Below are 144,179 nucleotides of genomic sequence, written 5' to 3' on the forward strand. Positions count from 1 at the left end.
TTTCCAGACTCGGGCTCCTCTTACTGGAGGAGGATGGACTTATCGTTTAGTGCTAGAAATACTCCTGGGGGCCTGTGGGAGAAGAGCCTTCTGAATTTTCTTGATTCCTGATTCAAATTTCCCATGAGATGGGAACCGGACGTTCCAATTGTTGATGAACAATTTGGGCCAGTTTGGGCGCAGTGTATGGACTCTTGCAGGAAGGCAGACAGGGCCCCTCAGCAGAGAATACGGAGCTGGGCCACAGGCCAGGCAGAGAACAGGGGCTAAGAGTACCTGCAGCTTTCCATGGCTCTGTCACCTGGGAATCCCACACAGAAGACCAGTGCCCTGGAGAAATAATGCTCCAGGAAGGGAACGAAGAAAACTATTAGTGAGCACCATTTATTATTCTTTAGTTTATGGCTGTTTAGAAAAGGACTATTACACTGGAGAAGAATAATTTTATATTCTGATCATAGTTCTATTTTGTAAAAATATATTACTCCAAAGTGAGATATAGTGCCTCAAACGAGTACACGTAAGATTTTCACGTTTCACTGTGTGTTAATTATATGTCAGTGAGAGAAATAAGAAACAACAAAAATCATCTACAGAGAAAAAGCAAAAATTTTTAAAGTATCACCAGTAATGGAAATTATTCCAGTGAGAAAGGATAATAGAAAGGCTCAACTATTTCATATTTCTAAAGGACAGTTCAAAGTGTTCCCCCTATTATGCTTATCTCTTAGAAAATGATAAAAAATGTGATTAATGATGATTTTTATTAACAATTATAGTTCAAAGCAACAGAATTATTTGGAAATAATAGCTGGTAGGGTTATATCTTGCTTTAATATATTTATGCAGATATTTCTATTTTTCTCCTATGTACAATTTTGACTTATGTTTTCAAATTTATAGTCCCCTTTTTATTAGTTTGCATCAGAGAGGTTCTTTGAATTATATATCATTACCAAGAAAGACAATGGTTTTTCCCCTGTCGTCATAATTTCAGATTGTCTCATCCATCTTTATTGACACTCTTCTTCAACAATGACATCCTCATTCAAGATAAGATCACTACAGTCATGGGAATAGAAGGTACAGCATAGAGAATAGGAGTCAGTGGTACCAGTGATGTATGGGGACACGTGGGAGCTCTACTTGTGGTGAGCATGCCATAATGTATAGAATTGTTGAATAGCTATGCTGTATACCTGAGACTAATGTAACCTTGGGTATCAACCATACTAAAAAAAAAAAAAAAAAAAAAAAAGTCAACCAGCAGGTGAACTTCCCCATCTCCAGTAACTTTCCATGGGCTGTTTTAATTCAGTTTTAAGTTAGAATATGCTGATGCCTGGACTAAACAATTGTGTTGGTTTTTCTCTCTGTTTTTCCTAAATTTGGTCACTTTCATACCTTTTAGGTGTGCTGCTTGCTACTTTGAAGTCACATTCTTTTCTCTGCCATGCCCCATACCAGTCTGACCAAAACACCTGCCACAGGATTTTCCATTCAGAACAGTGAAAACGGCTTTATCTTCTCCATAAGATAAGACCATAGAAACTCGGAATCATTGAAACAGATAATCTTGGAACTGAGTATACAAGAGAGCTCACGTGGTGTAATTTCTTACCTTGAGGTTAAAAAGACATCCTTTTCCAATAACAGAGAATATTTTGCCTTATACAGACCCTTGGTTTAGAAAACGGAGAGTAATGTACATCTCACCATTTCACGTAGATGACAAACATGCTAATATATCTTGGTTGCTCATATTTAAATTGAAATAATTGTTATATATTCTGATCAATTTCCCCTCTTTTTTTAAAAAAATATTTTATTTATTTATTTGACAGAGAAAGATCACAAGTAGGCAGAGAGGCAGGCAGAGAGGGAGAGAAGCAGACCCCTGCTGAGCAAAGAGCCCGATGCGGGGCTCGATCTCAGGATCTGAGATCATGACCTGAGCCGAAGGCAGCAGCTTAACCCACTGAGTCACCCAGGCGCTCCTCAATTTTCTCTCTTTATTGCTAGTAACCTCCCCTCCCTTTTAAGGAAGTCTATTTTGTCCAGTGTAAATAGAGTGATATAACAGCTTTCTCTTTATTAGTGTTTGAATGATACACATTTCTTCATTCCTATACCTTCAATATCTCTGTATCTTAAAATATGTCTAATAGGAGCATATAGTTTCTTTTCTTTTTTTTTTTAAGATTTTATTTATTTATTTGACAGAGATCACAAGTAGGCAGAGAGGCAGGCAGAGAGAGAGAGAGAGGAAGGGAATCAGGCTACCTGCTGAGCAGAGAGCCCAATGGGGGGTTCAATCCCAGAACCCTAGGATCATGACCTGAGCCAAAGGCAGAGGCTTTAACCCACTGAGCCACCCAGGCGCCCCAGAGCATATAGTTTCTTAAAAAAAAAAAAAAAACTCAAAAAAAAACCAAAACAAAAAACCTCGCTCTATTCATCTTTGCCTTTTTGCATAATGTGTAGTCTAGTTACACTTAATTAGATTTTGATATATTTGGGTGTACATGTAACATCTTACAATATGTTATCCATTTCTCCTGTTTTTGTTTTGTATACATTTTTATACACTTTAATTTTTTATATACATTTGAATAGGCTGAATTTTTTTTTAATATTTTATTTATTTGACAGAAATCACAACTAGGCAGAGAGGCAGGCAGAGAGAGAGGAGGAAGCAGGCTCCCCTCAGAGCAGAGAGCCCGATGCGGGGCTCGATCCCAGGACACTGGGATCATGACCTGAACCGAAGGCAGAGCCTTTAACCCACTGAGTCACCCAGGCGCTCCTGAATATTTTTTAATATTCTATTTTTCCTTCCTCTTAGCTTGTTAGTTATGCATTCCTCTACTAATCCTTTTCTGGTTACCCTACACAAAAGAACATGTAATTTATTCAGATCTAATATATGTCAATACTGCTACCACTTTCTAGTCAAATGCAGATATTTAGAACAATTTGACTCTATTTACTCCCCTCCAATTTATGTTCTCATGTTTCTGTATTTGTATATGTATATTATTTTATATACTTATATGCATTGTAGACACACAGAAAAGGTGTGCAGCTGTATTCCTCCTACTCTTTATAGCTCTGGTTCCTGGGATTTTTGTGAAGCAAAGGACACTCCATACCCCAAATCGATCATTGGACTCTCATCTACATTTATCTCATCTGCCGGCCCTCTGTTTCCTCTGTTCCATGCTTATCATTGGCTGTTCCACCACACTAACCTGCTTCCTTCAGCAAACAACCATCGAAATTGTATTTACAAAAATAGTTTCCACTCTTTTTTTTTTTTTTTTAGAGTTAGAGCAGAGGGAGAGAGAATCTTAAGCAAGCTCCAAACCCAACACAGAGCTGGATGTGAGGCTCAATTTCACAGCCTGAGATCATGACCTGAGCTGAAATCAAGAGTCAGACACTCAACCAACTGAGCCACCCAGACATCCCAGTGGTTTCTATTCTTAAATGGATGTGCCAGGATTGGGTACTGCCAATATATAGAATTGGAGTTTGGATGGATAAGGACAGATTTGTAAGTATGCCCAACAGAAGAAAAGCAGACTGGCAGATATTGTGACTTGTTGTCTGCCATTTGCCCAGTCTGAGGACCAGAGAGCTCAGCTTAGCCCCCCGGGGTATACCTTCAACATGATGATGCAAGAAGACAAGACCTTCAGATGAGGAGACTAAAGTGTGAAGATATTTGAAGTAATGAGGAAAAGATTCAGAAATTAGGAAGGAGTCTGGAATGTATGAAAGAGAGAAGAATAAGAAATACAGGGTTTTGGGGAAAAGAGTTACAAGAGCTGAAAAGAAGGAAATTCACATGGAAGGCCAACTTGGGAGGCAAATGGGATGCAGGCAGATGACTATCTGGAACATTGCTAGTCATGGGGGGCAAGGGCAGTGAGGGTGGCAGACCACACGATAATTCTAAAAGCTCATATCACTTTTGCTTACATTCCATTGTCTTAAATTAGGTTGTATGTTCAGGTCTGAAATATGGATACAAAAATTCCCTCAATGAGGGGCGTGGTATGGCAGAGAGACTCTAAGATTGACTCTAATTATATCCACATCTTTTTTTTTTAATTTCCACATTTTGATACTTGCCCCTTGTGTAACTCCTTATTATGTGGCAAGACCTGTGACTTACCTCTAACCTACAGACTATGACAAAGGTGCCAGGGTGTCACCTCTGTTATTATGTAACCAAAGATGAAAAGGCAATACTAGTGGATGTTCTTCCTTGCTGATGTGGATGAAGTGTTCTGTTCATTTGAGGGGAGTAATATGGAGAGAGTGCCACATGACAAGGTGGCTTACGCTGACAACCAGACAGGAAAAAAAAAAAATCCATGGGAAAATTAATTCTGCCATTTACCTGCATGAGCCTGGAAGCATATCCTTTTCCAGGTGAGCATTCAAATGACACCCCAGCTCTGGCCGACAACTTCTTTATAGCCTGTGAGAGACACTGAAGCAAAAGACCCAGTTAAATTGTGCCTGGGCTCCTGATTTCAAAATCTATGAATTAATATACAAGTATTTTTTAAACTACTAGTTTGTGGTAATTTGTTATGCAGCATTAATTAACTGATATGCCCATATTTGAAGGGTTTGACAGGAAAGGATAGAAAATATTTTTGAAAAAATAATTCAATCTGCTACAGTCTACTTTTCAGATCACAAATATTTACCCCCTTTAACTTAGCATGCAAAACATCCTCACCCCCTCCCAAAAGGGGGCAAAAATTTCTATCATTTCATCCTCAGGTTCAAAGTCCAGGATCTCATGTTTGTTTCTATGTAGGTTTCAGATATACCCTCTCTTAATTCAGAGACTTGTGAACTAAAAATCACAAGTTATCTGCCTCCACACCCAAAAGTCAATGAAATAACAGAGAAAGGATAATCAAAATGAACATTCCCATTTGGAAAGAGAAAGATGGGAGACTGCGGTAATGTCTTACATCGATGGCTACCAGTGAACAATTCCTTCTGGTGTTCCTCTCATTTGGTCCCCTCCGCTTGAATTTAGGCTGGCCTTGTAACTTGTTTAAATAGTAAAATGTTGCAGAAGTGAGTTTATGCTAATTCCTATCCTAAGCCTTAAAAAAGGCCCGAGAGCTTCCAATTTTGTACTCCAAGGATCCAACCACCCTAGAGAAGAGTGTGATTATCAATGAAACCACGATAGGCTTTTAAGGAAGCCTACGTGAGCCAGCTGGAGAGGCCACATGGAGGAGAACCAAAGTGCTCTAGATGAGAGCCCCACTTGAGATCTCAGCCTTCAGCAAAGGCCCAGCTGCCACCATTGTGGACATTCTGAATCAGCTGAACCTCCAGTGAACCATCTTGGACATCCCGAACCCACTGACCCTTCAGATGACTGCTGTCACAGTACACGCCACTTAGAGAAGAACTACCCAGGTGAGCCCAGCTACCCCACAGACTATGAGCAGCGGTCATTGCTGTTGAGTGAAACCAGTAAACAAGGCAGTGGCCCAGGCCCTGAGCAACTGGCCTCATGGCTGTGTCTGAATGTGCACAGGGGTCACTAAGGTGGGAGCCGCAGAAGCGATAGTGGTGACAATAGTGGGTACAGCCCCAGGAGAGAAGAGGGGCTCCACGTGGAACAGCAAGCACAGGGACCTGGCTGGCTTCCTGACCATCCCCAAACCCCACCCCTATCGTGACTATAATTGTTAACTCTCTGGCCTGAGCCCTAGGACAGTTATTGTAGATGCCCAGGCAGTAAACTTCGTCAGCAAATTATTATAAAATAACAGCATACCCATGGACATTGCAATAAAACATATCAAAAAGTTGTTAGAATTCTTCAGAGTTCAGAGTCTCTGAAAATTTGAAAATTGCTGGATCAATGCAAATACCCATAGGCTTAGAAATACCAATTACATTTAAAGACCACCCAATTCAACAGAAAAAAAACTCCACTGGTTTTTATATGAAGCTTTGCATAAACCAGTTATCAACAAGACAATTGGAAAATTAATGTTTCCTTTTAATTGAACATACAAAGAGATAATGCATAAATAGATGTTTTCACTATTTCATGAAGGCACTTTTGGTTTCTTGCATGACCACAAATTACAGAAAATGTTATAGCAAACATTAAATTGCCATTGCATAACCTTTAAAGTTAAATTCAGACAGGAAACTCAGATATATGAAGAGCTAAATCTTCTTAGAAAAGGTGTTGTGAAACTCATCAACTGTAAATGTACTATAATTTATACTTCAAGATAACTTATCAAAAATACTTCCCAGTGTTGTCACAGTCTATAAAATGCTCTTAACAGCTCCAGTAACAGTTCACCAATGGAAATAGTCTTCTCAAAATTAAAAATTATTAAAAATTAGTTGCAGTCTTGGGTTTGCCAAGAGCAACTCACTTTGTTTCCAATTATATCAATTTGATAATGGAGTTACTAAAAGTATGAATTTTGAAGACATAATAAATGAATTTGCATAAAGGCAAGCCAAAAATATCTGACCATCAAGATATCACAATAATAGTGTTTTATCCCTTATTTTATATAAATCACAATGCCAAAATATTTTTCACAATTTTAAAATTTATATTCTGATATACCACTACTATCTCTATTATATTTATAAGTAATGAAATATTTTTAAAGATGATATCTATATATTTTAGTATCCTTAGTAGTCCTTTCTTTCAAATTTTTGAACAAGGGCCCCCATACATTCATTTTGCCGTGGGTCCTCACATAATACAATATATGTTATACACACTCCTATTTACTCAATTTTTATGTTTGTTTTATGATTAGAATTTTTCATGTGTAGGGCAAATATGATTTGCTTTGATAGTCCTTCAGTTAGGGTTTATGTTGATGCATTTTATGAAATTGTACACCTTTAAGAAAATTTTGATATTTAACATGATGCTCAGAGGGCCCTGCAGTTGTGTCTCATCTGTACTTCAAAGAACACAAATAGTGATTTCTATTATATGAAGGAAAAGTAGTAGGAGTACCAGTCACTACCCTAGTTTTGATCCCACAGCTCCAGCTACTCTGGCCTCATTGCTCTTCCTGGAAATATCCCAAAAGCTTAGAACAAGGTCTGTCACAGAGTAAGTATCCCGTAAATATTCGCTCAATGAGTTGAATAAAAAATTCCTTGATTCTGTGCATGGGAAAGTAGAGGTTTAAGTAACTGCTTCTCTTTAGCTTAGTGAGTGTTATTTAATACATATTTTGTAGGGATAGAGAACATATGACCTAGGATTGCCTTTAGCTGAAAATGTGGTTTTTGGAGGAAGGGTACCCCTGGGAGCTTAGGGATGATAATGTAGGAGTCAGTGAGCATCAGCTGAGATTGGGAGAAATCAGGTAGATTCTATGATAAGCTAGCAGCAACTGGATAAGGACTAAATCACTCAGTAATTAGGACAGGTTACTTCATATGGATGATGACTTCTTTGTGTTCATGGTACCTACACCCCTTATGGACCAGGAAGGTCCATGAATTACATCTGCTATTTCTGGCCTGAGCATGGTGGCTCTTATGACATTGGTCGCAATATTTTTTTGGCATCTGACTCAAGTGACAGAGTCTGTAGAGAAAAGTCCAGACAAGTTCTTAAGTTGCCATTGCCATGATTAAGACACTGGGAAATGCTTTGAAAAACGAAGAAACATCAAAGCTCTCAAAATCATCAGTTTAACCTTGTGCTTTAAAGTTAAAGACTGACAGGAAACATTTAAGTAACAGTATAAGTGACCTACTTGAAAACTCTTTCTTCTACATTTGAGTTAATTTTCTGGATATGTGTTGCTTCATATTATTTTTAAAGTATTCACATAGGATAGAAATATAAAATTCATTTATCTAAAATGCTTACAAACTCACTGTAATTATGTGTGGTATACGTAGAGATGATTCATTCTAATTGAATTATTCTCTTTATCCCAAATTGTTTTCTTTCTAATGCTGAATCCCCTCAGATTTTAAATGCAAAACCTAAACAATACCACAGCATATTTGATGCATAAGTTACATCCCCATGGAAAATTAAGTCAAGTATGATGGGCTCCATGATAAAATATCTGGTTCATAAACAAGAACCAGATTAATCATAATATGGAGTAATTTTTGTTTTCTAGTTATTGCGAAGTTGAGATTATCATTTAGACATAGAATCCTCAAAGTTTAGTGTGCATTATAATTACCAGGTTTACTCCAGTCCAGCTGAATGTTTGGAGCTGTGTAAACATGGATTCAAAAATGAAAAATGGGGCACGTGGGTGGCCCAGTGGGTTGAGTCTCTGACTTTTGGTTTTGGCTCAGGTGGTGATCTCAGGGTCCTGAGAAGCAGCTTGCTCAGGCTCTGAGCCCTGCCTCGGGTTCTGAGCTCAGGGTGGAGGCTGCTTACAACTGTCTCTCCCTCCCTCTCTACCCCTCCCAGGCCATGCTCCCGCTCAAACAAGCTCGCTCTCACTCTCTCTCTCTCTCTCTCAAAATAAATAAATAAATAAATCTTTAAAAAACAATGTTTTCTAAGCTCTAGCTACTGGAAAAGAAGCTTGACGTATTGTAATGTGAAGATGTTTTCTGGAAATATCAGTTGATACTCTTTCCAGTTATACTGGATTCAACAAATACCAGGAGTTTTGACTCCCATCTTTCCCAGGCTCTGTTAGAACACCACACAGACCCCGAGAATACTAGATATGTATGCTGTTCAGACTTTGAGTGTTGAGTAAATAATAGGATTTCCTGAAATGAGCAGAAGAGGAAAAGAAGGCTCATAATTACTTGATGGTTTGGGCCAATGTTTTTTAGGCTGATACTAATCACCAACTTTATAAATGTTTAAAATTTATGTATATAGTGGAGCTTATTGCTTTGTTCTTTTAGAAGGTAATATACAAAACCCAAGTTTGGAAATTTGGATCTCAAGAACCTTTGGAACATCTGCATATCTCTGAATCCTTCCTCTAATCATCTCCATTGTTCCTGCTCTTCTGGCCTCACTGAAGTCTGACGTACTGTACGTGTTGAAACATGCTTGAACTTCATCAGACGCAAACTGATCACTGTACCATTTCTACTTCTAATTTACTCTAAGTATATTCATTCCATCTGTCATCCTGCTGCCTTTAGCCTTGCTCCCTGCTTTGCACTGCATGTCCCACGGATCCTCACTGTTGACAGAGATGGAAAGCTGGAAAATACATCAAAAGAATTTTTAGACTATGAAGAATTATGAACCCAGAGGATGGCTAAGAGAGGTGAGGGTCAGAAACATTCTCCTTGGAGCCCAATGTCCGTTTCATACATCTCAGAAATATGTCACTGTCTTCTACCAGGTGCCTTAAGAGAAGCCACATTTCACAATGCACAGTATGGTGTGTGGGGAGCGCAGGATGAAACTAGCATATGCTAATTCACTCTCGTACTCCCACTCTCTGTACTGTGATTCCTGCAGGTCCCTGCAAAAAGAAAAGAATTAACAAAGGCTCTGTAACTCCCTCCTCCAGGTAAACATTCTGCTGGAATTTACAAGTAGGAAGATCACCAAAGAAGTTCTCATCGGAGAATGTTCTTAGCAGAATTTTTGCTTTGCTTATTATAAACGAATCTGGAATTTATGGAGCAGGGGGCACAACTGAGAGAACAGAAGTCAGTCAGGTAGGTTCCCTGTGTAACTGATGGATGTAAAAACGAAGCTCTGAAATTACAGTTTCCTAGGGCAAGCTGTACAACACACACCGTGAACACTCATCTCTTCGCCTGAAAATAAAATATATCCCAGTGCAAAAATCTATTTTTTTGGAGGTACAGATGATAGTTTGGACCCTTCCAGAGATAGATATTGCTATCTTTGTGCTTGGTTTTTGCTTGTATCTTTCACTAATTATTAGTAAAATTTGCTCTTAAGTTGCTCGCTTGGGCAACACATATACTAAAATTGGAACAATACAGAGAAGATTAGCGTGGCCCCTGCATGAGGATGACAAGCTATTAAGTAAAGTGCATACTTTCCAAGGCTCTGCTTTGACAATTTGACCTCTGTGGGTAGAGTGTGAGGACTTTTAATTGGAGCTGCGTCATTCAACCAGCTTTTAGTGTGCTTCTGCAATTGCTATAAATTCTTATGCTCGGTTTCTCATTATCTTACTTTCTTCACAATTTTCGATTATTTCAGGTCTTTAAATGTTCTTGTTCTTGTCTTTTTCTGCTACGTTTGATTCCTTGGGGGTAATCATTAATTTTGATAAAATTATTCATAAAATCATTGTTTCCTCCCAAAGTTGTACAAGAGATCACAGTCCTTCTGTTTGGTTCATCATATTCAAAACACTCAAACTAGAATCAAAACACTTGATTTCTGGGGCGCCTGGGTGGCTCAGTGGGTTAAAGCCTCTGCCTTCCGCTCGGGCCCTGATTCCCAGGGTCCTGGGATCGAGCCCCGCATCGGGCTCTCTTCTCAGCAGGGAGCCTGCTTCCTCCTCTCTCTCTCTGCCTTCCTCTCTGCTTACATGTGATCTCTGTCAAATAAATAGATAAAATCTTAAAAAAAAAAAAAAACACTTGATTTCTTAGTTGAGCTACCTGTTCCCTTCTCATTTTGCAGGAATAGAAAATTCCTCACATGTTCTCATCAAGAACAGTGATGTCAAAGTGGTCCCTCTGGTGTGTAAGGCTGCAGCGTGGTACCCAGAGCCTGAGGCAAGCTGGAAAGCTCTAAGGACATAACTTAAAGCCATACTCTGAAAATGACACCCCAAATGAGAAAAGCCTATTCTCCAATGAATCTTCAGTCCTGGTAACTGAACCCAAAAAGACTGTGCTCTGTTCCATCCTCAACTTCAGGCCCAACCAGCAAAAGGGGACAACCATTTCTGTTTCAGGTTAGTGTCTATAATTATATCTCATTGGCTGTAGGAGTGTTTTAAAACTGAATGCATACTGTTGAATTTCTAACAGAAAGGAAAATGATACCAAGTTCCTATACTGTACTTGTTAGGCAACCTTACCAAATATACATCATTCTCTGATCTTTATTATTTTCTTCTTTTTGCCAGCTTTCAGTTTATGTTGCTCTTCTTTTTCTAGTTCTTTAAGGTGTACAGTTAGGTTGTTGAATTGAAATCTTTCTTTTTTAATATAAAGGTTTACAGCTATAAATTGTCTCTTTAGTACTGCTTTTATTGTAATCTATAAATTTTAGCATGTTGTGCTTTGTTTTCATTTGTATCAAAATATTTTCTAATATCCCTTACAATTTCTTTGACCTATTAGTTGCTTTGAAGCGTGGTGTTTAATTTCCACATACTTGTGAATTTTTTGGTTTCCCCTCTGGTATTTTTATTTTCATTCCATTGTGATTGGAAAGATACTTTGTGTGATTTTAGCCTTTTAAAGTTTATTAACTGTTGTTTTGTGGTCTAACACATTGTCTATCCTGAAGAATGTTCCATGTGCACTTAAGAAAAATATTTTCTGTTGTTGTTGGGAGGAATGTTCTGTATGTGTCTGTTAGGTGCATTTGGTCCTTTCATGGTATTCAAGTCCTCTTTCTTTATTGATACCCTGTCTGGTTGTTTCAGACATTATTGAAAATGGGGTATTGAAGTGTCCTACTGTTGTTGTAGATCTGTTTCTGTCTCCAGTTCTAACAATGTTAGCTTCATACAGTTTGGAGGTATGTTTGGTTCATATATGTGTATATGACATATACACATATATATCATATATATATGATATACATATATATCTTCTTGGTGAACTGATCCTTTTATCAATATATAATGCTCTTCTTTGTCTCTTATAACAGTTTCTGACTTAAAGTCTATTTTATCTGATATTAGTATAGCCACCCTGCTCTCTTTTAGCTATTTGCATGAATATTTTTTCCCATCCTTTCACTTAAACATTATGGTATCCTTAGATCTAAAGTGAGTCCTCTTATAGACAGCATATAGTTGGATCATTTTTTAATCTACTTTGTCAGTCTCTACCTTTTGATTGTGGATTTTAATCTATTTACATGTAAAGTAATTGTTGATAAGATAGAACTTATTTCTGCCATCTTGTCATTTGTTTTTTCTATGTCTTATAGCTTTTGTACTTCACCTCCTTCATTACTATTTTTCTTTGTATTTAGGTAATTTTTTGTATTTTTGTGTTTTTATTCCCTTCTCACTTCCTTTGGTGTATATTTTATCAATACTTTTTTTTGTGGTTACCATGGCGATTACATAAAACATCCTAAAGTTATAACAATATGATTTGAATTTATACCAATTTACTTTCAGTCATATCCAAAAACTCTACATCTTTATAGGTCTATCTCTCCTGTGTTATTGATGTTATAAATTAAACTTTATATATTGTGAACCTATTATATATAATTTTTATGCATTCATCTTTTAAATACTATAGAAAATAAAAAGTGGAGTTCAACAAGCCAAAAGTTCAATACAAACATACCTCAGAGATATTGCATGTTCAGTTCCAGACTACTGCAATAAAGCAAGTCAAATGAATTTTTTGGTATCCCAGTGCATATAAAAGTTAGCTTTTAATTAAACAACCATCCCTCCCTCTCACCCTCTTTGTCTTTCCTCTTCTAACCTGCCTCTCATCTATAGCCATCTGTGGTATCACAGCCTGCGGTGAATATGAAAAAGCCAACTTCATACTCAGTTGGATAAATATCACATACAATTTATGGCCTAAGCATCTGTTCCTCATGAACAGTGTCACCATTTTGACCTGTATTCACAATCTCATAATTTTTAAGACATGGTCAAAATAAATTTCTCTGTGGAACTTACTGGGACCACTTCCTGGAATTCACAGCATATGTTCCATTTTCTTTGTTAATTATACTGGCAGACACATAGTAATTATTCATTCTTGTGTGCCAAATTTTTTCCATCCCTTCCTTCTCTATGTCTTCTGAAATTCCATGGTGTTTACTAAAACTGTTTTCATCACAGTTGACCTTAGTTTGAGGACCAGAAACTTTGTATTGTTATTCTTCATCAGTCTGTGTAATGTGCTTTTTTTTAACTACAGGAAAATTACATTTTAGTACAATAAGTTTCTACCATGTTGACCCTAGGGTAATAAATCATCCAGATTTGTTTGGGACTAGACCAGCTTAGTAATGAAAGTTACGTGTCCCAGGGAACCCCTTTTCATGATACAAAAACTCCCAGTTTTCTGTAATGGGTGCAGAAGGTTGGAGGAAAACTCTAAAGCCAACATCACAGTCCTCAAAATTGGTCTGAAGAACACTCATTTTAATATCAAATGAGTACAGCATAGATTAGCTGCCATCTTTAGTCACTGCCACTTGAGTCACTGCCACTGTCCTGCACCCTGACATTAGTAGTCTCAATATACAGTTCATAGGAACAAATTGTCCATTGTTGCATCAGTCTGAGTGATCCAACTTAAGGGTGCAAATTAATTGCATCGTAGTCGTGAGCATTACCCATTCATCTCTGACTTTCTTGTAGATTAACTACTATGCATTGTATTGAGATAGTGCTAAAATTATTTGTGAAAAAGTTCTGGTTGAAAATTTCCCAAATGTGATGAATAGTACAAACTCAACAGGTCTGAGAAGCTCAGGGAACCCAAGGTATAAGAATCATGAAGAAAACTATACAAAGTTACACCATAATCAAATTGTTTAAGTCCAGTGATAAAGGGAAAATATAAAAAGCAGAAAGAAAAAAAGATACGTTATTCTTGTTGTATAATAAGAATTACAGCAGACTTGTCAGAGGGGAAAAATGCAATAGAAGAGAGTAAATTTTTAAAGAATTAAAATTTTTTTAACTGTCAATCTATAATTTACCCATCAAAAATAAATTTTAGAAGCAAAATTATTATTTTGAATTATTCACTTATTACTTTCACCTACAAAAGGTGAAGGAATTCATTACCAATGAATTACCAATGAGCTGCATTGCAAATTTTCAGGGAAGTCCTGTAATCACAAGGAAGCTGTAGCAGGTGGAAATCTGAAAAATGATAAATATAGAGACAAATGTAAGAATTTCATCCCTTAATATTTAAGTATCTTAAGAAGATGATTGACTGCTAAAAGCAAAAATCAGATTATATTTGTAGGTTTTATAACATATGTAGAAGTAAAATGGGTGACAAGATAGGCACCAAGGCAAGGATGGCGTAATTGAAACTGTATTTTTCTAGGATTTTGATAGATTCCTGCCTCATGTTGAGGTCTTTTATCCATTTCAAGTTTATCTTTGTGTATGGTGTAAGAGAATGGTCGAGTTTCTTTCTTCTATACATAGCTGTCCAATTTTCCCAGAACCATTTATTGAAGAGAGTATCTTTTTTCCACTGTATATTTTTTCCTGCTTTGTTGAAGATTATTTGACAATAGAGTTGCGGGTCCGTATCTGGGCTCTCTACTCTGTTCCACTGGTCTATGTGTCTATTTCTGTGCCAGTACCATGCTGTCTTGGTGATCATAGCTTTGTAGTAAAGCTTGAATTCAGGCAACGTGATGCCCCCAGTTTTGTTTTTCTTTTTCAACATTTCCTTAGCAATTTGGGGTCTCCTCTGGTTCCATACAAATTTTAGGATTGTTTGTTCCAGTTCTTTGAAAATGCCAGTGGAATTTTGATTGGGATGGCATTGAAAGTATAGATTGCTCTAGACAGTATAGACATTTTAATGTTTATTCTTCTGATCCATGAGCATGGAGTAGTCCCTCGAGTACAGATCCTTTACCTCTTTGGTAGGTTTATTCCCAGGTATCTTATGGTTCTTGGTACCATAGTAAATGGAATTGATTCTCTAATTTCCCTTTCTGTATTTTCATTGGATTTTCCATATAAAGTATTTTCCATATAAAGTATCATGTCATCTGCGAAGAGAGAGAGTTTGACTTCTTCTTTGCCAATTGAATACATTTTATTTCTTTTTGTTATATGATTGCTGTTGCTAGGACTTCTAGTACTATGTTGAACAACAGTGGTGAGAGTGGACATCCTTGTCGTGTTCCTGATCTCAAAGGGAAGGCTCTCAGCTTTTCCCCATTGAGGATGATATTTGCTGTGGGTTTTTCATAGATAGATTTTGTGAAGTTGAGGAATGTCCCTCTATCCCTATACTTTGAAGGGTTTTAATCAGGGATAGATGCTGTATCTTGTCAAAAGCTTTCTCTGCATCAGTTGAGAGGACCATGTGGTTCTTCTCTCTTCTCTTACTGATTTGTTCTATCACATTGATTGATTTGCAAATGTTGAACCACCCTTGCATCCCATGGATAAATCCTACCTGGTCATGGTGGATAATCTTTTTAATGTACTGTTGGATCATATTAGCTAGGATCTTGTTGAGAATCATGGCATCCATATTCATCAGGGATATTGGTCTGAAATTCTCCTTTTTGATGGAATCTTTGCCTGGTTTGGGGATCAGGATAATGCTGGCTTCATAAAAAGAATCTGCAAGTTTTCCTTCTGTTTCTATTTTTTGAAACAGCTTCAGAAGAATAGATATTATTTCTTTTTTGAATGTTTGGTAGAATTCTCCAGGGAATCTGTCAGGTTCTGTGTTCTTGTTGTTTGGGAGGTTTTTGATCACTGGTTCAATCTCGTTACTAGATATTGATCTATTTGGGTTGTCAGTTTCTTCCTGATTCAGTTTTGGAAGTTTATAGGTTTCCAGGAATGCATCCATTTCATCTACGTTGCTTAATAATTTCTGATGATTGTTTCTATTTCCTTGGTGTTAATCGTGATCTCTCCCTTTTCATTCATAATTTTATTAATTTGGGTCTTCTCTCTCTCTCTCTTTTTTTTTTTGGATTAGTTTGACCAGTGGTTTATCAATCTTACTGATTCTTTCAAAAAACCAGCTTCTAGTTTCGTTGAAAGTGTATTTTTTGTATGGTTTTTAAACTGCCGTGAGTATAGTATAATAACTATGGTATGTTAAAAATGTGTGTTATACATGTTTAGCAAAAAATCCATCAGGATCTAAAGCAAAGTCATAAACATAATTAAAGTATAATCAGAGGGAAAACTAAAGTTGTATGCTTTTCCTAGAAATGACCATTGTTCATAGGCTGGAGGATGTGCTGAGGATGGAGTTAGCAAGTGTCAAGCCACAGAGGTTTTTAAAGGCCAGAGGGCACCCTGGAAAAGTTTTAAAGCAAGGCTGTGACGACAAGTGACATTTAGGTTTTAAGGAAAGTATTCCAAAAGCTTCTTGGTAGATGACTTTAAGATGAATAGCTGAGGAATCTGACCAGTTAGGAGGCTTTTCCAACAGTCTGGGCAAGAGATGGTGACCTGATTTGAGATGCTAGATTCAGGAATCATGAAGGGATTAAATCAACAAGACATGGTGGTGAATGAGATGGGGTAATGAGAACATGGATCTTAGAGCGTGGGCTCTTGGTAGATGGTATTACTATGAACCAAGGCAGACAATGTGGAAAAGTAGGTTTGTGGGGCAATGGCCAAGTTCAGGAGAGGACATGTTGAGTCAGTGGTGCTAAGGTGCTAAGGTGCATTGCATAGAGGTGGTCAGCTGTGCAGATGATTCTGAAGCTCTAAGGAGAAGCTGGGCTGGTGGCAGAAATTGGGAAGTCCTCAGCACAGAGACAGGTGAAACCACAGATGGATGAGTTCACCAGAGGTGGGAGAAGAAATGGAACCCAGGAAGGAGGCAGAGAAGGAACAGTCAATGAAGTGTGAGGGAAACCAGGAGTGCACATTGTCATGGAGCCTAGGAGGAGTTTCTAGATGGAAGAAGTGATCAGCCTATAAGTACAGCAAGAAAGTTATGATTATACAAAGGCTGGAAAAATGGCTTCCCTTTGGGCAACTCCAAAGTCACAATGACCCCAGGCTGACATCACACAGCATCATCCAGATGCCAAATGCTTTTATTCAAATGGTTTACATTTAGGTAATTACCCACAGTCATTCTCATATTTCCCCTCTCTCTTCAAAGTTTAAACTGTTCTATTTGCTGGTGTCCTAATTGACTCTGAAATTATGGATGCTCAAGGAATGTTTTCCATATTCACTCTTCCTATTCACCACTGTCACCTCAGAGTCAGCATGAGCCAGGGCAAAGGTGGGTGCAGGCATCCACCAGTGAAAAAAATAGGTTATCTTGTTGCACGGTTTACCTCCCAGGGTTTGAAACCACCTTGTTTTACTTTCTTTCCTGGATGAGGCCACCACAGTATCGTTCAGTAATGTTGGTTGTTTCTGGCGTGATGCCCCCGCCATCGCCCCTCGGCTCACCTTTAGTGCTTGTATCTCCGTGATGCCCACGCACAAACTATTGGGTGTCTCTTGTTTGCAAAGGTTTTGATGGCTCAATATGTTGGAACACAGCTGTATGACAGAATGAGGGACTGCTCAAAGGCACAAAGTCCCCAGAGAAGTGGGATGCCTGGGAACCAGAACAGAGAGAAAGTGAGGTCCAAAGAGGACTTTTCTCCTCTGATGGAGGAGGGAAAGGATGGGGTAGGCAGAAATAATTTGGGGAGAACAAGAGAGGAAGCCTCCATCTAATATCCTCCATTTGTTCTAGACATAGGAATTTTTACCCTGGGGCCCACAGAGCCCTTGGCAGTCCGTGGGTAGAACTCAGGGAGTCCATGGAATTGGATGGAGGAAAAAAAAATCACATTTTTATTTTCTCTTTTTGGTGTCAGTATAAATTATTTATTTAACAAGCACATAATGCTTGCTATATTCTGGTCACTGTTCTATATCTGTTAAAGTCCTCTAAGATATCCTTTAGTCTTTACAATAAGTTTATGAGGCAGGTGACTACTGCTGCCTCCTTTTTACATAAGAGGGAATTGTGTTAGTCATCTATTGCTGTGTGGCAAATTACCAAAACTTGCCCACTTTAGACACATTTATTACTTCCCAGTTGAGGGGGTCAGGAATCTGGGCCTGGGTCATGGTCTCTCACAGGGCTACCATCAAGGCCAGTTCCAAGGACTCATCTGAAGATTGGACTGGGGAAGGATCTGCATGTATGTGGTTGTTGGATTTAGTTCCCTAAGGGCTGCTGGACCGTGGGCCTCTGTCCCTTGCTGGCTGTTGGCTGGCTGCCACCCTCTGTTCCTGGCCACATGAGCCTCTCCAACACGTCAACTCTCTTCATCAAAGCCAGAGAGAGAGAGAGTTTGCCAGCAAGATAAAAGTCATGAAAGTGATATCCCCCATCATTGTTTCTATTGGTTAGAAGCAAATTACACAAAAGGATGGGATTATATAATCTGTGAAGACCAGGAGGTAGTAATCATTGGGGGGCCATTTTAGAGCCTGTCCAACACAGGAACAGAGAGGCCCAGAGGGGCTAGTACTTACCAAAGTTCACACAATTAGTAGCAGTGTCAGGATTCCAAGTAAGGCAATGTCACTGCAGAGCCTATGTTCCCCCTGCCTATGCGCTTCCTGTGATGTGAATTAGATGAACCAGTGCATACACCGAATTTTCTGGAAGTTTGCACTAGAAACCATGGATAAAAATTTCCTGAGAGAAGAAGGACAAAGAATGAGTAGCTTATTAACTCCTTATCAGATACATGACATGCAAATATTTTCTCCCAGTCAATAGATTGCCTTTTTGTTTTGTTGCTGGTCTCTGCTCTGTAGAAGCATTTTAGTTGATGTAGTCCCACTTGTTTATTTTTGCTTGAGTTGCCTTTGCTTCTGGTGTCAAATCTAAACTACATGCATGTAGTTCAGTATTCTATCCAGTCGAACATTCTTGATTTCTTTCTTTTTTTTTTTTTTTTTTTGAGAAGGAGAGAAGGGGAGGGAGGGGCAGAGGGAGAGGGAGAGAGTGAAAATCTTAAGCAGGCTCCACACCCAGCGTGGAGCCCGACATGGAGACTTGATCTCACGACCCTGAGATCAGACCCATAAGATCAAGACCTGAGCCAAAATCAAAAGTCAGACGTTTAACCAACGGAGCCACCCACGTGCCCCTACACTCTTGATTGCTGATTAGAAGATCTGTTTACATTCAGTGGAATCAATGGTGTATTTTGGTTTAGCACTATTGTCTTAATATTTGTTTTCTATTTCACTTAGCTGTTTGTGGTTTTAATTTGGGACATTAAACTGTAGTATAGCATTGTGGATAAAAGCACCAGTTCTGGAGTCAGGCTGTGTGGGAGCATTTCCTAGTTCCGCTACTTACTAGGTGTGACCTAGTCGTGTTTCTGAACATTTTTAAGTTTCATTAACTGTAAAATGGGAAGATAATAGCAACCATAACAATTCGTTCAGGCTGTTGTGAGAATTAGTTTTTAAAAATCACAGGTAAGGGGCGCCTGGGTGGCTCAGTGGGTTAAAGCCTCTGCCTTCAGCTCAGGTCATGGTCTTGGGGTCCTGGGATCAAGCCCTGCATCGGGCTCTGCTCAGCAGGGAGCCTGCTTCCCCTCGCTCTCTCTGCTTGCCTCTCTGCCTGCTTGTGATCTCTCTCTCTCTCTCTCTCTCTCTCTCTCTGTGTCAAATAAATAAATAAAATCTTTAAAAAAAATCACAGGTAAAAAACAGTAGTAGTGTTTATACAATATGCTTTGTATACATCTTAACAAAATCATGATTTCTAAAGCTAATATATTTCCATATCTGACCAAAAAAGTAGGACCTGCATCTGCTACCCCTTGCCACCTTTCAAATCCATGTTTTCTAATAATTGAGATTGACATTTGTATGTGTTTTTGACAAGGAAACTTAGTTAACTCTTAAATTTTTAAAAAGATTTTATTTATTTATTTATTTGACAGAAAGAGAGAGATAGCTAGAGCAGGAACACAAGCAGGAGGAGTGAGAGAGGAAGAAGCAGGCTTCCCACCAAGCAGGGAGCCTGATATGGGGCTCCATCCCAGGACCCTGGCATCATGACCTGAGCAGAAGGCAGACTCTTTTTTTTTTTTTTTTTTTTTTTTTTTTAGTTATTTATTGGACAGACAGAGATCACAAGTAGGCAGAGAGACAGGCAGAGAGAGAGAGAGGAGGAAACAGGCTCCCTGCTGAGCAGAGAGCCCTATGTGGGGCTCGATCCCAGGACCCTGGGATCATGACCCGAGCCGAAGGCAGAGGCTTTAACCCACTGAGCCACCCAGGTGCCCCCAGAAGGCAGACTCTTAAGGACTGAGCCACCCAGGCACCGCAAGTCTTAAAATTTTTAACCAAATTTTTGTGCATGCTCTTTTCTTGTTTCTTACATTATCTTCTTGGATTCTGTAGCGTGGGTTTTTGATGCCCTGCCCCATACCCCCTTGTCTCTCCTGAGTTCAGTAGTAACTACGATAGATATTTTCCCCGGAAGCTTTCTACCTCACGAGCCTGGATCTCTCTCTCCTGCCTGCGAGCTTTCTCAAGCACCTGGGAGCTTGCTGCGCTGCTGGGAGAAGCATCCCAGAAGTGCAGGGAGGGACAGTCAGGGGATCAATGGCCTAGCACCCCTGTCCTCTGCTAGTGTGATTCTGAGGCATTTTTCTCCCCATCGTTCCGAGTCCTTAGCGAGCTTGTCCAATTTCTCACGGCAGCCTGCTCACTAGTGCAGTCCTCTTAGCTTTCCTTCCACCCTCGTCTTACTGGCCTGCTGTTCTCACTTGTGTTTCCTGGGCTCGTCTTCCAAATAAATACATGCACTCAGACTCCTTCTCAAATGTGCTGTCTATACATACTGAGATTATCATGTGCTTTTTCTCCTTGGTGTCTTACAGTGTGGTGGTTTTCAATAATTTGTTTTCAAAAGCTAATTAACATTGCATTCTGAAAATAAAGTTAATACAGTTGTGATGTACCATTAGATAGATAAGGTGAGATGAGATAAGTTCGGTAGATAGAGGAATGGATGGATAGATAGATAGATAAGAAAGAAAGGAAGGAAGGAAGGGAAGGAGGAAGGAAAAAAAAGAAAAGAAAAGAAAGAGACTCTATTTGTTTTTGGTTTTTTAAAAATTATTTATTTTTTAAATTTCTTTTCAGTGTTCCAGAATTCATTGTTCATGTACCACACCCAGTGCTTCATGCAATACATGCCCTCCATAATACCCACCACCAGGCTCACCCAACCTCCCACCCCCAACCCCTCCAATACCCTCAGATTGTTTTTCAGAGTCCATAGTCTCTCATAGTTCGAGACTCTATTTGTTAACATAGTATAATATAATTTTCATTTCTTATAATGTCCTTACCAGGTTTGGGCATCAAAGTTATGCAGGCCTTATAAAATGAGGTGGGGAGTATACCATCTTTTTATATTCTTTGGAAGAATTGTGGGAATTTTATTTCTTCCTTAAATGTTTAGAATTCCTCATGAAAGTCATCTGGACCTGTAGTTTTCTTTATGGGATGGTTTTTAATTCTTTATTCGATTACTTTATTTTTCTAAAGATTTTATTTTATTTATTTGAGAGAGAGAGAGAGAAAGAGGGAGAGCATGAGCAGGAAGGAGGGGAGCAGGAGAGGGAGAAGCAGGCTCCCCACTGAGCAGGGAGCCTGATGTGGGGCTAGATCTCAGGACCCTGGGATCATAATCTGAGCCAAAGACAGATGCTTAACTGACTGAGCCACCCAGGCGCCCCTCAATTACTTTAGTAAATACATCTGCTCAGATTTTCTGTTTCTTCATGGATCAGTTTCGGCAAATTGTGTTTTCTAGATATTAGTACATTTCATCTAAGTTGTCAAATATATTGTTGTAAAGTAGTTCATAATATCTTCATATGAACTTTGTAATCTTTATGGGACACTTTCTATGTTTTCTTATTCTTCTAAAGATTTATTCCTTTTTTAAATTTATTTCATATCAGTGGTATTTTGAACATGAAAAGAGGTGAACATTGGCTTATTGTGCCCTATTTAATCATAAATTCTATTTAAAACTAGTCTGAATTTGAGCAGAAAAAAATTGAAAAATTCCTCAAAGAGATTGTCTTTCATAAAGGCTATAAATCACCTTTGATGGCTTTTGAAGTGAAATTTTCTGAAGCTCTCATTCTGGACTTTTCTCCCCCATCTTGCATTGGAGAGAGAATCACACTCAGACTCTTTTTTGGAGCCAGAATTCATATCAGGCTTAATTTTCTTTTTCTTACGCTCACCAAACCTCCCTACAGTGTCCAAATTGAACCCCTCCACTACCAGCAAAAACCGCCCTAGTTCACGGGAGCTACTCCAGCCTTACATTTCTTAAATGGCAACAAAAACCACAACTCAGAGTTGCAGTGGAGAAGGAACAAGCACAGTACTTGATTCACAGTTGTACCATATGTGGGAGCTACCATTATTGCTTTCTGTGTTCGACCTGCCAACATGCACAGGGACGGCAGCCCTTAATGAGATGGGTGATTCTTCATTCACCTAGGTGAATTTCTCACTGTGGTCAATAACAGGCGTCCAAAATAGATAGTTTTTGTCTGAGAGTCTGAACTGAAGTCCTGATCTTCCAGTACAAATCTTGTTCCTCCGATTCCTGGAACCACTATGAAATGTCACAGTTTGATAAAGGCACCAGAGCTCTTTCCTGTAGTATGTAAGAGGGCACGGTCAAGTGATAAGGCATGGACGCGTCACCAGCACAGGGTACAGTGCTTAACACATAGGGAGTTAATATTTTTTAGTGACCGCATGTCGAGGAGAGGTAAGAAGAACCCTTCCTACAGAATCTGAACTATTTTTACATATATGCTTCACTAGCACTATGCCTGGCCTGTAAGGATGTTCATTGTTTTTAAAATAGAGTATTACTTTTGTATTTTGTAAACAGCACATACAAATCCACAAGTAAAGATGGGCAGGCTAAAAGACAATCAGAAAAGAAAAACCAAGTTTGCAAAAAGCATATTTGAATATTCGACATAACTTGTATTCAAAAACTACAAACTTACAGAAGAAGATATATACCCACATACAGACAAACTAAAATAGGCAAAGAAATGGCTTCAAGATTTTCTGCAAAGTTGGTGAGGTTGCAGAATAAGATGCCCTTAGAAAATGCTGGTGGGCTGGCATGCTGACACAATGTTTCTGGGAAGGACAACTGGGAAATGCATATCGAAAACTTCAAAACCAAACAATACTCTTGGACACAACATCTCCCTTCTTAGGAAATTACTGCAAAGAAATTACCAGATAATTTTATGAGGATGCAGATACAAAAACACTGTTAGTTGGATAAATAAAAGTAAATGCACTGGAGAAAAAATGTTGTCAACAAATTAAGGAAACTTTTAATTACTGCTGGATATTAGGGGGATTTATTTCAAACACTCAAAAACCAGCACGTAAAAGAGAATAATTGTTATGATCACCAGGTGGCAATGTGGCTCTTTTTCTCAAATGGAACATTTTCCCATTTGCTCCAGGTTTGCCCTATAGGACTTTCCTAGCAAATGCATTCAGGTTTCCATGATCAGAATCCTGGAATCAAAACTGAGAGTTGCAAGGGAATTCGATAACTTACCTAGTTCTGACTCCTCACATCCTTTCCACACCTAACTAGAATGTTATCGGCTAGGGTTAACCCCTGCACATTAAAACACCTCTTACCCAAGCTGCCTTAGAGATGTTAGGGATCTCTATACTTAAAAGTACTTAAGGGGTGCCCGGTTGTCTCAGTTGGTGAAGCATACAACTCTTGATCTCGGACTTATAAGTTCGACCCCCCCCCCCCCATGCTGAATGTAGAGATCACTTAAAAACAAAATCTTAAATAAATAAATAAATAAATAAAAGTTATTTAAACAAAAATTTACTTCCCTTCACCCCCGCTAACTGTGCTCTCTGGTGCCACATAGAACATGTCTCCTCTTCCACCCAGACCTCAAAAAAAGGTAAATATAACTAGCACTGTTTTCCCATATTTAATCTTACTATCTTTTCCAGTTTTCTGTTCTTGTACCATTTTCTGCCTTGTTTTGGTTTTCTCTTGGTATTTTGCTGCCATTCCCACATTTCTAAGCAAGCTTGTAGCCAGTGCTTAGAGCCTGGGGCTTTGTGACCCTGATACCCCTCCTTTCTAGTTGTATGAACTTGGGCGCATTCCTTATATACTCTGAGTTTCATATTTTTCAACAACGAGTGAGGGAAATAGTAGACGCCATGACCTCGTAAGTGGTAGCGAGGACTGAATAACACAGCGTGAAAAGCAAATGGCACCATGCCTGGCACATAAGCGCTATTCAGTTTGTGTGAGCAAGAACTAAACTTCTGTTTTCTGTAAAATAACACTCAGCTCCTAAGTCATTGTGGGAATCTCATCAGAATGTCAGTGAACTTCCTCCCACAGTGCCTCATGCTCACGAACATTGCATGAGGGAGCCACTGTGCAGGTCCTGAGTGCCTGAGGCCTCAGTGACTCAAGACTTCTGAACACGTAAATGAGGGAAAGAGTGGTAGTTTGGTTTTTCATTTGTCGTTTGTGAGACTTTATTTTTTTAGAGTAGTTCTATGTTCAAAGCAAAATTTAGAGGAAGATAGAGAAATTTCTCCCCGCTCCCACACATGCATAACCTCTGCCATTTTCAACCTTCCCCGCCAATGAGGTACATTTGTTGTCAACTGACAAAATGACACTGAATGTCACAATCACCCAAGTTTACCTCTTCTCCTCCACTCCCAGCCCTGACTAGATACACTTTAGGTAGAACCCAAAGCCACCAGGAGAGTTCATCTCACCAAAAATGTTGAGGGAAAAGACGATCGTCTTTGGTGTCCCCAGGCTACAGTTTTTGGTGTTATGAACTTTTTCTACTTCATAGTTATCTGAGAATGCCTTCTATTTTCAGGGAGTTGTTATCTTATTTTCTCTGCCAGTTCCCTATCTAAACCCACCCTTAGATCTTCCATTCCATTTAAAGTCCTTTAATCTGTAGTGATTTTTAGGGTAATTGTCACAAGAGAGAGTCCTAATTTTTTCTAAAGTTATTCCTTCAACACAAGATTTATCTAACTGATTTGGTAGAATATTATTAGTCTATTCATTGGGAGTGTGTTTGTTTGTTTGAAAGAGAGAGAGTGTGTGTGCACGTGTGCCTGCACAAGTGGGAGGAGGGGCAGAAGGAGAGGGAGAGAGAGAATCTTAAGCAGGCTAGAAGTCCAGTGCAGAGCCCTGGGAGACTTGATCTCAGGATCCTGAGATCATGACCTAAGCCAAAATACAGTCGGATGCTCAACCGACCCAGCCACTCACACACCCCAACAACTTCCTCACATTCAAGATTGTCCTGGTGTAAATGATGCCAAAGAGTAAGACTTAATTCTATCTACTCATATCACATATCTTACATTTCTCAAGTTCAATATCCCTGGTTGTCACTCTCTCCCCTGAGCTGTTCAATTGCCAGGGAGAGTTGAACCAATAAACGAAAGATGACTCTTCACCCACTCTAGCTCTGTTATACTGGTGACCAAAGGATCAGATTTCTCCAGAACCTGACTTGTCTCATTGGAAAACTCCTCAGTGGACATGGGACACAGTCAAAGCAGAAGAAGGTCTCCCCTTCTGGGGCAGTTTTTCTGAACCCAGGACCATAGCACTGAGAACATTGAGAGACAGGAGTCTGGACAGAAATTGGAGAGTACTGGGGACGCCTGGGTGGCTCAGTTGGTTAAGCAGCTGCCTTCGGCTCAGGTCATGATCCCAGCGTCCTGGGATCGAGTCCCACATCGGGCTCCTTGCTCCGCGGGGAGCCTGCTTCTCCCTCTGCCTCTGCCTACCACTCTGTCTGCCTGTGCTCGCTCGCTCTCTCTCTAACAAATAAGTAAATTAAAAAAAAAAAAAAAAAAGAAATTGGAGAGTACTGTTCAGAAAAGATCTGAATATTAATTTCAGATGAGAGGGTAAAGAATGGACTAGAAAAAATGTAAAACTGCACACAATACATAAGGAAAAAAGTTACCCCAATCAACAAAGAGAAAAGGCAAAACCTATGGAAAGGGGCAATATTTGCAAACAGTATATCTGATAAGGAGTTTATTTCCAAAATATATATGGAACTCCTAGAACTCAAAGGCAAAAAAGCACAGATAATTTGATTGAAAAATGGGCTGAGGAACTGAATAGACATTTTCCCCAAGAAAATATACAAATGGCCAATAGATACAGGAACAGTTGCTCAACATCCCTCATCATCAGGGAAATGCAAATCAAAACCACAGCGAGCTATCACCCCACACGGGGTAGAATGGTTGTCATCAGAAGGGCAAGAACTAACAGGTGCTGGCGGGGAGACAAAGGGAAGGACCCTCGCGCACTGTTGGTGGGAATGCGAAGGAGTGCTGCCACTGTGGAAAACAATATGAAGGTTCCTTGACAAATTTTTAGAAAAATATATTTTTTGAAATTCAAAAAAACAAAAAATAGAACTACCAGCCATCCCACTTCTGGGTATTTATCCAAAGGAAATGAAATCACCATCTCATAGAAATATTTGCAACCTCATATTCATGCAGTGTTATTCACAACAACCAAGACATGGAAATGACCTACGTGTTCATCGATATATGAATGGATAAAGAAAACATGATTCTTCAGAAGATCATATTAAATATGTTGAAGGAAAGGAATAGACTCAACAGTGTCATCAATACAGTCTACACTTAAAGAAACAGGGGAGCATTATTTTGTATAGCATTTCATGAATTTTCAGTATTTGTGGTCTGTTGTTTTAGAATATTGTGATTTATCCTTTCTTTATTAACAAAATTGCTTTTCTATGGAAAAAAGAAAATGTGATTATGTACACACACATGCACATACACAGAGATGCAATGGAATATTAGTCAGTCATTAAAAAAAAAAAAGAAAAGAAAGTCCTGCCATATTCAACCACAAGGATGGACCTTGAGGGCATTATACTGAGTGAAATAAGTCAGACAGAGAAAGAAATACATGCTCTCACTTATATGTGGAGTTGAAAAAAGCTGAACTCCTAGAAACAAAGAGTAGATTGCTGATTGCCAAGGGCTTGAGAGTACAGGAAATGAGGAGGCATTGACCAATGGGTACAAACATCCCATCCGTGCAGGAATAAGTTCCAGAGATCTAACATACAGCATGGTGACTATAGTTAACAATGGTGTGTTGTGTACTTGAAAGCCGCAAAGAGAGTAGATCTTAAATGTTCTCACCATAACAGCAACAAAAATGGCAATTATGTAAGGTAATGGAAGGGTTACCTAACCTTATTGCAGGAATCATTTCTCATTATACACATGCATCAAATCATCACACTGTACCTCTAAACTTACCTGTTGTTGTATGTCAATTATATCTCGAAAAAGCTGATGGAAAAAAAAGTTATGTGTTCACTAAAAAAAAATAAAATAAAACCTTAAAAAAAGTTAATATGTATATTGTGATTTTTATAACAAACAGTAAGGAGTTAACTTCTTGGCATGCATACAGACATAATCTCTGATATCTGTTTATATTGGTCTTATGTTTTATAATAGTGTAAGGTGCCACACATTACAAAATTTTGAACAACTTTCTTCAATACCTTTTTTCTTTTCATGCAAATGGCTTCCTTTGAAATAAAGTAATTTTATTCATGTGGACAGTGTGCAGGTTTAGCTAAAGATGCTGAGAATTATTGGTGTTATCTCTCACTCTTCTTGCTATGGCAATTTATATCAATTCTGACCTTTTTCTTGTAAATCAGTATCCGCTCTATCACCTCATCACAAATGATAAATTCTTGACCTAATAATTCTTTCAGGATGAACTGCCCCACCCTTCTCCATGCTTCAATATTGGAAACATAGTTCATAATCTCGTATTTTGCTTCAGGGATTTTTCTTCATCTGTATGGTGACCCATACTCTTGTTAAATCTGGTGGTCTTCAGAAAAGGGCAGAGCGGAGAGGGGGATCCTGGGATGCTGACATTGATCTGTATTTTGACTTGGTATGTATCTATGAAATGCAAATTATGGTTTATATACATATAATATACAGTATATTAGTTAATTACTGTGCATTTATTACATGCCTTTTCTGCATGGTTAACAAAAGAAGATTTTTTAAAAGTAGCTAGATAAGGGGCGCCAGGGTGGCTCAGTTGGTGGAGTGTCTGACTCTTGGTTTCAGCTCAGGTCATGATCTCAGGGTGCCGAGATGGAGCTGGCATAGGGCTCCCTGCTCAGCATAGGGTCTGCTCGTCCCACTCCCTCCCTCCCTGCCCCTCCCCCACTTGTGTTTGCACTCTCTCTCTAAAATACATAAAATCTTTTTTAATAGCTAATTCGTATTTCTAACAATTTTTTTTAAAGATTTATTTATTTATTTATTTGACAGACAGAGATCACAAGTAGGCAGAGAGGCAGGCAGAGAGAGAGGAGGAAGCAGGCTCCCTGCTGAGCAGAGAGCCCGATGTGGGGCTCGATCCCAGGACTCTGGGATCATGACCTGAGCTGAAGGCAGAGGCTTTAACCCACTGAGCCACCCAGGCGCCCCCGTATTTCTAACAATTTTTATGAAGATTATCTTGTGTTTCATATGAACACCATTATCCCTATATAATGACAATTGCATTTCCGATTGTCCTGATCTTTGCCTTTACGTCTCCAGTAGAACAGGCTTTGACCTCTAGTATAAATGTCAAATAGAAAAAAAATAGTACAAATCTTTCCCTTATATTTCTCTCATAATAAAAGCTTTCATCATCCCCTTATTTTGAATACTGTTGATTTATAAGTTTTTCTGTAGATATTATTAGCAGATTAAGGAGGTTCTCTTCCATTTCCAACGATTAAAAGTTATTTTTTGGTTTCTTGTTTAGAGTGGATACTGAATTTACCAAACACTTTTTCTGTATTTATTGAGATGTTCGTGCATTTTGTTCCTCTTTAATTAGTTAATGTAGTGGGAAACTTTTATACATTTTCTATGGAAAAAATCATCTAATGACTGCTGGATTCATTGTGCCAATATTTTGTTTTAAATTCTTAATACCTCCATTCACGGGTAAAAAGATGCTCCAATGTGACTTTCTTATCCTGTCTTCATCTGACTTTGTTATCAAGTTAAATTAGCTTCACAGAATAAATTGGGATGTAGTTCTCTCTCTTTCAATATTCAGAGATTTTTCAGGAGGGCTGGAATTGTTGGAGAATTGCCTATAAAACTCTCTTTACGGGACGCCTGGGTGGCTCAGTTGGTTAAGCAGCTGCCTTCAGCTCAGGTCATGATCCCAGCATCCTGGGATCGAGTCCCACATCGGGCTCCTTGCTTGGCAGGGAGCCTGCTTCTCCCTCTGCCTCTGCCTGTGCTCGCTCACTCTCTCTCCCTCTCTCTCTCTGACAAATAAATAAATAAAATCTTAAAAAAAAAAAAAAAAAAAAACAACTCTCTTTACTTGGTGTTTCCTGTAAGGGAAAATAATAACTATTTTTGTAATTGCATTAATTATTATGGGATTATGTAGATTTCCCATAATGTATTTTATGTAGGTTATATTTTAGTATTTTGAAATATTTTAGTAGGTTATATTTTCCTAGAAACACTGATTTCATCTAAGCTGTCAAGTGTTTGATATAAATGATTTCATGGTATTCTCTTAATTATGTTTCAATCTATTGGTAGTTATGAGCTTATTTTATTTTATTTTACTTAAAGATTTTATTTATTTATTCGACAGAGAGAGAAATCACAAGTAGGCAGAGCAGTAGGCAGAGAGAGAGGGGGAAGCAGGCTCCCTGCTGAGCAGAGAGCCCAATGTAGGGCTCGATCCCAGAACCCTGAGATCAGGGCCTGAGCTGAAGGCAGAGGCTTAACCCACTGAGCCACCCAGGCACCCCTTCTGAGCTTATTTTAATTCTCTTTTCTGAGAACCATCTTTTGACTTTCTTGGTTCTTTCCATTTTACTTTTGTTTTCTAATTTAACAATTCTTCTTGTAGTTAGTGCCTTCCCACTAATTTTTCTGGCATAATTTTGTTGTATGTTTCTTACCTTCTTTATTTGGACTCGTTATTATCCTGCAGTTTCCATTCCTAATATAAGAACCTCTAAGTATAAATCAAAATATACAAAACCAAAAATTTCTGGTACATGGTTTATTCACTATCATTCACTTATTAATATTTTAATTGATATGACTTTTTCTTTGATCCATGGGTTATTTATAAATGTGACTTTAATTTGCAAATATACTAGGGATTTTACCTGTCTTTCTTCTAACACAACTTCTAATTGTGTTGCGGCCAACAAGCATGATCTATAATGATACCTTTTCTTTGAAATATGTGAAGATAAGTTTATGACCTAGTTAGTACAGAAGCAATTTTTGTGGATGTGCCATATAGCTTTTCTTGTGCTGGGTACAAGGTCTGTCTATATGTCTAACTAGACTCAAATACGATTGTGTAGTTCTAATCTTCTTGGCTTTTGTCAATAATTGGAAGACATGCTTAAATATCCCATTTTGATGGTGGGTTTTTCCGTTTCTCTCTGTGGTTCTATTATTTTGCTCATCATCAACTTTAGAGCAATTTTATCAGGGACATATATGTTTAGAAGTGCTGTATCTTCTAAAGGAATTGAATTTTTGTCATTATATATTTACCCTCCTCTGCTTAATGATGTGTTTCATCTTAAAATCTTTTTTACAATATAATATAATCATGCCAGTGTTTTGTTTTAGGCTAGTTTTTTGCTGACACATATATTTCCTCCTTCTATTTCCCAGCTGTCTATGTCTATATGTTTTGGGTGTCATTATGGTAAATGGCATAAAGTTCAAGGTTTTAAAAGTCCAATCTGACCATTCATGTCTTATTAATTTTAATACACTGGCCTTTTTGGTATCTTTTAAATATTTGATGTTTTTACCATTTAACCATTTCTCACTTATTGCTGTGAGTACACTTCTTTTTTATTGTATTAGTGTATTCTCTTACTTCACATCTTTCTCTTTCTTTTTTTTTTTTAAGTTTTTATTTATTTATTTATTTATTTGACAGAGAGAGAGAGAGAGAGAGAGATCACAAGTAGGCAGAGACAGTGGGTTGGGAGGAAAGCAGGCTTCCTACCCAGCAGACAGCCCGATGAGGGGCTTGACCCCAGGACCCTGAGATCATGACCTGAGCTGAAGGCAGAGGCTTAACCCACTGAGCCACCCAGGCGCCCCACATCTTTCTCTTTCTGATTTGTAATATATATACCCTAATTTTGACTGGTTATGCTTGAAATCTTGACATGCATTCTTAAGATAATTAATTTAAAACCAGTACTTGGCCATGTTTCCCTTCCCTTTCCATTCTGTAGATTTAGTCTCTTGTATTTAGATGATATTACCACTGTTACACACAGAGCTTTCAGTTAGATATTTCTACATATTTACCAATGTACTGTTCTTGTAGACCATATATCCTTCTAGGATAATTTCCCTTCTCCTCAAAGTGCAATTTTCACATTGTTCTATGGATTTAGAGCATTCCACATCTCCTAAAACTCTTTTACATTACTAACTGAAATACTTAAAAATATTCTACATTCACCAATTATCTTAGTAGTGTCAAAACCAATGGTCAAGGGACACCTGGCTGGCTCAGTGGGTTAAGCCTCTGCCTTTGGCTCAGGTCATGATCTCAGGGTCCTGGGATTGAGCCCTGCATCAGGCTCTCTGCTCAGCAGGGAGCCTACTTCCCCCTCTCTCTGCCTGGTTCTGTGCCTACTTGTGACCTCTCTGTCTGTCAAATAAATAAATAATTTTTTTAAAAAAACAATGGTCATTTTCTTTAATCTTTTGCTTAATCATTTGCTTAGTCTTTATTAGATATTTGACATTTATACCTCCTTAAAGATCAATCCTTCATTGGATTTTGTATATCAGCTCTCACCTGATTTTCATGCATGATTTTTAGTCACTTTTTTGTTTCTCATAGTGCTTCTGGAACTCTACATGCTCCAAAAAAGTCAGGTTTTACATAGCTTTGGCCTAGGCTCTCTTTTCTTTTCATCCAATAAACACTTAAGTATATGTAGTTCCTATTGAAATTTTTAAAATATAATACAACATAAAATATAACATAATATATTATTCTTAGTCTAGGTCTTTTTGATAAGATTCACACATATATCTTAAGTTGCCCTGGACATCTCCAATCAAATTAGTGAAAGCCACCAAAGATTCAAAATTTCCACAACTGAACTTATTTTCCACCAAACTCTACTTTTATTCCTCGTCTCAGGGTATCATACCTTTATACGCAGCTAACTAATAATCCAGGATCTATTCTCCATGCCCTCTTTTCTCTCCAGTCCAGGGCAATAAAGCAACAAGTTATCTCCAGTCATACACTGTCTCCACCTCCCCTTTCCACTGCTCCGACCTCCTCCCAGCATGACAGCATAGTTTCCTCACAGACTGACCTCCAGCCACAATGGCCACCCCAGAACTGTACCTTCCATAATTAGAGAATTATTTATATAAAAACTTGAGCTTTTCAGTGGCCCCTGCTGCCTAACAGAAATGAAGTTTGGTTTAGATCTCTTGATAATTGACATGTTTTCTTAATTAGTTAACAATATTTTAAAATTATAGTTTACTTACATCCAAGATTGAAGCACCTCTTGGCAACCTGGGTGGCTGGCCACGCTGGCCCTCTCATTCCTCCATGACAACGTTGGGTTGGACTGATGAGTGGCGGCCCAGATTTCACTGAGCTTGTATGTTACTTAATAAATGGTCTCTGATGTAAAGACAAAACCAGAGCTCTGAGACTTAGAAAACGGAGTACTCAATACTATGGATGCTACCTAACTTTCTATCCTTACTGCTCACACAGTTTCACATGCTTTCTTTCAACTCAGCCTGAAGGTACCAAGAACTTTTTGTTCAAGCACACATGATACAGGATACCTCAGTGCCTTCGGCCTTGCTGCTGCTTTTGCCTAGAATACCCCTCCCTCTTGTCTCCATCTAGTTAATTACTATTTCATTTTAAAAATTCAAGTCAAGGGGCACCTGGGTGGCTCAGTCAGTTAAGCGTCTGCCTTTGGCTCAGGTCATGATCCCAGGGTCCTTGGAACTCAGTGTTATGATCCACCCAGATAATCCAAGATGATCTTTTCTCATCTCAAAGTCCCTGATTTAGTGACATCAATAAAGACCTTTTCCTCAAATAAATGCACATTCACAGGTTCCAGGAATCTTTTCAGGGCCACCATTCAAATTAGTCCCTTTTTTTTTTTTTAAGATTTTATTTATATATTTGACGGACAGAAATCACAAGTAGGCAGAGAGGCAAGCAAAGAGAAAGGGGGAGGGAGGGTTCCCGCCGAGCAGAGAGCCCGATTCGGAGCTCGATCCCAGCACCCTAGGATCATGACCTGAGCCGAAGGCAGAGGCCCCAACACACTGAGCCACCCAGGTGCCCCCAAATTAGTCCCTTTTAACTGTCAGGCCCCTTGCAACAAAATGAGAAGTTATGGTTCCTTTACCTTAGCTTCCCATAAGTTTAAAATAATTTAGTACTAAGTATGAAAAAAGAAAAAACATAAGAGTAATCTACCACGCTGATGTCCAGAGAGTCCACAAATCATTCTTTGGCTAATTGCTATTCAATTCCTAGAACACAACTGTCTTCATTTTTAGATTAAATAGCAATTATTACACGAAACACAAACATTTGCTGTGTACAATGAGACAGGAACATTCATACTGAATTTTTTTTTCTAACAACAACGACAAAATTTTCAATACGTTTTCTGAGGTACAAGTCTTGAGTAAAGGCAAATAGAAGTATACAGAACTCCAGTAGGGGAAATTCTAAAGTCACTGATAGAAATTCTGTAGTCCATAATAAATAAATTCTTCATGTTTTGTTATGAAATTTGTTGTTGAAGTGAAAAATTATGAAAACTATTTTTTTGGTGAAAACTATCTGTTGTTTTTTTTTTTTCTCTCTGCCTTTGTCTGTGTCTTCATTTCATTAACACTGAGTTTTGACCACTGCTAAACTTTCACTGTACAGTCATATTATAATTTGGATTTTTTTTTTTTGTTAATGTCACTAAGGCACAAATCTGAGCGGGAAAACTTGATCATTAAAATAATTTTAAGAAAAATATGTAAATAGAATATGAGGATCATTTTCATTTGAATTGGCTTTTTGTGTTATTTCCTAATTTCTCTTTAGACTGTTTAGCTGTTGTGGTATTGTGATTTATAAAAAAATATATAGATTTGGTCATTCAGACAATCAACATATATTTCTCATATATATTTGTTCATTGTCCACAGTTTCCGGCTCACAGCTCCTTGGAATGTCCTGAATAATAAGAGAAATGGGAGCATCTTTTGTCATCATATTTGGTCTCTTGGCTTCAGCTCCTGAAATTGCTTCAAAGCCATAAAGGTGAGATGAAGGTCTTGCTATTCATAACAAGCTCTTTTCCACCACAAATGGATTTACGTTAGCGAGGTGACTTGTGAAAGGCACGTGAGGATGCGGCTGGTTGCCCCGTGGCTGGGCAGGGGAACCAACCATGAATACAGGGGTGGACCTTTCAGTCCCCGCCCCCGATTCCTGCCAGAGGGCGGGGCGAGGGGGTTGTCGGGGAGAGGCTGGAGGTTGAATCAATCACCAACGGCCAGTGATTCAATCAATCACGCCTATGTAATGAAGCCTTCATAAAAACCTGAAAGGAGGGGTTCAGGGAGTTTCCATGTGCCCCGGTGCCAGGCCCAACCTCCAGAAGGTTAAAGTTCCTCTGTTCTGAACCTTACCCTGTGGATCCCTCCATCTAGCTATTGATTCATTTCCTGCACTATCCCTTGTAATCAATCAGTACTTTAGGGAGTAAACAGGTTTGTCTGAGTTCTGTGAGCCGCTCTAGCCAATGAATGGAAGCCAAGGAGGAGGTTGTGGGAACCTCTGATTTATGGCCAGTCTGAAGTACAGGTGGCAACCTGGACTTGACACTGGTGCGCGGAGTTGGAGAGGGGTTGTTGGAGCCTCCGATTTGTAGCCCCAGGTCAGATGCACAGGTCACAACGGGGGCTTGCGACTGGCTTGTGAAGTGGAGAGCAGTCCTGTGGGATCTGTTGCTCTCTCTCTGGGTGGAGAGTGTCAGAAGTGAAACCAATCCAACAGCCTTGCCCCACCCATATCTGTATATAAAAGATAGAGTTAATGAGGCTCCATTTTTAGGTAACGTAGAAGCACTGAGTATTTACTGCAAGCCAGGGTCTCTGTAAATATTGGGATACAATGTCTTGCTTAAGCTCAGCGGCATCACAGAGATAAGCATGATCTCCCATTTTACAAATGAGGGCAGTGAGACTTTGAGACAGCTGGTTTTTTGTTTTGTCTTGTTTTGTTTTGGTAAAGAGAGATACAGCAAGAGAGGGAACACAAGCAGGGGGAGTGGGAGAGGGAGAAGCAGCCCCCCCACAGAGCCGGGAGCAGGACGCAGGGGGCTCCATCCCAGGACCCCGGGATCATGACCTGAGCCAAAGTCAGGCAGTCGCATAACGACTGAGCCACCCAGGCGCCCAGAGACAGCTGTTTTCAACAGAACATGCTGGTGGCGCCACAGGGAATTCAGTAGTCTTGACCAGAAGTTCATACATATAAACAATTCACTATGTAACAGTAGTTGTCCAACTTTAAATATATATAAAAACTTTTTGGGTGTTGACAAATAATGTTATTAGAAACCTGCTAACACAAATTTTTTTTGAAAAAAGCTTTTATTTATTTGGAATAGAGAGTGAGCGAGAGAAAAAGCACTTCGGGGGGGCACACAGAGGGAGAGGGAGAAGCAGACTCCCCCCTGAGCCAGCCAGGAACCCGATGTGGAACTTGATCCCAGGACCCTTGGGACCATGACCTGAGCCAAAGGCAGATGCTTAACCAACTGAGCCACCCAGGCGCCCCAGAAATTTTTTCTAGCATGTAAATATCTATGGGAATTGAAGAGCCTCTCATACACCTCAATTAAATTCTTTGTGTGATCTGGACAATTTAGAAGTTGCTTCGACTTTGGAATTAAAGATTTCAAAATTTTATTATTATCATCATTTCTTTCCATTCTCTCTTTAGCAAGAATTACATAAAGACCTGATGAAAGTTTTATCTTACTGAAAGCTTTTTAATTTTTTTTTTACACTTAAAACTGTAGAAAACAACTTCTGTGAAGGATTAAAACTTAAAAGTGGAAAACTTTGTGTTTTATTAAATAATGGTGAATAAGTTATGAAATAATTTCTAGGGGTGCCTGGGTGGCTCTGGTGGTTAAGAATCTGCCTTTGGCTCAGGTCATGATCTCGGGATCTTGGGATCAAGTCCCCCATAGTGGTCTCTGCTCAGGGGTGAGTCTGCTTCTCCCCTCTCCCTCTCCCTCTGGGCTCTGTCTCTCAAATAAATACAATCTTAAAAAAAAACATTTCTAAAGGGAGATTAATATAGAAGAGGTACGACTTTTATACTTGTTTGAGGCCCTCTGCGAATTTAGTGCCAATCCTACAGTATGTCAGCGAGGAAGTTTTCTGCCAATCTCACTACTTTAACTGGCAATTTAAGGATCTAACCCAATTAGGCCTTTTGCATTTTTCCGTTATTGGCTACCCGTATTGAGAGACTCCCATGAGTCAGGCGCTGGCCAAATTCTCTACTTTCTGATCTCATTTAATCCTCTCCACACTCAGAAGAAACTGTTATCACCATTTTACAGATGAGGAAACTGGGACTCATCAGCAACAGATCACAGGTACTGAGCATTTGCTGTATTTTACCATTTCACCTTGCAGCTGTGGGACATTTCATCCTCATAACATTTCATCCTCGTAACAAACCTGTGAGGCAGCTAGAGTTACTTCGATGCCTAGTTTATAGATGAGGAAACTAAGACTCAAGGAGTTTGTTAATTTGCCTACAAATCAGAAAGCCAGTGCATGGTGAAGCCAAGATTCTTCAGGTCCTTGCTGTCCTGCCAAAGGAGGGAGGGAGGATGACAGCCACCACGTACCGCAAAGTGTGAATTTCCCACCCAGGCAAGATGGTGGGGTGAGGTCAGTCATGACAGCGATCTTTATTCAGAATGCTCAGAAGTGGGCACCTGGCTGGCTCAGTCGGTTATGTGACCGACTCTTGATTTCGCCTTAGGTCATGATTTCAGAGTTGTGAGATGGAGGCCCACGGTGGGTTCTGTGCTCAGCAGGAGTCTGCTTGAGTCTCTCTCTCTCTCCCTCTCCCCGCCCCACTCTCTCTAAAATAAAATAAAATATCTTTTTTAAAAAATACTCAGAAGTTGTCCCCAGGAAAAGGAAGTTGATCTCTTCAGGGTGGCCCCAAGAGGGCAGAGCTAGCATCCCCAGGCCTGACTTCTCTCTTACTGAAGGAAGAAATTTAATACCACAGCGGTCGAGGGGTGGTTTCAGCAAGAAGTGGAGTCCTTTCCACCAGCATGGGGTTCTCCACCATGTTTAACCTGCTCACTGATCACCCAGGGAGCTTGTTACAAAACAGATAGGCAAGGCCTTTTCCCAGGGATTCTCGGTAAGTGTAAAGCAGGCCCCTGGGAGCCGCACTTATAAATGAATTCTCCTGGGTGAACCTGTCGCAGGTGATCTAGAACAACACTGGGAATTACTGAACAGGCCACACGGGGCAACCCTCTCATTAGAGAAGGGATTACTTTATTTTAGGGGAGGTTGGACTGGATGATCCTAAGTTACCTTCAGAGTTGCTGAAACTAGAACCAGAAAAATAAAATGCTGAGCTGCTAGGAATGTGATAGGATTGGCTGAAACCTGTGAGCTAACTACTCCACTTGGGGGTGGGGGGTGGGGTGGGGAGAGCAGTATCGCCACCTGGTGGACTGCCTAAAAGTCTCTTATTTACACTCCACCCTAAAATCAGAAAGATTTTCTCATTTAATTCTGATACTTTCCACTTTACAGACCCAGAATCAGACTCGGAAAGGCTAAGTAGCGCACACACAGCCTCCATCCCACGTCCGGCAATTCCCGGTGAGCTGCTTCTCGTAGGCTTGAACTGCACGAGACTGATGCTAGGCTTTTCAATTACAAATGTTCCAAGTTTTCCCTCCAGCAAGCAATTAGGAGGTGTAAGTTCTGGACAGCTGTCACAGTGAAAAAGTTCCCAGGTACTTCAGTACTATGCTTCTCAAAGGACAGGGTGCTCCGTTAAAAACGCAGAATTCTTGGCCCTGTCTTAGGCCCACAGCTATGGACTGACAATGGATCCGTGGATTCTTCGTACCCTATGGTCTCTGTCCCCGCCCAACCAGGTCCCACACGGAAGACTCACGTGTGTGCATCTGATTAGCAAAACCTAAATCACGTCTGAACCTCTGGCTATAGTTCAGTTAGGGAAATGCACTGTTCATGTTCATTGTAGGTTTTCACTTTCTAGCCTTTGTCCCCCAGGAAGGCATATTAAGGGAAAAGAAAAGAAAAGCAAAAGTTGGGAGAGATGCTGGCAAAGCAATCAGAATCTTATCACATATACCCATCCCCCTTGACCATTCTTCCCAAACCCTCCTCCCTTACCTCTATACCACAGTCCTATTCCTGGAAAGAGGTGTCCGTTCTGTCTCCACTTCCTCTCCTCCAACTCATTCCTTAACTCACACAATATGATCGCACAACCCTCATATCACCTCTTAGCACATGACCTTTTCCATCTCCTTGGTTTGTCTCTCCCCCCACCCCATCCATCCCTCTTCCACTTCTTTGTAACCACTTTTGCCAAGTTCTACACTTAGCACCTTACCGCCTCAGTCTGAGTGCTCTGCCTGGGTGGTCCCGTCCACTGGTGGGGCATGTCTACCCGTGTGCAGATAATCCCCCAAAGCATAACTCTAGCCATAAAATATTTGCCAAAGAACACACCCAGGTTTCCAGTTGCATCTTGAAAATGTCTGCCTGAAGATCACAATCACCTTGAACTCGACATGTCTAATACGAAATTCATCGCTTACTTATAAAACGTGTCCTTCTCTCTGCATCCTATGTCCATGTAAACTGTGCAACTACCCACTTGCTGAAGCTAGAACCCCAGAAGTGGACCGGAGTCTTCTCTTTCCCTCTCAGTTCTTACATTCAAACTGTCTGTAAGGCCCATAAATTCAGTGGAACCATTTACCCGAGTTCCTGAGCTTTAATAAGTGCTCTCTAAAGAAAGACCTCAGACATGTTCATTCTAGCACTTTATTGGAAATTGGTTGTATACATCAATGAAATCAGACCACATAAAAGCATCAGTTCACACAATATTCTGACATCTGTGCTATCTTTTTACATAATTTAATATCCCAAGATGTTCCTGATTTTGGTCAAGAAGCTTGAGTGGTCCAGAAATCTCTCTCTATAAATATAGATCATACCATCTAAAATAACCATTGTTTTGAGTTAGTTCCAAAAATCCTGGGAACATCTCTTAAAATCTGTAGCTTAGACTGGCTGCAGTGCTGGTGGGAGGGAATGAAGGGTGGACACTTTACACCACGGAGCTGGTTACAGAGGGTGCTGGGGGTGGGGGTGCAGAGCTCCTCGAGTGTGGGGCACACAAGTGGGTGGGGGCTGGAGATCCTGAAGGCTTCCCAGGCCACTCAGCCACCCTATGTTTCCCAACATTGCTTGAGTGTCAAAGTGAGGAAACTCCCAATGCAGAAAGAAGCCCATCACCCCAGGTCCCTTGGCATTGCCAAGAAATGGCGGAGCCTCCTTTAGATTGTTACAGGGGTAGACATTCTGGCACAGAGGAGGTCCTGGGAAGCTCCATCCATCTCCCTCCCCCTAATACGCTCAATTCCCTCCAGATTACATAACTTGAGGGAGTGGCACCACAAAGAAAATGTCTTTGAGCCAAGGTGCTGCTGGCCCTTTGGAATGAGGACAGGATGCCTTTGCTTGGTTCGACCTGGGGGGCACGGGCGAAGGCTGTCCTGCCCCGAGCGTCGTCTTCACCCCCTTGAAGGCCATTGTCAGCAATTAGGTGCTTTGGTTCTTTGAAGCTTCTCAGCATTGAGCGGTAACACCTCACAGTGGCGGCCTTACTGCTCACAATCGCAAACAGCTTTCATCTCCACCGAGTCAGTGGTCCTTGCAACCCTATGAGGTAGGAAGGGCAGGGATCATGATCCCCATTTAAAAGAGCAGGAACCTGGAACCCACAGAATTAGGTCCCTTGCTTGGACTCACACAGCTGGCCGGTGGCAGAATCCAAACAAGAATCCCAGTCTCCTCTCACAGGGCAGGCTCCAGAGTCCACACTCCAAAGCCTCTCTTGCTGCTTTTCGGAGAAGGAAAAGGTTGGGGGAGGAGACATCGTCCACATCACTCCCCGGCCGCTTTTGGGAGACTGATCTCAGACGGCCCCGTTGAGGACGGGATGAGTCCGCATGCGATAGATAATGACCGCCGTTGCCGGGCACAGCAACAGGGAGGTCATGATGACAATGGTAGCCAGGATGATGAGGACAATGACCCAGATGTCCAAGATGTGCTTGGGGAGCGCAGCTTCCATCGGGACCTGGCTGACGGCGTCCATGCTGCTTCACTCTGTGACAGACAGGGAAGAGGAGTCACTATCTTGCACCCTCTCCGGGAGTCCGAAGCTTGGGTCACTTACTACCTGTGCTCTTAAGGTTACCTGACCAGTAAGAATAATGGGCTCACTTACCGAGCGCTTCCTACACGCCAGAACCCGTGCTAGGCACTTTCTGTGTATTAACTCACTTAGTCCTCCAACCACCACCTCCATGAGGTGAGGACTATTACTGCCAGCCTTTTGTATTCTTGAACTTTATCTTCAGTTATTTCTATTTTATAGACAAGGACTCCAAAGCCTTTACAGATGTAGTGAATCTGCCCAAGGAAGTGAAGCCAGATGGGTGCGACTCCAGAGCCTCCGTGCCTAACCCTCCCATTACCACACTACCAGTCCGGCCCCTCGTCTGTTAAAATGGAAGATTGTTTTTGGTCCTGGGTTCTTTCTCCCATTCTCCTGGTAACAAAACCTGCTCTTTTCTGTGGAGAACCTACCCATTCCGTGCGGTTTACTGAGGGTGCTCACCTGAGCACAGGGTGGATGTGTGCTCTAGGCCTGGCCATCACTAATTAAAGCCTCAGTTCCGGGTCTGGGAAAGGGACCCTGGCTGGGGCAGCCAAAGTCCTCCCAGAGCTTTTATGCACAAGCTATTGGGAAAGATGATTCTTTCTGCTGGGGACTGCTAAACCAAAAGGAGGGGAGTCTGGAAAGGATGGGCAGAGAGCTGTCTCACCCACATGCAGACAGCCCATCTTAGACATGGAAGGAGAAATGGAGGCTTCAGGACCCGAACCCCACACAGTCTGATGCCACGTGCAACGCCGGACACCCCAGACACAGAAGCGAATAATTCCCTGCCTTTAAACCAAGTCAGCGTGGCATCTCCCACTGTCCCCTTTGTGGATAGGCTGTAAATTGGTTGCTCCCAAACTTTTTCCAATTCACAGCACCCTTAGTGTCTTAGAAATTTTTTCACAGCTCTGTGGGCCCAAAGAAATACCTAGCAGTTCCATTTATTGCGGAGTTAGCTTCAAACAACTCAGTAAGTAATTATGTCCTAAAGATTTGTAGCTGTTAAAAAAAAATGGTGCACACAAGTTGAAAGAAGAAAATATTTTTATTTCATTCTTCACCAGTTACTTGCTAATGGGACGTGGGCAGTGGTTACAAACTGCACAACTTTGCAGACTCTGGAGTCAGACTTGACAACACCACGCCCACTTCCCATCGCACGTTCATTTATGCACACCAGCTGCTATATCCTGGCACCCTCCAGAAACAGCTTCACAAAATAGAGCATCGCCAAAGAGACCTTGGTAAAGTTAACGTTAAAACCGTCAACTTTCTTGAGCTAGTTGTTTGCACAGTGTCTGAACGATGTAAAAAATGTTACAGATCCCGTACCCCCCCCACACACACACTTCCAGTGAGTTGACTGTGGCTCCCAGGGCTCAGGGTACAACCTGGGAACCACAGACAGAACCCATTCCCTACCCAGAGGGCACAAGGCTGAACCAAACATTCTCCTGTGGTTCCTTCTAGATCTGAGATCTGTAGTTCTGTGATTCTAGGTCCAGACAAAATTTCCAATTCCAGTCCAATGCCTTGCTTTGTTCTAATCAGTACCTTTTCCTTCTTAATGCCTTTGGCTCCATGCCTGCTGTTGCCCTGCTAAATAAGGTGCTGATAGCCACATCCAAGGCAAAGCCCCCAAGATATACACACAAGGATGTTCATTTCTGCCTCGTTTGTTACAGCAACCAACGCAACAAGTGTCCACAAGAGTAAAATAGTGTATATCCATGTATTGGTATACCATGCAGCTGTCCCCATTCACTCATTTGACAAATATATAGTGCTTACTACTCACCAAGTATTGTTCCAAGTGTGTCACAAATGTTTACATATTTAATGGTCATTATTAAAAAGAATGATCTACAGTGAATTCTGAATATTTTAAGCAGGGGATGGGGGAAATACAGTACAGAATAATGTGGATAGGGTTATTCCTCTGGCTCAGATTTTATAGAATCAAGTAGACAGATAGGGAATGATACATAAATGTAAAATCATTTATGAGCAGAATCTAAAGAAAGTGTTCGATAATGATTACCTGGGGGCTGGACTAGGAGTGGAAGAAGCTTTTGCTTTTTATTCTTCATGTTTTCATGCTGTTTGAAATTTCTAATCATGAGCATGTCCACATTTAATTTTCTTAAGTCAAGACTGAGGGTAAAATGGTCCAAAAAATTCAAGTATGAGCCTAGATCAGTGCTCACCAAATGTCCTATACTGTGTCAAGTGAGAACCATCTTAGGACAGGATTTAAAAAAAAAAACAACACTAATTTCTGGGTCCCAGTACAGACTTACTGAATTTGACTCAAGAGGGGACAGGAGGGGGCCATTTTCCCCAATATGCAGCCAGCTTTGGGAACCCCTAGACCCATGGATCTCTAAGGCTGCTGTGACTCTCTTCAGAACTGTGATTTGGCAACTGATTCCCAGGTGCTCTGTAGCCAGTCAGATGTAGGCAAGGTCCAGGATGAAGGAGAAGCCTCTGGCAAGCCTGGGAGACCAGGATTATCATCAGGCTGGGGCCTGCCCAGGAGGGAGAGGCAGAGGCTGGCCATACCTCAGCCTTAGAAATGTGATCACTTACTCGCAAGTCCAAGACACAGAAGCATGAGTCACAGGAGCGGTGCACTAAGGAAGGACAGAGGCGGCAGAAATCATTCTTTGTGGTCTCCTGATTACATCAACAGCTAGCTTGCCCTGGGCCAAAAGAACCCCACAAAAGCCCTTTCTGGTAAACCCATTAACATCAAACAGTTTCCGTGACTCCAAATGCCAGGAATAATTTCTCTGGCTGACTTTCATATGGAAAACCTGTCATTTACAGGAACTCAGCCTTCAGGGTTCATTCACCACCACGAATCACAGAAGCTACAGCCAGCCATATTTCACAGAAGGCTAAAACGGAGGTCTGGAGGTCTTTCCCCGCCTTAACCCCACCTTCTTCCGGAATAATCATTCAAAGACATAAATCCAATCAAATGTTGTGTTGCCTGAGCAACACAAAGCAGAAGAGAACAAGTAGATGAATAAATGAAACATTTTCTGTCACCTGTACGCTAGATTGTACTCTTTTGCACATGGCGTTATTTAGAACCCTGATCACAAAAACAGATAAAAGCAGAGCTGCTCTAGGGGTGCCTGGGTGGCTCGGTGGGTTAAGCCTCTGCCTTAGGCTTAGGTCATGATTTCAGGGTCCTGGGATCAAGCCCCGCATCAGGCTCTCTGCTCAGCGGGGAGCCTGCTTCCCCGCCTCTCTCTTTCTTCATGCCTCTCTGCCTACTTGTGATCTCTCTGTCAAATAAATAAATAAATAAAAATATTAAAAAACAAAAAAAAAAGCAGAGCTGCTGCAGAATGCCAGGAAGGAGGCAAAGGAGGGGTTTGGGGTTCCAGCCTTTAGGGATGGATAAATATCCTTAGAGCCATAAGCCATAGAGATTAGGATGCTCACCCCTTTCCCACATACAATTCAAACTAAAAGCAATACTAAACCGTAACACCTAAAACTAACTTTCCCAGGTGTTATTTTGGTGTCCCTGCTTATAGCACAGCCTGTCCGCTTGGTACAGCACAGCTGTTCGGCTTCCCCTTAAGCCCCTGGGCTCCTCAGAACACAGTCTGAAAACCACAGGTTGTGACGTTCTCCAACGGCCCTCCCAGGGCCACTACTGTTCCAGGGCTCCAAGACTAGCCATGACTGTGGCCAGGCGTCCGAGCGCACGGGGAGTTCTCGCTCCTGTTTCAACCTTCTCAGTCTTCAAACGTGCCCTCCGACGGGCTTCTTCCCATGGAACACCTCTCCCCACAGTGAAAGACAAGTTTTGTCCCCCAAAATAAGAACTACGTAAAGCAGATGCCCAGCATCTTTAACGGCACACTGGGAAAGTTTTCCATGAGAAAAAGCAGGACTCTAGGCTTCTGCTAGCTGACTTCTGTTTGACCTCTATCTGGCATCCGGGTGCATGGTTCCTTATGAGTGCATAAAACCCTGTTTCTTGGCACATCTAATTAATAACCACAGATCAATCTGCTTATCATTTGCTTTGCAGATACACTGCTTGTTATTTCTGATGAATGGGTCACGTCAGACTGTGGCCAAACGAGTCGTATCACAAATTTAACCTTATCACAGATAAAAACGTGATGTTTTTATGACCATGGGAGGTAAAACAGCAGTTAGGCCTAAACTCCTGTCAATTTAAGCTGGCATACCTTATCTCCTAATGACCTCATTAAGTGAATAAGTAAGCACAGACATATGTTCAATATAAGTTTGTCTAAGAAGCTGTGTTAACACCACTCTGTGCTGACAAGCAAATAGGCCACTGGTATCACCAGCCACTGATGCCATCTGGGCCCTTCACCACGAGCCCTGTGAGAGGCCAGTTTTTATAAGCAAGTGAAAATCTTTTGCAGAAAAAAAAAATCGTCATTCCGGCCAATTCTACCATATGGCAAATTTTTTAGTGCCGACAAAAGATATATGAATTTCATATATTAAAATTTCCTGCAGTCCATAGTTTTAGAATAACTGAATGCAGGATGACTACTCTGTGCTATCTATCCACCTTTCCATCACGAGACTCACTCCCTAGCAAGCAGCTCTCACCCTCTGACAAAGTAATATTGGTTTTGGTAAAGCCCCATCAGGACAAGTAACTCTGTCCAGGATGTCTGTTTGTTCGTTTGTTCATTCATTCATTCATTCATTCATTCAAGTAATTGCTATATACTAGGTACTCTCTTAGGAATTACTGTTATTTACTCAGAAGACATGACTCACTTCCAGGAAGCACAGAGAAGTTAAGTACCCCTCCTCTTATTTCCTCAAATACAGGATCACACAGGCCAGCATTTAACAAATACCAAGTGCTAAGTACTGTGCAAGGCCGCATCCCACACATTAACTTACTTAAACTTCACAATAATCCTGTGTTGGATACATTATTTTACAGATGTGGAAATGAAAGCCAGGAGAGGTTAAGCGGCTTGTGATCATAAAGCTAAGCAATGTGACATTCAGACTCAGGTTTCCGGTCCCTGTGTTGATCTCCACAGCCTCCACAAGACCCAGGAGTAAGAGCATGGAATAGGCCAGATCCACAGCTCTTTTTCCTAGGTCTCAGTCAGACTCACTGCTTTTGGCCAAATGCATTCTGGATTTAGAGAATTAAGAAAAGATATGCAGTCTACAAAAATCAGGACTTTCACTTCTGGTGATGGCAAACTAGATCATTTTGACCAAACCTCCTACTGGAGGTTTCCAACTGGAAAAATTGGACCTCTCCCCCGCCCCCTAAAAACCAACCAACCAACCACACAAACAAACCCAAAAAACCGCCTGAAGGCACTAAGAAGTTATAAAATAATGAGGACTTGCCAGGCTAAGATCTCGAAACAGACGAAATCCAGGGAGGTGAGCCTGGCATTTGAAGCAGCATTTCCCCTAGTGGAGGATGGAGACTAAGCAGAGTTTCTGATAGACTCAGGGATCTAAGAACTGCCAAGACAGGGAAAATAAAACCTCTGCATTCTGAGGTGGGACTTCAAAGAGCACTCAGTGCTAAGAGTGAACTAGAAGCTAGAAGCTTTCCAACCCCAGAGACTGCGGCCCAGGTTTGAATCCTCACAGTCCCTGAAACTGAATTAAGGTTGTCTCACATTGCCAGTACCTCCAGGGGCCAGGCAGCAGCAAACCTGCATCCTCTCCAGAGGAGGGCACGTCACAATCGGCTTCAAAATTTTTTTATTGAAATGTAATGTCTAATGCAAAATCAAGAATAATCAGGACTGAAAAAAGACAAGATGACAAGAACAGAACCAGCAGAAACAACAGACAATAGAAAAAGATCTACAGGGGCTCCAGATATTGGAGTTGTCCCTCAGGCACACCCTTTAAATAACCTTGCTTACTATGTTCAAGGAGACTGAGAATTTTGACAGAGAACTGGAAACAATAAGAAAGAACATGACAGATTTTTTTTAAAAGAACCGAATAGAAATTCTAGAACTGAAAAATACAAATAGAAATAAAAATTCAACAAATGGGCTTAACAGCAGATGCAACATAGAAGAAAGAAGAATTAGTGAACTAAAAAGAAAAAAAAACACTTAGAATGAAGCAGAGGGAAAGAAGAGCACATTATTGTAAGTCTGCTGGGAACCATAAAGAGAAAAAACAGTATCTTCAAATGAAAACCAATTAGACTGACATCTAACTTCTCAACAGAATGGAATCTGGAAAAGAGCAGAATGATATCTTTAAAGCGCCGAACAAAAATAACTGCCAAGAGTTAAGATGAAATAAGACATTTTCAGACAAAACAGAATTAAAATAGCAAATAAATAGTAAAAGAAATAGAATTAAAGTTTTCTAGATTTCTTGCATTGTCTGGAACAGGCAGAAGAACCAAATAATATTAGACTTTCTTAAATCAGGGATGTATACTGTAATCTCTAGGATAGTCATTTAAAAATAGTAAAAGAGTACATAACTTCCAGAGAAAAGGGAAAGAGGGAAAAATAGAACACATTGAACAAATAGAAAACACAAAGAAAGATAGTCGATTTAAACTTAAACCAACAAAAACTACTGGCATATATATATAACTTTAAAATATATACAAATATACATTTTTTATAAGAGACACATGGGGATTCAGAAAGATTAAAAGTTAAAGGACTCAAATACCATCTATTCACAAATTGTTTAAGCTAGTAGAGCTACCTTATTGTCAGAGAAAGTAGAGTTTTAGGCAAATAGTATAACTAGGGATTCCAAGAAATAAAATGATTTTTAATTTTTCTGTACCTAATTTCAGAATTATAAGGAGAAACAGATGAAGCCACAGTGACACTGGGGGAGTTCAACACAACTCTTCTGAATACTGATAGAACAAAAAGTTTTTTTGTTTTTTTTTCAAGATTTCACCCATTTATTTGACAGACAGAGATCACAAGTAGGCAGAGAGGCAGGCAGAGAGAGAGGAGAAAGCAGGCTCTCCACCGAGCAGAGAGCCCGATGCGGGGCTCGATCCCAGGACCCTGGGATCATGACCTGAGCTGAAGGCAAAGGCTTTAACCCACTAAGCCACCCAGGCACCCCACAAAAAGTTTCTTTAAATCAGCTAAGCACAGAGAAGACTTCTTAAATTAATAGTTTTCTATAATACATGATTTCCAATATAAAGTACTAAAACTAATTAAATATAAAAACAACATTTAAGTTTTTATCTCTGGGAATAATTTTTATGTATTAATATATTTACTATAATATTAAATTTAATATTTAACATATATAATGGGAATATACATGATCCTATATTTATATATATGTATATAAAATTCCCAATTATGTAGTAATATAAATTCATTTAATGGTATTAGAAGAAAATAACTTTGAGGATAATTACATGAGAAAAAAGGGAAGGACAAAATACTGCATTAAAAAACAAGTTGAAAGCAGAATAGTTTTAGTGTAAGAACAAGTGGTTTTTAGAACTGATTTCATATGCTAAGTCATTTGATCTAACTCACAAAACAGAAAGTTGGTTCTAATATGCTCAGAACTGTAAAGAGGATATTTCTATAAAGCGATTGTGGTAAGTAGAACTCTAAGATGAGCTCCATAATCTCTGTTCCCTGGTGCCACCCCTCAGATTAGGTTAGGTCACATAATAAGCATGAAGGGATTTTGCAGACTAGTTTAAGTTCCAGATCCCCTGACTTTAAAGTAAACAGAAAGATCATCCTGTGTGGGCCTGACTTAATCAGGTGAGAGACCTTCAGCCAAGGGCTGAAGCTTTCCCTGAGGTCAAAGACACTGCTCTGCTGGCCTTGAGTTGCAAGAAACAAATCTGCCAACAACCTGAGTGAGCCTGCAGGCAGAGTCTTTCCTAATTCATCCTCCAGAAGGAAATACAACTTGGCTGATACCTTGACTGAAGTTTTGTTAAGGACCCACCAAGGAAACTGTGAGGTCATGAATGTATTTTTAAGCCACCAAATTGGTGCTAATTTGTTATGGCAGTAACAGAAAACTAACACAGCAATACTATTTCATAATGGGTTTGTTCTGTGGAGAAGAAATCTCTGCAAAGTCATAGCATTCTAGAAATCTACATAGAATTTAGACACTAGGGGCACCTGGGTGGCTCAGTGGGTTAAGGCCTCTGCCTTCAGCTCGGGTCGTGATCCCAGGACTCTGGGATCCGCATCGGGCTCTCTGCTCGGCGGGGAGCCTGCTTCCCCCTCTCTCTCTGCCTGCCTCTCTGCCTACTTGTGATCTCCCCCTCTCTCTCAAATAAATAAGTAAAATCTTAAAAAAAAAAAAAAGAATTTAGACACTACCTAGCTTAAACCACACAGCCTCCCTTCCATTTTATAGGTGAAGGAAATGACTTGCCCAAGGTCACACAGCAAGTTAAGGGCAGAACTGAGGGGGAAAACTCAGGTCTCCTGGTCTGCATGTTCTTTTTTTTTTTTTTTTTTTTAAGATTTTACTTATATATGTGAGAGAATGAGACAGAGAGCTCACTCATGAGAGGGGAGAAGCAGACTCCCTGGTGAGCAGGGAGTCCAATGTGGGACTTAATCCTGGGACTCCAGGATCATGACCTGAGCAGAGGACAGTTGCTTAACCAACTGAGCCACCCAGGCACCCCAGCACGCTCTTTTCAAATGCCATCGCTCTCCTGTTTAAGATGTTTACTGGGAGGGGTGCCTGGGTAGCTTAGTGGGTTAAAGCCTCTGCCTTCAGCTCAGGTCATGATCTCAGGGTCCTGGGATCGAGCCCTGCATCAGGCTCTCTGCTCAGCGGGGAGCCTGCTTCCCTTCCTCTCTCTCTCTGCCTGCCTCTCTGCCTGCTTGTGATCTCTGTCAAATAAATAAAATCTTAAAAAAAAAAAAAAAAAAAGATGTTTACTGGTAGAAAGTAAGGAGTCCAGGTGGAGAAAGCAACAGGAGGGAACAGACTGACAGCAGAATGACAGCCAGCCAGGCTTCTTGATTCTACCTCTTTACTGCGTAAAAGCCATGGGAGCCTTGATGCCCAGAGCCCTAGGCCACATCACAGTAGGTGAGATTGTAATGCCCGAGTTTTCGTGTCCGAGAGACCACCAAGGAGCCAAGCACCGATGCAATCACACAAGGGTTTATTTGACAAGCTTAAGCTTGGGCCCAAGTATACCTGACACAGCGGAGTAGGGACTTGGACACCGAGGCTCGTTAAGGCCGGGATTTTTATGGGTCATTACAAGAGGCTTGGGGGCAGGGGCAGGAGAAGTTTCAGACTTTTCTGCAGTAAGCTGATTAGCTGTTGCCGGGGTGTTGCAGGGTGGGGTACTTTCTTGGAACTAAAGCAGGGTGGGGGTCTCTGGAACTAAAGTAAAGTAGGGGAAAGTTCAGCCCTTAGTCACAGGGGCCTGAGATGGCTGCAAAAGCTCAGATGGCTGTACTTATGCTAAGGCTAAACCTGAGGTGGGATGGCCTTAATTTTTCTCGGCCTCCACAAGATGGTTTTTCAGGGACACACACACACACACACACACACACACACACACACACACGCCCCTCAACCAAAAATAAGTCCTGTCAGAATCTCTGGTGAATGCAGTTCCATCCTGATTCAAGGTCCAAATGCAAATGAATCTAGGGAAGAAGGTAGTGGCGAAGCCTGTAACTAGCACCTCTCACCGTGAAACCATCAGGGAAGAGGAAGAGCCGCTGGCACTTTACGAGTCGTGGGAGAGCCCACCAAGGTGGAGAATGGCACCATATGCGTCTGGGAGGAACGACGGGACAACGGGCCTGAGTTCCAGCTCTGCCGCAGCCCGGACTTCACCCAGCACAGCTCATTCTCCTCACAGAAAGCGCCCCCTCTACTCAGCGGTAGGGGGTACTGAACACACGGTTCTTGAATCAACAGCTGCCCGAGCTCCTGGAGGCTGGTAGGGCGATGGGAGTGCATCGGAACGGAGGGAATACTCGGGAACAATGGGGAATTCTCCTCCACACTCACACGACAGTGCTAAGAGCCCAGGCTCGGAGGCCAGCGGGCTTGGGTATCCATGTGACTCCACCACTTTCTCGCTGACCTGTGTCAGGTAAGTTATCAAACTTCCTGATGCTTCCATTTACTCAATTGAAAACAAAAGCAAAAATGGCCAAATAATACTATCTTCCCCATAGGGTCAGTAGAAGTCCATGAGAAGATCACACATAGTACTTGGCAGTATTCTGACCCGCGACGGGTCACTCCACAAACACTCACTCACTCCACGATCAGTCATTCCTGGCTGGGGGGACGCGTGCACCCAAGCAAACAGCCTCCCCCCGACCCCGCAGTTAGAATTTGTTAGGATCCCTGACTCGGTGCATGTCTTCCCTTTATCAACCAAGATGACAGAGGCTCAGTCCTCTGTCATCTTAATGTCCGTATTAATGAATTTTTTAAAATCAACCAACGACATGCTTGATTAACCTGACAGATTCCTCCAGTCCGAGCAGGAAACAGGGGGCGCAGCAATTCAGTAAACACGGACGGTGCCGTGATTCACGCCGAGCATCGAGGAGTGGAGGCAGAGATGGAGATGTTTGTCCCTAAGAAGCTCACCCTCTTCCACAGGGAAAAGACATCGCTTGTAAGTTGCTGGTTGCAATACAAGGCAGAATACTCCGACCTTGAAGGTGTAAAGCACACGCTCTTGGAGAAGAGGAAGGAAGTGGAAAGAGAAAGAGAAAGACCACAGGTAAGATGATCTTTGCTCTGAATGCTGCTTTCCATCCTTATCAGAGGTGTGACTTGGGGCAAGCTACTTAAAATCTCTAAACCTCAGTCTTCTCGTCTTTAAAATAGGGACACTGAGAGCCACTATACTGAACTCTACTTTTGTGAGGATAAAGCAAGTCAACAGGCATATAGTCCTGAAACATAACAGATGCTCAAAGAAATACTCACCTTCATTCCTTTGCTCTTATCTAAGTAAAACAGAACGCTTTAAAAAGAAGGGGGACTGGGCGCCTGGGTGGCTCAGTCGTTAAGCGTCTGCCTTCAGCTCAGGTCCTGATCCCACAGTCCTGGGATCAAGCCCCACATAGGGCTCCCTGCTCAGTGGAGAGCCTGCTTCTCCCACTCCCCCTGCTTGTGTTCCCTGTCTTGCTGTCTGTCAAATAAATAAATATATAAATAAATAAAGGGGGACTTTGATACAGGCTTTGAAGAGAAGTAGGTGTTCAAAAGGAAAAAATAGGGGCGCCTGGGTGGCTCAGTGGGTTGGAGCCTCTGCCTTCGGCTCAGGTCATGATCCCAGGGTCCTGGGATCGACCCCCGCATCGGGCTCTCTGCTCAGCAGGAAGCCTGCCTCCTCCCTTCTCTCTCTCTGCCTGCTTCTCTGCCTACTTGTGATCTGTCTGTCAAATAAATAAATAAAATCTTTAAAAAAAAAAAAAGGAAAAAATAAAGAGAAAGGCAGCATCAATAGAATAACTACATCAATGAAGCCCCAGAGTGCTAAGATATAGGGCGTGCCGGAGGGGGGGCATATGAAGCCCTTATGGCTTAGGCAAGAGGCTTAACCGTTCTAAGCTTCTGTTTCATCTATAAAATGAGAACAGGAATAACTACTGGTAGTAGCTACTTGTTCGGGATGCCTTGGGGTCTGAATGAGATAATACCTACAAAGGACTGACTTCATACCATGCTTGGTACACAGTAAGGGCTTGATCCACGTTAACACTGAGCTGGGGGACACAGCTGAGCTCCTAAATTCAGAGCGTTCAGGGGCCCCACTCCGAGGCTGATCTAGGAAAGCACAGGGATAGTTTCAGACGCACAGCCTTTGAGAGTCTGTCCTGGCTTTGATCTCCAGCAGGAAAAGCACACCCTGCGCATCTGAGCCCAGCTAGCAATTAACTTCGGAGGGATTGCCCATGGTTATCCAACCGGTTTTACCACCAAGGAGCTCACTGAGGAAGAAGGCAATAAAATAAATGACTTCCTGCTGGCTGGCAAGCTTAATTATCCCAAAGTGGGAGAAAAAGCAGATGGAGGCAGGTGGCTTCCTGCAGGTGTGGCCTCGGGCCAGCACTGCCAGGGCTCTGAGCAGACAGCTCCAGGCACCGAGGCCAGAGAGCAGGCAGTGAGCCCCAGCTCTGAGTCACTGATGCCAGGGCCATCTCTTTGGGCATCCTGCCAAATAGGGAGAATGAGGCTGACCGTTCCCACCCAGGGAGCAGACTCGGGGGCTTACCAGCATCACTCCACTGACAGGACCCCTTCCTAAGGCTCTACCCTCAGGAGGAGCTAGTGCAATCATCTGAGAAGAATGGAGCATCTCGGCCAGACAGAGAAAGCAAGTCCTGATAAGAGGCTCCACTGGCCACTTACTAGCCTGGGGCAGCTACTGTCCTGATTCCAGTCCAAGACCTTTCTGCTTGCTGTTCCTTCTCCTTAGAATGCTCTTCCCTGCAGATCTTGCTTTTCAACAACCAGTGTCTCAGTGTCCAGGTCTCAACTTAAAAAGGCCACCTCTTTGGAAAAGCCTTTCCAGAACCACCTCATTAAATCATTACCCTCCTTCGGCCATCATGCTCTGTCTCAGACCTTGTTTTAATGTCTTCAAACACTGTTCACAATCTGAAAATTAGCTTGTTTGTTCGCTGGTGTGTGTGTTCTTACTGGCTATCGTTACCCACTCAAATGCAAGCACAGGAGAGCAGAAGACTTGCCTCCCGTTCCTGGCTGTACTGCCAGCACCGCTCACGGGCCCTGGCACACAGGGTGTGCCCAGTAAACCTAAGATGGGTGAGGGGTGAGTACAGACAGGCAGGAGAACTACAGACTTCAGTTTCGGTAGGACTTAGCTGTCCAGAAAGTGTCCTCACCCCCATGATCTTAAAAGTCAGAATCCCCTCTCGAAAACAAAATGCATCCTCTAACTTGATCACTTTCCGGGCTCTCTGCCCATGCACAAGAAGGATTATGAGGGGTTCCTCCTTTCCCAGACTAGACTGTACCTACCAGGCAGAGAAGGGAGGAGGGCTGACCTTTCAGAAGAACTTTCTCTAGGATTCCCTGTGCTCCAGAGCTGGGCATGGAGCTGAGTGTGGGGGTGGGGGAGTTGCGGTCCACAATAGGAAACTTTCCTTCTCTGTTCTTAGAACAGAAAGCTGATAAAAAGGGAGGGGATTTCCCAGGCTTACTCCTGGGTGGGGGGGCAGGCATCCCCATCTCACATTCAACCTCGGAGACAGTCCTCTTCCCCTTCTGTAATAGCCTCAAGCATTTACCAAGCCAAGCCATCTCACTAGGGACCTCTGTTCCAAAGACAGGGGCCAGAGGAAGGGACGGGCAGGACACACAACTATCAAAAATGTGAAATGAATCAAATCAGAGGACTTTCTCCAATCACCCGAGGTCCCTGAGGAGCACTCTGTTCTTGTTTTGCTCCAATTGGCTTCCGTCTCCATCAAAATTCTTAACAGTCTAAAGACCTCTTCCCTGCCTGAGTTTCTATCTGCTCTTCTGTGGCTGGAAAAATGGAAAAACACCAGGATATTTCAAAGAGTTCAGAAAGACAGCCAGAGCTATTCAAATCTGCACGTACCCATCGGACCCAGCCAATCACAGAGTCTTAGAAACCAACAGGGAGCCAGCAGAGAAGCCCAGGCCAAATCCACAGCATCCTGCTTAAGCCTCTACCATCCATCACGGTTATTTGCCAGTGACTAAGTGCGTGCTGTGTGCTGGGCCAACAAAGGAGACTCTCCTTGGCGGTGGGCTGGGCGGGGGAGGGGATAGTGTAGGTCAGGAACAGAGCTGCAAGGGCACCACAGTGCTGTGACTCCCCTACCAAGCTATGTGATCAGGAACAGTCAATCTCCTAAAATGCAGACAGCAGACAGAACAGCGGCCCCTTGAAGATGTTCACGTCCTGGTCTCTGGAACCGTGACTATGAAAAAGGAAGCATGACTCAGAGGGCAGAGTCATGAAAACAGGGGCAAAGGACCTCTGCAGATGTCATTAAAAGACTCTGAGATCAGGAAATTCTCTTGGACCACCAAGTGGGCCCAGTCTAATCACACGAGTCCTTAAAAGTGAAGCGAAAGGCAGGAGGGTCAGAGAAATATGGTGTGAGAAGCACCTGTCTCACCGTTGCCTGCTTTGAAGACAGAGGAAGCTGGCTATAAGCCAAGGAGTGAGGAGGTCTGTAGAAGCAGGTTATGGCCCCCAGCTGACAGCCAGCGAGGAAATGGTGACCTTGGTCCCAAAGCCACAGGAACTGAATTCTGCCATCAGCTCAAATTAGCAAGGAACCAATTCTCCCCTAAAGACTCCAGAAAGAAACTCAGCCTACCGATGCCTTGATTTTCTTCTAGAAAGACCCACACCAGACTTCTGACCTGGAGAACCATAATAAACAAATTTGATTTTTTTGAAGCCACTAAATTGATGTTACGTTGTAACAGCATTAGAAAATGACTATACTGTGTGAGCCTGAGTGAGCCCCTCCTTCAAACTGGGCCTCCTTCTCTCATCAGTCAATTGGAAAGGGTGGTCACGGTGATCCCTAAATGTCCAGCTGGCTCTCCAAGTCTCACTCTGCTCCCCTGACACCCTATCTCCTCTAGAGTCCTGACCCAGGTCCAGGATAGTCTTAGGTTGAAGGCCATTAAAGAAAAAAGAAAAAAGAAAAAAAAAAGGACCAAGGAGTGGAAAAGATGAATCTTTAAAAGCCCCAAGGTGTTTCCTAAAATGCCACCCAGCATCCTCAAAAAAAAAAAAAAAAAGTCTCCCATTTTGCCATTTGTTACTTTCTTGACCATCCCCTAGAGGAATGAGGTGGAAAATCTGGGAGAGTAAGAAAAAAAAGCTTCAGGATCAATTGTAGAAGCTGGCCAGAGCACTGAGTTAAGGATTACCCAGCCTTGCGGAGATTCCAAGGTGCAAAGTCCCAATTGTCGATTGTCAACATCAGCCTGGGGCAGGGGATTAGGACTGGTGATAGGTATGCCACACACAGGTCACCAGCACTTGACACTGACTTGGAGAGTTTAGTTTTCTCTGTCATTCCTTCTCTCTCCTGCATTTCAATCTCTCTGATCCTGTGTAGTTGGTCACCAGCAATTCGCAAGTCCAATCAGCCAATCGGAGTCCAGATCAGTAACATAAGAAAACTAGAGCTATGCACCGCTAAGTGATGTAAAGCACACAGTGTAGTTGTTGAATCTGGTTTGCTGTTGTCCACTATGCTAGCCAGGGATAGTTCCGGCCCATTCCTGGCCACCGCTGAGCTTTTCTCTTGGATGTTTCTGTTTCCCTAGTGAGTTGGAAGGATACTAGGGTTCCTAGCGATTTACTAGTCCAGTGGCTGTCAAATTCTTACTTATCCTCCCCTCAGTCACCCTGCAAGTGACAGAAGCAAGATCTGAACCCAGATCCCCATAATTCCAGTGAGATTCAGAGGTTCAGAGCATAGGCCCTGAAACCTGGGTGTAAACTGCAGCTTCCTGTGATCACGGGTGAGTTCCCTATGCTCTCTGGAGCTCAGTCTTCTCAACTATAAGAGGGATAGAATGGTGGTCTCTACCTCATAGGATTGTGGTAAAGACTAAATGAATTAACACATGTAATATGCTTAGAATAATGTCTGGCTCATAGTCAGCACTCAGTAAATGTCAAGTACGATAATTTTTTAAAGTAGGCTCAACATGCTTGAGCTCACTACCCGGAGATCTAGACCTGAGCTGAGATCAGGCGTCGGACACTGAGCCGACTGAGCCATCCAGGAGTCCCTCAAGTACGATCATTACAACATTTGGCTTGTCCGGCCCATTGGGGAGAGTGTCACAGGGTGTGGTAACACCAGCATTTACTCCTATAAACTGTGAGTGTGAGTACACATGTCTATCTTTGAGTCCACTGCCAACAGTGGCAGCATAAGACCAATGAAGAGAAAGATTCTCTTTCCTTGGAGACATTTCCTTTATCTGTAGATTTGAAACCACAGAGAAGAAACAGATGCACGCTTTTTAAAAGAAGGATCAGAATACAGGTAGGAAAGCCCCTGAAACTGAGACTGCCACTTACCCCCTTGGCCTGTCACACCTGCGTCCCATATGGGACCCAACCACAGGAGGCCCCCAAAGTCTCTAATTTGGTTTATGTCTCAAACACCTCACCCCAGCTCAGTGATTCTTAGGCTATGCCAGAGACAGGGGATCCCCAGACCTTTCACGCAGTGGAGCCCACAGCTGGGATGCCCTGAGAGGTCACTGTTTGGAACATTTGAGAGAGCATGACTTGTAAGCTCTGTGGCATGACTCATAACCCCGGGACAGCTGGAAACAGGAGGTCCCTGCTGCGGTGGAGAAGTGCTTCTCCTCAGCTTTTTCGGTCACTGCTGCAGAAGTACATGATGTCCTGGGGCTCGGCTGGGCTGTCTTGCATGCACTCACGGGACAGTTGGCTGGCCCACGTAACCCAGAGAGCACATCACGCCCAGCCGTAGCCGTCCAGCTGTTCCATCCCTACTTCATTTTACAGATGTGGAGAGCCGGGTCAAGATGGGGGAAATGCCTCATCAAGGTGACTCCGAAGTGTCTCCTGACTTCCAGAGACTTGTCCTTCCCACCCCACCCCCACCCCCAAACCCCATTCGGGCATTTGCAAGCCTTCCTATTTTCCCACTGCGGTGGTACCACAGGTCTTAGCAGATGTTCAAGGAATCTTTGAGACGTCAATGTCTGAGATGCGGTCACTACCACCGCCAAGAACTCTGAGGACTCAATAGAGAAAGACCCCTGAGAACCGCCCCACCCCACCCCGGTGCCCACAGGACCAGGGCCAGTCAGGAAGAAAGGGTGCGGCTGCAGGAATAGGAGTCCAGCCCCGCTACTCAAAATAACAACCTCCCCCAACTGTGCAGGTTTTCATGGTTTACACCGCTCGTTCCTCCACACCGCAAACAATACTGAGCACCTATTTGCCAGGTCCTGGGCCAAGTGCGCAGCAGGCTTCGGAGATGGGCCACGGAGAGACAGTCTCCACCCTCAAGGAATTTGTGGAGGGGTGGGGAGAGAAGGGGTGCAAGAGAACCCACGACTGGAACAACCAAGTCCGAAGTAAGGAGGCAGGAGGAGGAGGGCACCTGGAAGGAAGGCTCCTCTCCATGATGCTCTGCACACCCCCTCTCTCATTTGATTTCTGTACGCAAAAGATTATTTTCCCCCTTTCACAGACGGAGAAACAGGGCCGCGAGACAGGATGGAGAAACTGCTGGTGCCGGACCAAGGGAACCCACACCCCACTCCAAACTCCTGGTGCCTCCCACGCGGGGCTTTGGGAGAAGCCGCCGGCCGCGGGGCTGGGCTCACCCACCCGAGCGGCGGCTCCCGGGAGGCCCCAGATCGGCCGAGAAGGTGGCTTTGGCAAGTTCGGGGCTGAGAAAAACAGAAAAGGGGAACGCAAAAGTGATGACGGGGGAGAAAGGAGGCAGAAGAGGGGGACGGAGAGGACAGTCGGGAGGACGCTGGGGTAGGAACCACGGGAGAACGGAGCCCCACGCGCGACACCCGATGGCCCCACTCACCCGGGATCCTCAGAGCCGCTCCGCAGGAAAGCCCGAGGTCCCCGCCGCAGCCGGATCGCGCAGGGTCTGCGGGAGGCTCGGGGCAAGGCACGGGTCCAGCGCTTCCCCGGGCTCGCGACGGGAGGCGGTCCAGCCCCGGGGGGCGTCTCGGCGCGGCACGTGCCCGGCCCTCGGAGCCCGCGGCGGCGGGAGCGCGCAGGAGCGGCCGGGACGCGCGGCTCGGCCCCGGGGCTGCGCTCGGCGGCGCTGGAATGCGCGGCCGTCAGGGACCGCCCCCGGAAAGCCCGGGCCCCCGGCCGCAGCCGCGCCGCGCCGCCCCGCCCCGCCGCCCCCTCCGCTGCCCCCGGCTTCCCCTCCGCCCCTGCGGCCGCTCCGGCTTTCCCTCCAGCCCCCGCACGCGCTGCGTGCAGCCCTGCGCGATCGCTTCCGCCGTCGGGGCCCCGCTGTCCTTACCGTGAACCCGGAGGGTCGGGCGGACCAAATTCCTTTCCGGCCAAAGTCTGGCGGACGGGAGGGGCCGAGACTCTCAGCTCCTGCTGGGCGGTGTACTGCGTGTGGGATCCTTGACGAGCCGCTTCGCAAAGTGAGGCTAATGACACCTGTGTCCCAGCCCTGCTGTGAGGACCGACATAGACGCCAGTGGGAAGCTGGTTGGTTATCTGCTGTGACACTCCCCTGAGCATCCTGTTCGTTTTTGTGACAGCAGTGAGATAGCCCGATCTAGGGTGCTCATGGGCCCGGGAGAGCTGGCCTCTGAGGACTCCACGCCCAGCAGTTCCCGGCCCAGCTCCCAAACTGGACAATGCGACTGTGCGAGCTCCTGCAGCCTCTGTGATGCACTGGGGACAGGGACTCGGGTCCTATCTTGGTACCCACAGCTTTTAATTCAGCAGTCGAGAGCTCTTCAGTCTTACTCTAAAAAACAGGAGCTCAGGCCTTGACCATCAGTGTGACCTTGAGGAGCCTTGGAGCCCAGTAGTGTGTCAGTTTCTTCCTCTGCCCACTAGGTTGAGAACTTGCTATACTGCCTTCTCAGGCCTAAATCGGATATAGTGTGGGAGCTGAACTTAGCCCCTACTGTCTTCTCTGAGTCGGGGATGAGATCAGCAGAAATGACATCTAAATCATCACTACCAGATGCCAGTTTTTTAGAGCGGAAACAATGAGGATGAAGGGAATTGACTTGAGAAATTATTTGACAAAAATTCTAGGAAATGTCACCCAACATGTTTTAATCAAAAGAGACGTGTGGAAACTTAAAAAACAAACAAACAAGTATCACACAATTTTGAATATTTTAATACAAAACTCTCAGTGGAAAAAAAAAAGTTAAGGAGGACAGTCTCAATTTAATACAACATGTTCCCGGGTTAGTGGAAGGAGTAGGGGATTACTCTGGATGGACACCTGGTAACTCCCTGTGCCCGGTGTGAATGCCGGCTTCCATCTGAGAGAATGCAGAATCCCAGGGCTGGAGCCAACACTAGCAAGACAGTCTGCCTTTCCCAGGTCACAGTCTTTCAGTACCTCTTTAATAATGATTTGCCCTGGCACCCAAAAGTGAGCCAAAAGAGAAAATTGAATAATAACCTATGGGAAACATACTACATTAGCTCTGTCTCAGCTGGGTTGATTTTGCTGAGGGGGCTTTGGAAGAGAAGAATGATGGATGCCATGTTGGGGTAGGAGGAGGGGGAAAATAGCCAATTTCAGTACCAAACTTTGTTACAGCAAAACCAAGGAACAACTTACATTTCACTTCCTTGGTCCTCAATTACAAGTACTCCAAAGGGAAAACCATCAAGAATTTAAAATAATAATAATAATAATAATAATAATACTTATGAGAGATCCCCCTGATAGTTGGGGGGGAGGGGATTTGATGGAAAGAAGTTGTAGCCTAACAGCATTCTACCAAAATACTGCCTACCAGGATCCCCACTAGGATACATTTCATCTCAGAAACCCTCTCAATGAATCACACCTACGCAAGAATTTTCTTCTTTCATATATTTTTCATTTGCACAAGTACATTTATTTAGCTTGGGGAAATAATGTGGTAAATTGGATTGGAAGCCAGGAAACCAAAATTATGAGTCTATCTAAGTAGCTAAATGATCATTAATGTCTCAGTTCCTCACTCGTAAAACAGTAAAATGAGGGCACCTGGGTGGCTCAGTCAGCTAAGCATCTGCCTTTGGCTCAGGTCATGATCTCAGGTCCTGAGATCGAGTCCTACCTCGGGCTCCCTACTCAGCGGGGAGTCTGCTTCTTCCTCTGCCCCTCACCCTGCTTGTGCTCTCGCTCTCTGTCAAATAAATAAATAAATAAATAAATAAATAGTAAAATGAGACCTATTCCTTCCATCTGATACAATTATTGTGTGTAAAGATTTTATTCTGTATTTCTTTATTCAGAACTATTCACTGAAAGTCTCATTTATGTTCTAGGTACCGAGGAAGACAAATTCTCTTTATCGTTTGACATCTAGTGGGGGAAATGTTCACCATAAATAGGCAAACAAATAAAAAAGTAAAGCAATATCAGCTTGTGGAACCGTGAAGAAGATAAAATGAGATGAGGTAATAGAGTCATGGAGCACATTTTATGTCTTATCATGGAGATTGTAGTTAATCTGAATTTCTTAAATTGTTTGTATTATCAATGATTCTATTACTCTATAATATATAAGCTTAAATGTAATTTCCAAGGTCTTTCATTACACTCTAGGAATTTAGACTGATATTAAATTATTGCCTGGATACTTTGTAAGGAAGATAGAACACAAAAACATTCATCACCAAGCACGGTTTGCGCGCACGCGCGCGTGCGCGCGCGCGCGCACGCACACACACACACACTCCATTTTCTCTTACTTTTACATGTTTGAGATGGATAAACCTTTGGGGTATATTAATGTATACGTTCAATTTTGCCATTTTAAGAAATGCAAATAGGATATGTGTAGCCATAAGAGGTTTTACAATGCTTGCTTTGCTGGTCTGTTAAATGTTTGTATCTTTCAAACCATACTCAGTTACTTGCCTGCAGGTATCTACTTGAGGAAATAGAAGGTAGTTACATTGCTTAAAAGATGTGATTTATGTGCTAAGAGAGTAGATCTTAATGTTCGCCCCAGGAAAAAGAAAGGTAACTATGTGAGAGGATGGAGGTGGTAGCTGATACCATGGAGGTGATCACTTTGCTATTTGTAAATGTATCATATTAACATGTTGTACACCTTAGGCTCATACTATGTTAAGGGTCAATTATAGCTCAATAAAAGAGGAAAAAAGAGAAAAATGGGTAGGATCCCATTTTACTCAATATGATGAAGACTAAAAAAAAAATCTTTTAAAAATACATAAAATAAGATATGAACAAATGTATGAACATATCATTTTTCAAGAAGAAAAATCTCATGCGTAACAATGCCAATTCTCTCAAATAAATGCATAAACCTAAAAAACATTGTAACTTATATGGACCATTGAGACTATCTTAAGAATTGAAGTAGTAAAGAAATACAAATATTGAATAAGATTAAGAGTACAATTTTGTTATCAAGGGGGGAAAAGCAATTTCATCTTGAAGTAAAAAAAAAAAAAACTGCCTGAATGTGAAAGATTAGCAAGAGACAAATTTTGAATGGGTAAGTTGTAGAAGTCTGATGAAAAGAAAACTTTTTTCCTTGGTTTATAATACCTACAAATAATAAGTCTAGAAGGAAGCAATGAAATATGTTAAAATTTTGACAAAACTGGCTCTGTTTTAATGGGCTTACTTATAAGACTTTTTAAAAAGGTCTTTCTGGCAATTGTTACATTAATGCAAGAGTAGAATTTGGTTTTGTTTTTCTCTATGTTAAAACGACATACTGGCCTTGGAATATTCTGTTTGTTTGTTTTTTTTGTTTTTGTTTCTGTTTTTTGTTTTTTTAGAAAGGCAGATTGCCACATGTAGTGCCTCATTTGGATGTGTCTGCAGTTTTGAAAGTTTGACTACATTGCGTTCCCCCAGAAATGGACCTTGAGATCTTGTTTGGGAGGATCTAGCAGGAGAGTGAAGCTTCTCATACACCCTCGATCCAAGAATGGTCCTTCTCTATGGGAGAAGGTCATCCTCTTCCACTGCGCTCAGCTTCCAGGCAGGACACACAAGGAGCAGTGAGGGAGGAAGGGGACACCCACGTAGTCAGCTAGATCAGCCGAATCAACTCTGGCGATCAATGTGGTGATGTGTCGCAGCCAGACAACACTCATATCCTCAGTTTCTTCTTAGTAAGAGATAGTGAGGGGTGCCTGGGTGGCTCAGCCGGTTAAGCGTCTACCTTCAGCTCAGGTCATGATCCCAGCATCCTGGGATCGAGCCCCACATCCTTCTGGCTCCCCGCTCAGCGCAGAGTCTGCTTCTTCCTCTGCTCCTCCCTCTGCTCCTGTTAGTACTCTTTTGCAAATAAATTTTAAAAAATCTTTAAAAAAAATAAGAGATAGTGAAAGTTATTTTTAATTTCTGTATAATCTGCTCAAATAGCAGATATTATATATCTGATCAGCATAACTTTTCTGTATTTTGTGCTTTGTCGTGCCCTTGATTACTTAAAAACAAAACAACAGAAGTTCCTCATTTCTTAAATAGCTAACATTCCTTATAATGATACCTACAGTTGTGTTTATTTAGTACTAGTGTATTGTCACTCTGATCAATAGCCAGCCAAGCTACAAACCATTCATGGTTCCCGAGCATCTGTGCTTCTATCTTAAGCTAGGGATGATTCTTCTTTGAAAATACCTTCCCAAGATCAGTTGGATCGTTTATAAAAATGTAATGTGTTTTTACATATCAAAGCATCTTTGGTGCTTTCTAGATAGCTGAACTACCAAAGGCTTGGTCTCGCACCTGGTCATTCATAATCAGGAGGGATAGTAGGTAGAATTAGGTATGTTTGAAATGCTCCATATGTCTTAATTGGTTCAGTACTGTTATAAGATTTGCATTATATGCTAAGCCCACAAAATGGGATAAGCTAACCAATCAAAAAAGTACATTCTAACTTCCCCATGTTTATTTTGAAGAGTAGATTTGTCTGGGGGGCGCCTGGGTGGGTCAGTGAGTTGAGCATCTAACTCTTGGTTTCTACTCAGGATATGGGCTCAAGGTTTTGAGACTGGGCACCTTGATGGGCTCCACGCTGGGTGTGGAGCCTGATTAGCATTCTCACCCTCCTTTTCTCTACCCCTCCCTTTCTCTAAAAAAATTAAATAAATAAAAATAAAAGTAGATTTGTCACTGTACCCATGTCCACAGTACAATCTTGAGAAAACACAGACATAAAAAAAATAACCCAATAGGATTTTACTCTCTATTCTGATATGGTTGTCTAATCTAATAAGTTAACAGAGGCTTCAGTCCAATCAACAACAAGTGGTTTTTGCTTTCTTTACACATTTACCTGAAGTCCTAAAGTGTCTTCAACAAAGGACAGTCCCAACAACTCGGTGAGAAAGTTTGTACCAGATATTCTTACCTGGAATAGATTTACAGAGTCCAGCTTCTCACCATAAGCTAGCATTGCGACCACACATAGCTATCTATAGACTGAACCATAGGACTGAATCGGGATCATTCAGACTCTTTTTAGACCAGAGACAAAAAACTTCATGGAAGTACACTGTTGATCCCAAGTTTATGAATCAAGAATCAATCACATTAGCCAAATAAGTTCATGAAAGGAATGTAATTGTAGTTATTTGTTTTAGAATATTATTGGATTGTTTTTAATGCTTTGTATTTGATGTACTTATAAGGAAGTCTTTTTTCTCCTTTTTTTTCTTTTATGCTTTTTTCTCAATCTAACTATAAGGCTCAATTTAGCAAGCTATGCTTGTCAAACTAAAAGGAAATATTTTTTTAATGATATCTTGTTCCCACTGACCCCTCAGAATTCAAGAGTGAGCACTTTACTGAGTCTCTAGCAATGTGATTTATTTGTAAAGATTGAAAGAAACTGCCATCCTCTTTACCAAGATGTAACTGGACAAATCAATTACCAAACAAAGCCATCTAAAGGGTTTTATATTTGAGAAAAAATTTCATTTAATTGGCTATGATCTTGTAACCATTAAGGAAGAAGAGTTGGGACCTCCCAGGAGACTGGTCTGATGAGCCTGTTCTGTGGCTCATACGGTCCCAACAGATGGTAAGATAGTAAGGAAGCTCACTTGCTGGCAGGTCACCAACCTTAGCAAATGTTGGGGACCTTGAGAAAAGATGAAGTCTCTTACTTTTAGGGACTGCAAGTAGAGCCTGATAGAGATTAATTTTTTAGCTTTGGTTTTCTGGTACTGGAATAGATTAGCAAAGACATCAATCACTGAATAATTAAAATATTAACACTAGAAAACACCCACTTGATACTAAAGAAAGCAGCAAAGAAGGAATAAAGACAAAAAATACGTATGAGATATAAAAAACAGTAAATGAAATGGCAGATGTAAATTCAACTCTATTGATGATAATACTGAGTGTGAATGAGTGACACAGTCCAATCAAAAGGCAGAGATTTTTCAGACAGATAAAATAAAAACAGAATCCAACTACATGCTATGTACAAGAGGACACTTTTGATTCAAAGACCTGAATAGATTGAAAGTAAAAGGACAGAAAAGATATATGACTCAAAGCAAACAGCAACCATAAGAATGCTGGAGTGACTGTATTGCTAACAGGAAAAAAATAGACTTTTAAACAAAATGTTACTAGAAACAAGGAGGCACATTGTATAACAATAAAAGTGTCAATCCATGAGAAAATTGTAAACATTTACGCACCTAGCAACACACACACACACACACACACACACACACACACGCACTATAAAGGCTGATAGAATTGAGGGGAGAAAGAGACAATGTGATAATAATTTTCAGCGACTCTCATACCTCACTATCAATATTGGATAGAACAAATGGACAGAAGATTAACAAGGAAATACAGGAATTGAACAGCATTATACACATGATCCAAAAGACAGATCTACCCAGTGACAGAAGAATACCCATTCTTCTTACATGCACACAGAATATTAGACAGATTTCTGGCCATAACATAAGTCTCAATAAATTTAAATTGACTGAAATCTTACCAAGCATGTTCTCTAATCAGGACAACGTGTAATTGGAAATGAATAACAAAAAGAAATTTGGGATATTAACACATATGTGAGATTAAACAGCATACTACTAAATAACCAGTATATCAAAGAAGAAATCACAAAAGAAATGAGAAAACGCTTTAAGATGCATGAAAATGAAGACACAACATACAAAATCCTACGGAATGCAACTAACGCAGCAGACAGAGGAAAATGTATAGGTATAAATACCTACATTAAAAAGGAAGAAAGAGGGACGCCTGGGTGGCTCAGTGGGTTAAACCCTCTGCCTTGGGCTCAGGTCATGATCTCAGGGTCCTGGGATCGAGCCCCGCATCAGGCTCTCTGCTCAGCAGGGAGCCTTCTTCCCCCTCTCTGTCTCTGCCTGCCTCTCTGCCTACTTGTGATCTCTCTCTCTGTCAAATAAACAAATAAAATCTTAAAAAAAAAAAAAAAAAGGAAGAAAGATCTCACATGAACAACCTAAACTACCACTTAAGACACTGGAAAAAAGAAGGGCAAACTGAACCGAAAGGAAGAGAAGGAAGGAACTGATAAGAATTAGAGTTGATATTAATGACATAGAGGATAGAACAATAATTAAGAAGATCGATGAAACCAAAAGTTGCTTCTTTGAAAAAATCAACAAGATTGACAAACTTTCAGCTATACGAAAAAGGAAAAACTAAGATGGCTCCCAAAGTTGTGTGTATATTGCCCTCTAGGGCATTAACCAATTTTGCATCCAACTTGCCAGTCTTATTCCAGCGTTCTTTCTCATTCTGCCAGTTCCTTCTCTAAGCATTTAAGTAAAACTTTGATGCATGCTCACTGTAGGTATGTATAAAATTTATATTTCAAACATTTTCAAAATTACACGTTGAGAAACTGCTTGGAGAGAACACAGGGCTGCAAACAGATCCCAGACTCCTTAAACTCATGCCATCCTCCCTAAAGGCCCCAAATCCCCAAGCAAAAGGAGGTATGTGCTCATGTAGTTTAGAGATTGTAAAAATTTGAATTTGAATCCTGATTCTGGTAGCCACTAACTGTGTGACCTCGGGCCAAGTATTTAGTGTCTATGAGTCTCAGGTTTCCCCGTCTACAAAATGTGAATGACAATGCCTTCCTCAAGGGGTTTTAGTTAGGATGAAGTAGGATCAAGTGAAATCATAAATGCGAAAGAGCCTGTGACTAGTAAGCATTACCTATATTTATACATAGCATGTGTGGAGCATATATTCATGTATGGCTTTTTCTGGGCCCTGAAGTAGATGTCTTATTGCCCTCTAGAACGTTAACTAATTTTGCATCTTATTTATCAGTCTTGTTTCAGCATTACTTGTCATCTTATTGGTTGACTGATACTATTGACGATTCTCCCCTTCCTGCACTTCCAATAAATTAAGATACTGCATGTCCAAAATTGAAGGGAAAATTAAAGACCATTTAAAGCAAACCCCTCTTTTACACGTGGGGAAACTAAACTGAGGCTCAGGTAGACTGAGCAGCTTCCCAAGGTCATCAGCTGGTCATTGTCAAAGCCAGAAGATGAGCCCAGGACTGTCTAATTACAGAGCCAAAATCCTATGTCACAGCACTGTCGATTTTGGGTGGGGTCTGATTTTATCAAGGCCCTCGGTTCAGAAGTTGCAATATTGGTTGCAATATTTTCCTTTCGATCACCGGCACCTGGTGCAGAATGATGCTCTCTGTGGGGTGAATAAATGACAGGATGCGGAGAGGAAGATGAGAAGTCAATGAAGACTTCTCTTTCTGGTTCTGAGGTTGTGCCTAAATGCAGTTGGATGCTTGAAGACTTACAGCATTAGTCATGGCTCTTCAAAGAAACTGAGCCAGTTGGGCAGTGTGTGTGTGTGTGTGTGTGTGTGTGTGTGTGATCAGCTCATTAACAGTGGAGGTATGCAAGTGGAGACATATTGCAGAGGACTCCATTGGAATGGTGGGGGGCTGGTGAGATGGGGAAAGTGAGTGCACCATGCACATGAGGGAAAGGGCACTGAACTAGCACCAAACAGCTCTAAACCATGGCTCATCAATAATTTGCCATGTGACCTTCAATGAGTCCCTATCCCTCTCAAGGGCCTTTTGGCCCCCAAAGTGAAAAGAAGGTAGTTAAACTAGTTTTTCTTTGAAGTCACTTGCATTTCCAATATCCTTTCAAAGCTAAGACTCAGGATCACTACAATTCTGAGTTACAAGCATATCCATGCAGCATAACCCATCTTGCTCCACTTATGGAAATGTCCAGCTCAGACATCCGCTCCCTGCTTACAGGTCCCTCAACAGCTCGGTTCTTCCCCAAAAGTCAGGCACTGGGCAGCAGGACTCCTGAGATGACTGTTCTCTCCTTTCCCCTCCCTCCTTGGAACAACTCCCAGGAGAATTCCCACTGTACAGATCCTTGAGCAAATGCCATCTTCTCTTTGGGGAAGTCCCCCTGGCTTGCTAACTTGCAAAAGAAATGCGCCTTTAACCTAAAAACTAGATGCAGGAATTATTATTTTTATTTTCATTACAATCTTTTCTATCGAAGTTGAAAGACCTCATTGAACTAATGATGAGGCAAGAAGGTAAAATGACGGGGTTTTCCAAACCCACGGCATTTGAGATGAAAACAAGTTACCGAGCGGACAGGAAGGAAGAAATGGAGACAGAAGGCTTCCACATAACAGCTTTCAGGCAGAGCGATGGTCACGTGGTCTCCCCAGCGTGGTTGTAATTATCTGCATTCACTTGCGTGGCTTAATTCCAAAGAGTTCAATTATAACCCTCATGTAGCTGAGAGGCAAGAGAATGCCTATTACTGGCAGATACCACAGTCCAACCAGTATAATCTTTTTAATCCTTTAAAGATTTATTTATTTATTTACTTACTTACTTATTTATTTATTGTAGTGAGAGAGCATGAGCAGGAGGGGTGGAGGGAGAGGGAGAGAATCCCAAGCGGACCCTGTGCTGAGCGGGGAGCCCCATGCAGGGCTCCGTCTCACAAACCTGAGATCACAACCTGAGCTGAAACCAAGAGTTGGATGCTTAACTGATGTGCCACCCAGGTGCCCCCAGCCGGTATAATTTTTGAAGTAAACTGTGGTCTCAAGGAAAAAAAAATTGGGGCACCTGGGTGACTCAGTCTGTTAAGTATTGGCTTTTGGCTCTGGTCACAATCCTGGGATCCCGGGATCGAGCCCCAAGTAGGTCTCTGGCTCAGCAGGGAGACTACTTCTCCCTCCACCCCCCGCTCATTCTCTTTCTCTCCCTCCCTCTCTCTCTCAAATAAATAAATAAACCTTTAAAAAAAGAAGAAGAAAAAATATACAAAATAAAAGCCTTTGTCTTTATTTTTTTTCCAAAAAAGATTACCTAAAGAATGCTTCTTCTGGGTGGCTCAGTTGGTTAAGCGTCTGCCTTCGGCTCAGGTCATGATCCCAGCATCCTGGGATCGAGTCCCACATTGGGCTCCCTGCTCAATAGGGAGTCTATTTCTCTGCCCCTCTCCTGGCTGGTGCTTTCTCTCTCTCTCTCTCTCTCTCTCTCTCTTGCTTGCTCATTTTCCCTCTCTCTCAAATAAATAAATAAAATCTAAAAAAAAAAAAAAAAAAAAAGAACACTTCTTCAGCGTTTGCTGTGTAGCAGGGATTTTCCATGCAACATATCACTGAGTACTTGCAACAATTCTGTGGTGCAAACATTATTAACCTCCATTGTACACTTGGGAAAACGGAGCCCCAAAGAGGACATGCTGACTTGCCCAAGATTACTCAGCCAGGAAGTGGCAGGACCATTCCTAATGTCTTGCGGCTAACTGCCTCCTACTGTGTTCAGGCATCTGGAGCCTAGCCTTTGTTCTCTGCTGCAGGAGAAGAAGTACTTCCTGCCCCAGCTGATGCACAATGTATGAGCTCGGTCAGACCATTAGATGCATGACTATGATAGAGAGGGGAGGACAGGAATTGGGGGAATCAAGAGGAAAAATTTTTTGAAACCTAAACAGTGCTATTAAATTTTAGAGAGTATTGGTAAATATTACTCAGTCCGTTTATTTTTTTTTTGTCTTTAACCCCGAATTCTTTTTTAAGTTTTTATTTATTTATTCATTTAAGTATCTCTACACCCAATTCGGGGCTCGAACTCATGACCCAGAGATCAAGAGTCAATGCTCTTCTGACTGAGCCAGCCAGGGGCCCCTAGTTGTTTACTTTAAATATGCATGTCAGTTTTATTTGTCCCTCTGGAATCACCCTCCACACACAGCCCCCAGGAGCAGCCCTTGGCCAAAGATGTGGCAGAGGGATAAACACTTGACTCCTTCACCCTTTGATGGAGATGTTTTGAGGCGTGTGTTTATGTTGTTCCCCAGAGTTTCTCTGTGGGACTAAGCTCCAGCCACCAGGATTGCCTGTTTAACGACCCAGTTTTATCGGCCTCCTCTTCCCTGTACCAGTTCCCCACTCCTCTACTGGTGTTCCCTGAACCTCTCCATAGATGATTTCACTTAAACCCTCATCTGGTTGTCTGCTTCAGAGGGAAGCAAAACTAAGATAGGTTTCCTTGATGTCCGACCTCCTGCTGGGTTCGGCTAAGGGGGAAATGGTAGCAGGAGCTGAGGCATTTTGCATTCTACCTTCTGCCCTGGGGATGCCAATGCCCGGCTCTGTCCTGGACCCAAAGGTCCCAGCTCCTGCTCCTGTCAGGGGGCCCTCTTCACATTGCTCTGACTCCAGGTTCCAGTAAGTGCTCCCTGCCCTTACCCCTTCAGACCTCGGGCCATAAATGGCACCCTGCTTTTACTAGCCCTGGGGTGCTGCAGTATTCCTTGTGATTACACTCCACTCCACTCACACTCTTAAACAAAAACACTAACTCAAATAGATGGGCGCCCCACTGTGTTCATTGCAACATTATATACAACAGCCAAGATATAGAAACCTAAGTGTTTATCAACGGATGAACGGATAGAGAAATTGTGGTGTGTATACAATGGATATTATTGAGCCATAAAATGAATGAAATCTCGTCACTCGTGACAACATGGATGGACCTCACGGGCATTTCTGAAGTGAAATAAGTCAGACGGAGGAAGACAATTACCCTATGATCTCTTCACTTACAGATATGCCCTGGAATGTCCTACAGATAGAATCTTAAACACAAAAACAGAAAAGCTTCCCTGTATTGGCAGGAAGATTCTCAGAAGAAACACTGACAGCTCAAAATCTCCCCAGATAGGAATCGTAAGAGGGGACCAAGAGGCACAGGGGGGAGTGTAGGCAAAACTGGAAATCTCAATTATCCAAACATAATAAAAGAAATCAATTTGGTGGTCATTTGGTAAGCTAGAGATCCAGTTTCACTCCAGACAAACCACTTCCTCTGTCTGAACCTGTTTTTCCACGTGGGAATGAAGGCATTAGACTAAACTTGGTGGCCTAATAGCAAATACTTACCAGCAACGTAGTACCTTCTATGCTCTACCCACTTTAACTTTCATTCACTTGTTCTACCATCATGGTGAAGGATAAAACTTGTTTGCAAGAGCCCTTGACACTGTTCCAAAGGGGATGGGCTCTGCCCCACCAGCGTCCCCTCCTCAGCCCGCACTGGAGCTCTGAGGATCTGATGAATGTGTTTAGCAACGGACTGGCTCTTCTCTTGGTCTCTTGTGAAATATGCTTTCCTGTGTGGTAACCCTCATGCTTTGTCATTTGGAACAAAGTAAACTAGAAACCAGAGAAGATAGGTTCATCCCCTTCTTTTAAACATAAAAGCATCCGATCCTTTCCGTGATGTTTTTATTTTGACCTCAGAAAAAAGAAACAGATAGTCTCGATAAAGAAATAAATTTCCAGTGGCTGAATTTAGCCAAACCATGAAATGGATTATTCCCAGACCCAACACGGGCCTCTGTGATGCGTGACTCCAAACCACCCTTCGTGTGGCAATCTGCGTGCGTGACATGCCCAAGCTGGGCAGCAGCAAATCCTGTAGGCTCTACCTTCAAAATATAGTCAGAATTTCTGGTCCATGGCACGGTCACATCCTGCCTGGATTACTACAGTAATCTCTGAACTGACCCCTTGCTTCTATCTTTGTCTTTCTATAGTCCATCTTCAAAATGGCATCCAGAGTGACCCTTGTAAAATGTAAGTTAGATCGTGTCACTGTTCAGCTTGAAATCCTGCAATGGCTCCCTACTGTCTAGAGCAAAAAAAAAAAAAAAAAAAGATCCTACATGAACTGCACCCTCCCCTTTACCTCTGAGACTTAATTTCCTAAACCTTTCCGCCTTGCTCACTCCTTAACAGCCCCTCTGTTTCCTTGCTGTTCTTCAGTTAGGTCTGAGAGACTTTGCTGTCCTCTGCTCAGAAGGCTGTTCCCCCAGACAGCCACCAGCCTACTTACTATTTCCTTTAAATATTTGCTCAAACCCAGCCTTCTCACCAGGCCTACCCTGACCACCCTATCTAAAACTGCAGTCTGCTTCCCTTCCCCCACTTCCTTCTTTTTTTCTTTTTTTTAAAAGATTTTATTTATTTATTTGACAGAGAGAGAGAGAACAAGCAGGGGGAAGGTCAGGCCTCTAGAGGGAGAGGGAGAAGCAGGCTCCCCACTAAACAGAGAGCCTGACATGGGGCTCAATTCCAAACCCTGGGATCATTACCTGCAATGACGGCAGACACTTAACTGACTGAGCCACCCAGGTACCCCGCCTTTCTTTCTTTACCTTCTAAAAGAAGGAATTGCTTAAATATCAAAAGGAAAATATTTTTTTTTAATTCACTGACTTCCATCTGCCAGCAAGTTCCAGACGGTTGAAGGTAGTATTCATGTCTTCAACAAATGCTTATCGAGGACCTGCTGTGTGTCAGGCATTGAGTTAGGCAGAAATTCAATCTTCTATTCCATTTTAGTCAAATCAACAATCAATACACTGGTGGTCTAGAAGCCAGGTTCACAGTTAGGTGGTGAACTGTGTAGAGATGGGGGTCCAGCCAAGCATAGTGAAGGTAATAAACTTGGAATGAAGACCTGTGTTTGAACCTTCGCGTCACCTCTAACTTCTTCTAGGGTCTTCCCAAGTCCCTTCCCTTTTCTGGGATGGCTTTAGCTCATCTTTACAGTAAGGGAAGTGGACTAAATAATCTTTAAGGTCATTTCTGGCTCTACTGTTCCATGCTCTTACCCATATTTCATGAGAGCTACAGTCTCTAGGGCTAATTGTGAGTTCCCAGGGGTAAGTCAGCAAACAAGCAGGAGGAGGAAATGAGTGGAGTGCATGGCCACTCGAGTTGTCTGTCCCTTATAAGCCAGCACTTCAGGGGCCAGAGGTCTGTCTTAAGCACTAGCAGCAGTTGGGTAGCAGCTGCAGTGGTTAGCCCGAGGTCACCCTGTGCCTCCTCCAGCTGAAGGAGGACACCCAGCTCATGTCTCTGCATCCTCAGGAGAGCACAGAGGAAATGTTCCTTGGGGCCACAGAACTGACGTCAGCTCTCCGTTGGTCTACTAAGCCCAGAGAAGGGAGAGTGTACGGGACAAGCTTTTCTTTGGCTTGAGGTGTGCTTGAGAAAATCCCATGGAAGCCAAGGGGAGAGCACTCTAGAGATGTGAGTGAGTGAAAAACAGCTGCCCCTTGTTTTTTAAGTGTTGTTAGAGGAGCAAGTGGTTTCTTACTCCGTTGTGGATATGAATTAACAGATGCGGGGCACGAAGCAGGGAAGTTCATTTATAAAATAAGAAAACACAATACTGGGGCACCTGGTGGTTCAGTTGGTTAAGTATCTGCCTTCTGCTCAGGTCATGATCCCGGGGTCCTGGGATTGAGTCCCATGTCAGGATCCCTGCTCAGTGGGGAGCCTGCTTCTCCTTCTCCAACTGCCCCTTCCCCACCCAACCCTGCTGCTCGTGCTTTCTGTCACTCTTGCTCTCACTCACTCTATATCAAATAAATAGAATCTTAAAAGAAAAGAGAAAATGGGATACTGTTCCGGGAATCAGAAAACCTGTGGCATATTTAACTCTCTATGTCTTGTTTCTACTGTCCAAAAGATGCAGGGATTCAAGTGGGATCTTTCTGGTATGTGATGATTGTAAGTCATGCAGTCTACTACACCAGGATGCTATCATAGGCAGGAGACAGCAAACTCAAACCCATGGCTACTGCCTGTCTCTGTGAAGCCTGCAGGTACCACTGAGGCAGCCTGGCACAGTAAGCCTTGGCAACCAAGCTAGGCATTCTCCTGTGCCCCTCTTTCCCTCACTGCTCCCAGGGCCTGCCTCCCAGCTCAGTACCTGTGCCTTGCTGCTGCCTGGGTCCATGCTGGTAGCTACCTACACTGGGGATTCTGCTACTGGTGGCTGCCAGTCACTGAGCAGAGGAATCTCAGTCTGCCCCAGCTGAGATAGCCAGGCTTTCTTGGGAGGAGAGCAGGGCACCCAGATGCAGGTCACTGGGGAAGAAAGTTAAACTGAGCATGATGGCAGTCTTTCTCTCCTGTAACCCTTTACCCCACCCCCTTGCCACTGGCCATTCTCTTTGCTGGGAGAAGGTCTCCAACTTGCAGCAAGGTGTGCCCCGCATCCTGTAATGAGCAATCCAGAGAGATGGAACAGAAGTTTTCTCTCTTGTTATTATGTAGCTACATGATATCCTTGATTTTACCTCTTGGCCTGCAAAGCCCAAAATATTTGCCAACTGGCCCTTTACCGAGCAAGTTTGCCATCCCATGGGCTATCACATAATTTGTAAGATGGTACGAGTATGGAGTTAGGTGACTGCGTTCATCCACTACCTATTGGCGTGATCTTGGGCAAGGTCCTTAACTTCTCTGAGCCCGTTTCCTCACCTATAAGACGGAGTTTATAGTGATAGCAACTGCCATAGGCTTGTCATATATGTATGTTAGGTGACTTGCGAACAATACTTACCAGGCAATGTGAGCAGATTTAGCAATTTGTGCATGTAAAAATAGTCCCAGATGTATGTCATCAAACAGAATTTATTGAGTCCCTATTCTGGGCCGGGCCCTTTGCCAGGCCATGGTCTGGTGGGGAAGACAGATTTGCTAAGAAAACAAAAACAATGCAGTATGTCCATTGCTCTAATAGGATACAGCTGTGGGACAAATGCGAGCATGTCCAGTTCCCTCTTTGTAGGTCCGGACAAGGTTTCACTGGGGAAATGAACCTTGAGCCGGCAAGCAGATGAAGGTCATACCTGGTGGAGGGAAGTGCACATCCAGAGGCGTGACAGCTGACAAAGACATTGCACATTCTTGTTGCGGGCCCAGCAAGAGTTAGATAGGCCTTGAGTCTAAGGAGGCGGTGTCTAGAAGATGAGGCTAAAGAGGTAGGCAGGCCCCAGGGCCTGGGGGGCTTTATACGCTATCCCAAAAGTTTGGTGGTATCTCCTGCAGGTGTTGGAGAGCCACTGGAGAAAGTGGAACAACAAAAAAGGATCAAGACCAAAATCTGGCTTTCAGAAACATCGCTCTGGCTCAGTGTGGAGAGCAAACCGAGGGGTAGTCAGGAGATTACGACACACCAAAGAGAAAACTGGTGAAAACCACTGAAGGCGGTGGCTGTGAGAATGAAGAGAGGCAGTGGCTGAGCTATGCAGGAGGTAGGATTGAAAGTCAAGAGTCACCCAGGAAGTCCTCAGGTTTTTGGAGGGGGCAGCTAGGTGACAGTAAGGGAATAGCTACAATAGGAGAAGCAAGAAACCAGGGCAAGGTAAGACGCTCTGGAAAAACAATTCTGAGTTGAATCTATGGCCATGCTCCCAGAATGAAGGCACAGCCGCAGCTCTCTCCCATGGTTCCCCTGGGGAAACAAGCCGGAGCCAGCACCACCACCACATTTCCCAGGGAGCACCCCTCAGGGGAAACAGGAGGGGTTTGAAGAAATGGGGGACTTTCTTCCTTCTTCCCTTGCTCACTTACTACGGCTTTTTGGTGAGCGTGTGCAGATTCAATGCAGGGAAACCTGTGGTTAACACCGTTTTCTCACAGGAAACCCAAATAAGAAGAGTGGCCCAGGCTGAAGGCCTGCACTAGATCAGACTAGCCCTCCAGGATTCTTATTCTGCAGAGGACCCTGAGCCTGTGATGTGGGGGCTTGACTTCAGGTCCTCTCTGCAAGATCTCATTCAACCAAAGTGTGACCAACACCAGGTTTTTTTTTTTTTCCTTAGTTATTGTGAATTTACTCTGAAGGATTCTTTAGAGGAAGGAAAACCCTTTTGGGTTTTTCATATTTGGAATAATCAGGGACTGTTTCTTACATGTGCCTAGTACTTCATAGCTTACAGATTGCTTTCTCAGCCATGGTGATTTTCCTATCCACACCAAAACAGGGATTATTCTTTCCATTCTATGGGTTACAAAACAGGACTCAGAGCTGAAAATGGCTTTTTCAAGATCACATAGCTAGAAAGCATAAAATTATTCACCCGTATTTGATATAATATTCCATGTTGGCAAAACAATGGGGAAATGGGAGTCTCAGATACTAATGGTGAGAGTATAAACTGGTCTGGTCTTTTCCCAAGGGCTCACTGCCAATAACTATTCAATGTGGTTACCTGTTACCTAGCAGCTCCATTTGCGGGTTCCTATTTAACTTCAACTCCCCTTAGACAACAGAGCTTGCAGGCAGGGAGCTGGGAAAAGTCAACCAGTTGAAAGGAAGGTCAATACAAGAGCGTGTTATTAAGCTGGTCACCACTGCATGTAACTAGGGCTTGATCCTGCTGGTACCCTCTAAAGACACAGTGAGAATGTCTAAAAGAAAGAAGAAGGGGGCATTTATTTACAAGATCCCACACTACATTGGTCAATGATGGTCCCATAGAATGTTCATTTTTTCACATCTCCAGGTTTGCCAAGTGGATTCCCAGAGGGATATCAAGAAGGTATTCATGTCGTGATCAGATAGTTCCAAGCAAAAAAGATTTGGGGAGGACCTGGGCCCAGGGACTGGAGTTGGCCCTGGAACACAGATCTCCAAAGTGAGGTCTAATCTTCAGAGTCTGACAAGTAGGGCTCTGTGGAACTGGAATCATGGAGATAGAATCCAGCCCCCGAAGGCAGGGAGAGAGGCCTGGCAAGAGATAGGCAGGATGTTTTCGTTTTCTGCCATTGGAGACTTTCCATATTCCATAGCACAGGCGGAAGAGAACATCTGATAGGCCGTGCTACCAGTGATCAGAAAGCAACAGAGACAAGGCCTGCCATGGTCAGTCCTGGGGCCAAAGACAGAATATTAAACAAATGATTACCAAAAAACAGTGGTTCTCTAATTTTGTGGGCATGAGATTCACCTGGAAGCTTAACAGAGATTTAGATTTCTGGGTCCCACCCCCAAAATTCAAAATTCTAATTTGGGTCTCTCTCTCTCTTTTTTAAGATTTTATTTATTTATTTTTTGTCAGAGAGAGAGCAAGCCCAAGCATGGAGAGAGACAGGCAGAGGGAGAGGGAGAAGCAGGCTCCCCATTGAGCAGAGCCTGATGTGGGACTCCATCCAAGGACCCTGGGATCATGACCTGAGCTGAAGGAAGATGCTTAACCGACTGAGCCACTCAGGCACCCCCCTCGTCTGGGTCTTGATAAGGGTCTGGAATCTACTTTTATAACAGTAATTCTCAGTGTAGGTGATCCAGAGCCATACCTGAGAAACAATGCCCTAGGGCCTAGGCTCTGAGCCCTTTGAGGGCAGGAACTGTCCCATTTATCCTTGGTTCCCTCCCTAGTACCTGCTACATAGGGACCAGATAATTGTCCATTGAACTGAATTGTTCAAAAGCTGTGCTCTGAAAGGTATGTTTCATGTGAAGTCAGCTCAAGTCTGTAGCGTTTCTCTACCTACAGGCTCTGGGCAACAAGAGCAAACATAGACAAGTGGGATTCCACCAAACTAAAAACCTTTTGCAGACAGGGGTGCCTGGGTGGCTCAGTTGAGTGAATGCCTGCCTTTGGCTCAGGTCATGAACCCGGGATCCGGGGAGTCTGCTTCTCCCTCTCCCTCTGCTGCTCCCCCTGCTTGTGCCCTCTCACTCTCTATCAAATAAATAAAATAAACTATTAACAGCAAAAGAAACAATCAACAGAATGAAAAGGCAACCTACACAATGGAAGAAAATATTTGCAAATCCTGTATTTGATAAGGGGTCAATATCCACAATATATAGCTAAATAAATAAATAAATAAACACTACAATTTAAAAATGAGCAAAGGACCTGAATAGATATGTCTCTGAAGAAAACATACAAATGATCACCAGATACAGGAAAAGGTGCTCAACATCATTAACCATCAAGGAAATGCAAATCACAACCACAATGAGCTATTACCTCACACTTGTTAGAATGGCCATTATCAGATAAAAGATAACAAGTGTTGTCCAGAATGTGGACAAAAGAGAACTGTTGTACACTATTGTGGGAATGCAAACTGGTACAGCTACTATGGAAAGCAATATGGAGGTTCCTCAAAAAATTAAAAATAAAACTATCTTATGATCCAGTAGTCCCACTTCCGGGTCTATAGCCAAAAGAAAAGAAATCAGAATCTTTTTTTTTTTTTTTAAGATTTTATTTATTTGACAAAGAGAGCAAGAGAGCACAAGCAGGGGGAACAGTGGAAGGAGAGGGAGAAGCAGACTCTGGGACGAGCAGGAAGCCCAACGAGGGACCTGATCCCAGGACCTCAGGATCATGACCTGAGCTGAAGGCAGACACTTAACCATCTGAGCCACCCAGGCATCCCATGAAATCAGAATCTTAAAGAGATAGCTGCACTCCCATGATCATCTCAGCATTATTTACAACAGCCAAAAGAGGGAAACAATGTAAATGTCAACAGATGGATAAAGAAAATGTGATATATAAATATATACACAATAACTGAAATATAATATAAAATAAATATATCAATATGTATCTGCCATTTGAAGCAACAGGATGAACCTGGAGGACAGTATGCTAAGTGAAATAAGCCAGACTCAGAAAGATAATATTGCATTATCTCACTTACATATGGATTCTAAAATAATCAAACTCACAGAAGCAGAGAAAAGGGTTGTTGCCAAGGTCTGGGGGTCGATGCGGGGCGGGGAGAGGAAGTGAAGAAATGTTGGTCAAGGGGTACAAAATTTCAGTTATGCAAGATGAATAACTTCTGAAGATTTAATGTGTAACAGTGTGACCCTAGTTAACGATATTGTATATGATATCCTTGAAATTTTCTAAGAGTGTAGATCTTAAGTGTTCTCATCAGAAAAAAGAAAAGAAAGAGAAAAAAAGAAAATGGTAGCCATGTGAAGTGATGGATATGTTAATTAGCTTGAGTTCATTATTTCACAGTATATATCAAATTATAGAGGTGTACACCTTAAATATATATAATTTTAAGTTGTCAATTATACCTCAATAAAGCTGGGGGGAAAATATGCTAGAGGCAGTATGCATAGGTGTAATGCATGCCCCTCTGGAGTCAGAACAGGGTTCCACTGCTATCTATGAAATCTTAGACAAGTCATTGTAATTCTCTGAGCCTGTTTCCCTCGGAGCCAAATAAAAATGATAGCACCTGCCTTTTGGAGTTCTTGTGAAAATTAAATAAGACAATGTATGTAAAGTTTGGTCACAGCGCCTTGTATTCAATAAATATTCAATTGATGTTAGCTAGTATTAATATTCAGTTCCACTTCTTTTCACCAGCTCCAACATCAGACAGGTAAAGAATGCGTTAGTACAATGAGAGGAGCACAGAACTGGTGGCCCCAGTCTCTGCTAGGCCGGTTAAAAGCAGTCATTATATATATCTAAGACTTAATTTATGCACTAGAAAAATGTAAATGATACCTAGCAACATTGGTCAATGATTTAATTCCTCCATCAACCAATAATTATTGAATGCTCATAATACAGACTTAGTCCTAATTCTAAGTACTCAAAACCTGGAAATGAATGAGCCATGGCTTCTGGGTGGAGGAACTCAGAGTCTAAGAAATTTCAAACGAGATAATGTCTGTGAATATTTCCTACAGGTCAGTGACAAGACAGTCAAAAGAAAGTGCTGGTATGACTATTAACTTCCAATTCCCAAGGCACTCTGTCCCTGAGACTCTCCATCTACCTTCTGGAAGTCTTCCTGGAAGGTGAGGGCAGTTGTAAATGAAAGAAAAGTGCAGCCTTTCTTTCCGGAAGAGACAAGGAAACGGAGAGCACTGGCCTGTCTGATTTGATCTGGGATTGCGTGCTCAGTGAGAGAAAGCTCGGACCTCGCCCAGGCAGACAACGCTCGCTGAAACGCTGGGGAAGAAACCGTGGAGCCCCAGCTACGCAGGCGCACTGTGACTTTCGCCCGGCGCCGGGTCCCACTAGTTCGGAAACCTTACGCAAAGTCTCAGACGAAATACGTAGGAAAGGCGCCGAGGCAACGCAAGCTCTCGGATCACGTGACGCGGCGAGAGCGTCGTTGACTCCTCCCCCCCAAGATGGCGTCCTTGCTGCAATCGGAGCGGGTTCTCTACCTAGTCCAGGGAGAAAAGAAGGTTCGGGCCCCGCTGTCGCAGCTTTATTTCTGCCGCTATTGTAGCGAGCTGCGGTCGCTGGAATGTGTGTCTCACGAGGTAATGCAGTCGTCCGGTGAAGAGTGTGTATGTGTTGGGGGAGGAGGGGGGAAGGGTTCGCCCTAGTCACCGCGACGGGCGGGAAGTCATTTTCCTAGTTTGCCGATTGGCTCTGTCTTCCGTCACTCAGATTTGCTGGCGATTTAATTTGCTTATAATTTGTCATTTGGAAAGAAGGAGCGGCCTTGGGTGGGGCTGAGCGGATCTTTTGGTTCTAGAGCGCCCTCGGATTGGACAAACCTGACTTTAGAGACCCTGGCCGTCTCCTTGGGGGGGGGTGGGGGTTGGTAATCGGGTGGGTTGGGGAGGAAGATGTGGGGGTGATTATTCAGGCCACTTGAGGGACGAGATACCGTCTTTCCATGACTGACTGTAGGGTGGTGCCTATGGGCATTCTCATTTATGCCCCTCCCATCTTGGAAGTTCTGCTCCCACTTTAGCCAGAAACTGGGCCTTGCTGTGTTTTGTGGCTCAGACCAAGCCCTGCAGCAGGGAAGAGGTTGGGTTGGGGAGAGCTGGGTTGAAACCGCTTAGAATAACGTCTGTTCGTGTAAGAAGCTCATGGCCCTTCTCCAGAGGGTATGGTGCTGTCCCCGCAGGAACAAGTGGGCGTTGGAAGTAGGATTGCTCATAACCTAAAACACTCCACCCCATTAAAAAAAAAAATTACCAAATAACAAAATCCCCAAACTTCTACAGCACTTAGCACATTTTGTTCATTCTGTAAGCTTTGGGGATTAAAAGACGGGTAAGAAATAAATCTTGCTGTTGAGGGACTCACAGTCTAGTTAAGGAAAAGCTGCTGGTAACAGTTAATGCTTATTCAGTGCTTTCTATATGCCACGTGGTTACGTAAACTCCTTTAATCATCCTACAGGCCAATAGAATGAATATTCTTTAAAAAAAAAAATCAACAACAAAAACCTGTAGTTAAAGCAACAGACACAGTGTTTGCCCTAGGTTACACAACCAAAAATTTGGGGGTGGCAGAGAGGACCAAGATTTGAAACTCAGGGCAGCCTTTCATATCAGGATTTGAAACATGATTCAGAGAACTTCACTGAAGATACCTGGACTGTTAAAAATGCATATGAAAACGTGTCCTGTACTTTAAGCCATTTTACACATTTTAAAAAAAATGTTATTTATGTATTTGAGAGAGAGACACACACACACAGTGAGAGAGGGAACACAAGCAGGGGGAGAGGGAGAAGCAGGCTTCCCGCTGAGCAAGGAGCCGGATGCGGGGCTTGATCCCAGGACTCTGGTATCATGACCTGAACCGAAGGTAGATGTGTGATGCCTGAGCCATCCAGGTGCCCCATTTTACATATTATTAAAATTTTATTAGGTGTATTTTTCTTAATATTAAGAATAGGCACAGAAAGGAGTTAAGAAATACAAGAGAAAAATCATTGCTATATTATATACACGATATTTCTTGTGTTTTTTTTCTCCATTAGCATCTTCTCTGTGTGTATCTCTTTAGTAGGTCCTTTGTCTTTTAGATGTTTTCCTGTTCCAGCTTCACCTCCACTTCCAGAATTTATTGGATTAGATTCCCACATGGTGGTCATTAGAGAGCTCAGTCTCCATGATTTTTAAGGATATCTTGAGCTAGGAACAGTCTGTCTTACTGTATCTTACTGACTTGTGTGTACCTCCACCTGTGAAATGGAGGCCCTTTAGGATTTGGGGAAGGGTGAGGCCAGTAAGGGCTTGAGGAGTCCAGAAAGTTCTAATGGAGAACCTGGGATTGAAGCTGCACATGAAGGGACAGGCAGAATTTGAAAAGAGCCACAAGAAGGAACAAATTATAGTTTGCCTTTTTTTTTTTTTAAAGATTTTATTTATTCATTTGACAGATCACAAGTAGGCAGAGAGGCAGGCAGAGAGAGAAGGGAGGAAGCAGGCTCCCTGCTGAGCAGAGAGCCCGACTCGGGGCTCGATCCCAGGATGCTGGGATCATGACCTGAGCCGAAGGCAGCGGCTTTAACCCACTGAGCCACCCAGGTGCCCCTATAGTTTGCCTTTTATGATGAGTAAGTGCAAATATTAGTTAACAATACTGTGCTTTATGTTCCTAGAGGTTATTTGAGCAGCGACTTTATTTTTTCAAAGGTGGTCCTGTGTATAGCAGATGATGAAAAAAAGAAGCCAGTTTCTATCACAGTATTTCTATTCATTTAAATTTGTCTTTACATCTGTAGGTGATTAAAGTTCTAGAACTGTCAAATAGGATCTACCTATATTAAAGAAAATAATTATTCAGAGCTTTAAAAATACAAAAAAATACAGAAAATAAATACAGAATTTATTTTCCTTCTTTGTTTTTGAGTTAAATACAATAAGAGTATCTTGCTAGCTTAGTAGTTTAATTTGCCATTTAAAAACCTGTAATCGGGCGCCTGGGTGGCTCAGTCATTAGGTCTCTGCCTTCAGCTCAGGTCATGATCCCAGTCAGGCCCCGTGCTCAGCAGGAAGCCTGCTTCTCCCTCTCCCACTCCCCCTGCTTGTGTTCTCTCTCTTGCCGTCTCTCTCTCTCTGTCAAATAAGTAAATAAAAGTATTTAAAAATAATAAAAAATAAGTATCTCTGATTAGAGATTAGAGAACTTTTGTGAACATGTAATACTTTAATAATGAGAAAACTTTTAAAGTTTCCCTTTAACAATTTAAGTGCAGTCAAGTTATTACAGTCCATTAAAGCTAAATAGTATAAAACGATGAAAGGATATTTGATCAGAGCTTCACAAATTGTGTTATTTTACTTATTAGTCTGTTCATTAGATTATCATAGAGTTCTTCTTTTCCATGTCTTTTCCAAGACAACTTGTAACACATCTATTACATAAAATCCTAATGAAAGGGAAGAGGAAAGATCAGAAAGGAAAACTGGAAGGGTTTTAGGAAATACAGAAAATAAGAAAAAACATGGTTGAAGAATAAGCCCTAAGCTGAAAACAGTCTAGGTTCTTTGGCAGATCATTGGTTTCTCATGTTCTGGTGCAGTGTATTTTAGAATTCACTATTTGGCATAGATGTAGATACAAGCTAGACTGAGTGCCTTTTCCTCGGATTTTTGATTTCTTGTTTCTTTCTAGGTGGACTCCCATTATTGTCCCAGTTGCTTAGAAAATATGCCATCGGCTGAAGCCAAACTGAAAAAGAATAGGTAAGACTAGGATCCATTTTTTTGTTTTTTGTTTTTTTTTTCTGTTTTCCTCAACTATTTTTTTAATAGCTGGCAAGAAAACTCATGGAATTAACTCTTGTTTTTAACTGGCTGGTTTTCATCTTTTAGCATCACCTTTGCCAAAGATGAAATGTCCTTTGATTTTTTAAATTAATTTTCTATTTTAGAACAGTTTTAGACTTAAGAATTATTGTGAAGATGGTAAAGAGAGTTCTGTGTACTTAATACACAGTCTCCCCTATCATTAACATCTTGCGTGATTATGGTATATTTGCCTCAATTAATGAACTACATGGGTACTTTGTTATTAAATAAACATTTCATTTTATTCAGATTTCCTCAGTTTTTCCCTAATCTCCTTTTTCTGTTCCTGGATTCTATTTAGGATACCCATGTTACATTTAATAGTCATGTCTCTTTCGGCTTCTCTTGCTATGACATTTTCTTAAACTCTCCTTGGTTTTGAGGAAGCCTTAGAAGTTTTGAGTACTGGTAAGATATTTTGTAGAATGTCCCTCAGTTGGAATTTATCTGATGTTTTTCGTGTTAGCTGGGGAAATGTGTTATGGGGTACAAGACAATAGAGTTAAAGTGCATCTTTTATTGCATCCCACGAAGGGTACATACTGTCGATAGAACTTATCACTGTTGATGTTAGCCTTAATGACCTGGCTTGAGCTGGTGTTTGGCAGGTTTCTCTGATATACAGTCACTCTTTTTTCTCCTTTTTTATACTGTACTCTTGGAAGGAAAACACTCTTATAGTGGGGGGTTAATGTTCCCCCTCTGTGAGGATTCTCTATGTAAATTATTTGGAATTCGTTTAAATGGCAGATTTTTCTCTCCTCCCCTATTTATTTATTTAATCGTTTATTTAAATATTGGTTTTATACCATAGGATATAATCCAGTACCACTTTATTTATTTATTTTTTTGCTCAGAGTGTTCCAGCTTTGGCCATTGCAAGCTCTTTCGGTAGACTCCTGTATCCCTTTGGTGTACCCCCATTGTTGCGTGGGCTGGGGGTTGGGGGAGTTGTTCATTCATTTGAGCATTCTGTCATTTTTTGGCCATACAAGATATTCCAGGCTAATCCCGGAACTCTGCCTCAGTCCTTGAATTAGCCATTTCTCCAAGGAGCCCTGGTTCCTTTTATTGGAAAATGGTATTAAAAACCAAGATCTGGGTAGTAGGTGTGCTCATTGCCCCTGGATGCCATTTGGTTTTTAGCTTAATCATGAAAGTCCTTTGCTACCAGTCATACCCTTACACCTGCATGGATGTGAACCACCATGACTTTTTTTTCCCGAACCTGAGAAATAACTCCTAATAAGCCAGACACTGTTTGTATGCTCTCCACACGTTAATTTTATGATTTAATCCTCAGACTATCAGTGGGCAGTGAACGGTGGGTAGATACCATTATTATCCTTATATGAGGATGTTACCCAGATGGCAAAATATTGCAGATAATTAGAGTTGTAGAACAGAGCTTCAGAGTAAGTCCAGGACTAGGGGTGAAATCTTGATGATCTCAGGTGGTGAAAAAGTTACAAGCAGCAACCCACTGGGGCCCCTGGAGGGGAGGTGTCAGCTGAGGGCTAGGAAGAGTGGTGCCTAAGGAGAGAACAGAAAGCCCTGAAAAGGCGCTGCTTCTGAACTGTTGCAGTTTGAGAACATTCTTTGGTTTCTATGTCCGCTCTCTGGCGCAGCAAACAAGCAGTTGTTTTCCAAACCCAGTTTCATAGCCTATTATATTGTTGCCTCTCGAGTTTTCATTATGCAACTGCTCAGTCCTCTCTAAAGGCATAAGTGGTGACCTCTCTCTCCCTCAGAAATCTTCGTGGTCTGTACAAGCCTAAATGGAGTCTGAAATGGTTAAATCCAGACTGTTTAGCAGTGATTGCCTCTGGAATAGGATTGGGTCAGGCTCTTAATTCTTCGGGAACTTTAGTGATGATTGCATTGTTTAAAAAAATAAATGAACATACAATATTTAAATTTTAAAACAAGATTTGAATACTTTTTAATTTCCTTTTTGTTGAGAGACAGTCCTCCCTTATAGTCCCTCTTGAATTCCTAACACCTAGGACACTGTGTGGTACATAGCAGGTGCTTGATAAAGACTTGTCAAGTGAATGAACAGTGGTCTTGTGTTACAGGTGTGCCAACTGCTTTGACTGTCCCGGCTGTATGCACACTCTCTCTACTCGGGCAACAAGTATCTCCACACAGCTTCCAGATGACCCTGCCAAGACCACCATGAAGAAAGCCTACTATCTGGCCTGTGGCTTTTGTCGCTGGACATCTAGAGATGTAGGCATGGCAGACAAATCTGTGGGTGAGTCAAGCGGACTTCAACACGAGATTTTGTGGAATTGACAGTGTTACAATTGCCCACAGATGATTGTTTCTGTTACCTGCTTACCTGTTGGAATGCGGGAGCTAAATTCAGAGCTCAGTCTTCTGTGTTTCCAAATCCTAACATTTTTGGACCATAATGTTTCATCTAAGACTGGGTAAACCATTTAGTTTTTTTAGAGCTGGTAAAATAGTGTTGATAAATCTGACACTTTCTTACAATCAAAATACTTTTTTTTTAAAGATTTTATTTATTTATTTGACACAGAGAGAGATCATAAGTAGGCAGAGAGGCAGGCAGAGAGAGACAGGGGAAAGCACCCCTACAATCAAAATATTAATGCTCTTCATAAAACATAAATACTCCTGATGATGAAAGACACCATGAACAAATTTAAAAGATAAAAATGACAAACTAAGGGGTGCCTGGGTGGCTCAGTGGGTTAAACCTCTGCCTTCAGCTCAGGTGGTGATCTCAGGATCCTGGAATCGAGCCCTGCATCGGGCTCTCTGCTCAGCTAGAGCCTGCTTCCTCCTGTCTCTTTGTCTGCCTCTCTGCCTACTTGTGATCTCTGTCTGTGAAATAAATAAATAAAATCTTTTAAAAAAATGACAAACTAAGAAAAATATTTGGATCATATATAACAGACTAAAGATAAGTAACCAAAAATGAAGAACTCTTGTAAATCAAGAAAGAAGCCCCAAAGAAAGACTAGGCAAAGGATGAGAAAAGCAACTCTCAGAAGTAGAAATAAAAATGATGAATAACCAAAATGTGTACATGGTAGGGCCCATAGTTAGGTTAAAATTATCTTTATCTTGACTCCAAACTTCTCCAAACCTTGCAGATTCCATGGAAAGACCTTAACCTTTCATAAAGTTACAGCTCAAGTTTGTGTTTCCCTCCCCTGACATTTTTTAGCCCTTTTTATTTTGACTCTTTTTTGAGTATCCATAAATTGCCTTGTAGTATTAATGCAAATTAAAACTTCATTGATTTGGCAAATATTTTAGATCTGGTAATATCAAGTACTGGCAAGAATATGGCAAAATAGTTCTTTCTTGTATTACTACCTTAGAGAGCAGTTCGATAACATTTATTAACATTTTATTTTTATTTATTTATTTATTTTGTTTTTGAAGTATATTTCCTTCAGTGAGCTCTGCACCCAACATGGGGCTTGAATTCACAGCCCCGAGATTGAGTTACATGCTCCTCCCACTGAGCCAGCCAGGTGCCCCTGTTTTGTTTTGTTTTGTTTTTTTAAGATTTTATTTATGTATCTGAGAGAGACAGAGAGAGAGCACAAGTGGGAGGGACAAAGGGAGAAAGAATCTCAAGCAGACTCCGTGCTGAGTGTGGAGTCCAGTCTGGGGCTCGATCTCACGACTGAGATCACCACCAGAGCCGAAACCAAGAGTCATACACTTAACTGACTACACCACTCATCCTCCCCATTTTTTCTTTCTCCCCAAACTCAGGGCTTGAACTCAGGACCCTAAGATCAAGACTCAAGCTGAGATCACAAGTTGGATGCTTGGGTGCCTGGGTGGCTCAGTTGGTTAAGCAAGTGCCTTCGGCTCAGGTCATGATCCTAGAGTCCTGGGATTGAGTTCCACACCGGGCTCCCAGCTCCATGGGGAGTCTGCTTTTCCCTCTGACCTTCTCCCCTCTCATGCACTCTAAGTAAATAAATAAATAAATAAATAAATAAAATCTTTAAATTAAAAAAAAAAAAGAGTTGGATGCTTAACTGATTGAGCCGCCAGGTGCCCCAAAGTGCCTCTATTTATATTTGGTTTTATTTTAATAAAATAAATGGCATTTTATTTATTTAAATTCTAGTAGAGTTAACTTACAGTGTTACTTTAGTTTCAAGTGTACAGTAGAGTGATTCAACAATTCTGTACATTACTCAGTGTTCATCATGATAGTGTACTCTTAAAAATCCCTTCACCATTTTTTGAAAATAAATTGCTTTTATCCTTCTGCCCAGCGTTTCCATATCCACATATCCTGGAGTATTAAACACATGCTCAAAGATATATGTATTTACATAAAATGTTTATTGGTAAAACAGAAAAATTGTGTGTGTGTTTGGACCTAAAGACCACCTAAGGTACCAATCACCTTTCCATCATTTGAGCATTTCAGGGTGGAGATTGCACTTACCTTTATTAAAGGAAACTTCCTTTATTTATCTTTTTTAAATTTTTTTAAATAAAAAAGTTTATTTAAGAAATAAAACAGGCGCCTGGGTGGCTTAGTGGGTTAAAGCCTCTGCCTTCAGCTCAGGTCGTGATAGCAGAACCCTGGGATCGTGCCCCACATCGGGCTCTCTCTGCTCAGCAGGGAGCCTGCTTCCTCCTCTCTCTCTCTGCCTGCTTCTCTGCCTACTTGTGATCTCTGTGAAACAAATAAATAAAATCTTAAAAAAAAAAAAAGAAAGAAAGAAAGAAACAAAACAAATGAACAAACAAAAGAAGAGACAAGCAAAAACAGACTCTGAACTATAGAGAACAAACTGATGGTTGCCAGGGAGCAGGTGAGTGTGGGGGTAGGGGAAATAGGTGAAGGGGATCAGGAGTATACTTAATTGAGCACTGAGTAATGCATAGAATTGTTGAAGCACTGTATTGTACACCTGCAACTAATATAACACTGTACATTGATGATACTGGAATTTAAGAAGTCATTAAGTGTTAAAGATTTCCCACAAAGAAAAAAAGAGTACTCTGTGATAAGCACTGAGTAATTTATAGAATTGTTGTGGTTTTTTTTTTAATTACTGAATCACTGTATTGTACACCTTTATCTAACACTGTATGTTAAAAGCATATTCATGATTAAAAAATAATAAAAATACATAAAAATAAAAAGTTTAAAAATAGATCTTAGTAACTATCTAGGGTGAATTCTCCAGCGTTGTTGTTCTTTAAGATTATGTGGGCTGTCCTATTTTTTTTTAATTAACATATAATGTATTATTTGTTTCAGGGATACAGGTCTGTGGTTCATTAGTCTTTCACAATTCACAGCGCTCACCATAGCACCCTCCCCAATGTCCATCACCCAGACACCCCATCCCTCCCACCCCCCTCCACTCCAGCAACCCTCAGTTTGTTTCCTGAGGTTAAGAGTCTCTTATGATTTGTCTCCCTCTCTGGTTCTGTCTTGTTTCATTTTTTCCTCTCTTTTCAGAGGATCCTTTTCAGAGGATCTGCTATGATCCTCTGCCTTATTTCTTAACTTCCACATATCAGTGAGATCATATAATTGTCTTTCTCTGATTGACTTATTTCGCTTAGCATAATATCCTTTAGTTCTATCCACATCGTTGCAAATGGCAAGATTTCATTTTTTGGATGGCTGCATAATATTCCATTGTATATATGTACCACATCTTCTTTATCCATTCATCTCTTGATGGACATCTAGGCTCTTCATAGCTGCTATAAACATTGGGGTGCATGTGCCCCTTCAGGTTACTACATTTGTATCTTTGGGGCAAATACCTGGTAGTGCAATTGCTTGGGTCGTAGGGTAGCTCTGTTTTCAACTTTTTGAGGAACCTTCATACTGTTTTCCAGAGTTTCTGCACCAGCTTGCATTCCCACCAACAGTGTAGGAGAGCTGCACTTTCTCTACATCCCCACTGACATCTGCCGTTTCTTGACTGGTTCATTTTAGCCATTCTAACTGATGTGAAGTGGTATCTTACTGTGGTTTTGATTTATATTTCCCTGCTGCCGAGTGATATTGAGCACTTTCTCCATGTGTCTTTTGGCCATTTGGATGTCTTTGCAGAAATGTCTGTTCATGTCTTCTGCCCATTTCTTGATTGGATTATTTGTTCCTTGGGTGTTGAGTTTGATAAGTTCTTTATAGGTTTTGGATAGTAGCCTTGTATCTGTTACGTCATTTGCAAAGATCTTCTCCCATTCTGTCTGTTGTCTTTTGGTTTTGTTGACTGGGAAACTTCCTTTATTTTTACATTTCCTGTACTCCATGGTTAACACCAGAGAGTAGAAACTCTGTATAGTCAGTTCAAGATCTTGAGTTGCTATTTATTTTTTATAGAAATAGTGGCATTGCTAACTCCCCATTGTCTTTTTTCTTTCTGAATTTTCATTCAATTTTCTGAAACTTTTCAGAATTGGTAAGAATTCCCATCTTGGGGGCCAACTGATTGGTTCATTTGGTTGGGCATCTGACTGTGGCTCAGGTCATGATCCCAGGGTTCTGCCTTCCTGCTCAGTGGGGAGTCTGCTTCTCCCTCTCCGCCTGCCACCCTGCTCGTGCTCTCTCTCTCTCACTCTCAAATAAATAAATAAAATCTTCAAAATTTCAGCCTACTTACTAGTCTGTGATGAAGCCCATAATTAACTCATTATGTCAGTTGACATAACTAAAATGAAGAGGGACTTTAAGTAAAAACTTCTTAAAGATTTTTACACAGTTTGGAAATAAATATGGGTCAGGTTTCTTCTTAAAAATTCAATCCTTGATTCTGTTGTGTTTGCTCTTTGGTTTAGAATGCTTGAACTCTTGGTTGTTGCTCATTGGTGGATAGATACTTCTTGAAATGTGATTTTTATTAGAAAGATTCTATAGCACTTTTAGATTGTCAGTAAATGTGTGTTTTAATATCACTATAGCAAGTAAGTTGTTTGAATTTACTTACGAATGTGAGTTAAATATGAAAAACAACCTCAGAGTGGCAGAGTATGTATGCCTCAGTGAATTGAAGAGTATTTTTTTTGGAATGTATTTTTCTGTGTTTGTATTTTGTCTCTTGTTGTCAAGGTAAAGAAACAAAGCCCAGAAATCCAAATAGATTTCTCAGTGTTACCCGTAAGAGAATGTTTTATGCTTTTTAGATTATGAGCCATTAAGGTTGGAGAATTTATATTTCAGAGCTTAAAACCTGTGTTTACTTCTAGAAATCTATCTCCTCTAGGGTATCTTGACAATAATAATTGAATAGGAGGAGCTCTTAGAGAGTACAGATAATTTTTTCTTTCATGATGTTGTTGGTGTCTGAGAAGCTCTGAAACCACTTTAGAACTATTTGTTTATTTATAAGTAAGCCATTGTGTCTGTAATGTGCAGAGAAATGAGATAGTTATGTTTCCCAAAGTGTTCTTCAGAGTAAATTGCCATTTCTAAAGCAATTAGGTAAAACATTCATTTAGATTTTTAAAAATATTACAAGTAAAACATTTCTTTTACTTATTATTTTTGTGATTGTCTTAAGGCAACCTTTAAAATATTAATATACTAAAGGATGTCGTTGCCATTTCTTGCAAGGTGTGGTGTCACCTTTAACAAGCGTCCTTTGTGTTTGAAAAAAGGTTATTTTTACTTACACAGATAATATACATTCATGTATTTATCACCCAGCTTCAGATAGTAAATGTAACCCAAACAATGTAAGCCCCTTGTGTAGCCTATCCCCACTAGATTCCCTTCCTCACCCTCCTGGAGCAGTAACCACCCCAGTCCTGAATTCAGTGTTTATCGGTGTCCTGTGTCCATGCATGCATGTAGCCACTAACAGATGTTTTTTTCAATATGAAACAAATGGAAACACACCATATATGTATCCTGCTACAACTTTTCTCTCTTAGCATTCTGCTCCTGATACGGAGCTGATTTATGCATAAGAGTAGACTACCCATTGCTCCAGAGCCTTGACTGCTCAAGTGTTGTGGGACTTACTTCAGATTTTTCCAGACTGATGGTTGTAAAACTGTATCTCATTGTAGTTTACTTTTTCCCTTTTTTTGGGGGGGGGTTAGCTTTATTGAGATATACAGTTGACCCTTGAACAATGCAGAGGTTAAAGTATTGACCCCCAACTGTGGGGAATCTGCGTGACTTTTTGACTCTCCAAAAACCTAACTACTAATAGCTTCCTGTTGACTGGAAGCCTCCCTGATAACATAAACAGTTGATGAACACATACTTTGTAAGTTGTATGTATTCTATATATGTAGTCTCGTAATATAGTAAACTAGAAAAGAAGTTAAAAATACAGCTACAGTGCTGTATTGTATTTGTTGAAAAAAAATCCACATATATGTGGACGCTCACAGTTCAAAGTTGTGAGGAGTCAGCTGTATTCATCATGGTTTTACTTTTAGCTTTCTGGAATAATCTTTTCCATTGTGATTTGTGCTGTTTGTTTCTTATGTAAGAAATTCTTCTCCGAATCAAGGTCATAGAGCATAGAAATTGCAGTGTTATAGATAAGAACGGGTTCTTAAGAGTCAGACTGCTTGAGTTTGAATCCCAGCTTTACCACTCACACTATCTGTGTGACTTTGGGCAAGTTATCTAACTTCTCTGCACCTCAATTTCCTTTGTAAAGTGAGACTAATAATAAGAATCCCCGTGTCAGACGGTTATTATATAAAATGAAATGTAATACATTTCAAATGCTTGGCACAGAAGCTATGCATGTCTTAGTTGTGGTGGCGGGGCTGTTATCTTTGTCAACCTCATTATTTTTAATGAAAATTTCATTCTGAGTGTTCTGGTCTATATAACTCATAGGACTATTTCTTGGAAGTTCTGTGATTTTGTGTTTTTAAATTTCATTTTGTGGCCTGCAGATGAACTGTTTTTATGAAAATAAAAATATCAAGTTATGAAAATTTGTTTAATGTCCCTTTGTTTTGCAGCTAGCGGCGGTTGGCAGGAACCTGAAAATCCTCACACGCAACGGGTAAGTAAAGCGTCGTCAGATAGAGGATGAACTAAGAAGAGATAGAGAAAAAGACTGATGATCTTCCATTTTATCCATGGATATGGCATATACTTAGAAATCTGTGATGTGTATTTTGGTGTCTGTTACACACAGAAAGTGCTTCTTGTAAGACATTAAATCACAATGGCTGTGTTTTCTAGTCTGGCTTAAGTTGATAGAGAAACCTAGTTGTAGCTTTAGTTCTGTAGTCAGGCTGTGACTCAGAAAAAGAAAACAGTATGTGTTTATTTTTAGTGAAATAAAAAGTTATAAAATAATATGTTTTTCCCCTATATGAAAAATACTTTCTTTCAGACATAAAAAAGCTATATATCTATACACAGGGTTTTTGTTTTAATGTGTGCAAAGTATAATCACATACCCACGTGTGTAAGTGTGTAAGAAAGATACCTAAGCTGATAATTGCAGATACCTTTACTGAGGGGAAGAGTGGACTTGGGCACCAAAGATAAAAGAGAAGTGTTGCTTTGTTTAATGTTGTTCGAAGTTTTCACAGTTAACCGGTATTGCTTTTAGGATTAGGACATATTTTAAAAATGAAAACAAATGAGTGGGGAAAAAGAGTACAAGATGTTACATTCTTAGAAATAGATAGGCCTGGGGCGCCTGGGTGGCTTAGCGGGTTAAAGCCTCTGCCTTCATCCTAGGTCATGATCCCAGGGTCCTGGGATCGAGCCCCGCATCGGGCTTTCTGCTCAGCAGGGAGCCTGCTTCCTCCTCTCTCTCTTCCTGCTTCTCTGCCTACTTGTGATCTCTGTCTGTCAAATAAATAAATAAAATCTTTAAAAAAAGAAAAGAAAAGAAATAGATAGGCCTTTGGCCATGCAGAAAAAATGGGAGTAGTTGAAGGGCGAAATAAGTAATAAAGTAAAAGGAAGTAAAAAAGTAAAAAGTAAAAGTGAAGTAAAAAAAGAGGGCATGAAATTTCCTAGCCTTTTCATTACCCATTCCTTCCCATTGTTAGACTTAAAGATTCCATTTTAATTTTGCAAATAATCCAGAGAAATGTAATGAAAAGAAATTCTTTTTGAGGAAAAGGGCAAATTTGCCCACTGTAGTAATTTGTCTTCTCTGTTCATTTTGTGTCCAGTTAGTGTCATTGCTTAATTTTTCATACTTCCTGTTAGCTTCCTCATGAAAACAGTTACTGCATCTTTGATTTCTTACAGATGAACAAACTGATTGAATATTACCAGCAGCTTGCTCAGAAAGAGAAGGTTGAACGAGATCGCAAGAAACTGGCACGGCGTAGAAACTATATGCCTTTGGCTTTTTCGGTGAGGACTTGGTACAAAAAGGAGTGTGCAGTTCATTGTTCACAAGGCCTGTGTGCCTTGAGAACAGTGACCATTTCAGAAGGTGGCCACTGACCTTAGATTTCTGAGTGATGGGTAGCAGAGAAAGTTTTCTCAAATCATAGGTGGTTAAGTCTAGCAGTTAGGCTTTTGCCATATCATTCACTCTATTTGAGTTCTTTGAGTTTTAAGGACATTTGAGTTCCTTTTTCTATCACTGTCCCCCTCTCTTCTGATTATTCCCCAGGGCTAGCGCTTAATTTTGTAGATATGACAGAACTATAGACGAAGAGAGGCAAGTGTTAGATTTTATTCATATTACACAGGTAGGCCACCTTTGACATCCTATAGTAATGGGTTCCCAGCTCAAATGATTATTTCTGGCACCTTCCTATAGTTCTCCAGTGTGAAGAACACTGACTCTTACACAGTGCATTTTGCGTGGTTAAATAAATAGTAATACATGCCAGTGTCATTGATAGGAATTCTTCACAGAAGTCATTCATTAGTCTGTGTGCTATCCAGAAGCAAAACATGAGGACATGGAGCTTTTGTTATTGTCCCCTACATTTTATTTGCTCTCGTAGAACAATTTCTTTTTTGTATGCTTGCTTGGAGCCGAGCAGGTTGACATTGAATAAATAACATTGATTGAAGGACAGTGATTTGTCAGGCACTATTCTAATAAGGACTTTTCACATATTTTATTTAATCCTTACAACAATCCTGTGGTGTAGATTGATAGCTGAGGAAATGTAACTTGTCATACTGCCTCTCTATGAGAATTAGTTAAGCCATTGAATCCCTAAGGATTGGTGGAGTCCATGTAAAAATATTTAGTTTAGAACTAAAAAAAAATTAAAACATGTAAAATATTTACATTACCAGAGACTTTAATGAAGTCTAAATGAATTTTCAGAATAGCCCAGTGGTAGAATCAGCATATGCCCTAGTGTATGTAGGAGAGGAGTTTGAATTAAAGGCATTATTCTTCCAGCTTCCCTTATAACCTGCCTGCTGTATGAGTTTGCTTCTGTCTTATGCTGCATTTTTTTGTCTCTGTTGCAACCTGCTGCTATTTGGGGGCCTACAGCAACACACTATTCATGTAGTGGTAAGTTCTCTTTTATGATTCTTGCTAACCCTGAAGAAGTTAGCAGATGATCGCTGGTGTTCCAAGAAGATGTTCATCATTTGCCATAGACACTTCACATAGTTCTGGTCTAAGTCAGCTTAGATATTTTTAGATTAATAGTTTAAAAAAAATCACATTTAGTTCAGTTTTACTCTACTAATGTAGTTTCAGTCTCCATGTTTCGTGCTTTTGCTAATTATTTTAACAATAAGATGATTGTGGGGCTTCAAATTACTTTCTTTAAAAGGAGCTTTCAAATTAGCTTTTTTTTTTTTTTTTTTGCTTATTTCCCTGAGCTTCTCATGCTGGCCCACCCAAAAGTCTTTCTTTCTTGTGGTAAATAGGATGTATAAACGTGGTATTTGTAATTGGAATTTCTGAACTCTTTTTTAGGACAAATATGGTCTTGGAACCAGGCTTCAGCGACCACGAGCTGGTGCAACCATCAGTACCCTTGCCGGACTGTCGTAAGTTTGGACATTAAATGGCTTTGAGGAGAAAGGCGGGTATCCAAATGAATTGAAGGAATGTGACATAAAACAGTTGCTCCTGGGGAAGAAGATTGTCATGCTTAGAAAAGACCCCAACAGAGAAAGAATGTTGTGCAATAGAAGAATACTTCAGTTATTGATATTGTAGACTTTGAAGGCGATCAGGTGGACCTTTGAGAAATTAGTGCTTTTTATCTTTTAGCCTTAAAGAAGGAGAGGACCAGAAAGAGATAAAGATTGAGCCGGCTCAGGCTGTAGACGAAGTGGAACCTCTACCTGAAGATTACTACACAAGACCAGTAAATTTAACAGAAGGTAATATTTTACTTTTTTTTCCTTGGTTTCTATTTTACACCTAACTCTGCTTTTGTTACTAATATGCCCTGAGTTTTGAGATTTTTGATGGCATCATAGTTGTTAGTAGTAACATAAATCCAGTAACAAACAAAATAGATATAATCACTTGAAGAACTTTAAAATGTCAAATTTCTCTGTTGTAGTTTTTTGAAGAACTATTCACAAAGGAAGTGTTGTTGGAAAGACTGTTCACAAAGGAAGTGTTGTTTCAAGTGTTATCTCATAAGTCTAATTTTGAGTGAGTCATTGTAAACTAAGCCTGGTTTCTGCCTTTCATGCTAGTGACCACCCTTCAGCAACGCCTCTTGCAGCCTGACTTCCAGCCAGTCTGTGCTTCACAGCTCTATCCTCGTCACAAACATCTTCTGATCAAACGATCCCTGCGCTGTCGGGTAATGATTCCATTCTGTAGAGTTGCCTTTTGTACCAGAGAAAAGCAGGAATGAAATAAACATTGGTATCTGGCCAATGTCGAAACTTCTAGAATGTAGTAAATATAAAATACGCTTATAGAGAATGTACTTGGGTGTCCAGGTACCATTTTAAATGCTTTCAAGATAAAAATCCTTACAACTATGAGATCTAGGTACTGTTGTTACCCCTGTTCTACAGATGTGGAAAATGAGGTACCTGAAGGTCAATAAATTCATAGCACCCCTAGAAGAGTAGTGAAAGAATATATGACTTTCAGGCTGATAGAGAGGCAACAAAGAGGAGTAATAAAATACTTTAAAAGAAAGGAAGAAAGAAGAAACATCAGCAAAATCTAGCCTCTGTGAATTTATAAAGCAGACAACTGAGTTTCTTCAGTAAATACATTGTAGAAGAAAACCAAAAGAACATGGAAGAGAAACCTTGTAGATCAAAACAGGAATACAGAACTTCCTCAGCTTGATAAAAGCCATGTACAAAAAGAACAGAGGGAAAAGAGCATAAAACTGGTGGTTCAAATAGAAAGAATGTAGTGAGATAGATTTACAGCCAAATATTTCAGTATTTATATAAATGCCAGTGAAGTAAATGCTTCTGTTAAAAGACTGAATAAGAAAACCAACAAAATGCCTGCCCATTCTATGCTAATCACAAGAAACAGAATTCAGAAAGATTGGAAGTGAAGATAAATGGAAAAGATAGATCATATAAATAATAAATTTTTAAATGGAGGGATGATTCATAAAGGAAGAAATCACAAAGAGGATTTAACAGTTCTAAAATCATATGCACTAATATAGACTTAAAATATCTAAACATTGGAGAAAATTACATTATTTTAGACAAATGATTTGGGGAAATTAAACATGCATCGCTTAGTAACCGAGAGAACAAATATGTACCCAATATCTGCAGAATATGCATTCTTTCCAAGTATACACAGTACACTTATAAAAATTAACTGTATACTGGTCATAAAGTCAGTCCCAACATTTTTCTTTTTTTTTTTCTTTTAAAGATTTTATTTATTTATTTGACAGACAGAGATCACAAGTAGGCAGAGAGGCAGGCAGAGAGAGAGAGGAGGAAGCAGGCTCCCTGCGGAGCAGAGAGCCCAATGTGGGACTCAATCCCAGGACCCTGGGATCATGACCCGAGCCGAAGGCAGAGGCTTGTTTTAACCCACTGAGCCACCCAGGCGCCCCTCAACATTTTTCAAAAGATGATATTAATAGAATGTATTATGTGATCAGAGTGCAATTAAATTAGGAATTAGTCATTCCTGTAGAGGAAAACTTACAGGAAATGCTAAGGCCATGCCTAGAAGTAAATCTGTATATTAGAAAGGAAGAAATAAAAGATCAGTGATTTCAGCAGCCATTTCAAGAAGTTAGAAAAAGAACAGCAAAGTAAGTACAAGGAAACATGAAGGAAGAGGATACTAATGAGTTAAGAACCACTGTAAAGGGGCGCCTGGGTGGCTTAGCGGGTTAAAGCCTCTGCCTTCATCCTAGGTCATGATCCCAGGGTCCTGGGATCGAGCCCCGCATCGGGCTCTCTGCTCGGCATGGAGCCTGCTTCTTCCTCTCTCTCTGCCTGCCTCTCTGCCTACTTGTGATCTCTGTCTGTCAAATAAATAAATAAAATCTTTAAAATAAAACAAAACAAAACCACTGTAAAATACAAAAAAGCAATAAAACAAAAAGTTGATTCCTTTAAGGAGATTAATGATAGTAAATTTAATATGTAAATTCATAAGATGTTATACAAGATTCATGTTGACTATACAATTCACCAGATTTATCAAAAGTAAATAAACAGTTTCCTGTTGATCCATCTGTCTTCAGGATAGGTGGACTTCCACAAATACCAAAATGTGCAGATTATGCTATATCCATGAAGTGAGTACTATAACTCTAAAAAGGAATGTACTAATATGGGGTATATTTTTAAATGCAAAAAGTAGGGTGTGTGGCAAGTACACAACTTTTTGTGTAAGGAAGGGAGGGCGGGAAGGAAAACTAAAATATATGTGTGTATAAACATAAAAATTTTTTTTGATATGCACTTACGTAGGTTAACAGACTTGGAACAGAGTAGAGAAAGTAGAAACAGACTCATGGGTGTGAGAGAACTTGGTATTTACCAAATACAGCATTGCAGATCACTGGGGAAAGAATAGCCTGTTAAATTTTCCTAGGTCAAATAATTACATGAAAATAAAATTGGGTCTCTGTCTCACACCGTACACAAAAGTCAATTTCAGGAACATTAGAAACTGCATTTTTTTTAAAGATAATTTTTATTTATTAGAGAAGAGTGCATGAGCCAGAGAGAGGGGCAGAGGGAGAGGGAGAAGCAGACCCTCACTGACCAGGGAGCCCGATGCTAGGTTCAGTCCCAGGACCCTGAGATCATGACCTGAGCTGAAGGCAGATGCTTAACTGACTGAGCCACCCACGTGCCCTGGAACATTAGAAACATTAATGAGCAAATATGAAGAGCAAAACTTCTAGAAGGAGACAGGAAGATCTTTGACTTCTAGGTAGGGAATATTCCATAAATAAGGCAAATCAGCACGAACTATAGAGGAATCAGTGCTATATATTTGACACAGTAAAACTTGTACCTGCACTCCAAAGAAAACCCATAGTAATGAAAAGATAGGCCATAACCTGAGAAAAGTAATTTATAAGATATATAATTAAGGGATTAGTGTCCAGAACATGTAAAGAACTTTAGCAAATTAGTAAGGAAAACATACTCCAGTATATGAATATCCAGTAAATACTAATATACAAGTCACAGCAGAGGAAATCCCAATAGCCAATAAACATGAAAGATACTCCTACAGAAATCAGAGAAATATCTGTCAAAACTGCAGTGAAATACCATTTGATAGTTAACCAGATTAGCAGAAGTTAACACATGTAGGAAATGACTGATATACAAGAATACTTACTCGTTGCTGCATTATTTATAGTAGCAAAATCATGGAAACGTCACAGATACCCATCAGTGTGGGTATGGTTGAATAAGGTACAGAAATGATTACAGTAAGGTACAGAGATAGCTCTGCGTGTGCTGGTATAGAATTCTAAGATAGATAAGGAAAAAAGTAAAGGGCAAAAGAGTATGTAAAATGCTCTCTTTTTTGTTATTGTAAAAAAGACGATGTGTGTATATACTTGTATGTGCACAGGCTGTTAATGAGAAAACACATGAGATACTGGTAGGACTCTGGGGAGGAGGACAAGGGGACAAGTAATGGGTACCTTTACACTGTCCCTGTTTTGTACTGTTAAGAAATTTTTTAACCAAGTGTATGTAGTACCCGTTAAAGTAAAAAATTGTTACTGTATTTTAAAGCATGGGATCTGAAATCACACTACTTGGATTTAAATCCCAGCTTTGATTCTTTTTTTTTTTTTTTAAGATTATTTATTTTACAGAGGGAGTGAATCTCAAATAGACTCCCAGCTGAGCGTGGAGCCTAACTTGGGGCTCAGTCCCATGATCCCAAAATCATGACCTGAGCCAAAACCAAGAGTTGGATATTCAACTGACTGAACCACCCAGGTGCCCCAACCCAGCTTTAATTTTTACTGGCTCTGTGGTAAGCCAGTAAGGGTAAGATGACTTACCCTTCTTGTGCCCCATTTTCATCATGTGTAAAATGGGGACAATAACAGTTTTGGTATGTACACTTACCTTATAAAGTCAGAGTCATGTTTAAATCCACTTAAGAAGCATATGGTTCGGCACACCTAGTATGTACTCAGGATGTGTTAGTTGTTGTTATTTCAGTAGTTATTAAGCACTGCAAAGGTATAGTATCTGATAGGTTCTTGCTTATGTCCAGAGAAGTCCAAAGCATCATCTTTTGCAAATTTTGGCAATCAGAACGTGCGGTCTTATAGCAGAATAAAACAAAACAAAACAAGTCAGTGCTGTCCTTCTGAATTTAGTAGCTCTATGGATCCAGCAGAGTTTTTTTCTTGTTTTCCTCTAATACATACTATAAATTTTTCTTTTTAGAAATGTGAACATAATTTGAGCAAGCCAGAATTTAATCCAACATCTATCAAATTCAAAATCCAGCTGGTTGCTGTGTGAGTATTTGGGGATCAGCATTTTTAGTTATTGTTCTTTGACTTTTTTCAACACAAAATGTATTTACTCTGGGCTTAAAAAAAAAAACAAAAAACTTCATCTGAATTATCTTGCTGTTTTTTCTGTTTAGGTTTCAAGTTCTATACCATGAACTTTAAAATAAATTACAGACCTAGAATCAAGGGTGTTTGCGTCAGGGACACAGTGATGGTATGGTCTCCGGGTGGTGATTGTTAATTAGTTATTGGACAGAGAGACACTGGTCATTGATTGCAAGTTAAAATGTACCTAGTTTTGATAATGATCCAAAATATTAAGTAAAAAATAACCAAGTAGAACAAATCAAAGAGGATTCCTGCAACAGTGTTCATTGAGTGGGATAAAAGTGATTATTAGTGTTAATTCACTGGGAATTGTCAATAGAAGGGAATTTTGTGAATGAAAACTACCTATCAAAAATATTTTGAAAAATTAGGAAAATACTGTCTTGACTTCAGGGCAAGAAATGCTTAGAGGGAACTAGTAAGTCAGGAAACCCAGAAACCACTAAAAAAGAGAATAGCTGGCCCTTAGCAAAAAACAAAAACAAAAAAAAACCATGAGTTGTAAAAAAAATATATCTACATATATTTTTATATTTTTATATTTGACAACAGAATCCTGAGACAGACAGTAGAGCAGGAAAGAATATTTGCTATTCCATGACAGATAAAAATTTAATGTCCCTGGAAGACAGAATTCCTACAGATTGGAAAGATGAAAATGTGAGTAGGACAAAAGGATTTGAACTGGCAGTTTATAGAAGAGGAATTTCAAGTGGTCAGTGAATACACGGAAAGATGCTGAGACTTGGTAGGAAAAGTTTAAAATAATAAAGAGCATTTAGTGCTTGTGAGCATGTGGGGAAATGTATTTGCATACATTGTTGGTAGGCTTGTGGATTGCTAGAGTCTTTTTGGAGAGTGATCTGGAATGTCAAGACAAAGTTACCTAGACTAAACCAGCAGTACTATATCAGGAATCTATTCTGTTTAAACAAAACCACCAATATCTAAAGATACATATGTAAGGATGAGTATTGTAACATTTTAATGGAAAAAAGCTAAAAACAATTTCAGTGTCAGGCTGATTAACCATTAACAAATAGTTGATTAAATTGAGGTATACTCAGGTTGTAAAATATTCTGCAGCAATTAAAAATAATAAGTCCTTCCATCAGTCAAGAATGTTGAGAAATGCTGGTCTGTTGACTTTGGAGGAAAGAATAGGTATATAAACCCTAAGCTGAGATTTGACCCTGGGTGATTTTGAGTTCAGACTAAGCACATGTGAGTACATATTCTGTTGTCTTACTTGGGCAGCAAAACAGTGGTTAAGGGGAAAGGACCCTGGCGCTACACTGCCTGAGTTTGAATTCTGGCCACTCACCAAGTTACTTCTTCTTCCAAGCTTAGTTTTTTCATCTCTGTAACGGGGTGATGGTAATAACACCTGTCTCATGCAGATTAAGTTAAATTTAAAGTGTTTAAAACATTGCCTGGCACACAGTGCTTTATAAAAGTATTTGATAAGTGTGTGGTAGTGTGTTTCCACCTCTGCAATATGCTACTAAGTCAGTTGTGGGTCCTGTAACCAATTGCCTTTTAGATTTACAGAAGTGAATTAATAAAATCTCAAAAAATATATCTAGCAAATGTATAAGGAAGACATCTACCATGATGCACACAGATATATAGGCTCTATATAGAAGTGTACATACGATTTCAGAAAGAACTCAGCAGTTGGTTTCATAAGTCTTAAGTTCTTATTATAATGGTATGATTCTTTGAAATTCTTTTTCTGTGACATGTTCTGATGAACTTGAAGAAATCTTCACTGAAATCGCTTGAAAGGAAAGTAACAATGATTTTAAGAGACTTCAATGGACATTAATGTATTTTTTATTCACACACAGCAATTATATCCCAGAAGTGAGAATCATGTCAATTCCCAACCTTCGCTACATGAAGGTTAGTACTTTGCTTATTAGCGGGAAGATAAAGAACTGATAAGAAATATGTGTGTGTGTGTATGTGGGCGGCTGTGTGTATGTAGCATGAGATTCAGGAGCAAGGGAAAGAAAAGAAAGTTTGAAGTCATAAAGGGATTGGGATTTTTAACTTCTTTAAGCTGGGATTCTTGGCAACAGCATCTTTGACATACGTTTAGAAGGAGCAGCATGTAAATTACGTAAAGATGAACTCATGGGTGGGGAAAGAAGGAAGATGTTTTATCCCACAGACATCTTTAGCTCTTCTCCATCCAGGAGACTCTCTACATCCCGTGTGTGTGTGTGTGTGTGTGTGTGTGATACCAGGAATCAACGGGATTTCTTTACCACAGCCCCTCTTCTTCGAGTTCCTTATCTATGCCCCCTCACCCCCACCATGAGTTGTAGAATATTCTGCAACAGCCCCTTTTGTTCTTTCCTTTCATGCTGCTTATGGAGTCCACGTTCATCTGAAAGATTTTGCTAACCTCAAGAAAGTACCAAACAAGGACTAATTATGGGACAAGAAGTCCTAAAAGTCTTTTAGAGTCCTGATGAATTTTTTTTTATCTGTCTGGCTACCCTGTGGGTCTCATGCTTTACGAGGACTTTCAGACTAAGCAGACTTAAGTTGTTGCTCAGGAGTCCTTAAGTGGAGGACTAGATGGAGCAAGAGTTGTAAACTTTAATCACTTAGATAATGTGCATTCCTCAGAACTTCTGAGTCTAGTACCTGGCCCTTTCTATGGGATCTGCCCTATTTCCTCATGTAATTTAAGGAACTCCATAGCGTATATAGCCTAATATAAATAGTAGAATAGGAATCTGCGAGCACTTTGAGAATGTAGTGATGTAGAGGTGGGTGTTACTGCTCAGGAATAATCGGGGGCAGGGGCAGGAGGTGACGATTTTGTGAAATGCTTGGTACAGCAACGAAGAAAGTGGACCTAGGTGGCAGTAGTGGAACATGTCTGAGACAGGCTTGTTCTCTTCCCCAGGAGAGCCAGGTCCTCCTGACGCTTACGAATCCAGTGGAGAACCTCACCCACGTGACGCTGCTGGAGTGCGAGGAGGGGGACCCAGATGATATCAACAGCACTGCTAAGGTAGGAGCATTTTGAGGGACCGTGACTTTTTTCCTGGAGGGGCCTTTTGACCTGGCTTAAAGGACTCCACACTGTCTTCCATTTCCACATTCAAGCAATCATCAGGTTCTTTTGATTTCACCTCCTGAGTTTTTTAAGATTTTATTTATTTATTCATGAGAAACAGAAGGAGAAAGAGAGAGAGAGAGGCAGAGGCAGAGGGAGAAGCAGGCTCCCCACGGATCAAGGAGCCCGAAACTCTATCCCAGGACCCGGGGATCATGACCTGAGCCGAAGGCAGATGTTTGACCGACTAAGCCACACAGGCACCCCTGAGTTTTTTGTTGTTGTTTTGCTTTGTTTTTAGTTTTATTTTATGCACAATCACACTGCCACTGCCCTGTTTGAAGGTCTCATCCTTTCTTACCTGTGCTGTGCCAGTAATGTCCTTGCTGACCTGTTCGGAATCCACCCCCACTTCCATTCCAGCCTGTCGTCTGTCTTGCTTCCAGAGTGATCTTTCTAAAATCTAATTTTGGTAATGGCATACTGATCATTTGGCATCCCTCTGACTTAAGGAGAAAATCCAAATTCCTCCACATAGCGTAAGCGGTTCTCAGTGGTCCCCCCCCATCTGTTCTTCCAGGATGACCTTTCCCCAGATCCCCAAATCTAGCATTCTCCAAATTATACATTTTAATGCATATATTCCAAGCAGATGCGGTGGGAATTGCAGATGCTCTTCTAGCTAGAGTGCCATTCCCTGACGTACATACCCACATCTCTCTAACTCCTACTCAGGCCTCAAGACTCCTAGGAAATAACATATCCTTCTAAATGCTGTTGTGCCTCCTCTGGATGCCCTCCACTTACATACAGTATACATAGCACTAAATATTAAAATAGGTGATTCTGACTTTCTATAAACATTAATTGAATGAATAAAATGTGGCCTTTTTTTCATTTTGTTACTTAGCCATTCATCTAGTATTTGAAATTTTAGATCAAGAACTTTACTCAAGGGGTAATCTATTATTGACTCATAATTCAGCATGATACAGCAAAAATTGATAGAAATGATTCCTATATCTTTAATTAGCTATTATTGAAAAAAATACTTAGTAGGGAATTTCTTTATCTCCTTTTTCTTTTTTCCTTCTGCTTTTTAATGATTTCACTTAGTAGCATCACTTCAAAGAGAGATGACACTCACCTGTCCTTGCTGTTTTTAGTAACACTAATAACCTGTTCCTGTGAGACAGAAATAAGTGCCTGATGTGTACCCCAGTTTGTAGACTTGCTATCTTTCTCTTTATACCTCCCACCCTCACTCATATCCATAATTACAAATGTGGTTGACATCGTTACCTGCTAAACTCTGACGTAGCAAAGTTGAGGCCTATTTACAACATAAGGCTTAGTCTGAAGACTGCTGCTTAACTGTTCATTGTTCTTGTACTTTTACTAGAAATGTCTGTGTTCCTAACAGTTTTTAAACTCTGTATAAGTGCAGTAATACTCTGTTTCCTGAAACTTCCTTCTGTATGTTTAGGTTGGTGTACCACTGTGTCGTATGTTGTGGAATGAATGTCCTACAACATACTGACCCGTTCTGAGTCAGCCCTCTCTCTTTTACTCTGCAGGTGGTGGTGCCTCCCAAAGAGCTCGTCCTAGCTGGCAAGGATGCAGCAGCGGAGTATGATGAGTTGGCAGAACCCCAGGACTTTCAGGACGATCCTGAGTGAGTGAGCGCTTAGTGACCCCCTCCCCCAACATAGTACAGTTAGCTAATGTAGGAGGCCCACTTACAGACCCCAGTTTTTTTAATCTTGATTTTTAAGGTGATTTTTTTCTTGTTTATAAAAAAATTACTGTAGAAATCTGCAGAATATATATATGAAACCATGAAGAAGAAAAATAAAATTCCACCGCCCGAGATGAGCACCATTAACATTTTGGTCTTTGTCCTTCTATGTATTTCTTCCATCATTGGGATCATTCTGTAAACAGTTTCTCTTTTTTTTTTTTTTTTAAGATTTTATTTATTTATTTGACAGAGATCATAAGTAGGCAGAGAGTCAGGCAGAGAGAGAGGAGGAAGCAGGCTCCCCGCTGAGCAGAGAGCTCAGAGAGGGATCATGACCTGAGCCGAAGGCAGAGGCTTTAACCCACTGAGCCACCCAGGTGCCCCTGTAAGCAGTTTCTAATCTTTGTTTCCATTTAAGTAGTAAATATTTTCCCCTGTTAATTAAAATTTTCAAGTGCATTATTTTTAATAGTTATAGGATACAGTATGCTCTTCTATAGTTTTATCATTAGATTTCTCCACGTACCCTCCCCACCTGTCCTTTGAGTAATAGATTTGACTCTGTCTTACCTAATAACTGAGAAGTAAAAAGTCAAACCTTTGCCTGGGTGAGGATACATCAGTTAGGATCCAGTCTCAAACTGCAACAGGTACTGTCCCTTCCTGGGTGAAGAACCATTGCTGGAGTGAGGCCCACAGGAACACCCCCCCACACACACACACAGACACACATATACACACACACACAGGCAGCTCATAGGCAGGAGCAAGCCACTTCCCCCTCCAGATTTCTAGGCTCCGTTAGAACCCCTCCATTGGACATGAGCCTGACAGGGAGCCAGCCTACAAAGCAGAGAGACATGGGTGGCAGAATCGTGTGTCACAAAGCAAGATACAGAAGGTGGACTTGGAGCTGAAAAGAACAGCTTCATATGCTGGCACAAGGAGCATGTACGGTTTTGGGTTTTTTTTAAGATTTTTATTTATTTATTTGACAGAGAGAGAGATCACAGTAGGCAGGCAGAGAGAGAGGGGGAAACAGGCTCTCCGCTGAGCAGAGAGCCCGATGTGGGGCTCAATCCCAGGAGCCTGAGATCATGACCTGAGCCGAAGGCAGAGGCTTAACCCGGTGAGCCACCCAGGCGCCCCACATGTAAGGTTTTATTAACAGAATGATCCAAGCTCCCTCAGCAAGAATTAGAAAGAAGGAATAACATGGGATGACTGGGAAAAATAAAGGGCAAAGATGAGTTTAGCACCATGATTGGCAAACTTGAGTTGACTTTGGAAAGCACCAGTGTTTTATTTCATTCTGTAGAGTTCCAGGCCCCAGCGCAGAGATTCTCTCTGGAAGGTCTAGGGGTACACCAGAAATCTGCATTTTTTTTTTTTTTAAAGTTTCCCAGCTATCAGTGGTTGCCTGGTAAACGAGGCTAGAAAGACACTTTTTCCTTCTTACTATTTTTAACTTTTAAAAGAAAACTTTTCTTTTTTTAATGAATCCTACAAATCAAGGGTTTATTTACTACAGTACAAAATGTATTGAGTTAATACAATACAAAAGGCATTCTCTATAATCATTGCTTTATGTGGATCCTTAAATGACATTAATTAGATGTAGAAATTTGTTAAGCCAAGGTCAGTTGCTGGAAAGATCATCTGAGATATCAAATTCTAGTCAGATTATATGATAGAGTAATAAAAAATTGAATTAATTATACTTCACATTGCACTTTTAGGACTTTCAGATACTTAGTAATAAATACTATATGATACTATATAAATGTTTAAATCCAGTAACTTTTCTTGGAGTATCATTTGAATAGTAGATCAAATTCTGTTTCATTGCCCTTGGACTTTTTGTTTGAAGCTAAGTTATTAAAGCACAAACATGAAGTGCACGTCAGAGAAAGTCAAAATGGAAATATCAACTAAAGAGATTATTTTTCTATTCCTGAAATTTCTGATTTACAGAGCTTATTTATAAAAACACCAATTTTATGGTGTTCCAGAAGTTCCTTTAAAGTTCTGAGTTGATATCAGTCTGTATCCTATAGAAACATTACCACATGCACACAAAGATCAACGTAAAGGGATATTCATGGCACCATTGTTGATGACAGGAAAATTGGCAATAACATCAGTATATACCAATTATAGTAAACCTATAACAGAATACTCTGCAGCCATTAAGTAGAATGGAGAAGATCTGTATGTACTAACAGGGAAAGGTATTTGTGATAAACTGAGTGGAAAAAACCAAGTTAATAGAACAAGTAGTGTGTCCCTTTTGTGTCGGTGCAAACTTGTAGAAAAATACCTGGTAGGTTAAGAACCAAAGTGTTTGTAGTTTGTCTGTGTGCTGAAGGGGAAAATAAGGGAAGACTTAACTTTTTTCCCATTTGAATTTCAATTATTTAGGACTGTATTTTACTTTTGTAATATTAAAAAGGTAGATTGACATTTTGCTGAAAGAACTCTATTGCTAATAAACAAGATGATGGTCATAACTTGTCATTAGATAAAATGTAAGTCTTAGTGGCTTGGCTGACTTGTGACCTACCTAACACTGTACTTACTTTTTTCCATAGCATTATAGCCTTCAGAAAGGCCAACAAAGTGGGCATTTTCATCAAAGTGACACCACAACGGGAGGAGGGCGAAGTGACCGTGTGCTTTAAGATGAAGCATGATTTTAAAAACCTGGCGGCCCCCATCCGCCCCATTGAAGAAAGTGACCAGGGCACAGAAGTCATCTGGCTCACCCAGCACGTGGAACTCAGCTTGGGCCCGCTTCTTCCTTAAAGGTGCCACTGGTGGGGCAAAGGACACCATGAGCCCATATTAACATGTGGAAGCCGCTGCTTCATTAAGCCTTGTTTGTAATAATGTACCCATGCGCTACTGAATCCTGTTCCTAGGAGGTGGGGGCACTGGCAAGGCATTAGGGACTCAGGCTAACTGCTGTTCCTCTCGCTCTCACTTCTGTTCATACTAGTAATCTGTCTCCCTCACTGAACCCTGCACGTCGAATAACAACAGCACAGTTCCCTCCCAAGAAAGGGGATGGCTGTTCTTTGGAGTGGCATTAGATTTACCACCCAAGAAACTCTGACCATACTCTCTCTCAGTCTGACCTCAAAAAGGGTCACAATCTCACAGATAAAATGATAACCGCAAGGCAGACCTGCTGTTAATGACCCAGTGCTGGTGTCAGTGTACCAGCTGCTATCCGCATTCCATGTAGCTATAATCTAGCAGTCTAAACATATCCCTTCACCTGCCGCCATGGCTCCCATCTTGCCGCGGTTTCCATTGGACAGAAAAATAGAATTGTCACCCTGTCTTTCGTTTCGTGGTGTTTGGCAAAACCTGTGAGATTCTTAAGGCGCTCCAGTTTGCCGTCTTCTGAGTAAATACAGGATGCATATTTATCAGGTGCTCTTAAAATTTCTTTCTCATTAGAATATGGAACTTCTTTTAAGAATTGGAGAAGCAAATAATCACATGTCATACCAAGGGGTTGCGAATTCCATTCACTTTTAAATGTTGCCACAATATCCAGGAGTTATCGCTGTCATCCGGAGGCCCTTCTGTGTTTTACTCCCTCCCCCTCCCATCTGCTCTGCCTCTTTAACTCAATAAGTTCTAAATATTTGGCACCTGGAAAGAGGCCAAAGAAGACTTGGTAGACGAGTTCACTTCTGGAATGCAAAAAACATTTTAAAGGTCAGATTTTTAGCATGATCCAAACTAACATTCTTTCCATTGATTTTAAGGGGAAAATAGCAGTTACAATCTCTTGAATCCCAAACTGGGTATTAAGGTAAAGAACCTTTTCCCATCCTGAGTTTAAAATGTCTATCATAAGGTATGTCGAATAAGGGTGTTTTGATCGTAAAACACAAAATAGTTCAGCTAGTGCCCCAGAATACTTGCCTGACAGCACACATGCTGTTTTCTTTTGGTATCCTGGAGCTGGCTTGCTAACCTTAATTTCTGTGGCATTTTCTAAAATGAGACGACCAAGTAGACCACTGTCTGCACCACATTTTCTGTAAATGTATTGTTAGCAAGTGGCCAACACATTTTGGGGGAAAAGAGAAATTTCCTTTTTATCCTCGTTTTGTTTTTAAGTTCAAGCCTTTAGTGTAGAAAAAAAAAAAGAAATAAAGATATATAGTAATCTAGAATACAGGCAGGACATAGTAACTTATTCGCTCCCTTTGGAAGACAAAAACATTTAGGAAGCCTTTGAAAGAACACTAAATCGTACTCGAAAGGTCAAGCTGACTTTATGAAACATTGTTCCACAGAGTAATACATATGCTGCAGCGTAAGAAAGAAATACACATATCTCTAATATTATGACAGTAATAAGTAAGGTTTAGCCTCTTAGGAGTTGGGGCAGGGGGTCATGTAATGACAAATTTGCAGACTAGAGAAATAGTTTTAATTTTTGGTGTCTCGGTTTTTATTTCACTACGTGCTAGAACCTGCTCTGAAGCCACAGCTCCACGCTTGCCCGTGGAGGACCCGAACGTCAGAGGAGAGAATGGCTTCCTGTGTTTACACATTTGCAGACTACGCACACTTGTATATTGTGTGTTTACAGCATGTAGCTAGTGTTTGTTCCCCAGAGTAATAATGTTGAGGTAATGGGTCTCATCACCCCCATGTAACACAGAAACACAAAAATACTTTTGATCATAGAATTTTTTTTTTTCCTCAGAAGCCAAATTAACTTGAAGAATAACAGAGCCATTGTTTTACTGTTTCCTCAAGATAGTTCTCAGTGCAAGCCAGTATTCTGTGTATTAGTAGAAACGGTTCAACACCTGCAGGAGGTGAATTCAGAATTCTATTTGTTGCTTTTTTATACTAGATCAGGTGCAGGATTGGCAGCGCACAGGCAGTGCACCACTGCTGGCGAGTGCAATGTCGTTAGCACTAGAAGCTACAGTTTTGGAAACATAAAGCTAAGTTAATATGTATTTGTGGTTTGATTAGCCCACTGAGGTTTCTTTTGTTCAAAGTGCTTATAGGTGTAATGAGTTAAATAAATGTCACGTATATTTGTGAAGAAACATCCTTTTTGGTCCCTTTTGGGAATGAGAGGCACTCCTTAATCTTTATGAATTACAGGCTCCTGTTTTGCCTTATAGCTTAACTTAATGTAGTGAAATAAAGCAGACAAACCTTGAGTGTGTCTTTTATTTGCTTTTATGAGGGCTGAGTGGAATAGCATGGCTCAGAGTCAGAAGACTGGCTTGGAGGGAAGAGAGTTAGTAGGAGGGTCACTGGGGTATGCTCCCTCTTCTGTTTCTTTAAACGAACTAAACTGAAACCCCCTATCGAGTTAGTTCACTGTAACATAGAGGTCGGTGATGCTTGGGCTCCGTATAAACATATTCACAGAACCATTATATAAATGTCATGTTGTTAGGTCTCTATCAGCTTTTACCCCAGGTCATTGCTCCCCAAAACATCTTTTCAGATAACCCAAAATGGCCCACCTCTGATAGGTAGCCCCTCCATCCCCTCCCCCTGTCCTCCTGGACCTCTTCCTTCCCTCCCAGTACTGTAGATGAACTGCTGGCGCTCCTGTCTGACGCTGGCCCCACCACCAAGCGCAGCTGGTCTCATCCTCTCATCTGTTCAAGGATGTCACTTACAGTTCCCCCTCCGCTCTCCTGCATCTTTCCATCATAGTGCTAGGGTTTCTCTCAGCTTAGAAACTGACCTCACGCCCCTCTTCAGCTGCCACCCCATATCTCTACTCTCTTTACAGCGGAACTCCTTCAAAACCCTTGAGTTCCTCTCCTGTTCTCACCTGAACCCGTTCCACCCCAGCACATCACCAGAATTGCTCTCATCAAGTTCTCCCAAGATTCCACACTGTTAAAACACATGGCTAATTTTCAGTCCTTATCTCCTTAATCTTTCAGTAGTATCTGGCAGCTGATCTCTCCCTTCTTAAAAACCTTTCTTGACTTAGTTTCTGGAACACAAAGCCCCTGGTTTTGCTTCTATGTCAGTGACAACTTTTCTTCATAAGGAGTGTGCCAGATCTCATTTTCTTACACTTTTCTCCTGCTCACTCTCAGGGATCTCACTGTTTTCAGACCACCTACTCAATTTACATACTGGGGTGCCTGGGTGGCTCAGTCAGTTACACGACCGACTCTTGACTTCAGCTCAGGTCATGATCCCAGGGGCATGAGATCACACCCAGTGCAGAGTCTGTTTTAAGATTTCTTCCTCTACCCCTTCCCCTACGTGCACTCTCTCTGTCTCTCTGAAAAATAAATTCACATACCAACTCTAGAATAGTCTCTGAAAGTTCAAAACCACAGTGGACTTTCTCTAACCACATCTGCCTCTCCTGCATTCATCCTTAGCTAAATGGCAACTGTATCCTTTCAGTTGCTCAGAACAAAAATCTTGGCATCAACCTTGACTCTTCATGTGCCACCTGCAGTAAGTCAGCAAATCCTATCAGCTCTGTCTTCAAACTGACCACTTCACACCCTCTGCACAATTACTGTCCTGGGCCAAATCACCGTGGACTTAACAGACCCCAAGGTTACTGCAGTAGCATCCAGACGGTCTGGAAACCACCCTTCAATCAGTGTTCAACACAGCAGCCAGAATGAATAAGGCATTTTTTCACATAGGCTTTTTAGCTTGCTGAAGAGCAAAACAAATACAACTCCTTACAGTGGCTAATGAGAGCCTACATGATACAAAACCCACCCAACTGTTGCCTCCTTGAGTTCATCTGTTACTTCCCCGTGCTCCATAAACCCCAGCCACACGGGTCCCTGCTATTCTCAAGTCACCCCAGCAGGCGTCTTCTCAGGGCCTTTGCACTAGCTGTCCATCTGCTTAGAAAACTCTTCTCCCAGATACCTGTATAACTCACACCCTCATCGCAATCAAGCATTTGCTCAAACATTTCTTTCTTAGTGAGGCTTTCCCTGACCACCCTGTTTAATGGTGTAAAAATGGCCATCACCTAAACACATGCCCTATTGGGTTGTTTTTTTCCGTAGCACTAAACACCAGCATAACATACATCTTATTTTCTGACACATCACATGAGAACATAAGCTCTATAGTGCGGGGATTTTGTCTTTTTTTTTAAGTTGCTTTATCTGCAGAGGCTAGAACACCTGAAAAATGGTAGGCACGCGATAGTTTTTGAATAAATTAACATCACTCTTTTCCTTACGTATGTAGCTGTTGATCTTTCAGCTTTATTTTTTTTTTAAGATTTTTTTTTTTTTTTTGACAGAGATCACAGGTAGGCAGAGAGGCAGGCAGAGAGGAGGAAGCAGGCCCCCTGCCGAGCAGAGAGCCAGATGCGGGGCTTGATCCCAGGACCCTGGGATCATGACCCGAGCCGAAGGCAGAGGCTTTAACCCACTGAGCCACCCAGGCGCCCCTAGCTTTCTTTTTCTTTTGAAGGATTTTATTTATTTGAGAGAAAGAAAGCACAAGCAGGGTGAGGAGCAGAAGGAGAAGCAGACTACCCTCTGAGGGAGGCTGATGTGGGGCTTGATCCTGGGACTCCAGGATCATGAACTGAGCCGAAGGCACATGCTTAACCAAGCCACCCAAGCACCTTTTTTTTTGTTTTGTTTTTAAATACACAGTCTCTTTTTGTCATAAGCCAAATATCTCACTTGCCTTGAGCTTTTTTGTTCTGGTGTTTTCTCTACCTAGAATATGCTTCATTCTTTCTGCACCTTCTCCAGAATTACTTTCCTGCTCTCCCTTCCTCCCATCTAGTCATGACCTTGATTCATATGACCTTGATTCACAGTCACATGACTTTGATTCCTTCTTTGTGGGCCTTTGTATGCGTGTAGTCCAGTTACTGGATTGCAGACTTTCAGAGACAAATTCAGGCCCTTTGTCATCCGTCTGCCCGTTATTACATTGAAAGAGCAGTCTGGACGAAGGAAAAAACCTCAGAGCTGAGTTGCTTCCTCAGTGGCAATACTTAACTTGTTTATCCTCATTTTCTGGCGATCAGGAACATACATAGTGAAATATATTTCACAGTGTGAGACATCTACACAAGATAATGACTTTAAGTATTAAATGAAAGTAACATTAAATAATACAGAATCAGCCAGTGAAAATAGTTTCCTCATGCTTTTTAGCCGTTTCTGTTTAAAAAAAGTATCAATATTCATGTTTGTAACATCTAACACTTCCTCTTCTTTTTCAACCTAGGCTTCTAGTTCAGAGCCTTCGGCAGACAAGAGTAGCGACTTACTAAAACAAATACTGTTTCATTTTCACTGTACTTGTTTTTAAAGGCTACATCTGAACATGTGGTATTATTTTCCATTCCATTCCATTCCATTTCCATTCCATTCCATGAGGTCACTCAGGAGCTCCACTTCTGCCTGTGGTCTAGGTATCTGGAAGGAGTGTCACGCCCCTCTCAGAAAAGGTGGATAGATGATAAAATCATACATTTTACTGGATCTATCAGAGAGCTAATGTGGCAGAGCAGCCAAATAGCCCGAATTTCAAGGAGGGGCAGAGCCTTCCAAGCAGAGATCGGACTTGTAGACTGGCTCACCTGTAGCCCAGCATGAGAGGAAGAATTGTTGACCATCATATGACAGGTAAGAGGAAATCAATGTTTAAAAGGCCAAACTTGGACTAATATGACAGTATAAAATCCCTGGGAGCCTAAGACGCCAAGGGAGCTTGCATGTACTCACAAGCTCTTCCCCAAACCTCTACTACGTATTCATGGGAAAGACCTGCAGGGAGGGGAGAGTGCTGGAGCTCTAAAGAGCTTCCTGGGTTTGGAGGTAGGTAGGAGAGATCTGTGGCTGCTGTGTGAAAGGCAGGAGCACTGCCTCCTCCTGCCCAGGCTTTTCCCTCGTAAGGATCAAAAAAGACCCAAGCCACTCGGGGAGGAACAGAAAAGCATATCTTCCCAGGGCACAGGTAAAGACCCATTGGTAAGAATGGTAAGAAAAAAACTACTCTTGGGGACAGGGGACAAGATTCAGTCCTGAGCCCCCAGGATTCCCTACCAACCAATACTATTAAAATTCTACCACTGCAGGAAGGACAGGAAACACTCCCCCACAAGGCCAGCCCCAAACACGAGTCATAGTTTTGATGCCACAGACCGAAGGGGCAAGAATGTTGAGAAAAACCATTCCCAAGGCCTGGCCACAAAGGACCTACTAAAGACTGAGGCTGAACCGAAACAGAACCCCCAACCCATTCCCAACTACCAACCTAGCAAGGAGCTAGTAACAAGTAGCAGCTGGTGAGGACAGGTGAGGCCGTAGAGACTTACCACTGTGGTTCAGGTGTGCAGGACAGCTGACAGCTGAGGGTGACATATGAGGGCTTGAGAAAAGTACTTCAGCCCCATCCTAGAGCACAAAATAATGCTAGAGGATATGAAATCTGTAATGCACTGAAGGCAACCACAGCAACAACAAAACCCAAACCCAGCTCAGTTTCTGACTGGATTGATGAAATCCCACACAAATAGCCTGACAGAACAGATCTGCCCATTTCCAGGTAATATTTGTCTACCTCAGTGTGTTACATAAGCAGTGACTGGCATTCAATAAAAAGTTTGAGTTACACAAGCAAGAAAAAACTCATTTTTCATAGACAAAACAATAAGGCCATATACAGATATGACCAGATGTTGGAATCATCAGAGGGGGACTTGAATGGATTAATATGTTGAAAAATCTAGTCAAAAATATAATATGTATGAACATTTCAGCAGAGAGGCAGAAACTATAAGAAAGGGACAAATTGAAATAAAAAAACACAGGATCAGAGATGAATATCCTCTATGGTCTCATCGGTAGACTTGTCATAGTTGAGGAAATAATAAGGAAACTTAGAGCTATGTCAATAGGAATTACCCAATCTGAATCCCTCACAGAAAGAGTGAAACCATACAGTATTCAAAACCTATGGAACGGGGGCGCCTGGGTGGCTCAGTGGGTTAAAGCCTCTGCCTTTGGCTCAGGTCATGATCCCAGGGTCCTGGGATCGAGCCCTGCATCGGGCTCTCTGCTTGGCGGGCAGCCTGCTTCCCCCTCTCTATCTGCCTGCTGCTCTGCCTACTTGCAATCTCTGTCTGTCAAATAAATAAAAATTGAAAACAAAACAAAACCCCCCAAAAACCTATGGAACGATATCTGACATGTATAATTGGAGTCCCAGATGGAGAAGAAACTAGGCAGAAGAATAAAGAAATGATGTCTAGGAGTTTGCAAAACGGGTGCCTGGGGGCACCTGGGTGGCTCAGGCGTTAGGCGTCTGCCTTCGGCTCAGGTCATGATCTCAGGGTCCTGGGATCGAGTCCCGCATCGGGCTCCCTGCTTGGCGGGGAGCCTGCTTCTCCCACTCCTACTCCCACTGCTTGTGTTCTCTCTCTCTCTCTGTCAAATAAATAAATAAAATCTTTAAAACAAACAAACAAACAAAAAAAACGGGTGCCTGGCTGGCTCAGTCGGAAGAGCATGCACCTCTTGATTTCGGGGTCGTGAATTTGAGCCTCATGTACAATGTGGAGATTACTTAAATGAAAATTTTAAAAACTTAAAAGAATTTGTAAAACATAATGAAAGGTAAACCACAGGGGCAGCTGGCTGTCTCGGTCAGTAGAGCATGTGACTCTTGATCTTGGGGTCCTGGGTTTGAGCCCCAGGCTGGGCATAAAGCTTACTTAAAAATAAAAAATAAAAAAGGGGTGGCTGGGTGGCTCAGCTGGTTAAGCATCTGACTCTTCACTTCAAGTCAGGTCTGGATCTCAGGATTGTGAGACAGAGCCCTGTGTCTGGCTTTGCGCTGGGCATGGAGTTTGCTTAAGATTCTTTCTTCATTTACCCCTACCCCACCCCAACTAGGAAAAAATAAAATAAAATCTTTTTAAAAAAGACAACAAGCCATAGATTTAAGCTTAGGTAAGTCCAAGAACTTTCTCACACGAGAAAATATATACTTACCATTTGATCAAGTAATCACATTCCTTTGTATTTACAAATGAAAACGTATGTCCGTACAACATGTATGTGGATGTTTATAACGGTTTTATTTATATTCACTGAAATCCGGAACAACTCAAATGTCTATCAACTGGCATATGGATTTTTTAAATCCTCGATACATTTATATATTAGAATTCTCAGCAATAGAAAGGAACAAATTACTGATACATGTAACAATATGGATTTGTGGTTTCATCATTTATTAGCTACAGGACCAGCTAGTTACCCAATTCTAAATTCTAAACTTCAGCTTCCTTTTCTATTTTAAAAAAAAAAAAAAAAAGGACAACCATACTTGCCTAGAGGGTAGTGGTTGCCAGATAAAATACAGGACATCAAGCTAAACTGGACTTTCAGATAAACGAATCACTGTTTAGTATAAATGCGTTCCAAACATATTTATACTAAAATGTGGTTTGTTGTTCATCTGAACTTCAACTTTAACTAGACGTTCTGTGTTTTTGCTTGCTAAAGCTGGCAAACTTACAAAGAAATTGTGATTATTAAGATACTGGCACAGCCCAGTTCGCCCAGCATTAGGCATAATAAGCGCTCCACGGGAGCTAACGCTGTTTTAGTCCCAGCCCCTCTTTCCTTACTTGTTCCCTTATTTTTTCGCTCCATTTTAAAATAAATCAACTGTACTCGTGGCCCTTCTTCCCAACCAGCGACCAACTTCAAAATAAGACGCGGTTGCAACCCACTAGCACTCCAATTGTTAAGCGAAGACACCCTGGGTGACGTCATGACGCACAAGGGCCGCCCCCAAGGGCGCCCAAGACGCATAAATAAGACGTCAACGGGCCGGGAGCCAGCCTCGGGGCCTGACGGGATTGTGGCGGTCCTCTTTCCCAACTCGGAAGCCACCGCTGCCTCCAGACGCTCTCAAGATGGCGACCTCTCTGGGTTCCAACACCTACAACAGGCAGAACTGGGAGGATGCGGTGAGTATGCCTGCCGGAGGAGGACAGAGGGAGGCGGCGGAGCCGGGCCTCTTTCGGGCAGGCAGGGCCGTGGCGGTGGAGCGGCCGAGGGAATTCGGGCAGGAGCCAGCGCTGCGGCCTAGCTCGGCCAGAGCGGGAGACTGGAGGGCGGCCCTCCTCCTCGGGGCTTAGAGGGAGAGCGCTTAGCCAGGGTCCTGGACCAGCCCGCTTCACACCCTTGCCCTCTCCACGCACTTCGAGCTGGTCTTTTCTCTCGCCACCTGCCGGAAGTGCAGACAGCGCCCCCTCCCGCGACCTGGCCCGTGCTAGACCTGGGATTCCTGCCCCACCGTGTCCCCCACCCTCGCTTCTCGCCTCCCCTCCCCCCGTCCCCGCGAGTGTGGCTGAGATGGTAGGGTCTTCGGAGCCTGGCTCTCAACCAGATTTCGCATTTTCACCAGGATTTCCCCATTCTGTGCCAGACGTGTCTCGGAGAAAATCCGTATATCCGAATGGTGAGTGATCGCGTGTGAAACGGAAGTTATTCAGGTTCTGCCAGTGTTGTGGTGTTCGCACGCTGTCCATGAAATGCTTCTGTTAGCCAAGCTAGAGTACTGAATGCTCCTTTACTAACCCAAAGCATAGGACGATTTGCAAAGGACTGTCATGCTTATTCTGTCTTTGGAACTCAGTAGCAGTCCTGAGGTTTAGGAGTGATAACAGCTAATATTTGTTGAGCGTTTATTTACCTAGCAGTTAGGTCTGTTAGCCCGAGGCAGAGACAGTTATGTCTTTTCAGTATGGCAGGTAAGGAGTGGAGCTTGGATTTAAATTCAGATATGTTGACTCCAGGAACCTTAGCAAGGTAGAAGGAGAATCAGGACTAGATAGTAGGTGTCCTGACTCCTAATCACATGCCTTTTGGCCACTGCCCCTTGTAGTTTCTTTAGTGTAAGGTAACCCTATCCTTATAAATGAGGGTAAAATAATCAGTAATTAACATTTAATGATTAGAATAACGCTGTGTTGTGATCAATCTCAGAGATCTTGATTGACTGTATACAGAGTATCTGCACAGGGTGGATCTATGCTAGTTACCCCTGACTAACCTTTATAAAATGGGCTGGCCAGAGCTATGTCCTCTGTGATTTGGGGACTGTGGGAACTGTTAGGAATTTTAATCCTTAGGAGAGAACTTGGGAGTCAGATGTGAGCCTAAGAATTGTGTCAGTGGAAAGATACATATTTGCCTTAGATTCTAAGATTCTTAAGAGATTGTGATTCGTAGTAGCTGGTTAGAGTACATCTGCTCTCCCACACCTCCAGTAGGTGGTCCCCCACCACCACCTTGTTAGGAGGCCAGGGATCTCCAGACAAATTTCTTGGGTTGTCTTTAGGGAAGGAGCAGACATCTAATTTTTGTCTTTCTGTAAACTTGCTCTTTTCTATTTTTTCTGTTTCAGACCAAAGAAAAGTATGGGAAGGAATGTAAAGTAAGTATGTCTGTTTAAGAATAATGATTTAATTTTGTTTTCCTTTTCTTTTCAACTTGCTGGGCTTTTCTCCAGTAAAAGCCAGTGTTACATAGACTTTCATATGATCATTTATATACTCATTGACTGTTAACTGTTTAGTGTGAGAGGTAAGAAAGTGAGCCCTTTAATGTAAAGGTTCTGTTTTTGTTTTTGTTTTTGTTTTAAAGATTTTATTTATTTATTTGACAGACAGAGAGACCACAAGTAGGCAGAGAATCAAGCAGAGAGAGAGAGGAGGAAGCAGGCTCCCTGCTAAGCAGAGAGCCCGATGCGGGGCTTGATCCCAGGACCCTGGGATCATGACCCGAGCCAAAGGCAGAGGCTTTAACCCACTGAGCCACCCAGGCGCCCCTAATGTGAAGGTTCTTAACCTGGTATTTGTGGATGGGCTTTGAACCCTCTGAGATGATATACTGAGTGTTGTCTGACAATGCACATAAGGGTTTTAGCGGAGGAGGAAGGTCATAGCTGTCATAAGATTCTTAAAGGAGTGTATAGCACTTCCCATTGCCCTGCCCAAAAGGATTAATGGTCCTGTTATTAGTGGTGGTTATCTCTGGTGTGGGGAGGACTTTGACTTTTGCATATTTCATTTCTGTACTATGTGAATTTTTTAACTCCTGGGGAAGGGTGTTGTAACTTGGATTAAACATCAGATGGTATTTAGACTACATGGTTGCTAGGGTCTCCTTTAAACTGTAGAGTCAAGGATCTTTCCTTTCAGTCTCCCATTGTTATTAGGTCTCATGGCTTTATTGTCCAGATCAGCACCATTAACACTCTGGCTCTCATTTTGCTTTCCAGATCTGTGCCAGGCCATTTACGGTGTTTCGCTGGTGCCCTGGGGTCCGCATGCGTTTTAAGAAAACTGAAGTGTGCCAGACCTGCAGTAAATTGAAGAATGTCTGTCAGACCTGCCTCTTGGATCTGGAGTATGGTATGTCTGCCCTGTGTAACAGATCTGAAAGCATGTAGATGCAGGTGCCCTAGACAACGAACCAATCTTTTTGTTTCCCATTTCTCACCCCATCTTTGGTTCTGACCCCACTTTGGAGTGCCCGCTGTACTCTACTTTTCCTAGAAGAGGAGAATCATACTAGGCCATTCTAGAGCCCTTCTGGACAATAGGAGGAACTTAAGGAAAAGTTGGGAATTGATCAGAATTGGCCCAAATCTCTCTCATGTACATCCCTATAGCCCAAGTGAAAGGAAGACATCTTTCCTATGCTTCGTAATTTCTTTGCCTTGGGCTTCTTTCAAGATTCAAAGCTCTTTCCCACAATCCTTACCAGAAGCAATGGCTAATTGTGTTTTAGGTTTTTGTCTCAGCTGTGTTTTTAGGACTGATAGACTGTGACTGCTTCTAATTTAAGAGTAACTGCTTTTGAGGTTTGTTTCGTTTTGTTTTGTTTTTTTACCTACAGGTGACTTTTTGTTCATGGAAAAAATACTTTTTCAATAAGAGTTGCTACTATACAATGAAATAAAATGGAAAAATAAGTTTATATGTATGCTAAGTTCAGAAAGATAGCTGCTAATGGAAGTCTTGGTCATACACTGTTTAATATTATTTATATATTTGTTAAAAGTGTTCTGGTTCTGGAATACTGTGATCCTTACATGCGTGTGACTATCCAGAGGATCTGTAAGACAGGCTTAAAAGTAACTCACTTTAGGGGCACCTGGGTGGCTCAGTTGGTTAAGCGTCTGCCTTTGCCTCAGGTCATGAACCCAGGGTCTTGGGATTGAGCTTCCATGGAGCTGCTTCTCCCTCTCCTTCTGCCTTCCTCCCCCGCTGCCTGTGCACGGGTGTATGCGCGTACTTTCTCTCTCTGTCAAATAAATAGATAAATAATCTTAACCGCAACCAAATGTTATTCATCTAAAATATGTTCTAAAACATTGATATCAGATTTCATGACAGCTCAGGAATTTGGACATTTTCATAGAATGCTCTGTGGTAGTTTTGGCCTGATAGCAATAAAGATTTTGAATAAAAATAAAGCCTCTGTTACCTAGGAAGCTGGAGAGGGGAGTAATGACGTTGTATTCCATGCACAGTTGAGTATGGATTTGTTTTAAAATATATCTTGAGGGTTTTTCCTCTTTTCCTTTGTACTAGGCCTGCCCATCCAGGTTCGTGATGCGGGATTATCTTTTAAGGATGACATGCCAAAGTCAGATGTTAACAAAGAGTACTACACGCAGAATATGGAGAGAGAAGTATGCTGCCACTTTCTTGATATAATTTTGTATTTGGTAGAATCCTAGTGGTTTGACACAGTCTATGCAATTTATCTTTTGAACTGGTCATCCCCTCTATAGATTTCTAACTCTGATGGAACGCGGCCAGTTGGCATGTTGGGGAAAGCCACCTCCACCAGTGACATGTTGCTCAAGCTGGCCCGGACCACACCCTACTACAAGAGGAATCGACCCCACATTTGTTCCTTCTGGGTAAAAGGAGAATGTAAAAGAGGAGAGGAGTGCCCATACAGGCAAGAGCTCAATTGCAGTTTCATTATTGGCTTTCAGATACTTAGTCATTTAAGAAGTGACTATTTCTGATGTAAAATCTATAGGTTTATACAACTAGTATGATAAGTGTCACATCTTAGGGCTATTACATTTGGAAGAGCTTGTTGAAATTATTGTTTTTATTTGTAATGAGACTTCTACTCATAACCAGGCCTTGGGAAACTAAGTTGTTATGCCATATGTTGACTCTAAAAGTTTCCACCTGGGAGCTAAGTCATCGCTGTCAGGGTGTACCTGTGTAGTTGAAGTCCAGTGAAGGCCAGGCCTCTGTAAGGTTTGTGAGTATGTTTCAGTCAAGCCTGCCAAGCATCTGGCCTAGGAGTTCTTGATTTGGGGTTGATTCACCTTACACCCACAAAAATAATTATCTGTGCTTTTTTCTGGGCCTGGCCCATAGCTTTAATGAGACTGTCAGTGGCATGCAAGACCTCAGATACATTAAGAACCATTGACCTAGAGAAGGGTAACCATATTTTGGTTACTTTTTGTTTTGAAACGGATTATGCCAGTTTCTTGATAAAGAAACTCTGTTACCTTAGATGGCCATTTAAATGGCTTTTAGGAGGCTGGCAGGTCTTTGTGTAATACAGTAATTCCTTTGGTATTAGCTCTGTCGTGATAATTGTGTTTTGGGATGACTGTGGTTTCTAGTTCAAAAGGCATTTCTGGGTATGAGTATGTAGCTACTATTGGGTGATACCTGTAAATTCTTTTCCTTTGTTTCACCTTAATGCACTGTTCTTTCCTGAACCATAGACATGAGAAACCAACAGATCCAGATGACCCCCTTGCTGATCAGAACATTAAAGACCGATATTATGGAATCAATGATCCTGTGGCAGATAAGCTTCTAAAGAGGGCTTCAACAATGCCTCGCCTGGACCCACCAGAGGACAAGACTATCACCACGTTGTATGTGGGTGGCCTGGGCGATACCATTACTGAGACTGATCTAAGGTTTGTAGATAAAATTTCATGAACTCTTTCTGCTTTTAACTGCCCTGGAATGCTTTTTTGGCAAAAACACAGGCAAGCATGATAATTTGGTATGAAGTACATTTTTCTTTAGCCACTCTATAATTAGTATCATGCTGACTAGAATCTTTATAAAATTAGCCTTTCTGATGTCGGAGTAGTAATGTTCATCAGCCAACAGTGCTTACTTGATCCTTGATCCTTGCGTATAGTAATGATTACATGAGATTCTTTTTTTTTTTTTTGGAGAGCATGTGAGCGGGAACCAGAGGAATGCGGAGCAGAGAGGGAGAGAGAGAAACTTAAGCAGGCTTCACACTCAGCATGTCGCTGACATGGGGCTTGATCTCACAACCTTGAGATCATGACTTGATCCTAAATCAAGAGTCGAATACTTAACTGACACCCAGGGCACCCAGGCGCCCCTACATGAGATTTTGTTTGACCTACTAGCCAGTTAGAATTTCTAAACTATAGCACGTATCCAAGTGTGATTAATTATGTCAAGGAGGGAGAACTTGGCAATTACAAAACTCATATGGTTTAAATTGTTAACTTTAGAGAGATTTGTATTTGATATATTTGTATTATCCTTGGCTTATATTTTGCTTGGCTGGTTGGGACTTCTGGATAGATAGTGATGGAAATTACCTCTTGCAAAGAGATAAATGAAGAAGAATCTCCTATAAGTGTGTAACACACCCTCCATGGCCTTCTCCATTAAACCTGGTCTATGTGAGCTAGGCCATCCCCGCAGTGGCAGACATTTCCCTGCTCCTCCTCCCTTTTGTTTTGTTGTCATCATCATTGTCATTGTCGTTATTTTACAACCTTAATATAACTTTTAAATGTTCTTGGTTCATGAGCCGTGGGGGCTGTAGTTTGCCAGACCCTTATGTCAGGCTTAGGTCTCTAAGGAACCCACTGGGGCCCTTTTTCCTCCAGGCAAAAAACCTCTGAGATATTAGTAAACCATGTTTTACTCATTTTTTTTTTTTTTAAACTCTCAGTGAGTAGCACCCACAGTAAGATAGGGTGTTGGGGGGACTATCTGCAGGTGGTTAGACAGATAACCACGGGGCCACCTGCCTTGTGAGTCAGCGGAAGAGTGAATAATCCATCACAACCTCCTGGGAGTACATCCATTAACTCTTCCGTTTCTCTGCCTGTGTCCCTTCAGAAATCACTTCTACCAGTTTGGGGAAATCCGGACGATCACTGTCGTGCAGAGACAGCAGTGTGCATTCATCCAGTTTGCCACGAGGCAGGCTGCAGAGGTGGCTGCAGAGAAGTCCTTTAATAAGTTGATTGTCAATGGCCGCAGACTCAATGTGAAATGGGGAAGGTGAGAGTTAGACTCTAAAATATCTTCGTTGAGATTTTCAAGAAAGTGTTCCATTATTTGGGGACTAGTATGTTTCTGGTGAATAGATTTAAATCAGTAGGACTGTTAAAAAGAGTTTTTCGTTTTCTAACACTTCAGTCTTGTGACATTGGGAAAGTCCTGCTTTGGAAATTCATTCAGGGTTTTGATGTAGTAATCTGCTCCTTTGAAGGTTTATGTTTTTTATGACCAGCTATTAAAGTTCTAATGTGATGCCAGGATATGAAAAGTGGATTTAAGGGTTTACAAATGCATTAGACCTAGAGTCCGCCCTCCAGAGGCCAGTTGTCCAGTGGAGAAGAAAAGCTAATTCCAGTTCGAAAGTGATGATTGTGAAAGAGAGACTCGGATGAAAGGCCCTGGAGGTTCAGAGGGAGGACAGGTTTCTGACTTCGAAGCAAGAAGGGGATCTCGAAGAGCAGCAGCGCCCCGGACCAAGTGCTTCTGGTGTGCTAAGTCAGCACTGTGCCAAGCACATAGAGGTCGCCTCTTCTCATCCATACGTTCCCTGCAGATTTTGAGTCCAGGTCTTTCTGGCATTAAAACAGTTGCTTTTACCACTCTGCACTGTGGCCTTTATGGGGAAGGAGTGTTTGCCGAAGAGGAAGCAAGGATCGAAGGATCTCTGCTTGACTAAGAAACCTGAGAAGCAGAGGTGTGAGAGAAGGTGGGACCAAGTGCTGACGTTGTGTGTCTCCCAGGTCCCAAGCAGCCAGAGGAAAAGAAAAAGAGAAGGACGGAACCACAGACTCCGGAATCAAGCTTGAGCCTGTTCCAGGACTGCCAGGAGGTGAGTGCAGACTTCGTGCCCACCCAGTGGCTTGCTCACGTCTGGTGCTCACACTGCCCTGACGTTTCTCAGTGCGAGGAGAGGCCTGCTGGCTGGCTTCTGGCTCCTGCAGCCGCCCTTTTCTCCCAGCAGCAGCCCAGGATTTACAGGAGGGGGAAACGATGTTGCACAATCATCTTCTCTCTGACTGTTGCCTCTTTTCTGTGCTGCAGCTCTTCCTCCTCCTCCTGCAGCAGAAGAAGAAGCTTCTGCCAACTACTTCAACCTCCCCCCCAGTGGACCTCCAGCTGTAGTGAATATTGCACTGCCCCCGCCTCCTGGTATTGCCCCGCCCCCTCCCCCAGGTAACATCCATGGTCCTTGTCAGTAAATAGGTCTAACTTAGCCTAGAAAAATCCTTGTGAGAGTCTGTCTTCACACCTCATTATCATGTCTAAATTCTTTGAGTTTGCCCCATGGAAATCTGCAAGTAAACCTGATTTGTTAGGGTCCCTGATCTTTGATTTCTTTTTTCCTGGCCTGCCAATGAGGGGAAAGTTGCCAGTGTTCTAAAGATCTGAGTGTACGTATATCAGAATGGGAGTTACTGGATTACACTGGTCTATCATCAGTGTGTTCCCTGTTTTAAACTGAATCCTAACTGATGTCCTAGAGTGCCATTGCTTCAAGTGGATGTATGTGTCATTGTATAAAGCATTCATTACCTGTCTCTAAGATAGAGAGCTTGTGCCAGGATGTAAATTCAGCAAGTCTTGTTACAAAAAATGTGTCAGATGAACTAAACAGTGTCCTTGGTCTTGTAATTAAGTTAAATTTTGGCTCAAGTTACATATGGCTTTATCTTTAGCGGGTGGGGAGGGGACAGTAATAAATGGTTCCAGTATCACTCTGCTCTAGAAGCTGCCAGTGACAATGTGAAGAGTGTAGGTAAATCATAAGTGCCTGGTTCTCCTGCGGCAGAGTCCCCATCCTCTTTAATGAAGTCCTGCTTTCTGAACACCCTCCATTTGAGGGTAAAGCATTGTTGGTGGTGGTGACAGGGTCTTGCCTCCACCTGATTTCTTCCTCCCCTCCCAAATCCTGATTGGATCCTGTCCAGTAGGGGTGGCATGTTCGATAGACACCAAAGGTTCAGATGACATATTAGCAGGTACCTTGAGTCCTGTGGAGTTTTCTTTTGACCTGGTGTGAGGAGACAGGTTTCTAAAACCAGGGAGGTATTACAGGTATACGTTCCTAAGCAGTTCTGTGACTGACATGTTCTGAAGCCCCTTGTCAGTATGGTTTCTGTGTAGGTGGTTTTGACCTTAGAAAGATTCAGAGGTTTGAAAGGTTGTCAAGGAAACTGCAATCCTAACAAATTTGTCCTCTCCCATCTGCAGGTTTTGGGCCACACATGTTCCACCCAATGGGACCACCCCCTCCTTTCATGAGGGCTCCAGGACCAATCCACTATCCTTCTCAGGACCCTCAGAGGATGGGAGCTCATGCTGGGAAACACAGCAGTCCCTAGCACATTATCACCACTCCAGGGCTTTACAGAAGAAAGGGCGCTGAAAAAATCCCAGTACATGAATCTTGGAATAAATATATTTTTCCTTCCTTTGTAGTTTCCATGGTAGCTGAATGTGTTCAGATGTGGGCAGTCAGAGAACGACAGCCATGCTTCCCTACACGTATTCCAAGGATTGATGGACCTCAAATAAGCTGCCATTAACACATCTGGTTACTGCTATAACATTACTAATCAAACTTACTTCTATGGCAAACAAGCAACTGGGTGAATTGGAATGTCTAACGGAGTTACCATCCCAATTAGATGTTCATTTTGTATCTTCTTTGGGGGGAAAAAAATTGACCTGCAGTAAAATCTTTTTGACCATTTTTATGTCCATTGGGTATTTTTCCTTTTTATCATCTGCAAAAAGATTACTGTTACTAATCATTGTAGTGGCATGAGTGTGATTTAACACTTCAGAAGTCAACATTAAAGAGACAAGTAGAAAGCAGCACCCAGCACAGCCCAGATCTTTTCTTACCTCTCCTTTCCTCATTTATTACTAAAGGAATCTGGCGGATAGTTTTACCTCTGTGCACTACCAAAACAAGACAAAAACAAAAATTGCTTTTTATTCCTGTCAATTGGATGGAAACACAAATGTGGAGCTGTGTATCATTGAAGAAATCTGGTGTCTGGGATGAAATTGAAAGAGCTTCCTGTAAAACACGTGAACAAACTGTGAGCCAAAAGGCACCTATGCGTGTTGGAAGACCTGTGACCTGCAGCTGGGACTGTCACCTCTAGCATTCACCTTCGTGTGTCTTCAGTGTCTCGTCCTCAGCCCCTGCTTCTGGCCAGGGGACTCTGTTTGGTCTTAGAATGTTTGGATATAACTGAATTGTAGATGGTAAAAATAATTGGATGTTGTGTTGTGTTTTTTGTTTTTAAAAAATTAAAACGGGTCAATTTTCCAAACGTTGTCATAGGCTTATTTCTAGATTTTTGTTTTCCTTATCCTTTGGTAGCTCACCTTGAGGTCAGTAGAAGTTGGAAACCGGTAAATTTTTGGCTTGAGACTATTTTTTGATTTTTATTCCTGTATCCATTTTATGATGGGAAAAAGGCCCTGGCCTTTTTAGTAAGTACTTATGGGTATGAGGTTGAAATAAGATAATGCATAGAGGGCACTCAGCACAGAACCTGCCATGTGGTGGTTGATAAGTGGTAGCTTTAAAAAGTCATAGCCATATTATACAAGTCATTTTAAAGGGAAACAAACAAAAGTTATCTGAAATTCCATTTTTCTGGAAGTCAATTCCATGTTGTTTACCTAAAATAGATACTTAATGGGTTGGACATAACCCATACAATACTCATTTTTAGGTTCTCTGGAGAATTTTTTTTTCCTCTAGAGGGCTTCATCTTGGCTTTTTTGGTTGTTTTTTATTAAGATTTTTTTAAAGTTTAAAAATCTGGAAGGATTTAGAAAATTTGATCTAATTTCTAGTAATACTGAATGTGAATCAATGAGGGTACTTCCAAGTATTTTGACACCATTTTGGGTGGGGTTGGATTTGTTTTTGTTTTTGTTTTTAGCCTACTTTGTAACATGTAAAAGATTTTGAGCCAATTTGTGAATAAGATGTGAATTACATATAGTGTTTTAATAATTGTCAACTTTATTTATATCTGTACATATATACACATATATTAAGTATATGACTCCCAATTGTATATTCTTGCCTTTTTGAGAAAGAGGAGGTTCTAAATTTTGCGCACTGTCTGGCTATGGATATATATTTTTTGAAAAGTATAATATGCCAGCATAAATTGAAGTATAGAAATGATGCTCAATCTTCCTTGAGTAAATCAGAATTAAGAGCAATTAGATTTTGACAAAAACTCTTAGGTACTTAACCAACTCCATTTCCTTTTCCTCTAGAGTAAACAGCTGGGGGCACACTTGGTGAAAAGTAACCTTTGCCATTCCCAGACCAGGTCTGTAAAAACATCTCACTTAATCCTATGAGCTCTTTCCCTGTCTGGCTAGACACACCGGAGAGTGCTGAAGATGGGAGAGTCACAGTGGAAGGAGCCTGGGTTCTCTATCACTGCCTTGAAGAGCAAGCATTGGGATGGGAGGAATTTTTGTTACAGTGAGCTGTCAAGACCTGGGGATTTATCTGTTACAGCAGCTAGTGTTACTCTAGTAACAGAAATGTAGTTGACTCAACACACACAAAGAAAAACCCCATTTTTGTTTACAGCAAGTAATGGTTTAAACAGACTCTGAAGCCAGATTACTGTGTTCAGATTCTCACTTGAGCACCTCCCAGCTGTGTGTCCTGGGGCACATTACTTAACCCCTGCCTACTTATAATACTTTTCAGCCCCTAACCCTTCTCGCTGCCTGTAGTATTTTGAGGTCCTCCCCTCTTGGAGAAGGCTTATAAGGTACAGCATCATGACAGCTGAACTAAGGCAGCTCATAGGGCAGAGTGATGTGACAGATGTTTTAGAAGCCAAGTCAGTGACCCACTGTACTGTCACCTGAAATAAATGGAAGGGAAAGAGGGGTCTAGGATGACCGTACAGCCCCCCCACCCGCCCCCGCCGCCCCAGCCCACCAGTTCTCTGGTTTGCTCACATGGGTGGAAGTTCCCTGACAGGATGTTGGATAGGGTTGGAGAGTGAGATTGGAAAGTAGGGATAGGAAAATGAGAACAATGTGGGGTTTGGTAAGTTTAAGTCACCTGTGAGACCGGTGGCAATTCCCAGCCCAAGAGGAATTGGAGCTTAAGAAAGATCAAGATTTGGGAGTTGGTGATGAAGTAGCATTTGAAACTCTGGGTGTGGAGTGAAATCGTACAGGATAGGGATCTAGAACATTAGTTCTTAAACTTCAGTAGGTTAGTTCCTTCCATGGGTCTAAGTAAGTGGGTGAGGCAAAGACCACCCTCTGAGAAACACTGGTATAGGACAAAATGGCTTTCTAAGTTTAGAAAAAGTTATCATCCATAGAGATCCTCTAGTCTTCGAATTCTCCGAACATTTTATTCTGAAAATTTTCTAACATACAGGAAGGTTGAATGAATTTTAATGGGAACGATCCTATATCCACTCACTAGATCCACAATTAACATTTGGCCATATTTGCTTCACCACAGATATGTATTCCTTTATGCACCCATCAATCTATTTTTTTTTTTTTTGCATTTCAGAGTAAATTGAAGACATCAGTATACTTCACCTTGAAGCACTTAAGCATTTATATAATTAACCAAAGTTCAATGTTTGTGGATTTTCTAGGTAAAATTTACATAGATTGAAATGCACAGATCCTGAGTACGTTATTCAGGAATTTTAACGTTGTATCCATCTATGTGACCCAAATCCCTGGCAAGATGTGGAACGTCACCATCATTCCAGAAAAATTTCCCCTATTCTCCCCAGTCAACACTTACCCCTCACCAATCTCCAATATGATCTAGTCGCATTAACATCAGACAAGGGGACTTCCTGGCAAAAAGTATTATTTTGATAAAGAGGATCCTTACATAATGATAAGCCCATAGTCATAGTGTTTCTTAAATTCCATGTCTGATTGAAATCGTATGGTATTTGTCTTTCTCTGATACACTGATTGATTTCTAAGTGTCAAAGCAATGTTGCATTTCTGGGATAAGCCTAACTTAGTCATAATTTAATTTTCTTAAATTTTTTAATTTTACTTTTTCCACTCTTATTGAGATGTAATTGGCACGTAACATTGTATCAGCTTATGGTGTACCATGTAATTTGATACTTGTACATATAGCAAAATAGTTACCAAAATAAGTCTAGTTCCCATTCATCACCTCACATAGTTACATTTTTTCTTGTGTTGAGAACTTTTAAGATCTGTTCTCTTAACAACTTTCAAATATGCCATACAGTATTGTTAACTATAGTCACCATGCTGTACGTTACATCCCTAGAGCTTACTTATCTTACAGCAAGAAATTTGTGCCTTTTGGGCGCCTGGGTGGCTCAGTGGGTTGAGCCGCTGCCTTCGGCTCAGGTCATGATCTCAGAGTCCTGGGATCGAGTCCCACATCGGGCTCTCTGCTCGGCGGGGAGCCTGCTTCCCTCTCTCTCTCTCTCTGCCTCTGCCTGCCTCTGTCTACTGGGATCTCTCTCTGTCAAATAAATAATAAATAAAATCTTTTAAAAAAAAAAGAAATTTGTGCCTTTTGACCACCTTCACCTTCATCTGAAGCCCTATGACCCAACACAGTCATAATGTATTTTATATACGTATTTATATATCATATATCTCTATATTTATGAATTACATATATAGATATATATTACACATATAGACACATATGTGTAATATATAAATATATACAATTACATATATAATACACATACACATATATATATATCACTTGGTTTTTCTGTGTTTATGTTCATGAGAAATATTGATCTTGAATTTTCTATAATGTCTTTGTTGGGTTCCTTCTGGCTTTATCAAATAAATACCTTTGGAAATGTTACCTCTTCCTCTATATTCTGAAAGAGTTTATGTAACATTGCTATTATTTTTTTCTTAAAAATTTGATGCAATTCACCAGTGAAGCCCTCTGGGCCTGGAGTTTCTTTGTGGGGATATTTTTTTCTTTAGTTTTAAAACTTTATTTTGGAATAACTTGAGATTCACAGAAAAGTTGCAAAGGTGTGCAGAGAGTTGTTACTGTTCACCCAGCTTCCCCAGATGTGAACGACTAACATAGCCACAGTATTTTTTGTCAAAATTAGGAAGTTAACATTCATGTAATACTATTAACTAAATAGTCTTTATTTGAATTTCACCATTTTTCCCCCCTAATATCCCTTTTCTGTTCCAGAATCCAACATAGTCTACCACATTACCCAAGAGTACTGGTGAGCTGTTTTGTAGATTGTCTCTCAACTTGAATTTATCTGATGTTTTCTCATGATTAGTGTGGGATTATGGATTTGAGGGATAATATCTCAAGGGGAAGTGCCCTTCTTACCATGTTATATCAGGGATTTGAATAGCATCGGTGATGTTAACCTTGATCACTGGGTTAAGGTGATGTCTTCCAGCTTTCTCCTTCATAAATTTACCATTTTTTCTTTCCTATGTTCTATTTTTTGAAAGCAAGTTGGTAAGGCCAATCTATAATCAGTAGGATGGGAATTACATTTCATCTTCTGAAGAGGAAGTTTCTACATACATTATTTGGAAGTCTTTTGTGAGGAAAAAGAAGGTTTGTCTCTTCTCCCCTGTTCATTTATTTATTCAATAATTTATTTATGTCACTGTGAATTCATGGATATTTACTTTATTCTTTGAGTTATAATCTTTTATTCTGTGGATTGTCTTTTCACTGTCTTGATCTTACACTGTTGGTAGGAAGGCAAGCTGGTACAGCCACTGTGGAAAAGCAGTATGGCCATTCCTCAAGACTTTAAAAATAGAGCTACCCTACAACCCAGCAATTGCACTACTGGGTATTTACCCCCAAGCTACAGACATAGTGAAAAGAAGGGGCACCTGCACCCTAATGTTCATAGCAGCAATGTCCACAATAGCCAAACTGTGGAAGGAGCCAAGATGCCCTTCAACAGATGAATGGATAAAGAAGATGTGGTTCATATATACAATGGAGTATTATTCAGCCATCAGAAAGGATGAATACCCACCATTTACATTGACATGGATGGGACTGGAGGGGATTATGCTGAGTGAAATAAGTTAAGCAGGAAAGACAATTATTGTATGGTTTCACTCATATGTGGAACATAAGGAATAGCGTGGAAGACCACAGGGGAAGGAGGGAAAACTGAAGGGGAAGAAATCAAAGAGCGAGACAAACCATGAGACTCTGGACTCCAGGAAACAAACAGGGTTTCGGAGAGGACAGGGATGGGAGGAGGGGTAACAGGATGATGGGTATTAAGGAGGACACGTGTGGTGATGAGCACAGGGTGTTATATGCAACTTGTGAATTGTTGAACACTACATCAAAAACTAATGATGTTGGCTAGTTGAACATTAAAAAAAAGGATCCTTTGATGCACAAAAGTTTTAAATTTTGTATGTTCATTTTATGAAGTGTTTCATAGTAGTTGAAAATAATGAATATTCTCTAATTTGGTGGTGCAGATTCCATATTTTCATCTTATTGTACAAATTTCCTATATCCTTACTCTGATCAATAATTGAAAGAACTGTGTTAAATCTTCCACTATGACTATGGGCTTATCATTATGTAAGGATCCTCTTTATCACAATAAAGTCCCCTTGGAAGGAAGTCCCTTTGCCAGGAAGTCCCCTTGTCTGATGTTAATGTGACTAGATCGTATTTCTTCGGGACAACATCTAACTCTTTATCCTTTTCCATTTCTTTAGTTTACCTCCATGTCATATTTTTAAGAGTGCTATTTGTGAAAAGCATAGAGCTGGAATTACTTTTTACCCAAACTGGAGAGTCTTTAAATTGCTGAGTTGTATACATTTACATTTATTATGATAACTGAGATATTTAAATGTATTTATACTTTAATTTGTGTCCCTTTAATTGCTTCTTGTTCCATCATTCCTGCTGTCTATAGAATTGATCTCTGTGCTCACCATTGCTTCTTAGATTCTACATTTTTTTCCTGGATCCTTCCTAGAGCATGTTCTTTTGTTCTTTCAGGAGTTAGTGGGAAATTCTCACACTATTTATTTGTCTGAAAATGAATTTATTTTGCTCTCACCTCTTGAAGATATTTTGAAGATATTTTTCTATTATTGCTGTCATTTAAAATGTCATTCTTTTGTAGGTGATCTAGCGTTTTCATCTGGGTAATTTGTAGGTAATTTCAACTTTCTTGAAATTTCTCTGTGACTTTGGAGTTCTGCAATTTCAATACAGTGGTTTTTTGTTTTTTTTTTAAGATTGTATTTGAGAGAAAGAGAAGGAATACATGAGCGCTAACACAAGTGGGGAAGTGGGAGGGGGAGAGGGAGAAGCAGACTCCCCGCTGAGCAGGGAGCCCTTGGGGCTTGATCCCAGGCCCCTGAGATCAGGATCTGAGCCGAAGGCAGAGACACATCTGCTCAATGAACTGAGCCATCCAGGCGTCCCTCAAAAAAGTGGTTCTTAAGTGTGGATTTAATATCCCTTTTCATGACAGGGTGTGAATTTGTGCCTTTTACCAAATCTGGAGAAAACCCAGTCATCCTAAAGCATCTTCTGGAATTCCTGTCAGTACTGTCAGATGCTTTCATTTTATTCTCCACGTCTTTTGATTTCTCTCATACTCTTGGTTTCCTCACCTCTCCGTGAAACATTGTGGGCACTTCTAGTTCACTAATTCCCTCATCAGACACATCTGATCTATTACTGATTTGTCCATTCGCTTTTTAAAAGGTGGGATTGTTTTGGTAAAATATAACACATGTATAGAACAAGTGCATAAAATACAGATGTACAACTAAATTTAATACTCTAGAGTGAACACCCATGTAACCATCACCCGGATCCAGCAACAGAAATTGTCCAGCTTTCCCCAGGAGCATTTTATCCCTTCACAATCACCCCTCTTTCTTTCCTCCCAAAGTTAACCCCATCCTGACTTTTATGTGAACACTTCCCTGCAACACACACATACATGTCTGTATCCACCTTCCCGTGTGTGCCAATTTGTGCCTGCGCTGCGCCCGCGCTGTTACGTGAAACCCAGCTCCTCTCTGCTCGTCGCTGCCGTAGTGCGTGTCCACTTTCTCAACATCCTGACTGGTCTCAGTCCTTTTCACTTCCATATCACCATACAACTTCATTTAGGTAAGGAACAGAATAGGCAAAAGCATAGAATTTTATATGAACAGGCAAAGAACAGGATTTTATATGAAGGGCTCGCTAGGCCCACAAATTACATGAAAGGTTAATGCTCTGCTTTTTCAGGATCCATGTTTCACTTGTTGTTGAATAATGATGCGAAATACAGAATGGTACAAAAGGTATGATCTCATTAAACAAAGATGTAGTTTTGCACCTCTGCACCTTTACGCACTACATATTTAATCAAGGCTTCCTAGAAGTCTAGAAGCTCCAAACTGTCACCCGTGGTTACCTCCAGTATATGGGGATGAGGTCGAATGCAGAAGGCTGGGGAAGTCTATGAACACAGGAGAAGCTATGTGGTCCAATCCTTCCACATTTTACTTATTTGTTTATTTAGATAATAAGCATTCCTTTTTTTTTTTTTTTTTTTAAGCAACATCAGCAAAAGTCACATCATCAAAAGAAAGAATGTGGATTTGCTTTCAGGTGCAGCAGGCTCTCCTCTCCTGTAGGTGGTGGTGGCCATCACCGCCCAGAACACAGCACGGCCAGTCCAAGGGGGTCCAGATCCTCTCTTCTATGGGTCAGACACTTTCACAGTTGGTTTTCAGCTCATGCAGATGTAGCTTTCAACAGCACCCCTGCCCCCATTCAAGATAACACATCAATGGCAGGCAAGTCTAATAGGCTGCTGGGCCCTCGAGATGGTGTGGGGTGCAGTGAAAGTCCAGAACCAAAGGAAAATGTAACCACTACCCCAGTCATTCTGGAACTAGCTGAATTTCTCACCTTCTCATCTCCCCTAGAGAGGGAGCCAGGGAGAAGGCAGAGGGAGGTAATTCCATGTCCACATCCACAGGGAGCCCAACAGTAATCAGAGGCTTTCCTTCCGGCTTAAGCTTTGCTGACCCCACTGACATCTTGCAGCCAGCTTTTCAAGAACAGGAACATCTTTCCCAGGCAAGAGCAGGAGCTGCATGAAATCTAATAACGACTGAGGGTTTCTTGGGTATGCGTCCATCACTGCGCTCACCACTGCCCTATCCAGGGGCTTCTGGCCTTGTCCTCATCTTACAGGTAGAGGGATGGACGCCTCCCAATGAGAAATGACTTGCTCAAGTTCACATGGCTAGCAGTAGAAGTTAGAGCCCACCCCATCCAGCCTCACTTCCCAACCTGCACTTTTCACTTCTAAGCCCTGAGGCAGGACACCGTGCTTAGATGGTTCCAGAGGGAGTGGACATTGGCCTGGCCACCCAGTGCAGCAAAAAGGGACAGCCACTGGAATTAGACATTCCCATTTTGGCTCTGGCCCTGAACAAGCCACTTCTTTCGAGCCTGGATATGCACATCCTGTAAAATGGGACAATACCTTTCCCTCAGGGTTGAACTGAAAATAAGAAATAGGATATATGGGACCCTACTACCAGCCCAAGCACTGAGGCACCCAATAAAAAGCAGCCGCCACCGCCAGCATTGTCATTGTCCTCTTCCTCATCAGTTGAGAAAGGCATTCCTTTCTCTCCTTTCCTAGTAACTGGATACGGTCCTGAACTAGCCCTGGCAGAGACCAGGACGAGATTTACCCTGAGGCTTGCACAAGATGGTGAGTGGAAGGTGAAAACAAAGAAGGGGGCCTTACATGTACCCCACATTGCACCTGACCTATAAGGTGCCCAGAGGAGTGAGGGGTGCCCCTTCTTTCCATCCCCACGGCCATCACCCTAGTCTAGACCTTGTTTCCTGCAGGCTTCCTGGCCTCTGGTCTTAGTCCTGCCCAATCTCGCCACATAGCAAGACCCATCACTCCCCAGCTTAAAACCTGCCCCCATCTCCTTAGTAAGGAAACCCCAAAGCTGGCCCTCACTTTCTCCAGAACATAACCTCTTCCTCCTGTGCACAATTCCACACTTTGCACATGCTGGTCCACTGGACAGGAATGCCCTCCCCATTACCCCCTTTGTCCTCGGTGGCTCTCACTCCTCCTCTGGGGTCCCACTCAAAGTCTCTGAGAAGGTTCCTGGAAACCCACCCCAACCCCAGGGGGCACATCCCCTCCCCCATGGCACTTTCTTCCTCTGTCGGCAGCGTGCTGTCAGGGAAACGAACATGACTTACTGCTTACGAATCTGCCTTCCTGATTGCCCTCTCTCCTCTAGGCCAGGCCTGGACGTACTCGCCACACACTCCCCTGGGCTGGCGGGGTGTCCAGCACACAGTACGTACTTAGCAAATGTTTAGACCTGCATCTCAATGCAAGGAAATCTTTCTGATTATCAGAGTTCTCCATAGGTTAACTGGCCACTAGCAAGCTGCCTGTCAGGGGAGTATAAGCTGGAGTCCACGGCAGGAAGGAGGGAAGGCATGGATGTGAATTCACTGGTGGCTCGGATGCCTAAAGACATAAACCATGAACAAGTTTCACTGGAATCATCTGGGAGTGTGGTTACTAATAGAAATTCCCCAACTCAGGAGATTTGAATGCTGCAAGTCTAGGGCAGGCCAGAAATCTGTACGCAAATCATCATCTCCAGGAAATTCTGAAACACACCCCATCTGGGGACTACTAAACTTTGTGGCCGTGAAGGCCATTTGTAATAAGGTTTTGTGTGTGAAGAGCCCCTTCATAAACTGGGAAGTGCCATCCAGAAGTCTTGACTCCAAGATGTTACCCAGACACCAAGACAGGGGAATTGAACATTCGGGCTGGGGCTACAGCTCCTCGGACTCAGGGAGGTTGCGGACCCAGCCCTGGGCCACTCTGTTGAAGCTGGGTCTGAGGCGAAGGAGTTCCAAGCCACTGATGAGCTCCGGGGCGAAGGGGGTGCCTGCTCTGGGAATAGTCTCCCCCACCAGGGGTCCTCCAAAGGGCACCGGGGTCCTGGCGAGAGAAAAGCAGCAGGGGAAGTAGGCTGTGTGGGAGAGCACTGGACAGCAGACCACTGACATGCAGGTCACCATGTGGGGGCCCCTCCCTACCTTCCTCTAGGCCTTAGTATCCCCATATATATGCAGCAAGGCTTTGTATTATCTTTAACAGGTTTCTCCAGCTCTGCCCATTCCTTAGCCTGACTCTAGTGGGGATGGCTTGGTGCTTGGGAATAGGAAAGAAATTTTCAAAGCTAGAGTTGGCTGGTCCCAGGCAAAACTCTAGGTTCCCCTTAAGTAAGTTCCAGAAGGCAGTAGAGCTGGAATGGGGTTTTTCCTTCCTCTGCTCATCTTCCTTCAGGACAATATACACCCAGGCCAGAGAGGGAAGAGAGGGTTAGAAAGAACACTGAGAATCCAGAGATGGACATGATAACACACACACTACTGCTCACCCGTAAGACTAGTGAGAAGAAATAATTTGATAATGCGGCAAATTTGGTGAGATGGTGGGTAAAGTTTCACTCCGATACCGCTGATTAGAGGGTAAATTAGTGCTCCTACCTTGGACAACTTGCAGGATCTTTTCAATCTAAAAAATGTGCGAATTCTGTGAACCAGCAGTTGCACCTGTAAGCACAGGGCCTAGGGAAGCACGTGCACACACAGCAAAGAAACGGGCATGAGCAGCGAGTGGCTGCAAACCAGAAACAGCCCGGATGTCCACTGGCAGAGACACTGACAAGACAGACATGTGTTCACATGGCGGAATACCATACAGCCGCTTAAAAGGAATGAAAAGATCTGTGCGTGTTGAGTAGGATAGATTTCAAAAGATCAAAAGGGCAAGCAAGTTACAGAATGAGATACAAAGTATTAAAACGCACACATACACATAAAACAATGCCATTCACTATAGTACTGGAACTGCTGGGAGAAAATGGTCTGAAAACAGACGCACCAACCTGACCACAGTGTTACCTTTGGAAATTTGGGAAGGGAACTGGGACTGGAGGATAGTGAACAGAGGGCCCTCTCTTTATTTGTAGTTGCCTGTGCATGTGTGTTCGTGTGTGTGTGTGTGTGTGTAAGAAAATATAAGTATGTTATTTTTAAACTATTTTGTCATCTAAAAAAAACTTAAAAAGCATTGCTCATGTAGTGTTTTCCTTGAAGCCTGGGAGCAGTGGGAATGGGGGAGTGCTTGCCCCTGGGGTAGAAAGGCAGGCCTCGGGCCAGGGCCTGGGCTCTAGCCAGGAGAGCAGGTCTGCCCAGACCACCCCGGGTGTGGCAGCAACAGCCAGGCCCTGTGAGAACAGGCTGGGCAGTTTCCAAGCTGCACAGGCCTCATGATCCAGCTCTTGTCTAGAAGCCCAGAGCCCTGGATCCTTGCTTGCTCACCCCCGTCTCGGCCTCAGTTGGCTCTTCTGTCTCAAAGGGGGCCCGAGCTGAGGACATTCTAAAGCCCTGCTCCTGCTGATGGAAATGTGTTTCCTCTTGTCCTTGCTGCAGCCTGAGAAGGATGGGGCCAGCCTGGAAGCCAGCACCCAGAACTCAATGTCTTTTGAGGGTGCATAGCCTCACAGGTAGGGGCTGAGGGCCCCAGGGGGAAAGAGAACACAGTCTGGCCTGGCAGAAACCCCAGAATGCATGCCAATGGCTCGTGGCTCCCATGGTGCCTTTTGGGCACGGTTCTTCCCATCAGGGCCCTCCCTGGCTATCAGCTGTTTGAGGGGGTCCCCTCCCTTCTGAGCAGTCTCTTCTCAGGGCTGATCACCCCCGGGTGTCCGACAGTCTCGCATGTGGTCTGAGCAGGTGCCAGAAAAGCTGGACCATGGCCACCTCCTGTGGACCCTCCTCTTTCTCACTTAATGCCACCCAGGCCAGAGGAGCATTTCTCAGAAATAGCATCAGCTCAAGGAAGACAACTGCAGGTGATATGCATCCCCAGCCCAAAGCCTTCCCCCAGTGCCAGGCTCCTGTCTTGACTCCTAGGATTTCTCTTTGGGCCCCTGGGGCAGAACACCAAATGTATCCCTTTCCAGTTCTCCCTATTAGCTTTTCCAACCATTATTTCAGCCTGTGACTAATACCAATACTAATACTAATAGCTGCTGTTTATTGAGAGCTCATTACTTGGTAGAAACTTTGCCTATGGCTTCTCATGCCATCCTCGTGACAGTCTTACAAAGTAGACACTGTAATGGTCTCCTGTTACAGATGGGGAAGTAGAGGCTCAGAGCAGTTAAGTCACTTGCTCAAGGTCACACAGTGAGGCGAGGAGTCCTCGCCTGTAAGCATGTAAGCCCACATGAGATAAGCATGTAATGCATGTAAGCCCACATTGAGACCCCATGCTCTAAATAGCACAGCCGCTCCTCTGTGGCTCTCACATCTGGTGGCCAGTGTTTCACCACCACTCCCCACTTTGATACACTTCAAAGCCATCTCTAGACCTTCTCTAGACCTTTGAGGAAAGTGAGGAGAAGGCTGAGCTGATCTAAGACTGGTGAGATCGGGGCCCCACCCAGAGGAACATGCATCAAAGAGAGGGCACACAACAGGGAGGAAATAAGAAACCGGGCTCGGGAGTCAGACAAACACAGGCTTTGTCCCCACACCCGCCCCCTCCTTGTTTCATGACTTTGGGCAGGTTGCTCTTGTTCCTGAGTGGGTCCCTTCACTGGCAGAATGGGGAAAAAACCCAGCATTTCCCTGCCCTGTTGTGTGGAGAAACCAACAAGATGTGTGACACATTCACCCATCCATTGCCTGTACATTTCTTGAGTACCTACTATGTTACGAGGTAAGCATTCGATTGAGTTCTAGCAAGAGCTCAATCCATGGGAAAGTGTTCCAATAGAGTTTGGCATGTGAAAGGGCTCAGGAAATGCAGCCCCTGCCGTGCTGTGATGGGTGCCTGCACAGCCTAGCGATTTCTCCCCAAGCTGCCCCCCACCCTGCCTTACTTGTTGAAATTTCGATACTGGGCAAGGCTGGGGGTGTGACTTCTGCCATCGCTCTGGTAGTCCCTGTAGCTGATGAACTCCTGCCAAGGACAGCAGTAGCCCTTGGGGATGGCCGTGTGGTTGAACTTCTCTGGCGGGACACCCTTCAGTGGCTCAGCATAGCCTGGAAATGGAGCAGGGCTCATGGGGGGCAGGCGGCGGCGGGGGGAGGCGGCTGAGTTCTTTTTTCCCCTCAGCCCCCGCTCCTGCCCACCCCACAGATACAGTTGGGGGAGGGAAGCCTGGAGCTGGGATGGGGGGCAGGGGGAATATAACACCAAATTTGCTCCGGCAAAGTGGACCAATCCTTCCCCATCCCTGGAAGCAAGGAGGACTGGAGCAGGGGAATTTCAAGTTGGGGTGTAGACTCTGGCTTGGTGTGTGACCTTGGGCACATTGCTGCGCCTCTCCAGACTTGTGTTAGGTCTGTGGAGGGGTGTGGGGGTCCATGCAGGAGGTAAACTAGATGCTCTTTGGGCACTGGTTCCTGCCCCATGGTGGAGCACTGCCAGGATCTGGTCCCGCAGCCCCGGTCCCAGGACCTGGGGAGGCCCTCACCTGGTGCCAGGGCGCTGGGGCTGCAGGCGCGCTCCGTGGGGAAGGCTGCGGACTGGGCATCCTCGGGGCCCTGGGATGAGGCTGGGAAGATGTGGAGCTCAGAGCGGCAGTTCTGCCCCTCAGGGCCATTGGCAACCTGGGCACAGGGGTGGGTGCTCAGAAGCCAAGGACTGCTGCACAGAGCTACCTGGCCCCTTCCCCCAACTTCCCCTCTTACGGGGGGCTCCCCTCCCTGTACACTCACCATCCCCAGATCCGCTGATCCTGTCACCTTCGACCCCATCACCTTCCCCTTGGCACTTCCGTCCACGATCTGTGGGGGCAAATAGACCGCAGGGAGGCTCAGTGTGGGAAAGGACCAGGATTCTCCCTTCACCAAAAAAGGGGGTGTGTGCATCATCTCAGTGCCCACATTTCAGGGATGGTGAGCGGATGAATTAATAACATAGGGTGCTAATCTCAGTGCCTGGAACAGAGAAATGCTCTCTGTATGTTAGTTGCTGTTCTAATATTGACCTTGGGCACATAACCTTCTTGAATGTCAGTTTCCTTATCTATAAAATGGGATTAGTGTTGATACTATCTAGCTTATAGGGCTGTATGAGCATTAAATGAGATGATACACGCGAATTGCTTGGCTAGCAAGTAGGTGTTTTATTGTCTTTACTGTTCTGCATTCGGCCCATCATTCCCTCTCAGTCACCCCCTGTTGAGTCCAGAAACTGAGCAGAGTGTGAGTTCATTCCAAGTAACTGAAACTGCTGACTTTTTGAAGCCTGAGGATAAGCCATTCTTGTCTCTACCGGCAGACAGTTTTCTGGCCTTCTCCTTCTGCTAGGGACATGAAGAGAAAGAGTTGTGTTTTCTCTCTCAGGGCAAGCTCAAGTCTAATCTAAATCCTGCTCACTGCAAATTCAGCCCAGAGCTTTTTTGATAGGAGCCAGAATCCCTTCCCTCCCACAGCTCACCCTGCCCACTCCACTTCATGTTTTGTATCTGGGGGGAGATACCACTTTTCTAGAATCACACAGCAAGTCAGGGGCTCAATCTGATAGGAACGTCTCAGCCTTTCCAGCTGGAGCTGGAGCTGGAGGGACTCCCCACGGGCCAGACGTCCTCATCTGGCTCCCTGTTTGGCTATACGCTAACCACTGGCCCTCTCTGGGCCTCAGTTCCCTTAGAAGCATAATGGGATGAACTTACCATCCTTGGGCTGGCTGCAAACTCAAAGGTGAATCTCTGTACCCGGCGCTGTCTCTTCTGGAAGAGGAGGGATCCTCTGTTGTTGCGTAGCGAGAGCTCTTCCATCATCAAGTCCTGGGGCACGCTCAGCTTCTTGCCCAGGTCCAGCAGAGGGGCTGCCCAGAGAGGCCAGAGTGAGCTCTTACCGCCAAACCCTCAGGGCCCTCGGGGCTGCCTGCCTCTGAGGGCATTGGCCTCCGAGCGCTTGCTGAGGTGTATGAGAATGCCGGTTCCTCCCCACATTTGCTGACACTGGGTGTCACCGTTCTGGGGAATCTTTGCCTACCTGGTGGGCAGAAATGACACCTCAGAGCTTAATTTGCATGTGTTTGACACTCAGTGAAACTGAACTCCATTTCAGATGTTCTTTGGCCATTTGTATTTATTCCATGAATTTCCTCTGCAGTTCTTTGCCCACAGTGGTTGGAGTCGTGGGAAATGGTCAGATTCTAGAGACTCTTCTAAAGGTAAGCCAGGGCTGCGAGCTCTGCTGGGGGAGGGGGGGCGGGGTTTCTGGCCTGAGCCACTCCATCCTCATCCTGGGAGCAGCCACTGAGATGGGGAGGGCCGGAGGAGGATGAGATGGGGAAAGATCAGGAGCTCAGGGTTACACATGTGTTCTTTCCATTTTAAAATAGCCTTTTATTATTATAAAAATAGCGTGTATATATGTACATTGAAGGAAGTTAGAAAATACAGATATAAGGGGAAAAGAGAAAAACAACCATTTCTATCTCCCAGAGGTTGCTACTTTTAACACCTTAGTGTATATCCGTTCATATCTTTTTCAAAGACTATATATTCATATGTGAGGGGCGCCTGGGTGTCTGGGTGTCTGACTCTTGATTTCAGCTCAGATCATGATCTCAGGGTCCTGGGATAGAGCCCCACCTGAGATCCATGCACAGCTGGGGGTCTGGTTAAGGATTCTCTCTCTCCTTCTACCCCTCCCCCTGTTCACATGCTTTCTCTCTCTCTCTCTCTAAAGTAAAATAAATAATTTTTAAATTTAATTTTATTTATTTATTTGAGAGAGAGTGAGAGAGAGAGCATGAGAGGGGAGAAGGTCAGAGGGAGAAGCAGACTCTCCGCTGAGCAGGGAGTCCGACTCGGGACTCGATCACAGGACTCCAGAATTATGACCCGAGCTGAAGGCAGTCGCCCAACTGACTGAGCCACCCAGGCGCTCCAAAATACATAAGTTTTATCGGAAAAAGACTATATAACCGTGTATGAGTTTTCAGCCAAAATGAAGTCATAGTTATACATGCTTTATAACTTGCTTGTATCAGTTAAAGATTTCCACCTGGGCAAGTGGACACATTTTTTTTGTTTTGTTTTATACAATAACTAATCCATATTCAAATTCCCCCTAATTGCCTGCAGAATTGGGCGTAGGAGGTTTGAAGAGCCTTGCAGATGCCGAAGCAGAGAAGCTGAGACAGAGGGAGCCAGATATGGAAGCCTCGTGCTCATGGGAGAAACTGACCTGAGGTAAAAATTGGGGCATCGTGAGCTTACAAATGGTATTTGTTGTTGTTGTTTGATGAAGACCATTACATTTCTTTCTTTTCTCAGAGTGAGGACTCATTGTGATAGCCACATAGAGGGTTTCCAGGGCTGATGGCTGTCCTTAATAGTTTTGGAACCCATCCATATCCTTTGTGTACCACCCCCCCGACACTGTCAATACACCCACTTTGACACACTTCCCAACAAGGGGAGGCTCTGGGAGGAAAGGGGTGACAGAGGGGTGAAGACACAGGTAGGAAAAGGATACGTGTGGACAGCATGGCCAGAGTTGTCCACCTCTAAAATCGGATACACTGAGGCTCATGTTCCAGCTCTATAAATGGTGTTTAGAGTCCGGGAGCCTAGATGAGATCACTGGGGATGTGAGGGAGAAATAAATCTGAAGCCTGAGCCCTGGGACTCTGGCACCCAGACCCAGGAGGTGAGGAACCGGCCACGGAGCCTGGGAAGGGGCGCCCAGTGAGGCAGGAGGAAAGCCAGAGTGTGGTGCCCTGGAAACCAAGTGATAAAAGCATTCCAGGGAAGATGGGGGGCTCATAGAGCCGAAAACTGACCGTCCTCTGTAGTGTCAGGGCCTTATAATTGGTCATCTTTGCAAAAGTAGTTTCTATGGAGTATTTGGGTGTGAAAACCTTCTTGGAAAGCGTTAAGAGAAAATGGACAGAAGGACATTCTAACCGCACCTCGAGGAAGCAGTGAACCAAATCTAGAATGTGAGGTATTTTATAGGGCAGCTGGCCTGGGTTCTTTAAAGGAAAGAATGACCTGGGAAAAAAAAGGAAAAAAAAGGGGGGGGGGTGGGGCAGGTATGGGACTTACAGATTCAAGGAGATTGAAGAGACCTGGCCACCAGATAAACAGTGGTCCTTCTTGAAGCCTCATTAACACAAACTAGAAAGTTGGAGAAAGTTGACTGTGGGACTGGTCATTAGCTTGGTATTAAATCGAAATTGCTAATTTTGTTCACTGTGCTAACATCTTCGTGGTGTGTAAGGAAATGTCCTCTTCATTATTTTCGGTGCATCTGGAAGTGTCTTGGGGATGAAACGACAAGCTCTTTGGGTTTTGCTTTGGGCTCCAGGAACGAAAGGAGGACCATGGGGATTTGCACTCTCTATTTTTGTGTGTTTGGAAGTGAGCTTAATAAAATGTCAGGGAGAGAGAGGAGGCGAGAAAGTATAGACAACAGCTTTGAGGAGTTGCGCTCCACAGGACCGAGGCAGCGGCAGAATCAAGAGGTGTTTGTTTTTAAGAGGGAGAAATAAAAGCACGTTTTTTAGCTGATG

General features: G+C 42.1%; 4 protein-coding genes across 10 annotated transcripts in view; 2 read left to right on the forward strand and 2 right to left on the reverse strand.

Annotated features, from left to right (window-relative positions):
- Positions 1-39,242: 39,242 nt before the first annotated feature.
- Positions 39,243-58,755, reverse strand: SMIM3 (small integral membrane protein 3). 2 transcript variants are annotated; one of them, XM_080804666.1, is made up of 2 exons: positions 58,716-58,755; positions 39,243-40,607 (listed from the first exon to the last, which is right to left on the reverse strand). In XM_080804666.1, the coding sequence occupies exon 2, from the start codon at positions 40,594-40,596 to the stop codon at positions 40,414-40,416; it is 183 nt and encodes a 60-aa protein (XP_080660792.1). In that variant the 5' UTR covers positions 40,597-40,607; positions 58,716-58,755; the 3' UTR covers positions 39,243-40,413. The 2 variants fall into 2 exon arrangements, with proteins under 2 accessions (XP_080660792.1, XP_080660791.1); XM_080804665.1 differs by lacking the exon at positions 58,716-58,755 and adding an exon at positions 58,263-58,390.
- Positions 58,756-79,895: 21,140 nt separating this feature from the next.
- DCTN4 (dynactin subunit 4) lies at positions 79,896-110,344 on the forward strand. The gene is made up of 13 exons (XM_080805020.1): positions 79,896-80,067; positions 83,171-83,241; positions 85,425-85,603; positions 92,311-92,354; positions 93,566-93,673; positions 95,220-95,293; positions 95,520-95,632; positions 95,957-96,066; positions 100,145-100,218; positions 102,174-102,228; positions 103,247-103,354; positions 104,977-105,074; positions 107,732-110,344. Exons 1-13 carry the CDS (start codon positions 79,933-79,935, stop codon positions 107,943-107,945), a joined length of 1,383 nt encoding a protein of 460 aa, XP_080661146.1. The 5' UTR covers positions 79,896-79,932; the 3' UTR covers positions 107,946-110,344.
- A 6,641-nt stretch (positions 110,345-116,985) lies between these two features.
- Positions 116,986-126,224, forward strand: RBM22 (RNA binding motif protein 22). Of its 3 annotated transcripts, none has more exons than XM_080804221.1 (11): positions 116,986-117,141; positions 117,582-117,635; positions 118,584-118,613; positions 119,460-119,592; positions 120,778-120,878; positions 120,981-121,153; positions 121,950-122,150; positions 123,349-123,513; positions 124,254-124,342; positions 124,555-124,686; positions 125,725-126,224. In XM_080804221.1, exons 1-11 carry the CDS (start codon positions 117,088-117,090, stop codon positions 125,853-125,855), a joined length of 1,263 nt encoding a protein of 420 aa, XP_080660347.1. In that variant the 5' UTR covers positions 116,986-117,087; the 3' UTR covers positions 125,856-126,224. The 3 variants fall into 3 exon arrangements, with proteins under 3 accessions (XP_080660347.1, XP_080660348.1, XP_080660349.1); XM_080804222.1 differs by having other exon boundaries at positions 124,555-124,662; XM_080804223.1 differs by lacking the exon at positions 118,584-118,613 and having other exon boundaries at positions 117,029-117,141.
- Positions 126,225-133,320: 7,096 nt separating this feature from the next.
- Positions 133,321-144,179, reverse strand: part of MYOZ3 (myozenin 3) — a 16,299-nt gene continuing 5,440 nt past the window's right edge. Inside the window, exons 3-7 of one of the 4 annotated variants that reach the window (XM_080804217.1) lie at positions 141,322-141,476; positions 140,363-140,431; positions 140,119-140,254; positions 139,522-139,684; positions 133,321-134,325 (exon numbers count right to left, since the gene is read on the reverse strand). In XM_080804217.1, the coding sequence (XP_080660343.1) occupies positions 134,292-134,325; positions 139,522-139,684; positions 140,119-140,254; positions 140,363-140,431; positions 141,322-141,476 (557 nt within the window). In that variant the 3' untranslated portion in view covers positions 133,321-134,291. Of the gene's footprint in view, positions 136,566-139,521; positions 139,685-140,118; positions 140,255-140,362; positions 140,432-141,321; positions 141,477-144,179 lie in introns of all 4 variants that reach the window. The other 3 variants (XM_080804215.1, XM_080804216.1, XM_080804218.1) reach the window with 3 other exon arrangements.

This window comes from Martes martes, assembly GCF_963455335.1.
Source record: "Martes martes genome assembly, chromosome: 5".
NCBI lineage: Eukaryota > Metazoa > Chordata > Mammalia > Carnivora > Mustelidae > Martes > Martes martes.

Bases quoted from the DNA above. Each gene is read 5' to 3' on its own strand.
- RBM22 (XM_080804221.1), top strand. From the start codon at position 117,088: ATGGCGACCTCTCTGGGTTCCAACACCTACAACAGGCAGAACTGGGAG. The intron at 117,142-117,581 runs GTGAGTATGCCT...CATTTTCACCAG, and splicing joins GGCAGAACTGGGAGGATGCG to GATTTCCCCATTCTGTGCCA. The intron at 117,636-118,583 runs GTGAGTGATCGC...TTTCTGTTTCAG, and splicing joins AAAATCCGTATATCCGAATG to ACCAAAGAAAAGTATGGGAA.
- SMIM3 (XM_080804666.1), bottom strand. From the start codon at position 40,596: ATGGACGCCGTCAGCCAGGTCCCGATGGAAGCTGCGCTCCCCAAGCAC.
- DCTN4 (XM_080805020.1), top strand. From the start codon at position 79,933: ATGGCGTCCTTGCTGCAATCGGAGCGGGTTCTCTACCTAGTCCAGGGA. The intron at 93,674-95,219 runs GTGAGGACTTGG...ACTCTTTTTTAG, and splicing joins ATATGCCTTTGGCTTTTTCG to GACAAATATGGTCTTGGAAC. The intron at 103,355-104,976 runs GTAGGAGCATTT...TTTACTCTGCAG, and splicing joins ATATCAACAGCACTGCTAAG to GTGGTGGTGCCTCCCAAAGA.